This window comes from Canis lupus, chromosome 17 (assembly GCF_003254725.2).
Source record: "Canis lupus dingo isolate Sandy chromosome 17, ASM325472v2, whole genome shotgun sequence".
Taxonomy (NCBI): Eukaryota; Metazoa; Chordata; class Mammalia; order Carnivora; family Canidae; genus Canis; species Canis lupus.
The window spans coordinates 63,021,076-63,165,254 of NC_064259.1; the positions used below are offsets into that span (position 1 = coordinate 63,021,076).

Consider the following 144,179-nt stretch of genomic DNA (forward strand, 5'->3'; position numbering starts at 1 on the left):
CTAGGCCTTCTTTAGTGTCTCTTTCTCAGAATGAGCTGGTGATCCCAAGGCTGATTTTCTCTACTTGGATTCTAGATTCCCAACCTCCCTCCAACAGTTACTCCCAGCTCCAGAGCCTGTTACTATCTTTTGGACCTCACATATACAGAGTTGGGTTACTCCTCTTCCTCAGTTCTTAACACATGACCACCATCAAACTGTGTAAAGGCTCTCTCTTATCTGTTTCTTTCCCCCCTCTACTCCATTCCCCACTCCTATTCCCTTCCCCTGTTTTATAGGCATTGCTCTAATGTGGCTGAAATATGCCCTTGGATATATACATATCTTTATGTGTTGTTCAGGTATGTATTCCTTGTTTTTAATTTTTATGGGTTGTACTGTGATATAGACCTTATATGAGTCAGGTTTGCAGAAGTAACAAACAACTAAAATCTTGGTGGCTTATGACAGCATTTATTTCTTGCTCACATTACATGATAGTGATGGTGGGTTGGAGGTTGAAGTTCTCCACCTCCATATTCTCACTTTAGGATCCAGGTTAAAAGATTAAAAAAAAAAAAAAAAAAAAAAGATCAGAGCTTTTTGATGGACATGCTATTCTCTTGAAAAGAAAATAGCAAAAGAATTGGAAGACATTGTGATGCTTCTTAAAACTTCAGTTTAGCCTTGGCATTTGCCCCCACCAGTCATATCTAATCCAACCATGGGATGAGGAAGTATACCTGTTGGGAACAATGACATTGCAAGTTTCATCCAATAGGTGGGATGTATAGTCCTGTGAAGAACAATAATACAACAAATCTTAGACCTCTTTGGTTTTTATTTTTTCCCATACTATTATGTTAAAAATATCTATTCTTGTTGCTGTGTAGATATGTGTAGTTCAGTGCTTCTAAGCATTGCACTGTATTCCATAATGAATATTTGTCATATTTTACTTATCTGTTCTCTCAATGATAGACCTCAAAGTACCTTGAACCCATGCTATCAAAATGACTGCCTTCCCAAACATCTTCATACCTGACCTTTAAGTGTGCATATTTATCTAGGATTGCTGGGTTTCAGGATGCTTAATTTTCACTATAGCTATGTACTGTAACTTCCACAGCTTATGCTTTCGAAGCGGTGAATGAGAATTCCCATTTTCTCTTGTTCTTGACAATAGGTGATATTTTTCAATTTTTTGATATTATCTTATAAAGTTGCATTTCATTTTAGTGTTGTGGGGTTTTTTTTTTTGTTGTTGTTGTTGTTGTTTTTTAAAGTAGACTCCACATGCAGCATGGAGCCCAACACAGGGCTTGAACTCACGACCCTGAGATCAAGACCTAAGCTGAGACCAAGAGTCAGATGCTCAACCTACAAAGCTACCCAGGTGCCCCTCATTGTAGTTTTAATGTGCGTATATTTTATCAGCAAATTTGTACATAATTAGTCTGTGAACTGCCCATTTTTCTATTAGGCTTTTTGTGTATTTTAATATCTCCATGACAATTTTTATTTATTTATTTATTTATTTATTTATTTATTTATTTATTTATTTATTTTAAAGATTTTATTTATTCATGAGAGAGAGAGAGAGAGAGAGAGGCAGAGACACAGGCAGAGGGAGAAGCAGGCTCCCTGCAGGGAGCCCGACATGGGACTCGATCCCAGGTCTCCATCCGGGGTCTCCAGGATCACACCCTGGGCTGGAGGCAGATGCCAAACCGCTGAGCCACCCGGGCTGCCCCTCCATGACATTTTTAGATGTTGCATTTATCTCCTCTGAGTGTAACTGTCTGTTAATTTTATCTATTGTATTCTTAATTGAACAGAAATCCTTAATTTTGATGTAGGTCATGGTTTTTGTTTTTTGGGTTTTTGTTTTTTGGGTTTTTTGGAGCTTTTATATTTGAGTTTATTCTTCATTTAACTTTTAAAACACTACTATAGTTGAATATTAAAACAAAAACAATAGCAAGTAGTGAGCTATGATTATAGTCATTCATTCATTCACTACTGCATATAAAATGCCAGCAGCAGTGTTATTCACTGGTCCCATTAAGAGATCTGACACTGAACACCACCCCTAGGATGATGTTCATCATTCTCATATCCTTCCCCATTGTAATGGCGCCATCTTTCCTGATTGGGATCAAAGTCCACCAGTTCTACCTGGTCCATTTCATCAGTCTCTTCTACTTCCTTCCTCTCAGGTAGGAGTTTTTCCAGCAAAGAAAGTTTATCAGGAGAGAGAAAGCCATTCTCGGGGAAGTTTACCTTAAATTCGATGATTAGGCGACCCTTCTCATGTGGTCTACGATAAACTGGCATGCCTTCATTTAGCACACACTTGATATCCCCATGCTTGACAATCTGACCTGGATGAGAGGTGATGACAATGGTTCAGTTGTCAAGAGTAGATACTGGCTTTTGAAAGCCACACAGGGCTTCAACCAGCTGTATATCCATATACATGAAAAGATCTTCTCCTTGTTGAGTAAAAACAGCATGGTCCTTCTGATCTAAAACGATGATGATATCTCCTGGTTCTAGTCCTGGTTCTGGGTCTCCCTCACCATTAAGTCTGAACTTAACCCATTTTTACCTCGTGGTTTTATACTTCTTAGGTTTTACTTGAGAAGTCTTCATTATCCAAGGATCACAAAAGTATTTTCTTACATTTTCTTCAGATAGCATTATAGTTTAATGTTATACTTCAGTTTTAATTCCATTTAGATTGGATTTTATACATGGTTCAAGGTCTTTTATTTTTGTCCATATCATGAATCATACTGTGTCTGTCCCTTAGCCAGGTACTCCTGGTCTGTAAGTAAACTCTATGTTTTTAAAAACTTTTTTTCAAAGCTAATCTCTTTGTCCTTCCTTAACCACTAAACTTCATGAAAACACAGTCTTCACTCTCCATTAAGGAGAATTCCATACTTAATTGTTGTAATTTCTGTTTATTTCTCAATGTGCCATAATCTGGTTTTGGTATCCAAAAGTATATTTGGAATTGTTCTCAGCATCATCACAAAACACCTCTCTAATTGCTGGGGTTTATGGCCTATTTTCACAATTTGCCTTGATTGACCTTTCCATAGTTTATTATACTGCTGAAGCCAGCCTCATACTTCTTCAAAAGCTCCTCCTCCTTTGCCTTGAGAGCCTTTGAGACCTTGTTTCCACTTGGTTTCTCTCTCTTTTGCTCTCGCTCTCTCTCCATCTCCCCCCCTTTTACCTGTCTTCTTTTGTACAACATAATTATTTTTTATATCTTCCATGTTATTGCACTTATTGATACATCATTCTTTTTAATTGCTGAGAAGTATTTCATTTTATGGATATACTACAGTTTATGCATTTATTTATTGATAGATATTTGGATAAATTATAATTTTTGGTCACTACACAAAATTCCTATTGTTTTTTTTTTTCTCTGTATAGGCATCTACTTTCATTTCTTTTGTGTTAATATGTTGGGAGTGGGATGACTGCATAGTATGATAGGCAGGTGTATGTTTAACTCCTAAGGAAACTACCAAACTATTTTCCAAAGTAGTTGTACTATTTATGGTCCCACCAGCAGTTCCAGTTGCCCTATAACCTTATCAACACTTACTATGCAGAGTCCCTTTAACTTTAGCCATTCTAATAGGTGTGTAGTGTTATCTCATTGTGGTTTTCATTTGCATCTTCCTAATGACTACTGATGTTGAGCATTTTTTCATTTACTTATTTGCCTCTTGTATATTTTCTTTTTTGAAGTTTCTAGTCAAATATTTTCCACACTTTTTGTTGGGTTGCTTGTTTTCTTACTTTTGGGTTTTGAGAATTCTTTGTATATTTTGGGTATAAGCCCTTTGTTAGACATGTGACTTGAAAATCCATTTTCTAGTCAATGACTTATATTTCCATACTCTCTCTCTCTCTCTTTTTTAAAGATTTATTTATGAGAGACACACAGAGAGAAAGAGGCAGAGATACAGGCAGAGGGAGAAGCAGGCTCCATGCAGGGAGCCCAACGGGGACTCAATCCTTGGTCTCCAGGATCACGCCCTGGGCTGAAGGCGGCGCTAAACCGCTGAGCCACCAGGGCTGCCCTATGTTCCTTTATTAAACTGTAAATCCTACTAGGCCTAAGTCCATGTCTTCTTGTTCAGCACTGTATTCCAAGCCACTTACATTAGTGCTCAATAAACAAATGAATAAATTTTTACAGAAGAAAAGTTCCTCCTTACAGGCTTTTGCTTCCGAAAGTCTTGAGAAAAAAGATAATATAACTTGTATCCATGGATTCTAAATACTGACTAGTAATAATGACAAGAGAAAATTAAAGAAATATCAGAATAGGATCACATTCACGATTAAATAATTGAAAAAAATTTTAACCATGCTATCAACTAAGTCAATTATCACTCACCATCATATTTTGCTAAACCACTGAGCCACCTGGGCTGTCCTCTTTCCATTCTCTTAAGAGTCTTTTAAAGAGCAGAAGCTTTTTCATTTTGATAAAGTTCAATTTATCAGTTTGTTCTGTACGGATAGTGCTTTTGGCATCATATAAGAAATCTTAGCCTAACCAAAGGTCACAAAGACATTGTCTTTTGTTTTCTTCTAGATGTTTTGTAGTTTTAGGTTTGACATTTAGGTGTTCAATATATATCTTGAGCTCATTTTTGTATATGGTGTGAAGTATGGGTCAAAGTTTGGTTTTTGCATACAGATATCCAATTTTCCAGCACCATTTGTTGAAAAGACTATCTTGGCTTCACTGAATTGCTTTTACACATTTGTAAGAAAAAAAAAATCACTTGATTGCATATTTGAGGATCTATTTTTTAGACTGTCTTCTGTTCCACTGATCTGTTTATTTTCATGCCAGTACCACACTGTCTTAATTACTGTGGCTTTATAAGAAGTCTCTAAATCAGGTAGTGACATTTTCCACTTTTGCTCTTATTATTCAAAGTTGTTTTGACTATGTAAACTCTTCATATTAAAAAAAAAGTTAGAATGATCTACTTGTACAAAAAAGGCTATTGAGATTTTGATTGGGATTGCATTGTGAATCTGTCGAGCATTTTGGGGAGAATTAACACTTTAGCAATATTGTCTTCTGATTGATGAACACAGTATATCTCTCCATTTATTAGGTCTTCTTCAGATTCTCTCAGCAATGTTTTGTAGTTCTCAGAGTACAAATCTTGCACATGTTTTGTTGAATTTATCCTTAAATATTTTAACATTTTGATGCTATTTTAAGTGGTATTGCTTATTAATTTCTATTTCCATTGCTAGTATAAAGAATATCTTCTGTTCTGTAACCATGCTAAACTCACTTATTAGTTCTAGTATCATTTTCTTTTTTAAAAAAATATAATCCATTAGGGGTGCCTGGCTGGCTCAGTTGGTAGAACATGTGATTCCTGGTCTTGGGGATGTAAGTTTAGGCCCCATAATGGGTGTACAGATTACTTAAAATTGAAAAAAAAGAATGAATAGAATCTATTAGATTTTATACTTAGAACATTAGGTTTACAAATACAGGATGTTTTACAATTCCCTTTCCAATCTGGATATCTTTTGTTCCTTTTTCTTGTTTTATTGTACTGGCTAGTATCTCCAATTTAATGTTCATAGAACATGGGTATTACTACCTTATTCCTAATTTAGGGGAAAGCATTTACTCTTTCAGTTAAATTTTATGTAAGCTGTAGATTTCTCCCTGACGTCCACTATCAGGTTGAGGAAGTTCCTTCTATTCCTGGTTTATTTTTTTTTTAATTTTTAAAATTTATTTATGATAGTCACAGAGAGAGAGAGAGAGAGAGGCAGAGACACAGGCAGAGGGAGAAGCAGGCTCCATGCACCGGGAGCCCAATGTGGGATTCGATCCCGGGTCTCCAGGATCGTGCCCTGGGCCAAAGGCAGGCGCCAAACCACTGCGCCACCCAGGGATCCCGTATTCCTGGTTTAATGAGTGTTTTTTTTGTTGTTGTTGTTGCTTGTTTGTTTGTTTTACCTGAAATGGACGTTGGATTTTGTCAAATGCTTTTCCTGAATCTTTTTTTTTTTTCACTCAAAAATTCTGAATTTATTATTTTTTTCAAAACAAACACTGGGACATGATTATAAGAACCCAATGGCATTAGACATTGTATTCTATGGATAATTACAATAGCCACATTCCAAAATATTCTTTTCCTTGAGAGTGAACTTCATGAAAGTTACTCTTCCAGAAAACATAGTATGGTAATATAGGCCTCATGAGCCTTTGAAATTTTTAAGTAATCTTCAGTGATGTTGGTGAGAAATTCTTTCATTGTGGAATTAATTCTCCAGTCTCCAGAATTTTATCACCTGGAAATATGGAAATGATCATATAGTTTTCCTTTTGAATTGTTAATATGGTACATTACATTGATGGGTTTTCTGTGTGTTTTTTTTTAAAGGTTTTATTTATTTATTCATGAGAGACACACAGAGAGAGGCAGAGACATAGGCAGAGGGAGAAGCAGGCTCCCTGGGGGGAGCCTGATGGGGGACTCGATCCCAGGACTCTGAGATCACAACCTGAGCCAAAGGCAGACATTCAACCACTGAGCCACTCAGATGCCCCTACGTTGATTGGCTGTCAAATATTAAAGCAATTTTTCATTCCTGAGATAACTCCAGTTGATCATTATGTATTTTTATATATTATTAGATTTGGTTTCTTATAATTTTTTAAAAGATTTTTGCATCTTTGTTCATGAGGGATATTGGTTTATAGCTTTCTTTTCTTGTCATGTTCCTTCTTGGTCTTATAGAATTAGTTGGGTAGTGTTTCAACCTCTTCAATAGTCTGGAAGGGTTTTTGTAGAATTCATTTTCTTTTTCTTTAAATGTTTGTAAGATTCACCAATAAAACCACGTAGGCTTAATAGTTTCCTTGGTGGGAAGTCAATTTCTTTGGTTTGCCATCTGAGTGTTTTCTCTTTTATTTCTGATCATTCTGGCTCTTATCAATTATATTGATCTTAAAGAGCCAGCTTTGGGTTTCTTTTTTTTTTTTAAGATTTTATTTATTTATTCATGGGAGACACACAGAGAGAGGCAGAGACACAGGCAGAGGGAGAAGCAGGCTCCCTGTGGGGAACCTGATACAGGACTCGATCCCAGGACCCTAGGGTCATGACCTGAGCCAACAGCAGATGCTCAACCACTGAGCCATCCAGGTGCTCTACCAGCTTTGGGTTTCATTGATATTTCTCTGTTGTTTTTATTTTCCATTTCACTAATTTCTGCTGTGATTTTTATACTTTCCTTTCTTGTGCTTACTTTTTCTATTTTATTTTATTAAAAAAATTATTTATTTATTTTAGAGAGAGTGTGTGGGAGTGCACAAGTTGGTGGTGGTGGGCAGAGGGATATGGGGAGACAAATCCTCAAACAGACTCCTTGCTGAGCATGGAGCCTGCCAAAGGGCTCAATCCCAGGACCTTGATCATGACCTGAGCCAAAGGTAGACACAACCAAATGAGTCACCCAGGTGACCCCCACAATGAATTTTTAAAGACATTTAAAGAATAAGAAAAATAATCTTTTATATTTACCCACATAGGTACTATTTTTCGTGTTTTTCATTCCTTTGTATAGATACAGATTTTTTTTTTTTTTTTTTTGCCTTACGCACTCTTTATTATTTCTTATACTACAAGTCTGACAGTGTTGAACTCTTTTGGCTTGTGTGTGTCCAAGAAGTCTTTATTTTGCCTTCACTTTTGAAAGGTATTGTCACTAGGGATAGAATTCTAGGTTGACAGTTTTTTCCTCAGTACTCTAAAGCTGTTGGTCCACTGTCTTTAGGCTTAGATTGTTACTATTGAGAAGTCTGCTGTTATTTTTATTCATGTTCATCTACATATAATATGGGTTTTCTTTTCTACAGTTATTTTGAAGTTTTTCTCTTTATCACTAGTTTTAAAAAGTTTGATCATGATGTTCCTTGGTGAGCTTTCCTTTATGTTTCTTGTGCTGAAGGCACATTGACATTTTTCTATCTGTGGGCTCATCATTTTCATCAATTTGGAAAAATTTGTCCATTATTTTTTCAAATATTTTCTTTTTTTTTTTTTTAAATTTTTTATTTATAATAGTCACACAGAGAGAGAGAGAGGCAGAGACATAGGCAGAGGGAGAAGCAGGCTCCATGCACCGGGAGCCCGATGTGGGATTCGATCCCGGGTCTCCAGGATCGCGCCCTGGGCCAAAGGCAGGCGCCAAACCCCTGCGCCACCCAGGGATCCCTCAAATATTTTCTTTGAGGCACTCTAATTAAACTCATATTAGGTCACTTGAATTTGTCTTAAAGTTCATTGGTATTTTATTATTGTTGAGAATCTTTTTATGTTCTATGTTTCACTGTGGATGGTTTTTATTGCTGTTTTTCAAGTTTAACAATCATTTATTTTATAATGTATAATCTATTGTTAATACCATGGTTTTCATCTCTAGAAGTTTTACTTGGACTTTTTCTATGTCTTTCTTATCTTTAACAAACTCATTCTTTCTTTTATTTCCTTCAGCATATGGAATGCAGTTGACATAGCTGTTTTAATATCATTGTCTAGGGATCCCTGGGTGGCGCAGCGGTTTGGCGCCTGCCTTTGGCCCAGGGCGTGATCCTGGAGACCCGGGATCGAATTCCACGTTGGGCTCCCGGTGCATGGAGCCTGCTTCTCCCTCTGCCTGTGTCTCTGCCTCTCTCTCTCTGTGTGACTATCATAAATAAATAAAAAATTAAAAAAATATATCATTGTCTAATAATGCTACCATTGTGTCATTTTTGGCTAATTTTCAGTGGATTGATTTGTCTCCTAATCACGTGCCATATTTTTCTGCTTCTTTGCACACCTAGCAATTTTTTACTGATGTTAGATATTCTGAATTTTAACTTTGAGGTGCACATATTTTTGTTTTCCTATACAAATCCTTAAGCTTTGTTCTGGGATATAGTTTTTTGGAAATAGTTTGATCCTTTTGAGTTTTGCTTTAGTATAGTGCTATTGAATCAAGCACTTGAGTCTTCTCTTTTAAATTTTTTTTTTTTTTTTTTTTTTAGGTGGGAGAAGAGCAGCACTTACTCCAGGGTTAATTTTGGCTCACCATAGAAACAAAAACCTTTTGGGTACTCTATCCAGTGTTCTGTGAATTGTGAGATTTGTCATTCTGGCTGCTGAGAACAGAAAACTACTAGTCCCACAAGAGCTCTAAGTAATATTCCATCTAATCCTTTTGGGTGGTTTTCTCGAATGCATATGTTGATTAGTATTCAGTTGAGGATTCTGGGGAGGGGCACTCTGAAGATCTCTAGAGATTTCTCTTATTGCAGCTCTCTTGTCTCCAATACTCTTCCTTCCCAACTCACAGCTTTATCTCAATTTAGGGAGATTGCCAGGCCATGACTCCATTACCCCTAACTGCTGGGACAATCATAGGACCCACTTGGTTGATTTCCCATTTCAGTCCTTTTTTTTTTTTTTGCCTAAAGTCCAATGTCTTGAAAATTATTAAATATATTTTGCTCAGTGTTTAGTTGTTTTAGGGGGGAGAATAAAACCACTCCCTGTTTTTTCCATCTTGGTCGGAAGTAGAACTCTTTATAATTAAAAAAAAATATCCAAACATGTCTTTTGACTCCCTACTTTTTGATTACATCTTCATATTCATGGTGTATTTATAATTGTGTACATTGCATTATTGAATATTTTCCTGACAGAGAAACTTTGTTTTGACTAGACATTGATGAGAAATTAATTGCCCGTTATGATTTTACATATCCAATAACTAGATAAATTTTTTAGAGACCAGCTTCTGACTCCATTCATTTCAAACCTTGTTGCCCTCCATTTCTCATTTGACTTCTAGTGCTAGGTGCTATAGGATATATCAATAGCAATAGAACTGTTGGCACTTCTCCTTCATGTCATGCAAAGTGAGGCAGCATAATGATGAATGGGAGCATTCCTACACCAGGATGGCTGGCAAAGACTCAAGTATCCATGGAAATGACTGCAAATCACATAGGTATATTCTACTCAGAAGTAGTCCCCTTTAGCTGAATTCCAAAAATGATTGTGGCCACCATTCCAAGGTTACCCGACATGGGGGAAAGTATTATGTAGGAGAAGTCAGAATGAAGAGAGACAGCAGTCATAACTGATGGCAGTTAAGATGTCTTACTCTTGCAAATCTTATAAAAACATACGGCCACGTGAACACATTCCTTGGCCTCTTCAGGGTTGGGAAGGGGCCATGTCAGCCGTGGCTCTTGAAGCTTAAACTCCATCAGCTTCATGGTGTAACTGTTTCTGCTCATGATGCCTCAGTTCAGGATCCCAGTGGTTCGCCCAGTGAGAGTCCAGAGTCTTTCCCTGGGCAGACGATCCCCTTTCCTGTTCTTTCCTTCTCCGGATCCGCTTTTCACCACGCCCGCGGGCAACTCCGTGCGTTACAGAGGTCGTCATGGAATGTCCTTCATCCCCTTCTTCATCTGGGGGCATCTCTGCCTACTTGAAGGCGGGGACATGTGTGGCCATTGCTGACTCCACCGGGAATGAGTTGTGTCGCACGGGCTCCTCCTGTTTTTATCACAGAGTCACGGCTCACTGTTCCCGGAGCTGCACCGGACGACCGGCGTGGCGGGCTCGCGCGTGCGCCCTCGAGTGTGAGGTCCTGCCTTTGCTCACTGGGGCCCCCGCCCCCGCCCCCGTCCTGCGAGGAGGCTGCCCTCGTTCTCATCCCTTTCGCTGGTCCGGCTGCGCCTCCCCATTCCGGAGGCGGCTGAGCGCGGGACCGAGGGACGGAGGGACGGAGGGACGGAGGGACGCAGCCCTGCTCGCGCCCGCAGCCCGCACTCGGTCCCCGTCCCTCCCGGACCGCCGCGGCGACCCAAGCGCCAGGGGGCGCCAGCTCCTCGGCTTTCCGGCCCAGCCCCGCGCGGGGCCCCGCGTCCCTTCCCCACGTGCCGCCCGGGGTCGCCGGCCTCACCCCGCCTGCGCCGGGTCCCCGCGGCCGGTCGGGCACAGCTCCGCGTGGTCGCGCCGGATGCGGATGCGCGCCAAGCCCTCCGAGGGAGGGTCCGGGGCTTCACCGTCGGGTGCGGACCCGGGGCCAGCGGAGGCCCCTCGACTCGCCGAGCAGCGCCCCCGGCCCCCGACGACCGCACGGCCCCTGTTCGGAGCCCCTCTGTCGCCCCCGGGGTCCTGCGTCCGCGCGGCGCGCACACCCCGGCAGCACAGGCCGGCTGCGCTGTCCTCCCCGCGGTTCCCTTACACCCGGTGCCCCCGGCCCGCAGATTCCCCCGCCTCGCCCGCCCGGGGGCACCTGCCGCGTCCGCCCCTGCGCGGCCCGGGAGGTCACACCTGCGCCCCTCGTCGTCCCGGCAGTGTCGGGTCCAGCCTGCGCGCGAGGCTCGGCCCGCTGCGGCCTCCCAGTAGGCTCGGGAGTAGGCGGCCGCGTGCCCGGCTCCGGGCCTGCGGGGCCCGCGGCAGCTGCAAACAGCAGCCCGAGAGGTGCGCTTGAGGGTTTCCCAGGCTGACTCGTCCCGCCTCGCGTTTGCAGCCCCCGGGAGGCGGGAGCGGGGGGCGCGTGCGGGGAGCGGAGCTGTGCGGGGGGAGCGAGGCCCGCACGAGGCGGCGTGGAGGGAGCCGGGGGCCGCGCAGCTCCGAGGGGGGCGGGCGGGCGTGAGCCCCGGAGGGCAGCTTCGCGTGCGGCCCGGGGCGCTCCCCGGGGCGGGGGAAGGAAACCCCTGGGGAGGAGGAGGGGCCTGTTCGCGGCGCCCCGCCCCGCCCCCCGCAGGACACCCGTGGAAGGCTCCGCTTTGGGTCGGGCGGGAGCCCCGGGCCCGGGGGCAGCGGGAGCGGGCGGTGCAGCGGCGGGCGGCGGGCGGCCCGGACCGGCAGCTCTGCCTTCTCCCGCTGCCTCCCCCGGCTGGGAAGCCGCGTCGCGGGCCGGAGGACGGGCTCCCGCGGCTGCGGCGGGGCGGGGGCGGAGGATCGGCTTGGACCACGGGCGGCGCGGGGACCCGGGTCGGAGCCCGGACCTCGGGGAGAGGAGGGGCGGGGGCGGCGGGGGCGGTGCAGGCCGCGGAGCAGGCGCCACCCCCCACCCCCACCCCGCACCCCGCTGACCCGCGGGGGGCGGAGCTGCCGCCCGGGCCCTCCAGGCTCCCGCCAGCCGGGACTCGGGGGCTCGGCGCGTGCGGGCGACTCGCCCTTCCGCTCGCGCTTCCCCAGAGCGTGGAGCCTGCGCGTGGGGATCGCGCCTCGCAGGGACGGACGAGCTAACACGCGGGCGCCCGCGGCCGTCGGCGTCGCTGCTCCCGGGGCCTGCGGCAGAGGCGGGAGCGGGCGGCGGCCCCCGGCGGTGCCCCCGAGTCTCGCGGCCGCGGCGCGCGCGTCTCCCGGGCCCAGGGGCGGCGTTAGAGGAGCCGCGGAAGGTTCCCTGGCGCCAAGCCAAACGGGAGGGGGCCTGCGCTCCTCCTGCACCGGCCGGGACCAGAGGGGCAGGGGAGCCGGAGACGGAGCCCGGGAAGCGAGCGGCTTAGCGAGGGGTGCCTCGGCGGCACAGGAAGGGACGGAGGGAGGTGAAAGGCAGGGAAGGCCGAGCTGGCCTCAGCCCCACAGGGGTTTGGAAGCAGGTAATGACCCTTCAGGGTCCTCTTGATCTGGGACAGGCCAGGTCTTTTTCTAAGATTTCATTCATTCATTCATTCATTCATGAGAGAGAGAGGGAGGAATGCGGTGGGGGGAGGTGAGGGGCAAGAGAGGGAGAAGCAGACTCCCCACTGAGCAGGGAGCCCACTGTGGGGTTGTGTCCTGGGACCCTGAAGCAGACGTGCCCTGCAGGTGCCCCCCTGAGCAGGGGACCCGGCCCACCACACAGGGCCTCCATCCCAGGACCCTGATATCATGACCTGAGTCGAAGGCAGACGCTTACCTGACACATCCCTCCAGGCGCCCCTAAACCCTCCATCTCTGAAGGGACTTGGGTATCCCACGTCAGTCTGCTGTACTCTTGTCAAATTAAGTGGGTGCCTGGGTCCCCAGGGAGCAGGCCAACCTTGTTGCCACGCCTCCCAGTAATTTCTCCAAGGTCACCATTCACGGTGGCACCAGGAGAGAGCCCTGTGCTCGCCCGGCCTAATGGCAGCACAAGAGCAGCTGTGTTCACAGGCCTCTGAGCAGGAAGTCACTCGCAGGTGTCCCAGGATGATTCATGTGACTCCCTTCGAAGCTCGATCTTCCTTTCTCTCTTGCTGGTGGAGATTGTGGGGGTAGGAGGGGACACTTAGGAGGAATGTAGCATTTTTGCCAGAAGGTCCTTTCTCTATTTGCCTTTCCCGAGGTCTTCCCTACAAGTTCCTGGGGAATACGTTGCGGAGGGCTGGGCCCTGCGAGCTCCTTCCACCAGCTCGGAGCCCTGCAGAAAGCGCAGCGCACCGTGTCTGGTCGGTCTCCCTGAAACTGCATGCCCTCCTGGGGACTCACGTGCCCTGCCCGCGTCCTAGGACTAAGGAAGCCAACGACACATAGTGCAAACGCTTTCTACCAGGTCGAGACTGCTTTGGAAAGAGGAGGAGACTTTCGCCCCTTTTCTAGTTAACAGGCTCCTGCCCACAAAGAACTCTCTTGCTACCACAGTGCTCTTGCCAGGGTCACCTTCACTAACCGCACGTGGCATCTAAACCCTAATTCCGTTGGTTACTTGCCTCTGTTGAGATTTTGTGGGTCAATGTTCTGCTCCTCCCAACTAGAATGTGGGCATCTTGAGGGCAGGGAACAGTTACACTGGTTTTCCATAATTGCTACCTTGGTTTCTGGCTCATCTTATTTTTTATTTTATTTTAATTTTTTTTTTTTTTATGATAGTCACAGAGAGAGAGAGAGAGAGGCAGAGACACAGGCAGAGGGAGAAGCAGGCTCCATGCACCAGGAGCCCGACGTGGGATTCGATCCTGGGTCTCCAGGATTGTGCCCTGGGCCAGGCAGGCGCTAAACCGCTGCGCCACCCAGGGATCCCTCTGGCTCATCTTAAACTTAGGAAACATCTGGCTGCTTGAGGGGAATCACAAGATGTTACTTTTTTGGTGGGGGGAAGGGACAGTGGGAGGGGTGAGAAACTCAAGCAGGCTCCACGCCCAGGGCGGGACCCTACATGGGGCTTGATCTCGAGATCCGGAGATCGTGACCCAAAGCCAAAATCAAGATTCGGACAATGGCTGAGCTGCCCCAGCATCCCTGTTTTTGTCCAACTTCTCTGATCCAATGAAGGTCTCCTGGCACTGGTTGGGTCTGAAAATTCACTCCTGGGGGTGGGTTTTTTTAGGATGAGTGGAAGGAGCAGTGTGTGTCCTGCAGGGTTCACACCTCGTCTATCCTAAGAATCAGCCTGGGTATTTACTAAAGCCCCACCTGGGGCTACGGAGTCCGAATCCCCGGGGTGGGGCCTGGGCACGGCTACCTGCTGCCTCAGGAGAAGCCAGGAAACACGGGTAGTGGAAAGCAGGAAGCACTGGGGGCTTCAGTCCAGGTGGCACTTACTAAGGGCCCTGTGTGAACCTCTGGGCCCCAAGGGCCTCAAGTACACAGGGTGCTTGGACCCAAGTAGGTGCTCTTGGCTCGGAGTATCATTGACAGTCTGGCCAACCAGATTCAAGAGTTTAAACTATCTCCTGAGGTCAGAGGCAAAGGACAAGTTCTTGTGAAAGAGCAGGGAAGGCTATGAGGCACCGTTTCTCAAAATGCGAGCCGCCGAGCACCTGAGCAGCCAGCCCCAAGGCCCAATCCTCAGGAGTCTTATTTTAGAAGCTTCCAGGTTACGGCGAAGTTTGAGAACCACTACCTCGGTCTCCTTTCCCCTCCTCTGCTTTTACCAATGAACTGGCCATTGACAGCTGGCAGATGGGTGATCTCCAGAGTTTTCTCAACCTGTTTTACAGCGATTAGGTGTAAGTAACTCCTTTGGAACACTGCTCACTGGCTACTTTGGCCTTCCGATTCTGAGAACAGATACTACTTTGAAGCCAGCGTTTCAAGACATTTGAGGTTCTGTTTAAAGGACCAAGCATCAGAAGAGCACTTTATAAATTAATGACAAGGTGGCCTTGCTACTTCTGGGGAAGACAGGCAGAGCGGGAGGACCCAGGCTCACCCGTCCAATGGATACGCCTCGGCAACACCCACATCAGTAGAAATAACTCAGAAAATGAACCAAAGCCTGGAAGAATGTTCTCCACAGCTAGCTGTACAGAAGAGGCCACATCCAAGAGAGTTGGAGGGCGGAGACGCTGTCTGTGGGAGGGAGGGAGGCTCTGGGCACAGAGGGCAGAGGGGAGGCCCCACGCCAGGCTCAAGGGACCCTGAGAAAACGAGGCACTGCCGAGCGGCTGGTACAGGAACGCAGACACGCCCAGTGTTAGTTGAAACACTCATTCATTGGCTTGAAGGATGGCAACTCACCACATGGGACTCTCCCCGCTGTCACAGGAGCTTCAGGGGCTTCTGCCGCCTGCGGCCTGCCCTGGCTAACGGTGCAGCCCGGGAGCACTGGATGAGGAGACACGGGGCACACTGGTCATTTTGTCAAATGCCAGGGCAGGCCAAGAGCAGGCATCCTTACAGTCGGGAGCACGAATCAGGGATGGCTGCAGGGTTTCTGGATCCTCTGAAGCCCTCGACCACATTATGCCTCTTGGTATGCCCATTTTTCTGCGGACAGAGTCTAGCTTTTCTTAAATTCTCAGGTCTGGAACCCCCAAGGGTTTAAGGATTGCAGGTTGGATTACTGCCAAGGCTTCCTCTAGCTCTAAGGTTCTAAAGAAAACCAATATCCCAGCTCCTTGTGGAGCCTAACATGGATGCGTTACTGACCTCACTTGGTTTTTGGAAGCCACAGGCGACTGCTCCCTCTACACCACCTGCTCCTCCTCTGACAAAACAGACCCGGTTGTGCAACATCCTTCACTTTGTACAAACAAGACTAGATTTTGCCCAGACAGTATGATTTAACTTGTTTTAATGCAGTCTGCTATAAAAATGGATGAAGACTTCTGCATGGTACATTTGGCTTCACAATGAGAATGCCTGGTTAGTGCCTGTGGTCTGTGCTGCACATCCACTAGCATCTGCTGACTAGCAATCTAGCTTCCACAACATGGGTTAAGACCCAAGCTGTGGATTGTGGAACTTTTACTTAGCACACACACGATCTACAGCAAACTTAAAATACTAATCTATAATACCTAGCTGGATTATTGGATTCATTGCAATATTGTGCTTATTTATCTTAGAAGATAGGCAACTAGCAAAAATACACATTTCTTTTGCATTTCCCCACCCCCATATTACACTGTAAAAGAAATACATTATTCAGTGCACTTCCTAAGAAATAAACTTCCTTATAGAATCTCTCTCTATATAGATCTATGCCAAAACAAAGGAAGAGCACAATGCAACTTTTAAGATTACCATTTAAAGCAAGAGAGGTAATAACACTCTGAGACTGGAGCCCCCATCCTGTTTACAAAGTTTAGCTGTTTTATCACTTCACTTGGCTGTGCGAGGGAATGAGGTTTAATGCATGATTGCCTTGGGAAGTTTATAAGATGCCCCATTCATCACTTGGTAGACACCCTGGGGCATTAGTAGTACTTTAATTTTTGATGTATCGGCCTTAATCAAACTGTAAGCCCTGGAGACACCAATTGTGATTTATACATTGATTTCTATCACTGGCCTGTCTCCCATCGATTCATACTGGATTAAGAGGAAATAGATTTAAATTACCGCAGGAGGACAGGGCTGCTGAGTAATGTTGGCCAGGGAGAATGTATGTGAAGATACCAGGACCTTGCCATCCCTGAGGACAAAAAGTCCTAGAACCACCTCATCTCAGCTGGGTTGCAAGGTCTTACTTGGAAGATGGGGAGAGTCATTATATCCTGCGGCCTCTGTCAGCTGTACCAGCCTATATGTTGGAAAGGGTAGAGGTGTTTGTCCTCAGAAACTCACAATAATGGAAATGACAGAAGTTTCTAGAATGAAAGAGGTTGCAGTTTGGCAGCTGGTGAGCTAAACCCAGCTGCAGAAGCGTTTAAACAGCAGTTTAAAATTGTTTTTGGATCTATTTTGATACTTCAAAGTGAGGACGTTTCTATGAAAATTTGGATTTCACAAAAACTTGAGCTGGTAACCCTGGTTGGGCACTACTGCATGGCAACAAGCAGCTGGAGCCGAACAGGGGGGCTTGGGCACTTCAGTTAGCTATAGCTTCCCCCACCCCAGCTCTTATAGCCCCCGATTGACCGGTTTCATTCATTTACACAGCCAGTTGAGTTCTGTGACGCTGGGGTTGGTTTGACTCTGGCCCTTTATGACCCTGAAGATCTGACTTTGTTCGGAATTCCACGCCCTTCCTCTGACAGATGGGGTCCCAGCCACGTCTAGTTGCTCCGTTAGGTAATCCTAATGTGCATTTCTACTCACCTTTATGCTATATTGCAAACTCCAAAGGTATAATCACACTAATATTCATGTGTTTAGGTGTGTGTATGTGAAACACGTAAAGGGGTGTGCATCTATACAGATATATGTATACTTCCATTTAGGGAAAAGTTAATTTGGTTCCACAGATACAGACACCAAGTGCTGGCAGCTCAGACAAGAAGTGTGGCAATTTGGTAAAACCTGTATAATTCTGACTTATAATATTACAAAGATAGTGAATTTTAAGTTATTGCTTTGTGAGTACATAATAAAGATCTCATTCTGTTGCAAAATTTTTATACAGAATGAGTAACCATTTCCTATTCAAGTAACAGCAATCGGAATCAGAAGTTCCTTACACAACAGTAGATGCCTGAAGAGATTTTTTGAACGGAGATGTGATTTCCTTCTATTCAAGAATTGATGTGGGAAATGGGGAGTGACTTCATTTTTCAGAAGTACAAGAAAATCAGCACCCCTACTGCTTCCTGCTCAGGAGGGATTCTTGAGGGCTCTAAGAGCTCAGCTTTGTGGTGAGGTCACACCTACCTTTAGGATTCCCGTCCTACTGACGCAGCCTTGTTTCTGAACACAAAGCTTATATTAAAACAGTAAAAGAGGATTAAAAGCAGTGTTGGTTTTTAACATTCAGGATTCATGGAGGATCTCGCTTTCTGCAGTTACATGATCCATTTTGTATTGTTGCTGCAGGACCATATTTGTATTGCAGGCTTATTTCAGGCACTTTTGAAACATGTTCATCTGGAATAAAAATCTGCATGAACCACTTCTGCATAATTCAAAACGAGCGTTGAGTGATTTCTAGTCCCAAAATTAGACAGCAAATCACTGCCTGTCCTCAATTAGCTTTCTCCATCACGAGACAGTGACTGCTGAGCTTGAGACATCTTTGAGGTGCCCTTCTAGCTTTAGTACAAAGGTGTGAGGCATACAAATCCAAATGACTCACTTTCTACTTAAAAAAAATACAAAGAAAGGCGAAATACACTAAATGGACTATACAGATGGTTTCAGCTCCTATCAAAATAAATAACATGATCTGACTCAACGGTTGGACTCTGAGCTCTTGGACGAAATCTGGTGGAATGTCAGCCATGGAGACTCCCGCTAGGGACTAGCTGCTGGTGGGCAGGAGTATCTCCACGTCCTTGCCATTAGCTACGATGGCAGTAGAAGAGCAGCTGACGGCTAGGTCTTCTGTGGTGGCCACAGAAGAGGCGTGGGAATGAGTTTTGGTCAGTGGAGTGGTAGTGGATGGAGAAGGGGTGAGGCCAGGTTTTTTGGGTGGGATGGGTGGAGGGTTTCCTCTCTCAGCTCTGGGGATGGTGGGGGACTTGATCCCTGGGGACAAAGGGCTCAGCGGGCTGGACACTTTCCCTGGAGTAGGGGAATGGCTGGTGTCACCTCTTGGGGTGGCAGCGTTGGCCAGATTTCGATAGTCTGTGCCAAAGGGAGAGCTGTTGGGGGAGACGGGCTTGATGGACCCCTGCTGGCTAGTGAATCTGGAGAGCACCTGAGTGACTGTGTTGCGGGCCAGCTGCTTGGCAGCAGAGTTGTCTAGGAGGGTGGGAGACAGGTCTCTGGATGGGGGGCTCTGCAGACCACTGGCCTGTTGGTCCTGATCTGCCTGGGACTGAAATTTGTGCCGAGCTGCATGGAACCGCTGGTTGATCCCTACTTGGTAGGAGGACTGGTAGCTGGGGCTGCTGGCTGAGGACCCCAGCAAGCGCTTAGTCAGCACTGGGGAGGAACAAGGAGAGGATGTGAGGGAGGAGGAGGCGGTACTGCTGGGAGACAGTGAGCCCCCACTGGACGGGAGGTGACCGGTTGCTGGGACGGGAGTCTCAATTCCCGCAGGACACCCACCATTCTCCACAGCTTTCTCTTGGGCCAACCCCACAGATCTGTCTCGTGGAGGCACTTGGCTCTCCACACTGCTACCGATCATCGACTCCTTGGCAGTTTGTGTCTCTGGCTCAAAGTGGCCATTGGTTTTTGCATACGAGTAAGGAGGAGTGGTGGGACCAGGCAGCCCGGTGGCTGTCACCTTGGCTGTGTTGCTCCCATGGGTTCTTTCTGCCTGCGAACTTTCCGTTTGGCAAAACACAGACACCAGCACGGGAGGCTCAGTCAGGGTGCCTTTAGACACGGTTACCGGTTTCCTCACTTGCTCCGTGGGGCCACTATGCTGTTGAGAAGCCTCCAGGTCCTTCATTATCTTCTTCAGACTTTCCATCTCTTCCTTCAGGGTTTTGGTCCGGTTCTCTTCTCGGTTCAGTTTTGCTCTAAGTTGTTCTCTTTCGATGTCGAACTCAGACAGCTGCTTCTCCACCTGGGCCTCGGTCTGCAAGCCTCGTTTCCTCTCAGCTGCCAGCTCTTCCTCTAGTTGGCTCACCCGGCTCTTCTCCTTCTCCAGTTTCAGGCTCAGCTCACCCACCTTCTGCCCCTCCTCGGCCGCCTTGCTGGTGGCTTTCTTGCACTCGAGCACCAGCATGGACGACAGCTGCTTGTGGCGGGTGCGCTCCTCTTCCAGCTGGCTGGACAGCTTCTTCTGCTCTTTTTCAAACTTTTTCACTTGGGACTTCTCAAATTCCAACTAGAAAAGAAGGCCACCATACAGCTTGATTAGGATAAGAAAGCAAAGAGATGTGGTGCAAAGCTCCTATCAGGTAGTGCATCCCGGCTAGCGCTTGTCGGGCACATGGATTGCCACCTACGCCACATGCTTAGTTCAAATATGCCTGAAGCATCAGAGCACCTGCCACAGAAATGTACACACTACGGTTCAATCTTTCTCTGATGGTTTAGGAGGCACGTCTAAGTGCTCATATTCTATCCACAGGAATACGGGCCATTGTCTGTGTTTTAGGTCAGAGGGTCGAAGCGACCAATATGGGTAACAGCAAGCCCTATGCACCAGGTTTCATGATAAATGCTGATGGAAACAGAGCTATTCACTTATTTAACTCCAGTAGAGTTAATGTGGTGTTCTGTTAGTTTCAGGTGTATGATATAGTACTCATCCTGGTAAGTGTACCCTGTAAGAAGACAACACTTCTGAAGCTTCAGTAATCCTTCTTTTTGGTCTTTAAAACAAATAGATGCATTTAAATTGTACTTTTTACATAAATGCAGTCTATTTTAATTATCCTCCCCACCCTACTTAAGGCACAGCAACCCTATGCAAGAGGGAAAGGGTTGACAGAACTCTATTAGTCAGTGTTTTTCAAACTCTGAGACCCATTAATGGATGAGGAAACCAATCTCATGAGCTACGATCAAAGTTTTAAAAAAATGAATAGCTATTGTAAGCAGTAAGGGTGATATATGATTTCACGAGATTTTTGTTTCAGGCATGTGTTTGTGTGTGTGTGTGTGTGTGTGTGTGCACAAATGTATATACTGGGTTGTGATGTAAACAGTATTTCTTACTGGGATTCCTAAGTCAAAATGCTCAAGAGTTTGAAGCTGGTGTTCCCACAGTATGTTCTATGGAATGACAGTCCTGCAGTGAATGCTCTATATCAAACAAAGACTGTAAAATTGTAGATTTGCTAAACTCAGAATACCTTGTCATGTTCTTGAGACTCAGGATGTGCTTATCTATACTAAAGGGCCTAATGAATTAGAAACCTATTTCACCAGGCACCCGGGTGGCTCAGGGGTTGAGCATCTGCCTTTGTTTGGCTCAGGGTGTGATCCCAGGGTGCTGGGATCGAGTACCCCAGCAGGCTCCCCGCAAGGAGCCTGCTTCTCCCGCTGTCTCTGTCTCTGTCTCTCTGTCCCTATGTATCTCATGAATAAACAGAATCTTAGGAAAAAAAAAAAAAAAGAAAGAAACCTATTTCATTTTGTTTAATCCAGTCATTCCCAGATTTATTGGACTGCAAAGCCCTTTGTTTTTAGCAACACTAATTTACAGCCTGGAGAACAGTCTTTGAGAAATGCTATTATAGCCAAACAGTGCTTGAGCCCCTTCGCCTTAACTACCTGCTGGGTCAGCCGCTCTCGCTCCTTCTCCAGCATGTAGGTGACATCATCCCCTTCAGCTGTGTCCTGTGCATGTCTCTGCCTTTCCTCCTCAAGGTCCAGGATCACCTTTAAAGAATTAAAGGAAAAAAAATCCAAATATGAAGAAAACCCACATAGAACACGGCACAATTAAATACTAGGCGCCGATCTAAGCACCTAAGATAGTTCTGGAGATCAATGCATCCATCCTGGTTACGGCTACCAAGGATCATGTTGTCTAGCAGGCTGAAAGACAGGTGAGCTACATGCTAGAAAACCGTAAGACCTAGGCTTTATTTCAGGGTGCACAAAATGGCAAGTGAATAGAAGAGAGCAACTAATGAGCTCCAGAGGTTGAGAAGCTTCCCGAGAATTAATGAGTGTAGCCACCGCAGGCAGTTTACTCCGACAAGCGGGTGGGTGCCAGTGATGAAGCAAGACAGGACCGTGGAGAGCAGAAAGCTGAGCTCCTGCCTCAAGCTCAGATCACTGTGCCCTGCATAGTTGGTCATAGCATGTAGTATATAGTTAGCTAAGATGTGGGGAGACTCTCAGGCTCAGCCTGCACACAAAAAGCCTCAACACTTGGGATTTTATGTGGAGATTTTTCACAAGACCTTTTAATTAACCTGCCTCCCCTATTCCACTTATCCTGGCACCAAAGGATTAAGCCCAATTAAGGTGAATACTGTACACATTTAGAGGGATATTTCCCACATACTCCCACCTACAGCTGCTGAGAGGAAAGGGATTTCTCAGCCGCCTCTGCCCCTGCTTCCCACGTCCCTTGGGCCAGACCTCAAGCGCAGAGCACTGTCCTCCTGATGACTGTTTCTCAGCCCTTCTCTTCACTAACAACTTTCGCGAATGGAGGGAGAAAAGTCTCTGGGACATGAAACACGAAATGTTTTCATTTAATGGAAATGAAAATGTCTCGGTGTACTTCATTTCCAGTTTAAAAAAAAAAAAAACCTAACTTGGGGCCCCTGGCTGGCTCAATGAATAGACCATGCGACTCTTGATGTCAGGGTTGAGCTCGAGCCCCATGATGGGTGTAGAGATTACTCAATGAAATCCTAAAAAAAACCATAAAAACCTCAGACCCTAACTTTTCAATTTAATAGAAAAAGTTTTGGCTAGTGGTGGTTGATCATCTCCTTTTCTTTTGGAGAACTCTCTAAAGTTACAGAAATGGAATGAAAAGCTAAAAACCTATAAAGACAGAGAGACCGTAGCAGACAAGAAATGTTAATAACATCCTGAAGAGGGAAAGAGGCAGGAGGTGTGGTAGCCACAGGGCCATGGGGGGGAGAAAGCCACAGGGCCCTGCAGGATCCCTAGGAGATATGGAACCTAAGGGCTCTGGCCCCAAATCTGTATCTTCCAGAAGGTATGTGTCCCCTCTACCCAATTCCTGAACATAAAATGTTCGGCATGCCCTGCCCAGGCATAAGGCGAAACAGAATGTGGCAGGCTCAGGATTTGGGGATGCCAGCTATGACATAGGAGAATGAGGGTGAGGGAAAGGCAGTGTGTCTGTGTTGGGAAGGTGGAAGGGTGGAAGGTAACCGGCATCTATAATAAAAGGAAGCAATGTAAGTGTCAAGAATTGTAAGTATCGAGTATCAAGTATAAATACAAGGATCAAGAATGATAAGGCAGGGAGGGGGAATAGTATACCATTTAGAAATATGGGGCTTAGCTACCAGAATAAATGGTCAAAGGAAAAAAGTGGTTGTTTCTGAATATGGAGGAGAAGGAAAGGGGAGAGATGGACTTGGGAACTATGTTTCATAGTAAGCAGGGTAACCATGTCATCTTCAGTGCTGACCACAACACTGCTGTGAGTCAAGGGGGCATTCCTAATGACGATCCAAGGCCAGCGACATCAACCGGGACGTTCTTAGGCAAACTGGGGCAGTAAGCACCCTAATTATAAGCCTCTAGGTACTATTTGATTTGTAACAAAGTCAATGTTTTACTTTAATAAAACACATACAAATAGATTGGCAGTTGGTTTAAAAATATTTAACACTCAAATAATCTGATTTTTTAAAAAGATTTTTTATTTATTTATGAGAGAGAGAGAGAGAGAGAGAGCAACAGGCAGAAGGAGAAGCAGGCTCCATGCAGGGAGCCTGATGTGGGACTCGATCCCGGGTCTCCAGGATCATGCCCTGGGCACAAGGCGGTGTTAAACCGCTAAGCCACTGGGGTTGCCCTCAAAAAATCTTATATGGAAATATAGTATTACAGAATTTTGATTTTTAATTTCTTCCTCTCCCTAATCACCAAGAGCCACAAATCATCCCAACACTACACCTTTCATGGCCATGACAGCCAGCCATCACTTGAGTGCAGCTCAGCTGCTTCATGTAGGAAGGGGAAAGGCCTGCCTATCAAACAAGCCTGCTGTGAATCCTTCCTTAGAAGGAATCCTTCCTTAGAGGATTACGTAAAAGGCCTCCAAATTTTGGCAACTCAGACCTATGGACACATTTTAAATTGGGCATAAATGTCTTTAGATTACTTCATTCTAGAATAGAAGTTAAACTCTTCAGGTCTTGGAAACTCTTGAGAATTCAATTAAAGACAGAGGAAAAAATTCACATTCTACAAAAATGTGTAAACTTTTGGCATTCTGTATATTTTCTGGGGGGGATCACGGAACATCTGAGGCGCATTGGTAGTTAAGAATCTCTACCCCGGCCTTTCATTTGGACACTGGGAAGAGTAAAAAAAAACATGGGCAAGACACATGCTGAAGCAATCTGTCAGGTGCATTTTAAGCAGATGGCTCTCTAATGCAGGTAATCATAAAAGTAATCAATTTGCAACTGCTGAGCCAATTTTGCAGAATAAAATGCTTCCTACAAAATGCATTGATGTCTCCCTTGCTGGTATGAATCTAAACCAATAGTTTAGAAAACGTAGCTTCTAGCCAAACATCTTTTACAGGCCAAATTTGAGTGGCAAATGACAGGTCAGGGAATAAAATTACAAGCACTAGAATTTCAATGAGGTGAGGTAGAGGAAAGCACAGGTTTGCCTTCCTAACTAGGGGCTGCGAGGCCTGGACCCAAAAACACACATGCATGCACATTTTCTAATAGGGTAGAACAGCTTTAAGGTAAATAATCCTAGAGACAGTTCATGGTTTTTTGAGAAGTAAAATGCAACAAATCTCAAAACTAGAGATATATAAAAATAATCCATTGGCTTGCATGTTTATAACTAGGTAAATTCTCTCTTTCTCTCTCTCTCTTGCAGCATTCCCCAAATACCTATTAATCTCATTATTTATCACTTAAGTAGGCAAATAGGGAACGCTCCGTTCAGCTAAGAGCTTGGTCAAACTCCAGTTTGTTGCCAAAGTCTGGATAATCAAGAGCTGAAAAAACAGAGCAAGTGTTTTGGAGTGTCACATCAAGAAGGAATGCCGTCTTAAGTGATGTGTCTGGCATCCTCCCTACATCGAACATTTTGAGTAACTTGTGTTTTCTTTCTGATCTCTTGGCTCCTAGGTAAGATGAGGGGCTTCTGGCACCCGGGAGACCTCCTGATTGCATCACTGTGGAAACTGGCAGCGGACAAGTCTTCATAGGAGTTTCTGTGGCACAGGTCAACTGGCCAAACCTACTTTTCGGTGCCTGCTCTCAGCCGCGGCCAGCTGGGACAGCATTCGCTCCTGCATGTTCTTGCACTGTTTCATTACCACCTTAAGAATGGAGAGTGGGTTTGTGCACACCGGCTGCTTTTCACCGTCATTCTTCTCCTTCAGTATTTCAAAGTCTCTCTGCAGAGCCATTAGAGGATCACTGATGTTGTATTTTCCATAGCGTTCTTCAATGAAAGTATCTCTGTGTTGGGCCTGGGAAAGAGGAAACAAGAAGCATTTGGCTTTTTAAACCTACTGCGGAGGGGGATTTGCTAGCAGTTACACATCAAGGATGGTGGTGGCAGTATGAGTGGAACCTGCTTGACTACAACTCTGATTGGTCTTTGGGCCAGCTCAGTATAGAAACAGCATCAGAGAGGGGGCACAGTATAATAATATTAACGAGGACAGATACTTATGCAGAGCTAACGATGTGTTAAACATTGTTATAAGCATTTATATTCACATTATCTTACTTAAATTTTATAAGCCGATTAAGGTAGTGCTATCGTCTTCAATTTGCAGATGAGAAAACTATTATAGAGTGGCCAAGTAAACCTGTTCCAGGTTAGTCATTTAACAAGTAGTCAGAATTAGGATTTAAGCCCAGGCAGCCTGGCTCCAGTCTTTGTCCTTAGCCACTATGCTTACCTGCCTCTGCTTACGAATGCATCTCTCTGTATTATGGCATTTGCATTTCTAAAATATGGTAAACATGATAATTTTATGAGTTTAAATATTTAGGGATGTAACAAGGTGGATATGGATAAGTAACGGATGCTAAACGTGTTATATTCTCCGACTGTGATTTGAAATACAGAAATGCATTTAGTTATTGGTGAGTCAAGAGGATGGAGGCACGTACAACCAGAAGTGCAGACCAGATCCCTTCTGCCTGCTGCCAAATCTCACCCCTTCTCCTCCTCTCTGTCTTCCTTTCTGTCCCAATCAGGGTCTGGTGGGCTTTGGGGATGGGAGAGAGGGTGAGCAGGGAATGCAGTTGGTGTTGGAGTCTGCTTTAGGGCTTTGGCCCTGGGTGCCAAGTTGGAGCCAAGGGTCAGAAAGGGAGTGGAAAGCTATTCTTTGGCTTCCCTACTCGGTCTGCTCTTCTTGGGGGGACCTGAAGTTGTAGCTCATGTGAGCATCAGATATTATATGCAGGTGAAGACACTGACAGTCACTTTACTGCACTGACATTAAAAAGGTTCCTGAGACATTTTACAAGGAAAACAAAAATGAAGTGTTAATACAGCATTGAAGAAACTTCCTCAAAAACCAAGTACTGTATAATTTAAAGCTTTCAAATGAAATCTAGTTATGAAAACTACTGTCATTTATCAATTTTTTAAAAAGTATTTCATCTGAAGCTAGGTTTTCTTTTTCTTTTCTACTTTTTTTTGGGGGGGGGGGGCGGAGCTAGGTTTTCTTACCACCATCATCCACAGAGGAGCACATTTGATAAGAAAGGGAAATTCACAATTCAGTGAAAACAAAATGACCCCCCTCAAGACAATAAAGCAAGCATGGGGTTTAACACAGAAGTATCTTTCAGTGCTAAAAATGTGATGATGCTTCCTTCATTAGACTGTCCAAGTTCAAGACCAAGGAATCACTTTGCCTTATGCTATAAATTTGTCTTGGTATCAATTTGCAAGTTTTCAAAGCAGCATTAGAAGCCATGGGTTTTACTTTTGGCTTAACTACAATCATTAAAAAAATTTTTTTTAAGATTTTTTTTTTCATCTAATTTCTACACCCAACATGGGGCTTGAACTCATGACCTGGAGATCAAGAGTCAGTCGCTCCTCGGACTGACCCTGCCAGGGGCCCTTAATTACAACCATTCTGAATGATGACTTTTTTGGGGTATTTGGATAAAATCGATATACTGGAAATATGAAGACCCAACCTGTTTTGTTCCTTCAAGTTACCATCTTAAAATAACCATCTTCCATCTTCCTTACTACAAGTGTGTGCACATGCACGTGTGTGTGTGTGTGTAAGCATGTGAATTAAAGGGGATGTGAATTTGAAAATCTAAGATAGACTTCTATTTTTTTTAGCTCCCAACTAAAAAGAAAATCCTCAGTAAAATTTCAAAATAGTCTATATATTCCATTTTAGGATGGAGAAAGATAGACTAATTCCTGAATTGGCTATTTTAATTCTTTTTTAAAATCATGGCAAGAGTAAAACAGAAAAAAACAGTTATTAGTTGCACTTTAAAAAGGAACAGTGTCAAATAACAGACTCATCAATATTTTCCTTTCGCCAAGAACATCTGTTTCTTTCAGTTGAGGTGTAAAACCTTGAGATTAACAATCCAGGATTCAATGAAAGTCCTTGTTTGTAGCTATTAATGTCCTAAAGGCAAATCCAGGTTCAGAAAAATGCTTAGTGGGCAGCCCAGGTGGCTCAAGGTTTAGCACCGCCTTTAGCCCAGGGCGTGATCCTGGAGACCTGGGATGGAGTCCCAAGTGAGGCTCCCTGCATGGAGCCTGATTCTCCCTCTGCCTGTGTCTCTGCCTCTCTCTCTGTCTCTGTGTCTCTCATGAATAAATAAATAAAATCTTTAAAAAAATTAAAATGCTTAGGCAAATGAGGCAAGAGGAAAAAAGACTCTCTGAAAAACATTTTGAAATGCCGCCTTTCTTATCACCTTGCTTTATTCATGATTCTCATTTCTGTCTGATGAGCGATGGTAAAGGAAGGATTATTGGTCCTGACTTTGGTGGCAGAAAAGGAAACGGAAACCTGAGTATTTCTACAGCCTTCTCCCTTTCAGAGCAACACAGAGGAAGTGTATTGGGGGAGCAGGAGCTAGGAGTATAATTCATGACTGTGACAGATCTGCTGAGATGCTGTCTCTCAGGTTGGAGTATAGTTAACTAATCCTTAAAAACCTGCCTTTTAAAAACCCATGCTGTTATTATCCTGTATAACTGTATAATTATTAAGTATCACTGAGTTACCAGTAATAGATGAAGAGCTTCTTTGGTGAGGTCTCAGACTTCTCTGAGAACAGTTGTTAAGCTGTCTGTTTTCTCCTGAAGTAGTTCACAGTAATTCCATAATCACTTGCATAGTAATTACAAGTTATACAAAATTGGTGGTTTTGCACATAAATGAAAAGAATCTGTGGAATAATCTAAAAAGAGCTCCTTGTCACAAAACAATTCTTTTAAGTACATTCTAATAGGGGGCCCAGATATGGGAAAAGTGAATTCAAAGTCTGTATTTATTATAACCAAACACTGGATTGGAAAATGGGAGATGGAATATGGTATTTTTCAACCAATTTTTTTTAAAGATTTTATTTATTTATTCATGACACACACAGAGAGAGAGAGAGAGAGAGAGAGAGAGAGAGACAGAAACACAGGCAGAGGGAGAAGCAGGCTCCACGCAGGGAGCCCGACATGGGATTCAATCCCAGGTCCCCAGGATCACGCCCTGGGCTGAAGGCGGCACTAAACTGCTGAGCCACTCAGGCTGCCCCTTTTTCAACCAATTTAATGCCTTGGGTGGATTGTAGGGATGACAGGTTTAACAGAACAAATAATAACAACAACCAAAAATAGATGTTAAGAATTGAATGAAAAGAGCTTTAGGGGAGGTGTGTATTGGTTATCCATTCCTGCATAACAAATCACTCTCAGATTTAACAGTGCAAACAGTAAACCTTTTTTTTTTTTTTTTTTTTTTTTAAATCTCCCACAGTTTCTGATGGTCAGGAGTCTGGGAGGGGTTGAGCAGGGTGGTTCTGACTCTGTCTCCTGAGGTAGCAGTGGAGCTGTTGGCTAAAGCTGCAGTCATCTGAAGACACAGCGAAGGCTGGTGCATCCAGTTCCTAGCTTACTGGGATGTTGGCACAGGCTTTGGTTCCTTGCATATGCTGGCTTCCCACAGAGCAAGTGACGGGAAGAGAGAGAAAAAGAGAGAGAGAGAGAGAGAGGGAGAGAGAGAAAGAAAGGGAGGGGAGGGCGAGAGAAGGGGGAGGGCAGAGAGAGAGACTGCCACTAAGATGGGCCTTCCAATGTCTTCTGTAACAATCTCAGAAGTGACATACCATCACTTGTGATGTATTCTCTTGGTCACAAGGGCGTGACTATCAGCTGCGGGGTGGGGGTGGGGTGTCAGTAGAGGCTGTCTTGGCAGCTGGCTACCACAAGGTGGATGACTAGATACGCCACCACTGTTTACATCTTAAGTAAAATTTAGAGACCAAGTCCCTACGGTCAAGGCTGAGTTTTAATACTTTAATGGTATTTCAGTTATTTTATAAAAATTTTTAAATGATATGGATTTGACTTTTTTGGGGAGGAATTCAGTACTACAGCTAAAATCAATCAATTTCTTGCAATTTCATTATTTTCACTTTACCGACAACATATATTTTAATTGAACAGAAATTTCTACATTGTCAGAAAACATCATGTTCTTTAATTTCAGACAACGGGAATATAATTGGCTGGTTAGATTCACTGATAAAGGGTATTGTTACAGCAGACAAAACACAGTAGTCATCTATTACTCATTTTTCCTGTCACAGACTGAATGAAACACCACCACTACTGAAAGCTTAAAGTAAAATTATATAATATCCTCAGAGTCTGCTTTGCTCGCTCTCCAACATTTTCAGCTTTGCTATCACAAACTTCAAAAATATGAAACAAGTCACCTCCTCTCCCTTCCCCAATATTATTTATACTCTTACAAATATCACATATAATATATATAAATAGTATAACAATACATAAAGCAGTACAACATATATGGTATAGTAAAATAGTATACTATTACAGTAATGTGTATGTGTGTATCTATCTATCTGTGCTTTTTTTTTTTTCCAATCTTAAAAGAGGAAATCAACCCCTTTATTCTTTGGATGATAATCACCAATATGAAAAATGGTTCCAAATCTAAAAGTGTAGATTTTAAACCCACTTAACTGGGGGTTTGCATTCAAGTACACGTTTTATTTTCAAGACTCAGACTGGTACCACAAAGGGATTAGGATACATCTCTGCAATTTATTGCCAATTCTGAAGTGCTACTTTAAAAAGTAATCAGGGAAAGATGGCACAAAGATGGCAAGGAAGACAAAGAAGGAAGCCCCTGCCCCTCCCAAAGCCGAAGCCAAAGCAAAGGCTTTGAAAGCTAAGAAAGCGGTGCTGAAAGGCGTGCATAGTCACAAAAAAAAGATCCATACGTCGTCAGTCACCTACATTCCGACGACCCAAGACCCTGCGTCTCCGAAGGCAGCCCAAATATCCTCGAAAGAGCCTCCAGGAGAAACAAGCTTGATCACTATGCCATCATCAAGTTCCCCCTGACTACCGAGTAAGCCATGAAGAAAATAGAAGACACAACACACTTGTGTTCATTGTGGATGTCAAGGCCAATAAACACCAGATCAAACAGGCTGTGAAGAAGCTCTATGACATTGATGTTGCCAAGGTCAACACCTTGATCAGGCCTGATGGAGAGAAGAAAGCATATGTTCGACTGGCTCCTGACAATGATATTTTGGATGTTGCCAACAAAATTAGGATCATGTTAACGGAGTCCAGCCACCTATAAATCTAAATATAAATTTTTTCACCATATTAAAAAAAAAGTAATCAGCAATACAAATTTTGTACCTTAAAAATATCTAAATATCTCTCTATACCAGAGACCAGAAAGACCAGAGAACACAATTCCAGGATGGTTGTACTTAATGCAGCACCAAAAGCATGTTAAAAGCTGTCCTTTTCACACACAAGTTGAATCTACTAATCCTCAAATAATTTATACTCTGGAGTCCCTGATAAACTATAAGTAGCTACCTGAGTAACTAGAAATAAAGCAACCACCATTCTGGATAAAGATGACAACAACATTATAAGAAATGTGCCCTCTGTTCTGAAGTTCCTTTTACTTGCTCAAAGAAAACTGAATTTCAATGTTTGACAATATTAATCAGAGAGGATTTAGCCACATTTGAATTCAACTTTAATTTTTGAAAATAGTACAAACTTTGACATGAAAATTTTCATCATTTAAAAAATACTTCTCACATATTATTGAAAATCCAGTTTTCTTTCCACTTAACCATTAATGCTATTTCCTCAAATTCAGCCTTTTCTATACATTTATTTTCTTTAATAATTTTTGGCTTTGGAGCCTACCAGAACTGGGATTGTATCTGGGCTCTACGACTTTCTATCTATATACTCTCAGCAATTCCCTTAACTTCTCTGTACCTCAGATCTCTCATCTGTAAAATGAGGGTAACAATCTACCTATAGGTTTGTTGTAAAAATTAAATGAGTAATAAATATAACATGGTTCTTATAAGTACCTGGTACGTAGTAAGTACTATAAATAGGAATTAATTTTTCAACAACCGAGTTTAAAGTCTAGGTTTTCCTTCATTTTAGACCCAATGACTAAACCTGCTCCTGGAGATTTAAGATTCTCACCAATCCACAGACAACTCCAAAGTAATACATCACTAAAAACATATCGGGAACCTGTTTAACAGTATTTATTTAGTGATTAATCCTGAACTGCTCTGTAACATTTTCTGTAATATCATTAAGTGGTATTTATCTCCTGCATTATGATTAAACATTTCCCAGTTTTCTGTTTTTTCTCCTTGCCAGACTGTAATGATGCAAAGGAAAAAGCACTTCTCATACACTTTCTTCTTCCTATGTCCTGTATTTCTACTTATGCTCAAAGCATTGAACAGATGTTCAGTTTCTAGCTCTTTCCTGATGTCTCAGCCTCTCCTAACTCACCATTTTTAGTAAGGTCAATATTTTATTTCACTGTTAATAAAATCTATGATTCATTTAGTAAAATCATTTAAGGTAATATTAACCTATACATTTAGCAAACTGACTTTAAAGTAGAATGAGCTTCAAAGATTCCTTTTGGAGTCAGTTTGCAGCCACGGATGTTTATAAAATCAATTATTTACATAAAGATAGATAACCATTTATTTTTATTTGACTAAAGTGCACTAAATTCTTTTGAAGACTAAAAATGGTAAGTTTAGGACAAATAGCTATAAGTGTTATACTTGCAGCTGGTAGGCTGCTTGTTGATAGAATGAGAATATGGGTATAAAGGAAGCTAGATCCTATTTCCTGTAGAGCTGAAGCGCTGCAGCACTGCATGATCAGCAGCCTTAGAGCCGGGCAGGTATTTGTGCAGGTCTTCTGGGGGAGGGGCCTGTGGTGCTGGTGCCTGTGGACTTGTCCTGGTAGAGATGCACCTGCAGGGCCCGGGAGGGTGGGGCTCGGTGTAAGCAGCTCTGGCCTCTATTACGGAGCACTGAGGGGTGGGATGACAATGGCTCCTGTGGCCCCCAGCTGAAAGTTCACGGCCTCCACTACTCAGGAAGCCCTCACAGGAGAGCAATCAATCACCACTCCTGTGTCCCTGGCTCCTGTCCAGTCCCTGCCTTAAACCTGCCTGTGTTCAAGCTCTTTTATCTCAGGCACGTGACTGGATTTCAAAACTTCAAATTTTAGGGATTCCTGTGGCACTGACAGAAGAGATAAAGGTGTGGTGTGTACACACACACACACACACACACACACACACACAGAGAGAATATTACTCAGCCATCAAAAAGAATTAAATCTTGCCATCTGCAGTGACGTGGATGGAGCTAGAGAGTACTATGCTAAGGGAAATAAGTCAGAGAAAGACAAATACCATGTGATGTCACTCAGATGTGGAATTTAATACACAAAACAAATGAACATATGGGAAGGTGGAAAAAAGGAGAGAGGGAAACAAACCATAAGAGACTCTTAACTATAGAGAACAAACAGGGTTGATGGAGGGAAGTGGGAGGGCGTGGGCAAGATGGGAGATGAGCATGAAGGAGGGCACTTGTGATGAGCATTGGATATGGCATGTAAGTTGTGAATCACTGAATTTTACTCCTAAAACCAATAGTTCACGGTCTGTTAACGAAAATTTAAATAAAATAATAAAAAAAACACTATGGGTTAACAGCTTAATGTAGCTGCTTCAGCATTCAAATTCCAAAGTCTTGTGAAGACTTCCAATGAAATTAAAATAAACATATTCAGTTTTGCTGTCTTTGTTCTATTGGGAGGGGTCTACGTATATGGTTGAAACAAATTACACATACATTCTGGGCTAGGGTCTACCTAAATCATTTTTTGAGCTGGGGAAGAAAATGTGCAAAGAGATCCAATAAGTACCGAACAAGTTAATGCTCCTCTGAATATAAATTAAGAATTTTAAAGTATAATTTTAATGGTACATTAGATCCTAATCTCTTTCATTCAGGTGATTGTGTAATGAGAGTTGACATTTATCTCATTCCGTACACAAAAAACAAGGATGGATCACAGACCCAAAGATAAAATACCAGTGGCCAAAAAGCACATGAAAAAGTAATCAGGGATCCCTGGGTGGCGCAGCGGTTTGGCGCCTGCCTTTGGCCCAGGGCGCGATCCTGGAGACCCGGGATCGAATCCCACATCAGGCTCCCGGTGCATGGAGCCTGCTTCTCCCTCTGCCTGTGTCTCTGCCTCTCTCTCTCTCTGTGACTATCATAAATAAATGAAAATTAAAAAAAAAAATTTAAAAAAAAAAAAAAAGAAAAAGTAATCAACTCATTAGTGATCAAAGAGATGTAGAGATGCACTCTCTTCCTTAATGACTTCTTGGCCTCATGTGGAGAAGACCTTCATTTGTCCCAGGAAAGAAAGAAAGAAAAGAAAGAAAAGAAAGAAAAGAAAGAAAAGAAAGAAAGAAAGAAAGAAAGAAAGAAAGAAAGAAAGAGAAAGAAAGAAAGAAAGAAAGAAAGAAAGAAAGAAAGAAAGAAGAAAAGAAAGAAAGAAAACAATAATAAGGCAAGACTAGAAAGCCACTCGAAAGGTTAAAATTAAAGACTGACAATGTCAAATGTTGGAAAGGATTGGAGCAACTAAAACCCTCACTATACTGCTGGTGGGAGTATAAACAGTATAAACTACTTTGGAAATAAATCTGGAAATCAATCATAAAGTTAGAAAAATGCCTTCTTTCAATTAAGTATTTATCCAAAAGAAAAGAAAACATAAATCCACAAAAAGACTTATACACAATTGTCTGAAGCAGCTTTATTCACAACAGCCCCAAACTAAAAATGATTACCTATAATTTATGGTAGAAAATTTATAACAGCAGTTGCCTCTGGATATAGGGGAATAGGTCACCAGGAAGGGCAACACACAAGATGACTTTTTGGTGTGATAGGCATGTTTACATCTTGATGAGGATGTACATCAAATGGATATGTGCACTTGTCAAAACTTATTGATCTGGGCATCAATATTTAAGGTCTGTACATTTCACTATACCTAAATTATACTTCTAAACTTTTTTTTTTAAATTTTTATTTATTTATGGTAGTCACAGAGAGAGAGAGAGGCAGAGACACAGGCAGAGGGAGAAGCAGGCTCCATGCACCGGGAGCCCGACGTGGGATTCGATCCCGGGTCTCCAGGATCGCGCCCTGGGCCAAAGGCAGGCGCCAAACCGCTGCGCCACCCAGGGGTCCCCTAAATTATACTTCTAGTTCAAAAATATAAAAATAGGGATCCCTGGGTGGCGCAGCGGTTTAGCGCCTGCCTTTGGCCCAGGGCGCGATCCTGGAGACCCGGGATCGAATCCCACGTCGGGCTCCCGGTGCATGGAGCCTGCTTCTCCCTCTGCCTGTGTCTCTGCCTCTCTCTCTCTCTCTGTGACTATCATAAATAAATAAAAATTAAAAAATATATATATATATAAAAATACATAATCAGAATTAAGGGAAAATGAAGTTATATGAAGTATATACTTTATATATAGTGTTTCAGAAACATGGGAAGCTCGAACTAGAGTAATCAAAAAAATTTTTAGAAGATTTTATTTATTTATTTGACACAGAGAGAGAGCACAAGCAGGGGGAGCAGCAGAGGGAGAGAGAGAGCACAAGCAGGGGGAGTGGCAGAGGGAGAGGGAGAAGCTCCTGATGCAGGAGCGATCCCAGGACCCCGGGATCATGACATGAGTGGAAGGTAAATGCTTAACTGACTGAGCCACCCGGATGCCCCTCAACAAAGTAATTTTAATAACAATAAAACATTGAAGGAGCTGCTAATACTGTAGTGATTATGACCTGCCAGGCAGTGTGCTCAGTGTTTCACATTTCATCTAATCCTCACAGCATAGTTTAAAGGTAGACATCACTTGTGTCTTCATGTTATAGAAGAAATTGAACATTCACATGGGACTTTCCCAAGGTCACAAAGCCAGTTAAGTAGTGGAAGAACTGTAAATGATGTATAAGTACCAAATACGTTAGCTGAATGAGTACTACATATCAGGTATTGCCCAGAACTTTGTAGGCATTAATTTCAATTTAATAAGTCCCCATCAGTAGCTTAAAAATGAAATAGAGCAGAAAACATTGCAGAACACTAAATATTGTGAGTAATGTTTTGAGACCCTTTTCTTCTGACCTAAGAATATAGGGGTGTGTGTGTGTTGTGTGTCCCCTGAGTCACAATACAGTCTATTTTTCATTATGTGTCCCTGTCAAAAAAGTATGAAAAACACTAGAATAGAATGAAGAACACACTTAGTCTGACTCCTGAATCTATGATTTTAAACAGTTTAAGCTATTGTAAATACATAAATTCTAAAAGAAGTGATAAGTAATCAGTATTATTCTTTTATTTTAAAATAATGAATGTTATAAATGTCTACAAACCACAAGATGTTTGGCCTAACATCAAATATACAAAAATGTCAACACACAAAAAAAGAATCTCCATGTTATCAGGGTTAGAGAACCCAAAGCAGCCCTGGAGAAGTCTGGGAGAATTTCCTGGACGCACAGCTGATTCACAAGGGCACATGCTTTGAATGCTTTTATTGACCACTTACTGTTTGCTGGCTGGGACAACTGCTGAGTGATGTGGGCAATAAAACGGGGATACAGACTTGTCGAAGCAAGATGTAGTCTCCTGCTCTTAAGGAGCTTAAAATTTGCCAGACAAGTTCAAGGCCTAACGGCAGAAATAAACAAACTGCCTCAGTTTGTTTAAATGTTTTCTAAACAGTATCATTCATATTTAGAGGAACACCAAGTACAGTTTATTTGATCAGGACTTTCTAAGACTCAGACCTTACACGCAGAAGGAATAGGAAGGAAAAGGCGGGCCCTGGAAGTGGGCGGGTTCTGGCAGAGAAACGGGACTATCAATAATTTAATGAATCACAGGAAACGCCATGAGGTCGAGGGGGGACCTATCATCCAAAAAATGTCTCTGAAGTGTGGCCTAAGGGACCCAGACCACAGCCGGTAACCTGCATGTGATCCTTTATGTAAACTGTGACCTTGAAGAGCTTCTGTAAGAGAGGTGTGCTCAGCCTCCTTCAGTCACCCCATATCAGCTGGGCAGAAACAACTTCCCAGTGCAAACTGTTTAAAAGAGCTCAGTGACAAGTCTTTTCGCTGTAGTTAGGGGATTCTACAGAGGGAGGTGTATGATTATGGGATGAGTCTTGACTCTAGAACCTTTTTCAAGGTGAGTCTCTTAAATTACACACACAGTCTGATACTACAAGACAGTGTGGCAAGAACCCAGCTGCTCAGAGAGCTCAGGTCATGGGGAGGGTCCTTATTAGCACAGCTGAAGAGGGGGCAATGTTCACATGGAGAAATGTAGTGAGGAAACGAGACTAAGGAGTTTGTGGGGGCTGAGGAGGGTGGCGGGAGCATAGAGCCTGAGCAGGAGAAACGGGACAGGGGACTCATGGGGTTTGACAGCCACACCTTGGGGAAAGCAAGCAGTCAGGCCGGGCAGGCAGGAGCAGGGGCCTACCTCATAGAACAGAGTATCTGTGATGCCATGATAAGCGACAATAAGCCCTTGTCACAAGTCAGAGGCTGGGAAGGTGGCAACCTCTACTGTCACATGGACTCGTGTAGAGGGAATGTGGTTAGACCAGCGGCCAGACAGGAAGACTGGGGACCCAAAGTAGGGATGGATTGTTCTTCTTTATTTTTTATTTATTTATTTATTTTTTGGATTGTTCTTCTTTAGAGAACAGAAGAGGAAGTGGAGTAAAGCAGCCAAGACTGAGATGGGAAAAGTGGGCTCGAAGTGCATCAGGGGCGTTTCATGATAACTTCTTAAATGTTAACTGGCAATATTCACCACCACAGTCAAGTATTGGGTAAATATACAGTGAAACGCACACTCAAGTCAACCCCTGCTCCTACCAAGTCCAAGTAATCCTCACCAAGCCCGTCTTTATCCTCACCATAAAAGTATAGCAAATGGATTAGAATATGTATGGATGGGAAGAACAGAGATTAGCTTTTGTTTGGACATATGAGAGCACTTCCTTTTGTTGTTTTTTAACAGTATGAAAAATATATACATTTATTTTGTTGAAGAAACAAGGGAATTATGGGATCATCAATTTTCTGTCTATTCATCCCACTGGGATAATTCCGGTTTGTTGTACTCTTTTTTTCTTTTTTTACATTTAAAAAAAATTTAAATTCAATTAATTAGCCTATAATGTATTATTAAGTTTCAGAGGTAGAGATCAGTGATTCATCAGTCTTAGAGCACTTCCTTTTTACTCTAAAGGGTGGCAATACCTTTAGGAAACTTTAAATGTCACCAAGGCCAAGGATGGGATACCCGAGAGGTCTTGACCATTTTAATCTCCAAAGGAACAGCACCACTGGCTCCACCCATCCTCTACATCTGTCTCAGCACTCTCTTCCTTAATGACTTCTAGGCCTCATGTGGAGAAGACCTTCATTTGTCCCAGGAAAGAAAGGAAGAAAGGTTTTAAAGGGAAAATAAAATATTTCAAAGGGAAAAGTGATCCGTTTGGAGAGCAACCAGAGAAAGGGGGGATGAGGAAGATGTGGTGGGAGCCCAAAGTAAAACCAAAAACCCACTGGAGAAATGAGAGATCTGAGAGATAAGAGAGAGGCTATGTATAATTTAGAGAGATGCCCATGGAGGCTCTTAGCTCAAGTGTCTGGGCAACAATATTTTTGTAGGTATCTAGATAGATAAAGAAATACAAGCAATACTGTACTGTTTAGAAAAGGATAATATACTATTTTCAACAAGGTTCACAAAGCTCCCACTACTGATCAGTTAGGGAACACAGATGACCACATCTCAGTCCGACAGGCAAGGGCACCGAGGTAAAATGTCATTTGAAAACTAAAGTATGGTCTTTCATTTTTTTTTTTTAGATCAAGACACAGGCATAGTGAACAAGGGTACATATCCCAATTATTTGGTATCCTTTACTGCAAATATGGAAATAAACACAAGTCATGATATCCTGTCTGAAGAACAAATGGTTCCTTCTTAGTTCAGGGTGAAATGTAAATAATATACCGAGTGGGAATTATATTAACAGTAAAAGTTATGAAACTATATTACTACAGTTAAGCCTCTCTTCTCAAAAATATGAATTAATAAGTGACAATCTATTTTGGGCCTTGAATACATTCAAGTTAGATTAAAAGGCCTGAACTTATTCTCTCATATGACAAATATTTCTGCAAGAACTTAGAAGTTCTAGATATCTGGATGCAGTGCTGAATAAGATTAAGTATCCATCCCTCACGGTGCTTACATTTAGTCAAAAGAGAAATATCAGACATAAAGAGAGAGATGAAAATTTCTATCATTTGTGATGCTCATCACATGAATTGATAAATTTCATATTATCACTAATCTAGTACAGACAAAGAAAAAGAAATTACATTAAGAATGATTCAATTCTAGAAAAATTTATTTGGTACAGTAATGTGAAAGGTTTTATGGATCAAGTTTTCAGTCAGTAAGAACAGAAACTTCTGATTTTAATAACACAGTCACATACTCTTTTCTACCAGTGAATTCAGTCTTTTGTCGAACAGACAGCTCACGAATTAGATTAAAATAATTTTTTGAAGTTATGCATATTTTAGCATTCACTAGGTGGGGTTGGCTTTCGGAAGCAGAAAATACTTTTTTGTTGTTAGGGATCAGTTAGGGAACGCAGGGAACAATGGAATATTATGAACTACAGATATGAAACTGAAGCCAGGAAAAATACTTTGAAGGGTTATAGGTCTCCTGCTATGATAATAGCATTTCTTGAACTTTTAGTCACACAGTTCCTCATACGTACACTGTCAGCTCTATTTAATTTGCGTCCATGACCTGTGAAAGTATCTGCTTTAAATTAAGAACCTTTAGTATTCCTTTACCTTTAAATATTGAACCTTTCTGTTCAAAAGCAGAATTTGAAGAAGATTGGGAAATTTACTCTTTGCTCTTTTTGGGAGAAAATTAAGGATGTGGTGGTAACAAGCTTATGCTTTCCCTAGGCATGCTAGGCTTGTCTCTACCCCCTTAACTATTTTAGAATTAATACAGATTTATGTGAGAGTATAAACTATTTAGAAATGAAGACAGTTAGGAAGTAAATGTTGTTCTTAACTCCTTAATGTTCCAGTTCATAATATATTTCTTTTTTTTTTATTTTATTTCTTTTTTAAAAAAAGATTTTATTTGTTTGAGAGAGAGAGAGAGAGAGCGTGTGCAAGAGAAGAGGGGAAGGACAAATGCAGAGGGAGAAGCAGGCTCCCCACTGAGCACAGAGCCTAATGTGAGGCTCTATCCCTGGACCCCAGGATCATGACCTGAGCTGAAGGCAAATGCTTAACTGACTGAGCCACCCACGTGCCCTTCATACTATATTTCTTAAAATATAATTTTTATCTTAATGTCATCATAAATGAATATTTCTAATAAAAGTTTTAATTTCATAGACAAAGCCAAAGTCCTTCTAAACACAACTCAATTTCTCTTTCCTCCTCAAGAGTTCTTAGTATAATGGGTATCCTCTAAGATTTTCTCCAAGCATATCCAGAAATGTGTATATGTGTACTTTTTAATTTATCGTGTGTCAGAGATCTTTCTAATGAGTCAGTAATTGCTTGTTCTTTTTTTTCATTAAAAAAAGCAATTACATAATATGCCATAGTAAGGATATACCAGTTGATGTTGTTATATCTTATTAATGGACATTTAGGCTGTTTATAGTTTTCTAATACTGCATTAAACAATACTTCAATGAGCAATCTTGTGCATGGATGTAACTAGTTTGGTAGAATAGATACATTTATCTGCTTTTCTAAGGAAATAAATTTCTACATAATAAAATTCCCTGTTTCATTCGATATATGCTCCCTGGCCATAAAGATTTGCAGCAAACATACAAGAAGGTTTCCTCCTGTCTTTCCAATTATTACTATAACTGGCTAAACTGAAATTCTAAATGACAGACCACGGGCTTTAATTTTGCAAGCAACCTCTCTGCCTTCCTTTCTCTTCTCTTTAAGGGGAGCAAACAGAAATAAGAACTGATTAATCCCAAATCACAAGGCTCACACATGTAAGGAAGACACAATAAGAGGAAGTCAAAATAACAGGAATAAGCAGTTTCCCTTTTTTATTTGTTTTAGTTTCAGGCTGAATAAATGCAATGAAATCCCCCACTGCTATATAATCTCGGAAGCCTCTCCCCAGCTGCTAGAGTATTGTGTGTTCTCTAAATAGGCAGTGTTCTACAAGCTGAATTCCCCCTTTCTTGCCTCAAAGGCATATGAAAAACAGACCACAGGAAGATGTCGATTAAGTGAGAAATTTGTTTTTTTTTTTTTTTGAATCTTCACTCTTAAACCCCTAAAGGCCATAATTTCTAACATGAACAATGATGTGATAAAACGCAGTATAGCAAGTAGTTGATATCAGATAATCACTCTTAAGAGTCAGCTGTTTTTTCTGGGGCTCAATGTTTTTCTGAATGCAACAAAGACACTCAATCACTTAAGAATGTAGTCCTCATTTTTATAAATACCCAATTTAGAAATAGTCCATATATATGACCAGCTTTTCCTGCTTCTTTTGGCTCTTTTCTGCCAGAGTACCCACCAGTGAACTGGTACATCCCATTCAGCAATTTCATTCTCTTCTCAGGGTAAAACACTTTTTGGGAGCTCCTATCATTCTCAAAGGAACCAAGCCAAGAGGAAACAAAGAAGAGGTTTTGTGAGATGTATTTCTGGCTTCACCAGCTGCAACTTAATACTGTTTCTTCCTTTTTTTTCCCCTATGCCCACTGCTCCATACCTTATTTTTTCACTTACTATATCTCATAGAGTGTTATACATAAAGACCTATCTCTCATTCTCTTTAATAGCTGCATAGTATTCTATTGTGTAATCATACCATAATTTACTCAACCAGAACCCTAACAGACACATAAATTGTTTCCAGTATTTTGCTGCTATGACCAATATTGCAATAAATATCCTTACACATAAATTTTATCGCATAGGTCTAAGTAACATGTGTAGGATAAATTTCTAAAAGTGGATCATGAAACTAGGTTAGTAGGATCATAATCGGCATTTAATGAAAAATAAAGTACAAAAGAAAAAAATAGTATAGTATGGTATAAATATTATAGTAAAACATAAAATTAGTATATATTTTAGTGAAGTTTTTGTTTTACTTAATACACATATATGTGTAATATGTGTATTGGTGTATATGTGTGTCCTGGGTTGTGGCAGAATGATGGAATATATTTCAAAAATGTTTGAAAGATACCTCTTTAGACTCTGGTATGATAAAGAGGAAGTATCTTTATCATAGCCTTCTTTCTTCTTCCCCTAAGCTCTATGATCTTTTTATTGCGTAGCTTGTGAACTTATGTTGGTTTTCCAGGCAGAGACAGTTGAATTATTTAGGGTGGGTTGGAAAAGAAGAATATTAACAATATCAGGTACAATAAACAGGGAAGAATTTCACTGTAGGTCTAATTAGCTCTAATATCTTTTCCTACAGAGTAATATGTAACTAAATTATCTTCTTAGGGCATGACTGTTAACAAACAGAAATTTGAATAAGAAGCCATTGTATAAGATTATTATATTTAAAAGCAAGTGTTTCTGATTTTAAAGTTTTTACATATAATTCAGAAGTTTTGGAGAAAAAAATTAAAATGTGCTTATGATTCTGTTACCCAGTGACAAGCACTATTAATACAAAATTACAAATTTCAAGGGTGCCTGGATGGTTCAATCAGTCAATCATCTGACTCTTGAATTCAGCTCAGGTCATAATCTCAGGGTTGTAAAACCGAGCCTCCCCTTTGGCTCTGTGCTGGGCATGGAGCCTGCTTAAGATTTCTCTCTCTCTGCCACGCCCCCTCCTCACTTGTACACGTGTGTGCACTGTTTCTCTCTCAAAAAATTAATTAATTAAATAAAACTACAAATTTCAATCTATTTGTTTGAATCCTTTTCCTGTGTATATATACACGCATACATGTTATTTTTATAATCAAGATTAAAGGATCTATTTAATGTTATGACCTGCTTTGCAAATTTAACATTACACTGTAGGTACATTACCATGCCATTAAAACTTCTTCATATGCATCATGTTTTATAAAATAGCTATATAAAATAGCAACATAATAGTCCACCATGTGTATGTATTACCTAATTCATATAGCCATTAGCCAAGGACTGCTTTTTATAAAGAATTAATTGGAACTAGAACAAAATAACTATGCTATCATGAGCTGTTTAGGGGGTAATTGGAAGTAACGTATAGAAAATTTTTATGTAAATACATTTTTACATAAAACTATTTAGACTATAGCAGCTCTCCTCAATAAATAGGAGTCCTGAGATTAGTATATTTAATAAAAGAAACCAACATTGAATTTTTAACTCAAAAGCATAATAGAGAAGTAATCCTATGTCTACTTATTCTGTAATAACTCTCTGGAACAGCATTCAAGTATAGGGATGTTGCCTATAAATAAATCCCCTTTAAAATAAAGTTTCTTAAAAATAAAATAAAGTTTCTTCCTGTGGTCCAAATTAACAATGAAAAAAAATGCTTTCTAGGAAATAATAAACAGTATATTTTGAAATCTATTTACTGCCCAGTGATATGACATAATAAATACAATTTAAATCACTTAACATGACAAGATAATCTTTAATCTTCAATTAGATAGATTAGTTCTGTTACTTCTAGGAAAGAGGTAATATTCTATCAGAAGGTGAAAAATATAATAGTTTGTTTTTTTTCTCTTTAGAACAATTATTTATCCAAAATAATAAATAAAATTATTTATCAAAAACAAAAAAGAAGATAGAGGGGCACCTGAGTGGCTCACTCGGTTAAATGTCTCTGCATTCTGCTCAGGTTGTCATCTCAGAGTCCTGGGATCAAGCCCTGCATCCAGTTCCCTGCTCAGCAGGAGTCTGATTCTTTCTCTGCCCCTCCCTGCCACTCATTCTGTCTCTCTCTCTCTCCCAAATAAATAAATAAAATCTTTAAAAAAGTAAGAAGATGTAAACTATTAAAGCTAATAGAGACAAAGGATAAAAATTGCTTTAAAGAGAGTTCATTAAAGCAGCAGAAGTAGTTTCTTTTTTTGAGATGTCTCATTTTTACAATTAAGTTTTACCATTGGAAAAATAATTATTGAACTCTCTTTAGCAGAATTTAAAAAAGTAAATTATAGAATTTTAGTTTCTTAAAAGCAGTAGAGCAAAGCTGAAAAAGCTACTCCACATCACTCTATTTGATCTAAGAGAAGGTCAATAAATGTTGCCAGAGGCAAGGGAAACAAAAGCAAAAATGAACTATTGGGACTTCACGAAGATAAAGTTTCTGTACAGTGAAGGAAACAATCAACAAAACTGAAAGGCAACCTATGGAATGGGAGAAGATATCTGCAAATGATATATCTGATAAAGGGTTAGTATCCAAAATCTACAAAGAACTTATTAAACTCAATACCTAAAAAACAAATAATCTAGTTTAGAAATGGGTAGGAGACAAGAACAGACATTTTTCCAAAGAAGATATCCAGATGGCTAACAGACATATGAAAAGATGCTCAACATCACTCATCATCAAGGAAATACAAACCAAAACCACAATGAAATACCACCTCACACCTGTCAGAATGGCTAAAATTAACAACAGAGGAAACCACAGATGTTGGTGAGGATACAAAGAAAGGGGAACCCTTTTACACTGTTGGGAATGCAATTTGATGCAGCCACTCTGGAAAAGAGTATGGATATTCCTCAAAAAATTAAAATTGAACTACTCTATGATCCAGCAGTTGTACTACTTGGTATTTACTCAAAGAATACAAAAATACAGATTTGAAGGGTATATGCACTCTGATATTTATAGCAGCATTATCAACAATACCGAAACTATGGAAAGAGTCCAAATGTCCATTGACTGATGGATGGATAGAGATGTGACACACACACACACACACACACACACACACACACACAGGAATATTACTCAGCCATCAAAAAAGAATGAAATCGGGACATTTGCAATGACATGGATGGAGGTAGAGTATATTATGCTAAGTTAAAGAAGTCAGTCAGAGAAAGAGAAATAACATGATTTCACTCATATGTGGAATTTAGGAAACAAAACATGAGCATATGGGAAGGGAAGAAAAAAAGAAGGTGGGGAGGCAAATCATAAGAGACTCTTAATGATAGAGAACAAACTGAGGATTGAGGGAGGGAGGTGAGTAGGAAATGGGTTAAATGGATGATGGGTATTTAGGAGGAGACTTGTTATGATGAGCATTGGGTGTTACATGTAATTGATGAATCACTAAACTCTATTCCAGAAACCAACATTTCATTATATATTAACTAACTAGAATTTAAATAAAAATTTGGAAGAAAGAAACAAACTCTAATTCAAAAACATTAACAAAAAAAAAGAAAAAGAAAAAGACAAATGATACCAATAGACTTTCTTAATGCAGGGTTGCTAAAAAATTTCAATTTGTAAAACAACAACTCAGTATCTGTGAAGTGTAATAAAATAGGGTATGCTTGTACTTATATATGGATGATTGAAAGACAATTCTTCATATATTACAAAGAAGATAATTTATAAATTACTCTTTATATAATTTGCAGTCATCAATAAAGATAAGAAAAAAACAAATAAGAGAAGGTCAGTAAGAAAGGGAGGAAGCTCTTTTTCAAACAGTATTTCAGACAAAAAGCTAGGACATAAAAACTAATTATCTTGGGTAGCCCGGGTGGCTCAGCAGTTTAGCGTCGCCTTCAGCCCAGGGCGTGATCCTGGAGACCTGGGAATTGAGTTCCGCATTGGGCTTCCTGCATGGAGCCTGCCTCTCCCTCTGCCTGTGCCTCTGCATCTCTCTCTCTCTCTCTCTCTCTGTCTGTCATGAATAAATAAAATCTTAAAAAAAGATAATTAGTTGTTTTTTTGTTTTTTAAAAAAATATTTTATTTATTTATTCATGAGAGACACACACACACAGAGGCAGAGACACAGGCAGAGGGAGAAGCAGGCTCCATGCAGGGAACCCGATGGGGGACTCGATCCCAGATCTCCAGGATTACACCTCGGGCTGAAGGCAGCGCTAAACCGCTGGGCCACTGGGGCTGCCCACTAATTATCTTCTCAATTTATACAGCAAAACCACAGGACAAAATCCAATAGTCCCTCCTGATAAAAACTCTGAGCAAATTAGAAGTGGAAGGAAACTGCCTCAACTTGATAAAGAACATTTGTTAAAAAATTACAGTCAACATATTTAATGACGAAAAACTGCGTGTTTCTCCCCTAAGATCAGGAACAAGACAAAGATACCGTCATTATTTTTGACAGTGTACTGGAGATTCTTGCAATAAGGCAAGAAAAATTTTAAAAAATTTAAATCAGAAAAAAATGAATAAACTGTCTTTATTTGCAGACATGATTACTTGTAGAAAATCCAATGGAATTTATAAAAAGGCTATTAGAACTATTAAGTTAGTTTAGCAAGGTTGCAGAATAAAGAATCAATATATAAAATCAATTTTATTTTTGTAGAATAATAAACAGAAACTAACATTTAAAAAACAAGCCTGGGTTGCTTAGTGTTTGAGCGCCTGCCTTTGGCCCAGGGTGTGATCTTGGAGTCCCGGGACTGAGTCCCACATCGGGCTTCCTGCATGGAGCCTGCTTCTCCCTCTGCCTGTGTTTCTGCCTCTCTCTCTGTGTCCCTTGTGAATAAATAAATAAAATCTTTAAAAAAAATTTAAAAATGCCATTTATAATATAAAAAATAGTAAATACTTAGTGATACATCTGACAAAAGATAGGAAAGGCCTATATACACTGAAAACTATAAAGTGCTGCTGAGAGACCTAAATAAATGGAGAGAAATATATGTTCGTGGATTAGAAAAGACAATATTTTTAGATTTCAATTCTCCCCAAATTGATCTATAGACTCAATGCAATCTCAATCAAAATCCCAATAGGATTTTTAGAGAAATTGATGAGGTGATTTTAAGAATCATATGGCTATGCCAAGGAGCACGAATAACCAAAGCAACTTTGGAAAAACCACAAGTTGGAAAATTAACACTACCTGATTTTAAGACTTAGTATAAGGTTACATTATAATCAAGAAAATGTGGGGCACCTGGGTGGCTCAGTGGTTGAGCATCTGCCTTTGGTTCAGGTAGTGATCCTGGGGTCCTGGGATCAAGTCCCGCATCAGGCTCCCTGCACAGAGCCTGCTTCTCTCTCTGCCTATGTCTCTGCCTTTCTCTCTGTGTCTCTCATGAATAGTCTTTAAAAAAAGAAAATGTGGTATTGGCACCAAGATAGATCGACGGAACAAAAAAAGAGTCTAGAAATAAACCCATAAATATATGAAAAACTGATGTGACAAAGGTGTCAAGGCCATTCTACAGAGAAAGGTCAGTCTTTTTGACCAATGGTGCTAGAACAATTGGACAGCCATATGAAAAAAAAAAGACTTGGATCCACACGTTGTACTATATAACAAATCAATTAAGTGAAGTTGTATCATAGACCTAAGTGTAAAACTTAAACTATAAAATTATAGAAAAAAAACACAGGAGAAAACCTTTCTGACCTTGGTTTAGGCAAAGAAGCAAAATCCATTAAAGAAACATTGAGAAATTAGACTTCATCAAAATGAAAAACTTTTACTCTTCACAAGATACAGTTAAGGGGTACCTGGGTGGCTCAGTCAGTTAAGTGTCTGACGTTGATTCAGGTGATGATCTCATACTCCTGGGATTGAGCCCCTCATTGTGCTTCCTGCTCGCTAGGGAGTCTGCTTGTCCCTCTGTCGTCTCTCCCCCACCTCCCCTCCCCATGCTTTCTCTCTCAAATAAATGAATGAAATCTTAAAAAGATGCAGTGAAGAGAATGAAATGACAAGCCACCAATTGGGAGAAAATAATTGCAAGATCAAGATCTAATAAAGGACTTGCATGTAGATATATAAAAAAAATCCTCAAAACCCCAAAATGAGAAAACAATTCAATTTTAAAAACAGTCAAAAAATTTGAATCAGAAAACAATACAGATGGTGAAGAAGCACATGAAAAGGTGCTTAACATCATTAGTCAATAAGGAAATGCAAATTAAAACTACAATGAGATATTACACATCTATTAGAAAGGCTAAGATTAAAAAGACTGGCCATACCAAGTGTTGGTAAGGATGTGGAACAACTAGAACACTTATATATAGCTGGTGGGAATGCAAAGTAGTATAACCACTTTGGAAAAGTTTGGCAGTTTCTTAAAGTAATAACAACAAACATACACCCACCAGGTAATAGAGCCATTCCATTCCTAGGTATTTATCCAAAAGAAATGAAAGCGTAGGTCTATGCAAAGCCTTGTATATGTAGTTTTATTTGCAGCAGTTCAAAACTGGAAACGAAACACTAGTCAGTAATAAAAGGAATGAACTATCAATACAATAACAACATGGATGAGTCTCCAGATAATCATACTTGAATGAAATACCAGACCAAGAAAAAAAATGTACCTTCTTTATGATTCCACTTATATAAAATTCTAGGAAATGCAAACTAATCTCTAGTGGATTAGTGGGTTGGGTGAGTGGGGAAGGTTATTAGGTAAAAGGATTACAGAGGGGCAAGAGGAAGATGGGGGAGGGGTGGATATGTTCCTTTTCTTAATTGTAGTAATATTGCATGAAGGTATACATCTAACAAAACATTAATTTATACACATTAAGTATATGCAGCTTATTGTGTGTCAATTATACCTCAATAAAGCTGTTTAAAAAAAAAAAAATATAACAGTATGCCAAATCAAACAATAGAGAAATACACAATGAAATCAATGTGAAAAAAATAAATTCTAAAAAGGCTTCCACTTTGTCCCTGTATTTCCTGTTTGCATTATGGGTGGGAAGGGGGATATAACATAACATCTGTTTCATGCCCCAGAGCACACCCTTAACCCCTGTCAGCTGTCTCAAAATACATGCTTTTGGTGGTGGGGGCAGGGATGGATCAACTCAAAATCATCAATTCCCTAAGAAAAACAAGCTAAAGTATAAGCCTTATTGACAACAAAGATTTAATCTAAAGATTCATCTTTCTTATGAAGATAGCATATTATCAGTATGTCTTGCTTTATGGAATATGCTTTTATTCAAAATGGATGGGCTGTAAAACTTATGTTTTAATAATAATAACTAAGAGTAAATGAGCACTGAGCACCTCAAATAGCATTTGCTATTTCATTTAATCCTCACAATAATTATATCATTTTACTGATAAAGCTTACAAGGTAAATAACTGGTTGAAGATCACACAATTAAATGGCACTGCTCTAATCTTGATTTGAAACCTCCATGCTTTTAACAGCTGCACTTAATTGAATATTCTAATCGATAGTTTTGTAGAGTGCCTAGCAATTTTCGTTATGCCTCTTTTTTGGAAAGCTGGGATTTCACATATGGACTTCACTCAGAGAGAGCAGGAATAAAAAATATTAGCCTTTCCAACTATAAAAAAATTAAAATATGGCCAAAATGCCCACTGATTAATTCCTTTCTCAAACATGTTTTATAATAAAGGTTATGAATATAAATCTAAAAATCTTAATAAAATCTGATATGACATCAGATCTAAGACTTGCAAATATAATATACCCAATGTGGATGACTCAAAAATAAACGATTTGATCTAACTTTTATAAACAATCAAATTTATTTTTTATTTTTTAAAATGGCCACTAAGGGTCCTCCACCTTTCTCTGGAGTAGTCAGACTTCACAGGGAAGCCATCTCCTAGATCTGCTTAGACTTAATGAGCTGAGGCTCTCTTTTGAACTGTGTGACTCCACCCCAGCCTCCCTGGGACAGTTAGTTCATGAGCAACGTAATTTGTTTTCACTGTGGAAGGGATTCCTATAGTGTTCTCATTCATGAAAATAAACTGGTCAAAGAGAAAGACTTTCACAAAGAATGTTTTACTCTGACGTAATCTCTTGTAAAACAGAAAATCACTTTATATAAAAGTTCAATTAGGACCAAATACAGTATAAATGGCCTCTGTAACAATCAGACTTTAAATATAGAAAAGCTGAATATTACACTATTTTATACTGGCTTTCCTGGTTCTATGCCAAACATGTCTTGGCTGCAATAGAAGAATGAGGAGGCTTTTATATTTTGGGGAGAAAAGTAATTATGGTGGGGGTTCTTCTAGAAGGGTGTAGTTGCAATCTGGCACTTTGCAGAAATTTTAGAAAATGAATGAAGTTCTTTTATAATTATAGCTCTATATGTAGGATCTGGGACCTTTATAATAAATATATCCCTATAAAAGCCCAACCCTTGCCAATGTGACCTGCAATTTATCTAGCAGCAAGAGTGAACCCATATGGTTTTATTCAAAGTTGCAAGGTTGAAGAATAGATTTTATGCCCAGGAAAAAAAAAACCTATTTTGAAAGTGAGGGAAAAAAAGATAAGCTTTTTTCACTTTAACATAAGGAAAAAACAATCATAACTATTAAAACCTTTTTAACCCACTAAGCATGAATTAAGAAAGAATACTAAATGGAAGAAATTAGTAAGCTGCCATATTAGAGAAGTCCAACAGGTGTTTGTTGTTAAGCAAGAATTATAGACATACTAACAATAAAATCTTTATATATTACAGAAACCCAAAGACAAATAAAAAAACTACAAATAAAAAGAGATTTCCTTTTAAGAATCTGGTATGGCAGTTGCTTTTCTCAAAGGACTGAAACAGTTTTGACCCTAGCTGCTGCTTATTTTATCTAACAATAGACTGTTTAAAGACATCTCACTTCTGGCAAAGCTATTCATTTCAACCTAAACTGCATCTAGCTTAAGCCTCAGAAGATAGCTTTATCACCTCCAAGTTGTATGCAGACTAAACACAACACTTGTGCCCAATTCTAAATGATATCTTACATCCAAATGCTTCCTTAATTATAGTTCCTGCTTCTCAAGCTGCTCTTTCAACTTGTCAGAAGCTGCCTAAAATAAATAAAATCAGATTCATGCAGAAAAAAAATGTATTTTAGGAAAACACATGCAACAAGCACCTACGCATCTGTTAACATTAAAACCAGAAGGCAGTATGTTGCAGCCACAAAAGAACAAGCTGTAAAATTTAATAATTCACAACATTCACACTGAAATTTTATGGCAGTCTTTTAATGCAACGCATCACAATGGCACAATTGCTTCATCTGTTCCACAAAGATTTATTGCATGTCTATATGCTAGGCCTGATGCTGGGGGCTGAGGATATATAATGATTAGCAAAATAGACACATAAAGCTTTACAGGTTTGTTTGGTTTCTAAGGCTGAAAAGCAAAGAGAAAATGAGATCGGTCTGGTTTTTCCATTAGAGGTGGCCATCCTCCCATCTCCTACCTCAATTGTGAAGGGGTTGAGGCCCACACGTTTTTGTAAAAGTCAACGGTAATATTTATGGGGAACCGCTTCCCGGAGTCCCAGTGCTAGCAGAGGTAGATCCTTAGCTGAGTCTATTTAACACATGTTGCCAAACCACTGTAGTTTTCTAAAATCTGATTGCTATTTATAATAATATTGCTCTTGGAAAATGCTTTCTGGGTTTTAAAAGGAGTCATCGCCATGAACAAAGTACTTGCCGAGGCAGCTGAGAACTCTTCGGGTTCTAAGCTGATGACGCCTATGGACAGGAGAGCCAGGCTCTCAGATGAAAACCAAGAGAAAGAAGTGAGAAAACAGGCAATAGGAGTGAGGATTAGGAACGAGCTCACACTTCCTCCAATACTTTTTTTTCTTTTCTCTTCATTGAGCAGATAAATATAGGATAAGAAATGGGAGGGTGTCCTCCCATTTAATCAGGTTAAATCAGGTTAGGACTACTGGTAACAATGGGATGGGGTTATGAGAAATAGAATAGTTTCCGGGATGAACAGGGAGAGGAAGAAAATTCACCAATGCTGACAAACAGGGAAGGCCTGTGGAAGTGGCAGAAATGAGTCACCAGCCAGAGTGAATATTTATATATAATGTATGTCAGCAGGGGAGTCACTAAAAAACACCACTGAGGGCACATTAGAGTCATCCATTCACAGTATTAGCGACCACTGACTGTTCCTTGGATGTGGGGTACATGGTAAGCACCGAAAGAATATATACGTAAAGGGGAAAAAATGAATCCTACACTGTTGCAGCATCTGCAATGCTTGGCAAACTGTAGTGTGACACAAATACTAGTTATTAATCATTTATTCTTATTACAGAGAAGGAAGCTTTGCTCCAGACAGATTGAATGACATGACCAAAGTCATACAGTTCTAATTAGGTGATGTGGTAGGCAAAGACTCAGGCAATGAGCTTAAACGTATGTGACTAGGCAGGTGCCAAAGCCATAAACATGTGATCCCCAGGGAAGCCATGCCAACCAAGACTGAAGAAGCCAGGAAAGGAAGAAAATAAGACAGATGCTGTCCCCACCCCTCCCTCCAAATCAGAATGTAATTGCCTCATGCACCCTGGAGAATGAAACCACTGGAAATTACTTATCACACATGACAAAGCTACCAGGGAAAACAACAACATAACAATAGTTTTCAGTGATAAACTAATCAAGACATATTTATTAGACAGAAATGTCAGTCTTTTTCAATCATTCTTGAAAAACAAATCAGCATGTCACTACATACAGCATACAGAAATAATAGGTTTAGATTATATTCTTATCACAATTGTAGTTTTAGAGTAATCCAAGAAAAGACTATCCAGATATGACTAAATGAATACTCTATACTCTTACTCTATATCAGGGCAGGAAGAGAAAAGGTTTTTTCTTTTTTTAAAGATTGATTTTATCTATCTATCTATCTATCTATCTATCTATCTATCTATATCTTTTTTTATAATAAATTTATTTTTTATTGGTGTTCAATTTGCCAACATACAGAATAACACCCAGTGCTCATCCCATCAAGTGCCCCCCTCAGTGCCCGTCACCCATTCACCCCCACCCCCCGCCCTCCTCCCCTTCCACCACCCCTAGTTCGTTTCCGAGAGTTAGGAGTCTTTATGTTCTGTCTCCCTTTCTGATATTTCCCACACATTTCTTCTTCCTTCCCTTATATTCCCTTTCACTATCTATCTATCTTTTTGAGACAGAGAGAAAACATGAGCAGGGAGAGGGGCAGAAGGAGAAACAGACACCCCATCCCCACCCCTGAGCTGCTCCACTGAGCAGGGAGCCCGATGTTGGGCTTGATCCCAGGACCCTGGATCATGACCTGAGCTGAAGGCAGACACCCTACCAACTGAGCCACCCACATGCTCCTTTTAGAGCAGTTTGGCTCAAAGAAAAACTAAGTGGAAAGTAGTTTCCATATATCACATACCTACCTCCCCACCCCTGTTGTCTTAACACATACCAAATATGAAAACAAAATAAGAATTCTTCATCTGGGATCTAGGGAATCCAGAGGTGGTCTTCATGGGGTCCCTGATCTCCCTGATACTATCTCCTGAATTTTAGTATATGGATATACATACATTTTTTTTTTTTAAGGAAGCAGGGCTCATTGGATTCTGAAGCAGTTGGCATTAAAAAATGGTTAAGGCCTCTAAGCTAAAGAATGAAGTTCAAGGTCCAGACATGAGGTAAGGGAACTAAAGGTACTATTTTGGGGTCAGAAAGACTTTATCAGTGTCCCTAACAGCATACCACATAGGTAGCTGCCAGAGCAAATATCACTGTTATACCCAGGCCTCTAAATTGAACAGGGCTATAGAAATACCCAAGTTAAAGAATTTACAACCAATGAAACAGACTTTCAAAACATATGATGATCTCTTTTTTTCTTTTAACATACCTTTAAAGCCTCTATCACAAGGTCTCTTGCTTCAAGCTCTCCTTCAAGAATACTAAACAGCATTAGGAGTTCAGGCTTGCTGAGTTTTTCCAGATTCATCCTGAAAGCCTAAAACACAGATAGCAATCAGACAATCTCCAGTAGACGGAGTGAGTTTGATATTACTAAAGAAAAAATAATGTGAGTCAGACAAGAAAAGAGTAACAATTACAGTAAAAAACGCTTTCAGAAGGCCAACGGTTATAATTAAGTAGGAAAAAAGAAGAGCTTTCTGATGTTAATCATAAACTGAGCAGTGAGAGAAAATAAAATTCACCTTAATTATGGATTTCATCACCACTCACAAAGATCAATTTTCCATCATTTTTCCTCCAGGCATATTTATGAACATCCTGGGAGGTCTCAGAAAGAGTTAGTCATGAGTTTTGTTCACTAGAAGCATAGGTAAAATCGTGTTACCATGAATACTATTTTACCAGAAAGTTGTGAGACCATGAAAACACTTCCCAGTTTTAGAGAACCAAATAAAACATTCTGGCATCCCTCGGAAGTTGGCTGAAATGAAATTTGGGCAAAGAGAATGTCCAGTGGCAGTATGGGAGAGATTTTTCTTTTAAACCATCTACTTTTGGGGGCAGCCCAGGTGGCTCAGCGGTTTAGTGCCGCCTTCAGCCCAGGGCCTGATCCTGGAGACCTGGGATCAAGTCCCACATAGGGCTCCCTGCATGGAGCCTGCTTCTCCCTCTGCCTGTGTCTCTGCCTCCCTCTCTCTCTCTCTCTCTCTCTCTCTCTGTGTCTCTCATGAATAAATAAATAAAATCTTTAAAAAATAAAATAAAATAAACCATTTACTTTTGCATAATAAGTATTCTTTGTGAAAGTAGACAGTTTTAAAAAAAGAACATGTATCACGGTATTTATATTTCATACAGTAAAATAAGACTTCAATGCAACCATCATACAAATATGCTTTTAAATAATTTCTTAAAATATACTGTTGTTTAAACTTAATTGGACTACTGCAAATTGAATTTATCTGATTCAGCAAGTTCCCATTTCCATGAAGTCTTAACATCTTTTGAAAAGTGTTTTTTTTTTTTTTAAGATTTTATTTATTCATGAGAGATGCAGAGAGAGGCAGAGACATAGGCAGAGGGAGAAGCAGGCTCCCCATGGGGAGCCTGATACAGGACTCGATCCCAGGACCCCGGGATCACGACCTGAGCTGATGGCAGATGCTCAACCACTGAGTCACCCAGGCATCCCAGCATCTTTTGAAATATATTAAATGGCAAACTGCAGAGCACAAACTCAATCCTTTTCACAAGACTGATTTCTCAAAAACCACATCTAGACAGAAGTTAGACTGCTACACAATTTTCCAAAGGTCTTCTGACCAGTGGGTAGGATACATTTTATCACTCCAAAGCTGAGCAAATACTACCCTCCTTCTCCCACTCTTTCCTTCCAAATTGTCCCTCTCATATACTTTTCTTTAAAGTGAATTATAACATGACCAGTTCCCACACCCTTTAGTACTTCCCCACTCTTACGAGCACATGAAAGTTTAGAAGGCACACAAAAGAGTCATTGATTCCTTCCAGAGCTATTGCCTCTAATTGCAGGAGAGCATGCAGAAAGGCGGACTTTGCTGTGTTGTTAGATTATGTTCCAGAACATGCTGTGCAAATCTTTTGCCACGTGGCAAAATACGTTCCATCTGACTTCAGTTCTGTTAACTTTCGAACTACTGAGTTTTAGCCGCTAGTAAGTGATCCTTACCTCAGGGTTATAGAGACATCTCACAATGGGTATTTTAGAAATAACTAAAAAAACAAAAACAAAACCCCACAAACCTAATAAAGCCACACTTAATTTGAGATGGTATGTTGGAAAGAGCATGTAGCTTTGTATTCAGAGGGATGCCAGGTCTGCATCTTCTCAGTTGCGTGATCTGGGGCAAGTTTTCCGATTCTCAGTTTTCTTATCTGTGAAAGGGGGATGATGATATCTAACCACAGAACTGCTGTAAAGATTGGGTTAATAAATGTGAAACATCTTGCCAAGTTCCTGATACAAGCTGAACAATGCTTTAATTATAAATAACTGCTATCCTCTCTCATTTTCCAAAGAATTCTAAGAAAGGCATTACCAAAATGGGGGACACCCAAGATCAATGACCTCAGAAATACCTTCAAGCTGCTCTTTTGTGGTTGAGAAACACAAATGAAGAGGGGTGATAGCATCCTGGAGTGAACAACAGTGAGGGATTTAAATCATCCATTGAATCACACTGCTTGCTTAGATGAAACCCTTCCCTCTCTCCCTGATGGTTTCATGTTTTAATCTCTCAGAGATTAAAAAGCAGAGGAAGAATCTTATCATTTTCTGCCTTGTCCCCTTCCCTCCCATGATGGCAAGCAGAATAATGGGCACTTGTAAAAGTACCCTGTGAATCCCAACTACACTGAGTAAATCATCTGGACGTAGAAGAACTAAAGTAATAATGATGGTGTTTATACATATTCTTTTTTTCTTCAATATCCTTATTTAGAGACCTAATACTGGGATTTAAGGAAGCAGTGCAAAGTGAGTAAAGCAAAACAGAGTGAGAAGTACTGGGAGTGAGAAGTACAGAATTATAGTGTGAGCTCTGCCACTAAGCAGCTATAGGGCCTTGAGGAAAAAAGTACCCAGTTGCTCTGACACTGAGTCTCCTCACAGGTAAAATCAGACAGACTACATAATCTCCTAAAGTCCTTCTTGTTTCCATTCTAAGCTTTCCAGGGTAAAAATCAAGAATTAATTAAGGAATCCAATGAATTAAGAATAAAATGAATATACAAGAACTAAAACAGACGGTACCTAAATCAAAGTCTTGGGTCTGTGGTGATAATTATACATCCTCACAAAAGAGAAAAATTGAAAACAATCTCCAGAGTCACTTCTTGCCTCAGGCAAGAAAAAATTTCACTCCTTGTCAATGGCATAAAGCAACTATAGTGTCCCACTGTCTACATTTGTAGATCACTTCTGCACACAAATTTTAATATCTGGGACATTCTGCTAATATGTACCCATTCATCCAGCTTAGTGTCTACATGAAGTGAATACAATACACATATGACACAGGAGGGAAAAAAAGGGCTTCAGCTGTGTAACTGAAAAACCAATTGGTCTGTTTTCACATATTCCCATAACCCTTCTTTAGAAATACTAAAATTCAGCAGTTCTTTGCTGTTCCTTATATTTGAATCCAATTTCAATATATATAAGACATTGCAATATGTTTAATATAAATGAAAGACAGTAAAACTGCTGTATGTTTCAGGGTGCTAGTGATATTCCTGAGAGTAGGGGTAGAGGTGGGGATGGGGATGGGGATACTGACCTGATACTGATAATCGGCAGTCACACTTTTGTCCTCGAGTATGAATTCTTAAGGTCTTCTTCAGTTAAAATTTGGGAAAATTGACAAATATATTTAAAATGCCATCAGCATGGTGGAAAAGTGTCCGATGCTGCAAAATAATAAGAAATTTATTGTCTATGTGACCATACTATAAACAATTTGATAAATCCCGTGAATGTCATCAACTGTCATTACAGCTGATAAGGCCTGACAGGTGTGGGTTGACACAGACAAGAAAGAATATAGCCACTTCTTCAAGTGGAATCTGAGTAATATAGGGAAAATACCATTAATCTGACTTCCTTTTGGCAATTACAATTAGGGAAGGTAATGGCTTTCAAAATCTTTTTCATTTTAAGAGATCCACTGCCATTTCAAGGGCGAACTTAAGAATGTCATAGAAGAGAAAAATGGCTTTGTCTCCCTGAATTGACAACACCTATTTGCTTAAATCACCATGACTGATGCACAATACGTTCAGATGGAAAAATCACACAATTACAACCGAACTTTTCAAACTGCTAAATTTAAGGTTCACACTTATCCCCTACCTCTTGCCTCTCAATGAACAAACAAAGCAACCTGTCGCCACCTAGGCTTTGTCTTTAAGGCGAATTACTCATCCCAGCTCCTATATTTTCTTTTCTTTTTTTTCCAAATATTAAGTGCTGGATTATATGCAAATTCTGTGTTTATGGTTTTCTAGTAATATATCAGATCCAGCAATTTTTAAAAAAAATTTTAGGCTTTACATTTTATTTGATGAAATATAATTTTTGAAAAAAAAATATATAATTTTTGTCTCCCACTTTAAGGTACCAACTCTTAAATTTGACTCCAATTTTTGCCCAATATATAAATGATGTGGCCCAAGATATTCAGAAAAAGGCTGTTGCTAACTCCACATTGTCAGAAATATGACTGCCAGATTTTTGGCATGCCATATTGTTGTCTACAGACTCATTCTCTACTTGTTTTCTAAATGAGCTGTTGCTTGTCACTGTCATCATCCATTAAGTAACTTTTAAAGACAAGATCATTTCAACCAGATGCTCAGCTCATTCCTTCCATCTGAATGTCTCCAAGATGCAACTTTCCTTAGAGTTTAGAGGCAGACATGTCTGTTTAAGGAACGCTACAGTCTGTAAATGTGAAATAAAAACCACTCATGGACAAGATGTCTGGATATACTATCATACACTGCGGTACAGCTAACTGTAGCTATACTAAGCTTTTAAGTTTTCTCAATTTAAAAATAAATATAAATACATATAAGAAAAAAGATAAATTATACATATTTTAATACCCTGGAAAAATCAGCTTATTTATGGGATATGGATGAAACTTATTTTTAGGTTATCAACAAATGATTTCAAACATTAGTTTGACCAGCGCACCATTAGGTCTATTCACATGCTACTTCTTATCAAGTCAGGGCCAACAGTAAGGAGCATGTGTCTTCTACACAAACTTTTATGTGCCAACAGTTATAAGGGTTATGGCTATCAAGAAGGGCACCCTCACCCCCCCCACTGAACCTCCTAAATGGCAGTGCTGATTTTGCCATGGAGGTATGTTGCTGTGGCTTGGGTTCTGCTCATTTTATTCTGACTTTTCCCCTTCTCTGGATAATATCCAAACTCCATTCATTTTGGTTCTGGTGGTTCCTTTTCATTCTTGAGGAAGGAAGCTTTTGCCTTGGAATGCTGAATTAATTCTACAAGACAGCAGGCGTTGTTGCCTTTTTTTTTTTTTTTTTTTTTTTTAACCACAGAGAGACTGGTTGGTAGAAAAAGAAACACCCGTTTCTATAGCTATGTAAGCAGCAGGGCAGGGCAGGGTGGAGTCCAAGTAGGATGTTTGTCTATCTAGTATCTGGGTGTGTGTGTCTTTATGTGGAATTGTAGGCTTGATTTCTAAATAGTGGGTAGTATGGGGCATGAAAGAGGGAAAACACATTTTTGGATGAGTTTTAGATATTTCTGGACACAGAAACACTTCAAAAAATCTACAAAGATCTGGTATTTGTTTTGTTTTGTTTTGAAGTCAACTTGGCTAGTATAAAAAACTAATCAGTTGTTTTACCCAGAAAATCATGCTTGCAAAACCAGATAAAAATCACTTCTTTAATATGTACTCAGACATCAAACTTAAAAATTTATATTTGGGCTACAACTGCCTGGGATTCAGGCCATCTGGTAAAATTTTAATATTAGCAATAATATACAAAGCAAATTTGCTCCAATTATATAAGGATTTTCACATACATATCAGCTAAGCCAAAATATAGGAGGTCAACTAATTCTTAAAATTCAGAGTTAACACTGACATACAAAATGGGTGTTTCTGATAGCTTTCCACTAGATAATGTACTTCCTTAAAAACCCAGAATATGTGAAACTTAAAAAATGAAATAAACATGTCACATTTATAAATACTAAATCTAAATATGGACAAAAATGCACTGCTATTTTTTTTTTTTTTGCACTGCTATTTTTAAAAATGCATCCAAAGCAACCTACTAACTAGGGGTGGAAGGCCTTGACACAGTACCTTGACTATCTCAAAAAGATTAAAGTTTCCCCACCCTCTGGCACTTCTAGTTTTTCAGAAGGGTTATTTATGCATTTGGGGGTATGAGAGTGACAACATTCCAAATTATACTTCATATTCCACTTTTGGAACTTTATGGTTAGGTGAGAGAAGAAAAACATGTCAAAATACTATCAGAAAATGATTTTCTGACCAAGAAAGCAGATCTTTTGTACACGTACTAAAGAGGGCTGTTTTTGCTATTATTATTTACAAATGTTCTAAAACCAGGTATAAAAACAAGTATGTTTTATTGAATTCTACAATACTAAACAATATAAGCTTTACTACATATGTTAAATCAATCTTTCAGTTGAAAATAAAAGATATTATTAGACTATTTGGATTCTTATGTGTCTATGTGTTATAATTAAGTGTCTGGACTAGGTGCCTGGGTGGCTCACTCATTTAAGCTCTCTTTATTTCAGCTCAGGTTATGATCTCAGGGTCGTAAGATCAAGCCCTGCTGAGTGTGGAGCCTGCTTAACATTCTCCCTCTCCCTCTGCCCCTCACCCCTGTGAGCACTCTCTCTCTTTGGAAAAAAAAAAGTGTTTCGACTAAATTGGGTACCTGCCCCCATTCATATATTGAAGTCTTGATCCCCAGTACCTCAAAATGTGATGCATTTGGAGACAGGGTCTCTAAAGAGGTAATTAAGTTAAAATGTGGTTATTAGAGTGGGCCCTAATCTAATCTGTCTGATATCCTTGACAGAGGAGAAAATTGGGACACAAATATACCACAGGGAAAGTGTGAAGACACAGAGGGAAGATGGTCAACTAGGAGACAGAAAGAGAGGCCTCAGAAGAAACCAATCCTGCGGACATGCTGATTTCTAGCCTCCAGGATTGTGAGAAAATAAATTTTTGTTGTTTAAGCTACCTGGTCTGTTGGTACCTCATTATGGCAACCCTAGCAAACGAATACACCATGCTAACCATTTATTGATTTTAAAGACTATTACAGCAAAAAAAAAAAAAAAAAAAAAAAAAAAAAAAAAGGACAATTAGAGCAACTAGATCTAAGCCTTCCCTTACCAGGAGAGTGCTCTAACATTTCTCAGAATGCCTTGCTTTGTCTTACTGCTATCAGTTTTGGTTTTTTGAGCCATAGGATAGATAGTATTTTATATAAAACAGAATGGTTTTGAAACAGTTTCAGAGATTATAAATTTCAGGATCCTGAAATGTATTAATAATGCACTTGGAAAGAAATTGCCACAGTGCTAAGGGATCGAGATGCTTATGTACCCAATACTGTCAATACAGACTTTGAAGTAGGCGACAAGAAACCAGTTCTGTAATGAAGCTAATTAAGGGCAACATTTAAAATACTTCCAGTATTCTGTTCAAACATACTCTTTTCACAGCAGATTCTAGGATACCAGATTTTCGGATTTATGTTTAGTAAAGAAATGAATAATGAAAAAAGTAAAATAAATAAATAATGATATCATTGAGCCTATCAATGTTAATTACCAGGACCTCAGAGCTGTATAGCATAGTTTTCTAAGAAGAACTCAAGCAGGACTAGTAATAACAAAAAAGATAAACATTTATTGAGCTAAATAAAAACAAAACAGAAATGATAAACATTAATGTGTTCCAGGCGGTGTTCCAAGTATTTGACATGAATTAACTCAATCCTCACAACATCCTCAGATGACAGATGCTACAGCCACCATCATGTCCCCATCTTACAGACTGGAAAAGTAAGGCACAGGGGCTAACTGGCTCAAAATCTCAGATCTATTATGTGGCAGAAATGAGGATTTGAACCTAAGTAATTCCAGCAGCTTCCTTAATACCCACTGCTACTTGGTAACCAATATTCACATCTGATTTTCTTATTTTATCAGCTTTAGGAACTGTGTGATAGAAAAGCCTCAGCGGGGCAGCCCGGTGGCTCAGTGGTTTAGCGCTGCCTTCAGCCCAGGGCGTGATCCTGGAGACCCAGAATCGAGTCCCACGTCTGGCTCCCTGCATGGAGCCTGCTTCTCCCTCTGCCTTGTCTCTGCCTCTCTCTCTGTGTGTGTCTCTCATGAATAAATAAATACAATCTTAAAAAAAAAAAAAAGAAAGAAAAGAAAAACCTCAGCTAAAACGTGATTCACAAAGCTGGAAGGGACCTCAGAAATAATCTAATTCAGCACTCTTCATTTTACAGATGAAAACTGAGGCCAGGGTTGTTCAGTGAATTCCTGAAGATTGCAGTTAAATAGTAAAACTAGGTCTAACATATATCTTTTGAAGATCCAGTCTAATCCACTTTCTGGGACACCATGATGGATATCAGATTTTTGTTTTGTTTAGCTCTGTTCTAAGACTCATGCATCTCTGGTGTACCTCTTCCTGTGTGTGAAGGTCCGACTCTTTCTCTCACTATTGTATATGTCTGTTTCTCTCATTCTCTCTCTCATTTGTTGCCAAAAAGATTTATATGTGTATTGAGGAAAAGAAGGAAGTGGCATCATGCCATTAACAAACATTGAAACATCACTCCCCAAAATGAGGACATTTAGCACAACGCTATTAAAAACAGGTCTGTCTACCTGGATATCTGTTTACACCCTTTCAAGTGTTCTCATCTGAGACAAGACCAAACCAGAAGAACTACATTAGTTAAGCTACAGGAATCTATGTTAATGAAAATGAATAACAGATTTCATATTAATATTTTTCATTTAAAAATGTCTTTTAACATTAGAAAAATACCATAAGTATGAACCATTAAGTATATTTATCAGACGACTTTATTTAGTTTAAATGAAATTATAACATGATTTCCTTGACATAGGTATCTGTCTGTATCATCTATCTGTCCATCATTCCCTTGAACTTTTGTTTTTCTGAAATAATGCCACCATGCGTTGCAAAATGCCACAACAAAGAAAAAAATAATATATAGGTTGATTTTCTTTCCAGTAAAATGATTCATGGGCCACAATTCTAGGAACAGCCTGAAATACAAAACTCCTTCAAATGTCAACATAGAAGGAAGTCATTGACTCCATCAGGATTCCAAACTGGGAAGAAATAGAAAGTACAGTATGGAGGATGAACCATAAAACAGTCGAAGTATCTGCATTGTAGCTATGCCCATAACCTGACCCTCCCTGAACTGCAAAAAACTCCACAACAAATATAATAACTGATAGTGGTTTTACTTTTTAAATTCTCTCTCTCTCTTTTTTTTTTTTTTAAGAGAGTGTGTGTGCACTGTGCTCCTACACATGCACACAAGTGGTGGGGGTTGTGGGAGGAGGGAGAGAGAGAATCTTAAGCAGGCTCCATGCTCATGTGGAGCCCACTTCGGGGCCCAATGTGGGGCTTGATCTCAGGACAGAGATCAAGGTGATGATCTCTTCATCACCTACTCTAACAGGATACCGAACAATTAAAACGAGTGACAGGTCAGTTCTCATCCCTGGAGCAGACAGATATGTGGTTTCATCAGGAAGAATAATGGAGTTTTCCTTTTCCGATGAGTTGCCAGTTTCTATCATTCAAATGTCTAATTTAGAAATCAAAACAAGTTTACTCCTTCTGACTTAGCAGGTTGATCTGCTCCAGGAAGGAGAAGAGCTGGCCAGTTTCTGGGAAAGTCAGCTTAAGGACACACACAGCATTTGTTCAGGCCAATGGTTATCTCCATACTTGGGAAGAGAAAAGGACATCCTTCTGCCTACATTAGGCTTTCTGTGACTTTAGGGCTTGGGTAAAAAGCATGCCTTTGCTTCCACACAACTTTTACATCTTTTAATCAAGGCACAGTTTTAACTAAATGCCTGAGAAATAGATTTTCTAAAACATAGCATGGTTATTGTTTACATTATGCTAAATGCACAGTGGGTATGTATCTATATTCATAACCCTGGAGCAGTTACCACCTTTTTTTTTTTAAGATTTTATTTATTTATTCATGAGACAGACAGACACACACACACACACACACACACACACACACAGAAGCATAGACACAGGCAGAAGCAGGCTCCATGCGCAGGACTGATCCCAGGTCTCCAGGATCACACTCTGGGCCGAAGGCGGCGCTAAACCGCTGAGCCACCAGGGCTGCCCAATCACCTTCTGTTTACGTATCTGTCCTCTAAGACTTTGCTCTCCTAGACAAATCCTCTGTGTCACTCAACTTGATTAAACTTAGCACCCAGGGATGCCTGGGTGGCTCAGTGGTTGAGCGTCTGCCTTCGGCTCAGGGCATGATTCCGGGGTCCTGGGATGGAGTCCCACATCAGGCTCCCTGCAGGGAGCCTGCTTCTCTCTCTGCCTGTGTCTCTGCCTCTCTCTGTGTGTCCCTCATGAATAAATAAATAAAAATCTAAAAAAAAAAAAAAAAAAACCCAAAACAACAACAACAACAACAAATTTAGCAGCCAGCAGTGTGGCTCAAAGGGGGTATTCTAAAGATGCTGGTTCGAAAGAAATGTACAGTATAAAACCATGAATTATGGCTAACAAGACTGAACTTTATCTTTTAGGAAACGAGAAGCCACTAAACACTTTTAACCAGGTGAATATCACAACAAAAGCACAGCTTTAGGAGAGAGCTGATCTGACTAAAGAGAAATTAGAAGCAGAAAGAGTAGTTAGCAGAAATCTTTAACAGCGTAGGTATGAGGCAAAAATGTGTGAATGAGGATGGTGACAATCAGGATGGAAGAGAAATGACAGATACGGAAGACTGTGCAGAATTCACAGTAACCTGGCACTGGTTCAGTTCCACGAAGCAAGAGGGGAAGTAATCCCAGATCGGCTGAACTTTTAGACTGATGGACTAGAATGATGACGTCATTAACAGAAACAGGGATGTTAGAAAAGGAACTGGTTTTAGGGGGAAAATGGTTACTAATGTGAGACATGCTGAATGAGAAGTCATCAGACTCCCAAGAACGAATGTGTTAAGAGTCAGTCAGTGTGGGGAAGGCTAAAGATTCAGAAGTAGAGAAGTCTTTGGGGGTGGAGCCTTTTAAGAAAATTTCTTCTGTGCCTCCAACTTAATAAGAGACAATTGGAAGGAGACAATACAGGGGACTAGATCTGATGGTTTTCTGTGTCTTCAACGATCAAGTCACTTAAGAACCAGATTGGTTCTGTCTTTACTCCTGTACCACATGCTCCAACAGAAAGGACTAGTTAGCAGCAACTGAGAGATGGGGCACCCCCTTTGCCAGCATACTGCCCTAAAACAAAGCTAGTGCTTCTCTCTTTTTCCTGGAACTTACCTGTCACTTACCCTTCATTCTTTTCTTCTTTGTAACTTACAGTTCTTATCTCTTGTTAAAACAGTTCATTCCTGCTCACTTCTCAGTGCTTTACTCCTTCTTCTGTCCTGCGCTAAGGCAGACCCACAGCACTCTCCAGCCTCACCTGCCCCAGCAGCCTCCCCTGTACCAAGGACCCAAGCAGATGCTCTTAAGGCTGGGGGTCAGAAGTTTTTTTGTCTGTAAACCCCATCATCCTGTGCTCTCCTATTTTCTTTTCTAGTTTCTCTTGACCTCAGTAACAATTAAGGATAACATTCTTTGTGGCTCCAGAAGTCAGAAAGGCTTCATTTAGCAGCAAAGGATACATTTAGATGGGAAACTCTGGCTTTGGACCTGAAATACAGTTTGGAAATACTTGGCAAGGGAGGAACCGTATTACTGCATTCTTTACTTCAATGCCTGCTTGTATGCCTCTTTTCCTCAACCCACACAACACTATCCTCGACGCCCCTCACCTTCACTCTTAACTCCCGTCTATCGCTTCTTCTCATCTGTTCCCATCAATGCTTACTTCGGGGGCTCTTGGGGGAGTTGTCTTCAAAGGACAAAACCCACTTTTGATCAAAATGACCACTGAAAATCCTTAAATCTAACAGAAGGCATAACCCTATACAGTCATCCCAGTGTCCACAAACCATTTACATGACACTGACAATGCAGGTACTTAAGATGTCGGAGTATGGAGTGTAGCAACTAAGTCAAGGAAGACACCAGATGGTTGAATCCTTTGCCTTTCTCTTTCTCGGGCCAAAACATTTAAGAAAGATAATTTGCATGACAAAATTAAGAAACACACACTTTATGAGGCAGACACGTATGTATACTCTCCTAAAAAAAAAAAAATCCCTGTATCAGATGTCTGAGATCATACATATACAGCTTTGTTTCCTTCAACTTAGGAATCTTAGCCATATGTGGAAATATTTAAGACCAACCAAACAATAACTAAAATCATGTACTGATTCTTCACCTTAGCTAAAATGCTAAAGGAGTAAAAGAATATTTAATACCAAATTCTGTAACTCACATGCAAAGTCAAATAGTGACAGCAATAATACCTGCCAGTACTGTGTGCTTCCTACTTGCCAGGGACATTGCTCTGTGATTTATGTATACATTGGTTCATGTATACCTTAAAAAATTATCTCTATGTCACAGCAAAGGAAAATGGGATATGGTGAGATAGAAAACTCTGCCCTTGCCTGGGTCACACAGTAAAAGCGCAGCAGAACTGGGGATTCAAACCCAGGTTTGCCTTTGGAGTTTCTGTCAATTCCCATGCTCTATAGCCTCAAAATAAATAAGCTGTTTTCTCACTGAAATGCTTTGAACTAAAACTTAGAAGATGTGATTTTTAGTTATTACAGCAAACATGCAGGAAGTAGGAAAAAATGGCCTTCAGGAACAGGCTGACAAACCATTCCTAGGGTCAACCACCACAAATTGGGCAAATTTCCTCTAGAAATAAATCTGTTTTGCATATCATGCCACTAACACCAGTTCAATGGCAACACCCCCCCCCTTTTTTTTTTAAAAGATTTTATTTATTTATTCATGATAGACATAGAGAGAGAGGCAGAGATACAGGCAGAGGGAGAAGGCGGCTCCATGCAGGGAGCCTGATGTGGGACCGGATCCTGGGACTCCAGGATTATGTCCTGGGCCAAAGGCAGGTGCTAAACTGCTGAGCCACCCAGGGATCCCCAATGGCAACCCCCTTGAAACACAGTTCTGCTACACTCAGAAAAGCCAAGAATTCCAGTCCTGTTCTGCCAATTAACCGGTAGCACTGCAAACCTGATTCTGTCAAGACGCAAATCCATTATAGACTGAGTGCAATGTGCCCGCCATAATCAGTCTGAATGATTCTATTCAGGGGTCTGATACTATCTGTGTCCCTCTCTATTCATGTATTTAGTGCTAGTTCAGAAAAGCACAAAATCAACTAAAAATCCACTTAAAAAAAATTCCAAGATAGATCAGTAACTTGTCAAAATCAAACACTCAGAAACCATTCTTAAAAACCAGCAATCAGTTCCTAGTGTGCTCTCTTAAATTCACCTCGTGCCACTCAGGGCCAGGTTCTTAGAAAAATAAAACCCTATAATGACTAGCAGTGATTACATTAATAAGTCCGCTTCAAATTTCATTACAGCAAAATTATATATAAAAACATCAGATATTTTCTTATAGGAAACTCAATATTTTGGAGTCATTTAAGATGCTTTCCTAAGACATCAGATAGGGAAAATACAGTTAAATCAAGGCAAAAAAGAAATGGAGTGTTTATACTAAGTTGTGCCATATCTTATTAGTAATTTATCTTTCTAGTCTCCCCTAAGGTGACAGCTTCAAACTAAGTTCAACAAACACTTGTTAAGTCAAACTATGTCCCAGGCATTGGGAAACACACAATGATTCATAAAAAATTACTACTACTTGCTCTCCACGAATTTATAACTTAATGACATAGATTAGGCATATACATAAAAATGTTCTGTGTTCAATGCTTTTCTTCATGTAGTATGACCAAACAGCTGTTGAAAAAGTCAGAGGAAAGATTTCCAAGATCCGAACGTGTATCAGACAGGTCTTACTTATTGTACGAAATAATTAAAGAGCATTATTTGCTTTTTCCTCTCTGCTCATTAAGGCTCTGGCAATCACCACTGCTTTGGTTTCCTTAGTCTCGTACCTCAGTTTATTTTCTGTTTTCTGCTCATATAATAATAAGATATATCTTTTGGGGATTTCCTGTTCTGCTTTTAGTTGTTTTTTTTGTTTGTTTGTTTTGTTTTTTCTGCCTCTATTGCTGGGGGCCCATGTATTACCCTCCTATTGCAGTAAGTTTTGTGCTTGCTGGGGAGACCTACCACACAGTTTTTTCTTTGTGCTTTTTTATTGGAGATCTGGAAACAATCACTGAACAGATTTGTGAGTCCTAAGCGTGGCTCTGAAAACTTGGAAGCTAACTATTCAAAAATAATAAACTTCAGGAAGTCTACCTTCAGAAAAATCTAATCACGAAGGTAAAAGACTGTTCACTGTGATTCCAACTCCTTCCATCTCACTGCTATTAGCTTGGCTATAGATAGCAGTAGAGTAAGATGGGCTTCAGATTGAAAGCAAATGAAATGATGTTAAAAAATATGGCAAAATTTAATACATAGAAATGCTACTGATAGGGGATTACTGGCGACTCAATGTTATTAACATTAGGCCAAAATCACCAATATTTCGCACCTGCTGAAATGAAGGTCAACTTGACAAAGCCTTTATGGGCACAATACAAAGGTACAGAGACACTTCTTGGTCTGAGCACAGGTAAGTGAACAGCCGGAGCTGCCCTTGCTTTTATCTATCCTGATCTCTGACATTTAAAACTTGCTCTTACTTTTCATCCCTTAAATTTTGGTAGGCCATACTGGCCTTGTAAGAACAATCAACGACATCAAGTCTGTTTCAGTTTCCCCTGGAGAGAAAAACCCAACATAAAAAGGGAGCCAGAGAGTAACCAAAGGCCACAGGACCAGATTAATCATAAACCTAGACGGCTGAACCTGAATTTGCTTCAAACGCTCCCTGCCTTTTGTTTCAGCAGAACTCCATCTTCAAGGTTAGCTGCAGTCTCCCTGAGCGACGGACCAGCCCACTCTAGACTGGGAGACCTTCACTCCTAATCTGATGCTCTTTCTTTACTTATCCACACTGTTGTATTTGAAAACCTAGGATTTGCTGACGGTCAGACAGTACACACTGCATTCTACCCACGGAAGGCCAATTCTGCAGAGATCCAACACACCCACCTATCTGTGAAACGTAAACGGATGGTTTTTCAAGTTCCCGGTGCAGAAATAGGATTAGAAATGAAAAATGAAACGCAGAAACAACAACAACAAAAAAAACCCTGAAAGTTGGGAGAGTGAAGGGAAGGTACGAAAGGTGTAGGAGGAGAGGGGAGTGACTATTCCTCCTTCCTCCAGACTCTAAAATACAGTCGCGGAGCAGGTGAGCTCTCGACCTCCGCCACTCCCCCTCCCCCGCCCCGGGGAACCCAGGTTCGGAGGAGCTTGGGGCTGGGGCTGGGGGTGGGGGTGGGGGTGGGGGTGGGGGCGGGGGTGGGGGTGGAGGTGGGGGCGGGGCTGGGGGAGCCTAAGTATCCGAGAATGGGGGATGGGAAGAAGTGAAGCGAGGGCAGGCCGCGGCTTCTGTGGAGCTGGCGGTCTAGGTCGGGTCTTGATTTCTGCCTCGCCCATCTCCTTTTGGGAAAAAACGCTGATTTTATCTTACGGGTGAAACTACCTGTGATCCCACTCAAGCGAGCAGGGACAAGTGTAGGGCGGGATGTGTGGCGGCCCGCGATGGAGAATGGGGGTGGGGGCGGGGCGGGGGCGGGGGCGGGGGGGCGGCAGCCTAGAGAAAGGGAACCTGTGCGCCCTCCCCAAGGCTGAGGCTCGGGCAAGCGGGGTCCGCCGGCGAGGGGCGTCGGGAGGGAAGAGCCTCCCGCGGAGCCGCGGCTGACGGCGGACCAGGAGTCGCTGCGAGGACCGTCTCGGAGGCTGAGGAGCCGCCTCCTCGGGGAATACCGGGAGGCGGAGGAGACGGCCCCGCCCCCTCAGGGGACGGGCTCACGCGGCGGTCGGGACGCGGCTGCGAGGACGCGGGCGGCGCCACCTCGCTTTTCTCTGGAGGACCCGGCCTCCCAGCCCCCGCCAGACCGCGGCCCCGGCTGTCCCTACCTTTCCCCGGCGCCCCGGACTCCGCTCCCCGCCGCCGCCTCACCGTCCGCATCCACAGCCGCCCGGGGCCCCGCCCCTCACCCGCCAGGCGGGCGCGCTGGCAGCCGCCGGAGCCAATCGCCACCTCGCGTCTGCGGCCGCGGGCCCAATCCGCGCCGGCCGGGGGCGGGGCCTCCCGGGGGCCTCCCGGCTCCTCCCGGCTCCTCCCGGCTCCTCCCGGGGCCGCAGGATCCCTTTTGTTTGGGGAGAGCCGGGCCGGGAGCGAGCTCCGTCACTTCCGGGAGGACGCGCCCTCCCCCGGCTCGGCCCGGCCCCGGCCCCGGCCCGCCTCGCGCCCCTCCCGGCTCGGTGTCCGCGACTTCCCGGCGGCGACGCGGCGAGGGCCTCCTGCCCCGCCCTTCCCGGCCCGGAAAGCCTAGGAATGGCGGGCTTCGGGCGCACTCACGTTTCCTTTCATCCGAAATGTTGTGAAGTGAAATGCCCTTTGGTGTCTGCCCAAGAACCGGTGTTCGAGAACCTGGTAACGTGGCTCTGCTGCTGTCTCTTTCGCTTGGTGCGGCGCTAGAAGCGGGGGCGCCAAGGGGTCACCCCGGCGACGCCTCCCCCCACCCCCCGACCCCCCGACCCCCATCCCCCATCCCTCCATCCCCCCCATCCCCCATCCCCCACCCCTGCTCTCTCCCCTTCACGCCTGGGAGAGAAATACCAGCCCTGGAGCCCGTGGCGCGGGGACTCCGGGCAGCACCCGGGAGCGCAAAACCCAGTCCGACCTGCCTTCCGGGGAGAAGTCGAATCATTGCAAGTTAGTCTGTCAAGGTTTTCCACGCTATGCGTGTCCGATGAGGGGATGTTTCTGTGTCCTTGGCCCCATTACACCGCGGGGCAATGGCGCAATGGCGTTTGCGGTGGAGCCGGAGCAAAGGGCAGTGCGGAGGATGCAAGGAAGGTCTGTCCCTTCTCGTGAACGCAGGAATGCAGGGCTTGCTGTCAGCGGCAGGCCCTCCCAGGATCAAACTGTCCAGAGAGGCAAGAGGATGCGTCCCTCGTCGTATCTCCATCTGAGGTCAGGGGTCCTGGATTCCTTTTCCAGAGACTGCACTCCAGTTCACAGATCGATTTAGCTGCTTAAGATAATAATAACCGCATTATTTTAAGTACTTATGGACAATTGAATATAATGTGTAATGATGTATTGCTTTTAATGCATTGCCCCGAATCATAACAATGCTTACTAAGCAAGGTAGTGTTAGGGGCACAGCACTGATCTAGAAAGACGTGTCATCACCGTACCTGGTACTTCCATATGATATCTTATTTAATCTTCACTATTACATGATAAATCTAACCTGTAAGACAGACATCATCCTGCCCATTTTACAGATGAGAAGATAGAAAAGAAATCTAATAAGGTCACAGAGCTAGTAGATGGTAAAGAAAGAACTTCCAACAAGGGTGTATGACTCTAGGGGCACCTGGGTGGCTCAGTCGTTGAGCATCTGCCTCCGGCTTGGGTCATGATTCTGGGGTCTTGGGATGGAGTCCCGTGTTGGGCTCCCTGCAGGGAGCCTGCTTCTCCCTCTGCTTGTGTCTCTGCCTCTTTCTGTGTCTCTCATGAATGAATAAATAAAATCTTTAAAAAAAAAAAAAAAGGATGTATGACTCTAAACCTGTGCCATGTTCTGCCCTGTGCCATATTCTGCTTCCTGCACATTGACTCTCACAAGGAGGACTTGGTCCAGAGATTGGGCCTGGATGAGAATAAAACCAGCATCAGAGCCAGAAAAAGGCCCCATGTTTGCCTGCTGTTGATTGTAGACCTGAGAGAGTCATACCTATTTAAGGACAGCAAGGCTGTACTCAAGTGCTCTGCAGCAGCCCAAGGTGCTTTTGAAGTCATGAAATAGGAAATTCAGAACTGAAAGACATCACTCCCTGTGTTCAGGAGACTGGACAATCTGCAAGGCAGGATGAAGGCTAGGCACATAATAGGTGCTTCATGAATACTGACTTGACTTGAAACAAAATGTCTGAAATGGTTAAAAACCCAGAGTGTGGGATGCTAGAATAGATCCACAGGTTTGAAAAATCCCATTTCCTCCTCCTCCCTTTTGCCCTGCCTCTATATTTGCAATGAGGAAGTGTCTCATTGCCCGACAGAGAGACGGACATGAGAGAACAGGCTATTTTCTGCTGGCTTCTGAGTCACCCTAAGAGTTGTTCTAGTGAATCAGCTCCTCCCTTCTCCCCCTCCTTTCCTTTGTAGCTATTAGCCCACCACCACCCATTCTACTCCCAGGCTGACTGGTAGGGCAGTGCTCTGTGGTTTACTTCCTTTATGGCAACCGGCAGCTCTCCCTGACTCCCTGGCTCCCTCTGCCCATTCTTGAGTGAGTGTGGGAGGACCTAGCAAAGATGACATCATCCCTGTCTGGGAGGAATCAGAGTCCTAAGGGTGCTCAGATTGCTTTCCTTTTAATTCATCACCTCTGGAGGTAGTCAACAGGCAGGGGTGACCATTAGGCTGCAGTGTGAGAGAGTTCCAAAATTTTGTGAGTCTAATACAGAAAATGTGTAAATAAATTTAGAGTCTGGTACAAAGGTATACACAGTAGAAAGTGGGCTCATGATAATGTCTTTTTTTGGGGGTGGGGGGGACACATGCCTTTTATTGGTCTAAGGAGCATAACTAGTTCATAGGCTTGGGCAGAGCTCCCCTATCTGTATGGCTCCCATCTCCCTCTCCTGGGAGTTTGTAACTCACCCCCAGGGAGAAAAGTGTTCTGGACAGGGGTGGCAGACAGAGCCAGGATAAAAAATACAGAACGGGGTCTGAAAGGGTATCATGGTGAAGTAGAAAACACAGGGTTATGAGATCATCCAAATAAAAAGTGCACCCGGGCAGAAGAGAAGTTTCTCCACATGGGCCCCCCACCTGCCCTTGCCAGGAATGGGAGGGGGCAGGAAGCTTCGGTGGCTGGAGATTTCCTACTGTGCCCTTCGTGCCATCAGCACCTCCCGGATGTTGTCCTCAGCTTCCTTCACACTCCGCTCCAGGTAGGATTTTTTCTGTTCTAGTTCTTTAATTTTTTCTTCTGCTATTTTCTGTTTCTCTAACAGCTGACTGTGAATTACCTCCTTGGACTGAAGAATAAACATTCTTCCTACACCTTCATACATGTTAGTCTCATCTACCAAAGTCATAATCTCTGTATCTGTAAGACGTGCGCGCTTTTTCGTTCTGTTTAGCTGTTCAATCTGTATGTCTGCAAGCTTCACCTTCTGTTGAGTGTCAATAACTGTGGCTTGAAGTTCTGTGAAGGCCTTGTTCAACTCCAGATCCACGGGAGCCGCCATCTTGGTTCCAATGATAATGTCTTAAATTTGTGTAACATTTGTATATTTATTACTTTATCAACTCACCAGTAAATACTTACTAAATGCCTACTGTGTTTCAGGCAACAACCTCATAAGAAGTGGTAAAGATTATAGATTGTGTCCATTTTTCTCCAGATAGGTAAATTTCTTAGGCAGGTGTTCCATACACATTTATTTGTTGGTTTGGGGAGATAATGATGGAGTAGAGTAGAAGAGCTAGACTAGAAGTAAAAAAAAAAATTAGAGCTCTGTTGGAGTTCGCCCTCCACAAACCATATGAGTTTCCTAGGGCTGCCGCAAATTACCACAAACTAGATGGCTTAAAACAACAGAAACTTACTCTCTTTCATTCTAGAGCTTAGAAGTCTGAAATCCAGGTGTTGACAGGTTAGTTCCTTGGGGGAGGGAGCTGTGAGGCAGGATTGATTGCTTGCTTCCCTCCTAGCTATCCTTGGCATTCCTTGGCTTGTAGCTGCATCACCCCAGGCTCTGCCTCTGTCTTCATGGCCTCTAACCCAGGTGTCTTGTGTCCTCTTCTCTTCCTATAAAGATATGTAAGGATAACAGTCCTATTGGATTCAGAGCTCACCCTAATCTAGTATGACCTTGTCTTAACTCATGACATCAGCCAAAGCCTTGTTTCCAAACAAGTTCACATGCTGAGATTCCAGGTGGACATGAATTTTGGAAAGGAGGGAACACCATTCAAACCAGTATGCAAACCTATTTCACAAAGTAACATTCACAGGGCATCTGGGTGGCTCAGTGGTTGAGCGTCTGCCTTTGGCTCAGGGCCTGATCCCAGGGTCCTGGAGATCAAGTCCCGCATCAGGCTCTGCTTGGGGAGCCCACTTCTCCCTCCCCCTCTGCCTGTGTCTCTGCCTCTCTCTGTGTGTCTCTCATGAATAAATAAATACAATCTTAAAAGAAACCAAAAACAAAGTAACATTCCCCACTTAACTCCATTTAAGTTCACAGGTAAATGGCATGAAACTAAGGAACTGTTTCTTAAACATCATTTCAGTTCCATGACTACATGATAATTATATACACCAGATATATTTCTCAAGCCTTTATTGTATGCCATGCACTGTGAAATTGGTTTATAATTCATCTCATTTAACCTATAGAAGGACATAGATGTGAATATTCCCATTTTACAGATAAGAAGCTGAGGCAGGGATCCCTGGGTGGCGCAGCGGTTTGGCGCCTGCCTTTGGCCCAGGGCGCGATCCTGGAGACCCGGGATCGAGTCCCACGTCGGGCTCCCGGTGCATGGAGCCTGCTTCTCCCTCTGCCTGTGTCTCTGCCTCTTTCTCTCTCTCTCTGTGACTATCACAAATAAATAAAAAATTAAAAAAAAAAAAAAAAAAAAGAAGCTGAGGCACAAGGAAAGTCCATGGTCCTGGAATTCATAAGGGACAAACATTGGATCTTTACTCAGATCTGACCCCAAAGTGTACCTTCAAAATCACTATGCTCCATCATGTCTCCATCACAATAGATGGGTTAGGAATATGGGGGATGCCGCCAATATTTTAAAATTTGCTTTATGGACCACTTGGAGCTGTGAGCAATCTTCCTGGAGTTATGAGTATAGTTCAGACCTATTTTTATTTTTAAAGATTTTATTTATTTATTTAGTTAGTTAGTTATTTAGTTATTCATTTATTCATTTATTCATGAGAGGCACAGAGACACAGGCAGAGGGAGAAGCAGGCTCCCTGCGGAGAACCCGATGTGGGACTTGATCCCGAAACCCTGGGATCACGACCTGAGCTGAAGGCAGACACTCAACCGCCGAGCCACCCAGGTCCCCCCAGTTTGGACCTCTTTTAAAACAAGGGAAAGCAAGAGAGGACGGGCTTGGTAGGGGCCAAGGAAATTTGGCGGGGAAGAGGAGAGCTAAGGGCACTTACCTGGGACGCCTGGATGGCTCAGCGGTTGAGTGTCTGCCTTTGGCTCAGGACATGATCCTGCAGTCCCAGGATTGAGTCCCACATCAGGCCCCCTGCACGGAGCCTGCTTCTCCCTCTGCCTGTGTCTCTGCCTCTCTCTCTATGTGTCTCTCATGAATAAATAAATAAAATCTTAAAAAAAAAAGGTGGGGGGGGGGCACTTACCTGAACCTTCGTTTCCCCATTTGTAAAATGGAATCATAGCTTCCTGACAACACAACCGAGGGGGTGTGGCTATCCAACAGAGACGATGGCCCCAGAGGAAAGTACCTGGGTCCTCTGTGATGTGAGGTATCGTTATCAAGTGCCTGGGAGATCTCGCCCAAGCTCCTGCTCCTCTCTGGGCCCCAGCTCCCCAGCCCTTCGGCTAACACGGTGGGGGGGGGGGGGGCGGCTGAGCCTCTGGGGCTCGATAAGACCTCTTCCCGCTGTGCCCTGGGCCTTGCTGAGACGCTGGGGGGCTAGATGTAGACGCTGGAGTGACTGGCAAGGGCGGCTGCTGCTCCCCACGTCGCTCGTGCCCTCCCCGGCCCTCGGGGCTCCTGGGGGCCAAGGACCGCTCTGTAGGCCGGTGCCGAGCCAAGGCGGGAGGAGCCGCGCGGTTTCTCCCACCATCGGTCTCCACGAAAGCCTCTGGGACGACCCTCTCGGTTGGGTGGGCCCGGGGCGCCCAGGAGCGCGGGGGGCGCGGGGGGCGCGGGGGGCGCGGGGGGCGCGGGGCACCTGGAGGGCTGGGGGCGGGGCGCGCACTGGTTCCCGGGCCGAGTCCTCCCTCTAGCGCCCAGAGGCCGCTCCTGCAGCCGCCGCTCCTGGGAAGGCGGCTCACCGGAGGGTCCTTTGCGGAGGTGCGCTGAGCCAGCAAGCAGGTGTGGGTGTCCGGGGACCACCCTCAGGGGCAGATGCTAAATATTGGGGCCAGCTTGGCCGTGAGGGAGCAGGAACACTCCGGGCCTGGGTTGGGTAGGGGAAGGTTGAGAAGGAAAGGGGAAGCGACGCAGCATCGAGTGCGCACCTGCTACGGCCCTGTGCCCCGTGCTTCACCTGTATTACGTGTGTAATCCCTGTGATCTCTACGTGTGTAATCCTTGCGATCTCTACCCATATCATGCTTTACACATATAATCCTTGTGATCAGCCTAAGAGGTAATTACTAGGACTTCTAGCTTTCAGATACCGACGCAAGTGCAGAGGTTAAAACAACAAGGATGCTAACAGCATCGGCTAATTGTTTAGCGCCGACTGACTTCACAGCAGGAGCGTTATTTCTTTTAATTCTCACCACAAACCTTTAAAATAGTTATTGTAATCTCCATTTTACTCAGGAGGTCAATGAGATGTAGGTAGTTTAAGAAAGGGATCACTGAAAAGGGAAAACAGAGAAGCTTGACTAAGGTCAAAGAGTGATGTCCTCCTGACTCCCATCCCACGGTTTCTTTTGCACCAACTGCCTCAGGGACCCCGCAGGTGGAGGGAGTGGGATGGAGCCCCCGGGTCTGTGCGACTCACTGTTCTTTTCCATTCGCGGGGCTGCCTGGTGGCCCTTCCCCAGGACCAGGAAACTAAGGCCATGTTGGTTTTCTGGATCTCCAAACAGGAGATAGGACAGCAGTGAAAAAGCCGAAGCCCAAGTCTACAGGTTCCTGGGAGAATGTGTCACAGGGCAGCATCCTGGGAATCGCACTACAATATCCTGCTAGGGGCGATGGGGAGAGCACCCAGAGGACCCTGAGTCCTGTCTCCCTCATCATCTGTGGAGCATCCTAGCCGCACACTCCCCCGAGGTTGGTGGGCCGGGATGACGGATGCAAAGCTCAGAGAGGGGCAAAAGAGATAGCAGATGGGGAGCAGTCTAGCCCAGATACAAAATTCCTGAAAGTAGATGAAATAAGCCATGAAATTCCAAAATCACCCAGCCAAGATCCCAAGGATTGGGGTCATTTTTAACTCGCCCCCTCCTTCCCAAAGCACGGATTAGTCACAGGTCTCTGGAAGACTACTCCTTGCCCGTTTGAATGAGTCTCAAATTTGCCTTTTCATTCTAACCTTTGGAATTATTAAACTATTATTGAGAGATGGATACCAGATGATGAGTTGATGTTATGTTTATATTTCCAAATATAAATTTCATAGAGGCAAACAGATGGGAAAGGATTTCAGTTAGCTACTTTTTTTTTTTTTTTTGTAAATGGACTTATTTCATTAAAAGTTAACTCTTTCCATCTCTTCCAACCTCTCCCCTTTCTGTCTCTCTTCCTGTCCCTCCTCTGTCACCCCTCTGTCCCAGGGTCCTTCTTTCCCCAGAGTCTGGAGCCAGACCCCCTCCTGGGCAGAGCAGCTTTACCAGAATAGCTGACAGGGACCAAAGGTGGGTCCTCTTTCTCTTTCCCCTTTATTCCCTCTTCTTCCCTACACATGGCCTGACATTAAGCAGAAAGTAATTTCTGTGCTACAGCTGGAGACAGAGTCTCAGCTCAGGTGAGCTGCCCTATGGTTGCCATCTGATGAGAGCCAGTTACACCCTTCTCCTGGCCTGTTTTTTCAGCTGAGGCACCACACAGTGGGTTGAATGGGTCCTTGTTGCTCATGAATGGGAGAAATATTTGTAGGGAAATAATGACTCAGTAACAGCCGTACCATCATTTCTAGGCAATTTCATGGTAAGTGGCCCTTTGGAGTAGGCTGGTGCTAGAAGCTACCATGCCCTCGTTTCCTGCTTCATGGCTCCTGCTGGGTCCCTGCAGGGTCTAGTCCGCTCTGAACAAAGTGACCAGAAGGCCCAAGTTGGACAAAATCTGTGCATTTCTCATCCCATTTTCTTTCCGCCACCTTGGCTTATTTTTATGCTCCTTTTCTTTGTAAAATAACCTTTGTCTGCTTATTATCATTACCACAAGGAATAACACACAGTTCAGGACCTCGGTTGCCTATAGTCTTGAGGGGAGGTGGACTTGTGTGACTTGTTGATCCAGGTCTCCTCCAAATAACATCATTCAACCCACTGTCTTATGTCACAGTCAGGATTCCTCCAGATGTAAGGGACAGAGACTCCATCTAAGCTGGCCAAAGCAAAGATACTCATCATCGCACTGAGAGCATCTAGGACTAGGCTGTCTTCAGAGAAGACTTGATCTGGCTTCTCAAAAATGTTCCTAGGACCAGGTTTCTCTTTCTGTAACTTTCAACTCTACTTCTGTGTTGGTTCTGTTTTCAGACATGCTTCCTTCCTCAGTTGGCAGTAAGCACAGTAGCTCCAGCTTCATACCCAGCCATACTCACCTCCCTCTCTCCAGAAATCTGAGAGAAATCCCACTCTGTTCTCTGGGCTCTACTTGGACCTTATGTTTATCCCTGAACCAATCATTGTGGTCAGGGGGAGGAGTTGCTTTGATTGGCTGGATCTGGGTTATATGCTCTATCTGGAGCTGTGGATTAAGTGTGAGGGGAAAAGCTATAACTTCAAATGAAAATTCATTCATTAGCAAAAAAAGAAGGGGGGGATGGGAAGCAAAAAGTGAGCGCTTACTACATGTTTGAGGGATTGTCTCATATTTGCTCTTGGGTCAATTTGAGCTGCAGCCTACTTCTCTAACCTTGCCCCAACTCTTGACCTGGACCTTCTTTGCTGCTGGTCATTGTCAGAAACTCTAGGATGGCTGGTCTTTGTCCTTTGTTGCCCAAAGCTCTATTGAGTAAAGACTTTTTGTGTGTAGCAGCTTTTCACTGAGGATTTGGGGACCGGGGGATGGTATGCACAGTGTTATAAAAAGCTTTCAGAGATTGCAGATTCTCAGATTTGAGGGTGTATCAGAATAACCTGGAAGTCTTGTTAAATCAGAGATTGCCGGACCCCACTTCCAGAGTGTAAACAAAAATATGTTGAGTTCCTGTGTGTTAGGCACTGAGGCTACAGTGGTGGCCTGCTCCAAAATTTCTCTAGCTTTGCAGTGCAGAGCAATTTGATTCCTTGTTGCCCAAACTTTTCTCATCTCAGTTCTATCCAGGGGGCCCTCACTCTTCATTGCCAGAGAAGCCCAGGAAGTCACTTTCCTCAACAAAAGAATCAATTTGTACTCTCTGGTGGAGGTCAACTGATGCAAACTGCAGCCAGCTTCTGTGATAATATTTTATTTATTTGCCTGTGGCATTGGCAAACAGGAATGTTGGGAAGTACGGTGCTGGAGGTATTCATTAGGCATAGCTTCAGAGGCACGAGAAAGGGAGTAGCGTCTACTAGGAAGGGCTGTCCAACTCCAGTCTAAGCATAGTGGAAAGAGAGTGACTTTACCTCCAGACCTATTAGCTGTGGGACCTGAGAGCATCACTCATCTACCGTGAGTTTCCAATCCCTTATCCACAAAATTGAGAGAATAATACTGTGTTTACTATAGGATTGTAGTGAAGATGAAATGAGACCCCAGAAGATTTATTTATACCTTTTTCTCTCTACCACCAATCTGTCCCCAAGTCCTGTCAGTTTTACCTCCTGAATGCCTCAAATCCTTTTATGTCTACTTCTACCATCACCTCCACTGTGGTTCTGTCCATTGTCCTGTCTCTCCATGACAATAGCTGTCTTCTAAGTGATCTTCCAGCATTCATTTCTGGCCCCTCCAGTCCATTCTCTATAGCAGGCTGAGTAGATTTTAAGATATGCCCCAGACAACTGGTGACAAAGATCAAATATCTACTTGAACAAACTTTAGTCAGGCTACCCTGAGCCCTCGCCCTCCCTCCCAGCCTTGCTGGGCCTGCATGACCAGTTTTAACAATAATTCTGTTGCGTCAGTTTAGGATAATATCATGCAAGATATCTAATCCTGTTCTTCATCCCCTTTCTTTGATGTAAAGGTTCCTTGGCCTACCTTTAGCAAGAATCCTGTTAAGTCATATTAGCAAGAATCCCCCTATCCTCAATGTGTCCTTTTAGAAATTTTCCTTCCACTGACTCTGCTTGTTGGCTACAAATCTCCATTTGTCCATTTGAATTTGGAGTTGAACCTGATCTTTCTCCCCTATTGCTCCAGCCGTCACACTCATGGCAATAGTTCTGAATAAAATCTTCCTTGCTGTTTCAACAAGTATCAGGATAATTTTTTCTTTAATGCTGGCTGCTTTTAGACTCTGTTCCTTGGAGTCTTTGCTGATATTCTTCTGTTTTCTTGGGCTGCTCTTTCTCCCCTCTCTCTAAAGCCTGCGCATCCCTCAGATCTCACCTTCCTTGTCACTTTCTCAGGAGACTTTCCTCAACCCAGTAGAATGCATAGGTTCCAGTATATTGCCTTCTTAGCATTGGTTATGATTTGTAATTATGTGTTTGTGTAATTATGTTGATTAACGTGGCTCTACATAACCCTTTTGTATGCTCCTTGAGGGTAGAGAGATCGTGTCTGTTTTGCTCATGATTCTTATCTCTAGCCCTTTTTTTTTTTTTTTTTTTTTTATCTCTAGCCCTTTAACACAGTATCTGGCACATAGTAGGTGTTCCATAAATGTTTGTTATTGAAAGAATGAATGAAAGAATACAAGAAAGTGCACAGTATAAAAAAGGTGCTCTATAAATCATTTTTCCTAGTCTCCAGCCATGGTGATAATTGTGAGCACTGTTTTGGGAGACAGAATCTTCAGTGGCCTATTTCAATCTACTGCAAGCCTTCCTGGGGGGAAACCCTGGGTCATACCCTTGGAGGTGCCAGGGAAGTTGAGAGAGTTTAGGTGGCCCTCCTGAAACCCCCCCTTATGATTTACTCCTCAGTGTCTGGAACAGTGCCTGGACCTGGTGAACTCAGATAAATGATCTTGGAATTGACCCACCTACTGACCTGTTCCGGTAGTTCCCAGAATACTGATAATCCCCTTGGGACAAATGGTCTTTTGGATGGGTGTTCATGGAGCTGGCACTAGTTCTCATTCTGCCCTGGTGGCTGCTGGCCTACCAAAAGATGCCCTGTTGGAGATAAAATTCATGAGGGGCTTTACTAGGTGCCTAGTACTATAAAACAGGGAAATAACAATATAAACTCAGAAAGATTTCCTAACTATTTCTATTACTGCTATCTGTTTTCCTGTAGTATTTCTTGGTAGAACCAGGGGCAGGGGTAGCAGGGAGGGAGAAGATACAGCAAGAAAACAGGGAACTAGGTGTCTGTTCCAGGACCTGAGCCCACTTCTACCTCCTTCCATTTTCTCCCTTCCCTTAGTGTCAAGCTTTTGGAGACTACTTCCTGCCCCCCATCCTTGCCTTCCACCCTCTCCTCATCTCTTTGTGCTTTTATCCCTGCCAGGACTGTGCAACTGCTCTCCTAAGGTTTCCAATGACCGTCTTATTTGTGAATCATGCAGATGTGTCTGGGCCCTAACTTGTGCTCCCTAAATATTTGAACACTGTTCTCCTTTTCTTCCTCTTTCTCTTGGTAGCTATGATGGCACCTTGCTCTTTTGGCTGGTCTCTTGCCTCTCCTCATTCTGTTTTTTTTTTTACTTGTATCTATGTTTCTCCCAGACAAAAACTCTTTGCCTGCTTCATGGTTGTATACAGTCTGTGACATAGTGTCTGCATGCAGTAGGCATGAATATTTGTTAAATGAAAGAACAAGTGATTTCCTAAAGCTTTGTCATAACTAGACTACCAAAGAGATTAAGAATAAGAACACTGAAGACTGCCTCAGTTCAAATCCTGGCTCAGACACTGACTATCTGTGTGACCTTGTCCAAGGTACTTAACCTCTCTATGCCCTGATTTCATTACAGTATTTAAAAACTGTTTCTTGCCTCATAGGATTGCTTTGAAGGTTAAGTAAGTTAATGTTCATATACCTGACATAAAGCAGGTGAGTAAATGCCATATAAACAGAGTAACTTATTCTACTCCTGTTTTTTCTTTTTAAGATTTTATTTATTTATTTATTTATTTATTTATTTATTTATTTATTTATTTATGAGAGACACAGAGAGAGGCAGAGATATAGGTAGAGGGAGAAGCAGGCTCCCCATGGGGAGGCTGATGCAGGACTTGATCTCAGGGCCCCAGGATCACGCCCTGAGTTGAAGGCAGATGCTCAACCACTGAGCCACTCAGGCGTCCCACTTATTCTACTTTATGACCAAACATAGATAATCGGTCCGTCAAGCATCTAAGTCTTGATTTCATCTCGGGTTGTGATCTCAGGATCATGAGATTAAGCCCTGTGTCTCATTCCACACACAGTGTGGAGTCTGCTTGAGATTCTTTCCCTCTACCCTTCCCTTACTCTCTATCTCAAAAAAAAAAAAAAAAAAGATTACATCAAGGCAAGAGATGTAAAAGCCTGTCCTTGGCAAACAGGGACATATGGTCACCATACATGTAAGGACTCATTAAGTAAATAGGTAATCTTTACATCTTTGTTGATTTTGTGATTCCTGTTCATTGTTTTTAGAGCAAGAGAGGAGCAGAGGGAGAGGAAAAGAGAGAATCTTAAGTGAGCTCCATGCCCAGCATGGAGCCCCATGCAGGGCATGACCTCACGATCTTGAGACCATGACCTGAACCAAAATCAAGAGTCAGACACTTATCAACTGAGCCACCCAGGTGCCCCTTTCTTGTTCATTTTTTCTAGTGTTTAACAATAAAGTCTTCCAACCGTAAAAGCCTATGTGCTTATCTTTAGGGACAATAGAGAAAAAGGAAGCATAGGGGAGACTGTGTCATAAGGGATACAGTTGGTAGGACAGCATCAAAGAAACAGAAATGAATTGGGCTGTGGGTGGGTGTAGGAAAAAAGGGAAGTCTTCCCATATCCCCCTGAAGCAGTGGGCTTGACAGATAGAAGGTGCATGTGGTTTTCTTTCTTTCTTTTTTTTTTTTTTTGCATGTGGTTTTCTTATAGGTGGTATGATTTCCAAGGGTCCAGCCTTCCCTGGATCCTTGTCCGTGGGAAGTATGTGTGAGCACAGCCTCTGCGGATCCTCCTTGACATGCAGTTGCTGTCTGCTCATGACATTTGCTGTTTTCTCTCAAATTGTTTCAGAAACATGTGGTTCCATTTGCTTCCCCAACAGAGAGTGTTTTTTCATTACCTTAAAGTAGTTGTTTTTATGAACTGGGATAAATACCTGGTGGGCAGGAGTTTTATCTCATGATCATTCCAATTTGAATTCCATTATTTCTCTTGCTTACCTGGGGAGGGGAAAAGTATACTTTCTAAACACAGTTTTCCTTTTTCTGATTTCCCAGACAGATGTGCCATTGGATAACAGCACCTCTACAGCTGGTTGCATCTGCCTAGAATACCAGTGGCAGGAGGTTCTGGTGGTGACCATGGTGCTCCAGGGGTGGGAGAAGCATCATTCCTTATCTTGAAATACTGAATGAAGCCTGTCAGTCTGGGAAGGTGCCATTCAGAGATGTGTACCATCTCCTTGCTCATGCCCTTTTCTTCTGGGGTGGGAGCAGAGGTGGTAGTGGGGAGAAGGAAAAGATAAGAGAATGAACTAACATTTAGCAGTACTTCCTATGTGCCAGGCAGGTATCCTTTTTCATTTAAGTCTCAGAATAACCTTAGCATATAGATATTTGTCTTTCTAGTTCATAGATAAGAAAGGTAGGATTCAAAGAGTAAAAATAATGCACTAAAGATATATCAGTGGTAGACAGCAATTTGAATCTGCTTCTATATGATTCCAAACCCCATGTCTTTTATATTATGTCTCCGAAGTCCTGAGAGGGGTGAGAATTTGCTCAGTATCACACAGCCAGCCTATGAGCAGGTTATGTCTTTCTAGCCTCCCAAAGCGAGGGAGAAGCAGGGCTAGACAAAACATGTTGGTTATACTCTTAATTAACATAGGAGAGGGAAGGAGATTTGAAGAAGTTTTTGTCATGATTCCATCTTTTGTTCATTCAACAAATATATATATATATAATGCTTACTAAGTGTTAGGCACAGAATAACAACTTATATGAAGAATGTAGTTGAAAAGGCAGGCTTGACATTATGTGCAGGAATTGAGCTCAGTTTTGGATGTGTTGAATTTAAGATAAGGTTTTTCATTAGGCCTTTGTATATATCTGCCTGGGGAAAATGTGGAAGGAATGTAGATATCAGGGGTGCCTGGGTGATTCAGTTGGTTGTGTTCAATTCATGATTTCAGCTCATGTCATGATCTTGGGGTCATGAGATCAAGCCCCGCTGTTGGCTGTGCATTCTGTGTAGAGTCTGTTTGAGATTCCCTCTCTCCGTCTCTGCTTCTTCCTCCACTCTCTTTCTCTAAAAAAAAGAAAAAAAAAAGAAATTTAGATTTGAGATTGATCTTCAAGTAGTTGGTGGTTATACCATTAGCAATGAGTGAAATAATTCAGGTTATATGAAAAAGAAGAACATTAAGAAAAGAATATCAGGTAATCCCTATGTTTCAAAGGGCAAACAAAATGAAGAGTCTATAGTATAGAGAAGGTTAGGAAGGACTGTCCAGGCATATAGACAGAGAAGTGGGAAAGAGTGATGAATTTAGTTAGATTTTTTCCCACTTCTTATTTAAAAATCAACCTATTGTGGTGTAATTTACATACAACTGGCACACCCATTTTGAGTGTCTAGTTTTTAGACAAATGCCACCATCAGATGTTACCACCTCAGCAGCCGGCAGGCAGTTATGGTTAAGTTTTGACAAATATATAAAATACATACAAATATACACAGTCTAGATATAGAACATTTCCATCGTATTAAAGTTCCCTTATGCCCCTCCCCTGTTATACCCATGCACTGCCTGCTCTAGGCCACCACTGACCTTGTTTCTAACCGCATAGATTAGTTTTACTTATTCTAGAATTTCATATCAATGAAATCGCCCAATACATAGTCTTTCGTATTTTGCTTTGTCAATGTCATTGCATGGTTCAGTAGCTTGTTCCTTTTTATTTCTTGGTAAAATTTCACTGAATGAATATACCACAAGTAGTTTATTCACTCATCTGTTGATGGACATATGTGCTATTTCTAGTTTAAGACTATTATGAATGGAGCTTCTGTGAACATTTTGTGTATATGTTTTTTTCATTTTTCTTGGTAAATTTCTAGGAGTGGAATTGGTTGGTCAAATATTAAGTGTATATTTAAGAGAAACTGCCTAACCTCTTTCCAAAGTGGTTATACCATTTTACACTCTCATCAGTAATATATGAGATTTCCAGATACTCTATATTCTCACCATACTTGATATAATTACCATTTTAAAATTTCAGTCATTCTAGTAGGTATGTGGTTGTATCTAATTCTGGTTTTATTTTATTTATTTATTTTTTAAAAAAGATTTTATTTATTCATGAGAGACACACAGAGAGACACAGAGACATAAGCAGAGGGAGAAGCAGGCTCCCTGCAGGGAGCCTGATATGAGACTCCATCCCAGGACCTGGGGATCATGACCTGAGCCAAAGGCAGATGCTCAACCACTGAGCCACGCAGGTGCCCCCTAATTCTAATTTTAATTTGCATATATCTGTTGTATCAATCTGATGATTTTTTAAATAAATTAATTTTTTATTGGTGTTCAATTTACCAACATACAGAATAACACCCAGTGCTCATCCCGTCAAGTGCCCCCTCAGTGCCCGTCACCCATTCACCCCCACCCCCTGCCCTCCTCCCCTTCCACCACTCAATCTGATGATTGAATATATTGTTATATACTTGTTGCCATTCTTTGAGTCTATTTAGTTCCATTTGTGTATATGTCCATCCTTATTGCAATATCATATTGTATTGATTATTGTATTTGTCGTAATCTTGTAATAAATCTTTAAGTTAAGTTACATAAGTTATTTTTTTTTCAAAATGGTTTTGACCATTCAAGGTCCCTTGAAGTTCCACATACATTTTTGTTTTCTTGTCTTTTTTTTTTTTTAAGATTTTATATATTTGAGAGAGAGAGACAGTGTGCTAGCATGAGTGGGGGGAGGAGCAGAGGGAAAGGAGTAGAGGGAGAGGGAGAAGCAGGCTCCTTCCTGAGTGGGGAGGTTGACATCGGGCTCGATTCTAGGACTCCAGGATCATGGCCTGAACTAAAAGCAGATGCTTAACTGACTAAGCCACCCATGCGCACCCCTGTTTTTTTGTTTTTTGTTTTTATTGTAGGCTCCATGCCTAGTGTGGAGCCTAATGTGGGGCTTGAACCTAAGACCCTGAGATCAAGACCTGAGCTGACATCAAGAGTCGTACCTTAACTGACTGAGACGCCCAGGTGTCCCCACATAAATTTTAAGATTTAAGCTTGTCAATGTGTACAAAATAGACTGCTAGGATTTTTGCTATAACTATGCTGGGAAGAGTTACTTTGGGAAGAGTTGACATCTTAATAATATTCTGTATTCCCATCTATTTTTTTTTTTTTAAATTTTTATTTATTTATGATAGTCACAGAGAGAGAAAGAGAGAGAGGCAGAGACATAGGCAGAGGGAGAAGCAGGCTCCATGCACCGGGAGCCCGATGTGGGATTCGATCCCGGGTCTCCAGGATCGCGCCCTGGGCCAAAGGCAGGCGCCAAACCGCTGCGCCACCCAGGGATCCCATCCCATCTATTTTTTTAAGGTGTTTAAACATTTCTTTCACCTTGGGGCACCTGGGTGGCTTAGTTGGTTGAGGGGCTGACTCTTTTTTTTAATAATAAATTTATTTTTTTATTGGTGTTCAATTTGCCAACATACAGAATAATACCCAGTGCTCATCCCGTCAAGTGCCCCCCTCAGTTGGGGCTGACTCTTGATTTCAGCCTGGGTTGTGAACACAAGTGCCAAGTTGAGCTCCACACTGGGCATGGAGCCTACTTAAAAAAAATTCTCTCACTAATGTTTTCTAGTTTTATCACATACGTTTTCCATATTTCGTTAAATTTATTCCTAAGTATTTTATATTTTGATGCACTTTTATTATGTGCCTTTGTTTTTCATGTTTCTTGCTTGGAGTTTCTTCTGTGAACTTAAAATTTTCATAAAATTTGGAAAAATTTTTGTCATTATTTCTTCAAATATTTCTTATGACTTCTCTTCTTTCCTTTAGGATCCACTTGTACATATTATAATAGGTTATTTGAAATTATCTCACAGCTCATTAATGATCTGGTCATTTTTTTTCCCCCAGATGCTCAATCTTTCCTTTACTTTCTTGACTATATAGAATATATATTTTTTAACAAAGATTTATTTATTTTTTAGAGAGAAACAGAGAGCGAGTATGGCAGGAGTAGGGCCAGAGGGAGAGGGAGAGAATCCCAAGCAGATTCCCTGCTGAGTGCAGGGCTTGATCTCATGACCCTGAAATCATGATCTGGACTAAAATCAAGAGTTAGATGCTTAACCAGTTGAGCCACCCAAGTACCCCTGGAATATAGTTTTAATTACTTATCTTTGTTTTTTGATTCTATCATGTCATTTCCAGGTCAGTTTTGATTGATTGTATTTTTTTCTTCATTATAGATTATATTTTACTGCTTATCTGCATGTCTTGTGGTTCTTTTTTTGTCTTGTGATTTTGGCCTGAATTCCAGACATTATTCATTTTACCTTGGATGCTGGATATTTTTATATTCCTATAAATATACTTGAGTATTGTTCTTGGACATAGTTAAGTTACTTGGAAACTGGTCCTTTTGAGGTTTGCTTTCTAAATCATGGCCAGAACTGCTTATTGTTTTAGGCCAATTGCCCCCTACTTGAATATCCTTCTGAATACTCTACCTAATAACCGATAAATTATGAGGTTTTCAAGGTTTGTTGGTAGGCAAACACTGAGGATCTTCCCCTTTACTCCTTTCAGGTATTTTTTTTCCTTCGGCTTTGGATATTTTCCTCACTTCAGTGTGCGATCAGCACTCAAGTTGAAGACTCGAGAGAGAGAGAGAGAGAGAGAGAGCCTCTGCAGCTCTCTAGAGTTCTCTCTCTAGAGTGCAACTCTTTCATCTCTAATGCCCTTCCATGTGAACTCTAGCTGACTTGGCCTCTTTGGACTACCAGCATGATCTTCTAAACCAAGGGGGACTTTTTGGCTCTGGCTGGGTTGCCATAGGGCTCCTCTTGCTTGTTTCCTCTCTCTTAGGGATCACTGCTTGTGCTCCCTGATAGCTAAGGTCTGAAAACTATTATTTCATATATTTTGTCTGTTGTTTTAGTTGTTTCAGGTAGGAGAGTAAATTTTGTCCCTGTTATACACAATCATGTCATCTGTAAATACAGAAAGTTTTCTTTCTTACTTTGCATCCTGTATATGTGTTATCTCTTTCCCCCAACACCCCCTCCCCTTACCTTATTGTTGTGTTAGGAGCTCTATTATAATCTTAAGTAGAGCTGGAAAAAGCAAACTGTCTTGCCTTGATCTTGATCTTGAGAAAGGAAAGAATTCAGTCTTTTATCATTAAGTATAATGGTAGCTCTAAGTTTTTTGTAGGTGTTTTTTTGGGCCCCAAATTTTTCTTCTATTCCTAGTTTACTAAGAGCCTCATAATGAATGGATGTTGAATTTTATGAAATGATTTTTCTGCATCAGTTGAGATGATAACTTTTTCTCCTTTATTCTCTTAATGTGGTAAATTACAGTGATCAATTATCACTAAATCAATCTTGCAGTCCTGAGATAAACTCTACTTGATCATGATGTATTATCCCCTTAAAAGTTTCATATATATATATCCCCATAAAAGTTTCAATATATATATTCCATTTACTAATATATTTTTTAAAGATTTTATTTATTTATTCATGAGAGACACACACAGAGAGAGAGAGAGAGAGGCAGAGACACAGGCAGGGGGAGAAGCAGGCTCCATGCAGGGAGCCCAACGCCGGACTCAATCCTGGATTCTCTCATGAATAAATAAATAAAATCTTAAAAAACGAAAAATACTCTATCTACTGGGGTGCCTGGGTGGCTCAGTGGTTGAGCATTTGCCTTTGGCTCAGGTCGTGATCCTGGAGTCCTGGGATTGAGTCCTGCATCAGGCTCCCACAGGGAGCCTGCTTCTCCCTTTGCTTATATTTCTGCCTCTGTCTGTGTCTCTCATGAATAAATAAATAAAATCTTTTAAAAAATTCAATGTACTTAATAAAGGGCTATTCAGATTTTCTGTTTCTTATGCGACAGCCTTGGTAATTTGTCTTTCAAGGAATTTGTATACTTCAAATCTCCTCCTCCCCAGCTTTATTGAAGTGTAATTGACAAATAAAATGATAAGATATTTAAATAATCTCTTTTTAATATTAATAGAATTTGCAGTGGTTTCTTCTATTATTCTTGATTCTAGCAATTTGTGCTTTTCTCTTTTTTCTTGTTTTTTTTTTTAATTTTTATTTTATTTATTTATGATAGGCACACACAGAGAGAGAGGGGCAGAGACATAGGCAGAGGGAGAAGCAGGCTCCATGCATCGGGAGCCCGATGTGGGATTCGATCCTGGGTCTCCAGGATCACGCCCTGGGCCAAAGGCAGGCGCCAAACCGCTGCGCCACCCAGGGATCCCTTTTTTCTTGTTTTTATCTATGTACAGATTAGTTAGCTTTGGCTGCATTGCCAAGTCCTACAAACTCAATGACTTACACCACTTATTTATTGCATATTTATGGCTTTGTGACCAGGTTCTAACAGCTCAGATCTGGACTGTGGATTGTATTCAGGTCTGCTCCATGTGTTTTTTATTCTGGGGCTTAGGCTGGTAGAGAAGTGGTGACTATGGGCATCCACTTCACATGGCTGAGGGGTGGAGTGCAAAGGGCAGCGAAAAAGTCTTTTTTTTTTTTGGAACTGACCACATTGTTAGTTCAATTTATGTGTCATTGACCAATACAAGTCTTGTAGCCAAGCCCAAAGTAAAGTGGGGAAGAGAAGTATGCTCTGCCCACAGCGACCCATGGCAAGGCAGGAAGAGAAGAAAATTTTGAGCAAATAATATATTCTGCCGAAGGAATGTCACAGAATCCAAGGAAAGAGAGTAATTATCAGGGTAAAGTGCTTAAATGTCAAATAAAAAAGATAAGAATACCAATTATTCTTTGAATTTCATTAATTAGTTTGGTTATAGACATTTTTGTGAATAGTGGTAGAGCCAGGTTAAAAGAGAAACAGAAGTCACAAGAAAATAGAAGAAAGAAAACAATTAGTGAACAATTAGTTTCTACATTTTCTAGAAACTTAGCTTAAAAGGAAATGACGAAAATATTGTCATAACTAGTGAGGAATATAGAACCTGGAGATGTGTGAGGTGTTTAATTGCTAATACTTGCACACGCTTAGAAGCTGAGTGAAAGAGGCTGGTAAAGAAAGGAGAATGGAAGATATCAGTATGTCAGTTATTACTGTATTGCCTCTCTACTCCAAATATACCCTGCACTGCCTGCTCTGTGGTAGTAGAACTAGACCCTGCACAAAATTTCTTTTTTGCCAACCGGCACAATGTTAAACTTTGTTAATAAAGGGTGCTGAAGGGACACTGGGAGAAAAGAGCTTTTCTTCTTGGTTTCCATGTGCTTCTCTTGACAGGCCCCTGCAGCTAAACAACAGCAGTGTATGGTGGCCAGCTGCAAGTGTGGCAACGAGCCACACACGGTGGCCAGCAGCACATGCCCCTCTCTGGGGACAGCTTCTCTCAGCATACCAGACTGTGGCTTCCTTACAGGTGTTTTCCCAGCAAGCACCTGACCGAGGATGCCCTTTGGTACCCCAGATAGCTTTCTGGGCGGTGTGTGGTGGCCTCAGCAAGTTCTGCAGCACAGGCTCTCTATGTAGATGGCTTCTTTGGGTTCCCAGAGGGGGGCTTCTTGCTGAGTTCTATTGGCCCACTATCTCAGTCAGCCCATATGTCATCCCTTTGGAACATAGGTTAGGCCCCTAGGGGCTGGGGCCTTTCCCCGATTTATTTCTTTTCTGGATACTCTGTTTCAGCCACAGAGGTGGAGATTGCTCCCCATATTGGGCAATGTGTCTTTTATAGAGTTCTCTCTTTCCTTTTGGAAGGCAATTCCCTGGCATAATTAATAATTATATTAAAATTTACCTGATCAAATGAGGGTGTGGTTTCTGTCTCCTGAGTAGACTGACTGACACCAATAAAATAAATAAATAAATAATAAAATAAATAAAATAATATAAAATATAAAATAAATAAAATAAAATAAAGTAGATTGACTGACACCAATAAAAGAAGGGAATAGAAATGTCAGAGATGGAGAGGACACAGGTGGAAAGGCTGACTCTGAACAGGGAGTGCAACATCCTTCAAGCCTGGAGACCGTAGGAGGGATTCATGATGGGTAATCTGATTATATTTATGAGAAAAGGGGGGATGAGAAGCTGAGGGAGTTCCTGGCTTCGATTTTCTCAGTGAAGTGGGAGGAAGGCTATCTGATGAGGGGTTGAGGAGAATAAGGCAGGTTTGTAATAGCCCTTGATGAATTGCAAAAGACTAATTTGTGCTGGAGTATACAGTTTTCTCTACCAGGACTCGAAAATCCAGCCTTAAAAGCAGGGCAGGCAACTGTAGAACTGACTCAGGGTCAGAACTTCCCAGAAATTGTGCGTGGAAGGAAAAAGGAGCAAAGGTATTGAGGAGGCTAAAGAGAAATCAACCAAGTTATTGGCCGGAGGTCAAGCTTGGATATAGGAGGATCAAGCCCTGGTGTTGAGGGGGAGGGAAGAGAAACTGTAAGGCCATAACAGGATGAAAGGGCTGGAACTCAATAAGGTCAAGGAGGGAAGAAGTAGGAGGAATAGAAAAGAGTTGGCAAGATTCTGGTCCAAGTGGGATGTTGAAGTTTAATTTGGGAGAGGTGGAGCTGTGCTAGTAATGGTCCAGTTGCAGCCTTGAAAAGTAGAGTACGTTATTTGAAGTGATCAGGACAAAGTTGGGGGAGGCTTGGGTGCCAGATGGTTTGGCCTCAGCAATTTGTTTCAGGATGGTGGTGGGAGTTAATGTAGCGGTGAGTAGGGAGAGACCCCATCTGGTGGGGGCCCGGGTCGATGATAGCAGCAGGTGAGGGCAATGAGGCATGCAGCTTGAGCAGGGCTTTAACTGAGAGTAGAAAAGTGATAGCACGGCCCTGGCAAGGGATGCTGGGAGACTGCTGACTCCAGGTGCACCCTTCTTGGCTGGAAGAAACTGGAACTCGTGGGAGGAAGAGCTGCCTCCCTGCAAGAAGGCTGCAAGGAAAGCAGTGTCCTTGGGGTAAGGCCAAGGTTTAGTTACAGTGAGGAGGAGGATATAGTGAGAGTTCTTGGACGGTGTTGTGAATGTAGCACTTGTTTGTAGTGGAATGAGGGCTACCAAGAGCATAGCGGAAATCTTTCAAAAGGAAAACAGCGGCACGAAGTGGGAGAGGACGAGGGTGTTAAATGGTCCAGGAAAGGGACTCAAAATACAACAACTGAATTGTCATACTTGTATCACAGTACATGGTAGGCACATCAGAAGTGCTCAATTAATATATCTGAGTAATTGAATTAATCAATGAATAAATAAAGTCTCTTTCTTTTTTTTTTTCTTTTTGCATTGTTTACTTTGGTTCTCAGGGACTTGGCTTCTCCACTTGTTTACTGGGAATGCTGCTGCTTTTATTCCCCTAGTTCTGAAGTTTATAGCAGTTCCCTCTCCAAAGCCCCAATCTTTTCCATCTGGCGGAGTGGGTGTCTTATTATTCCATCCCATTTCACCCTAGGAGGGTAGGGAAAGTCAGGGTTGAATCTTCTTCGGGCTGCAACTTGGAAGAAATGAGTTCAGAGAGCAAAGTGTTCATCCACTATTAAAGATTAAAATTTACAGTAAGACAGGGAATGAAATAGCTGTGCTCCCCTCCCCCGCAACCCATTCCAGCCTGTTCCTGCCCCCTCCCCCCAAGCAGCCCCAAAAAGGTGCATGGGGGACCCCTGGAGAGCAGCTGTCCAATGCAGGCTGTGGATGGCCAGGCTCTGCACAAGGCAGCCTCCAGCAGGTGGGGGTGTGGAGTTACAGAAGGCTGGCAGTCTTGCGTGGACCAGGAAGGCAGAGATGCCTTGTGGCTGCAACCTTCTCATTTGGACTCGGGCTGGAGCAGCTCTTCAGAGGAATGAGGGTTTTGGGGTTGCACACACAAGCTTGGGAGATGGCTCTGCTACCCCCTCATTTCCTAGTAATCACTCCATGTTGCCTCGGTAGAGGGGCAGAAAGCAACAGGAGAGAGGTACTCTCTGCCTCTTTTACCTCTTTGTCCTCAAGCTCTGAGTCCTGAGGTCTTGATGGTGGGGATGTAACCTAATGGGGAATGCACAAGGTTTGTGGTTTCTACGTCCCAGTGGCTCCACATTCCAGCTGTGCACATAGGTACTTCCAGACCTCTTTGAGTGGGTGATTAAGGTGTCTGCCCACCTTCTTCTTAAGCTTTTGTCCTGAAATATAGGTGAAAGCCTTGGAAGGCTGAAGGCTGTACAAATACGTATTTATTATTAATGATTAATGGGTAGTTAGGAGCAAAAATATATTCCTTGATCTATTCCAGAGGAGGAAAGAGGAACTCTAGGGAAGGTATGGGCAGAAGACGTTCCTATTTGCAGAAGTGCTGACTTTCTGACTATGTGTTTTAATCTTTGTGAGGTCGTAGAGCCGAGAGGTAAGAATGCCAATTTGCCACAGAACACTGGAGTAGGGTGCAAACACTCGGAAAACAGAGACCACAAAAATAAACTTCCATCTGTTAAGCGTCTACTATATTCCAGACACATTACATGTGTTGTTTGGTTATTTAATTTTAAAAAAAGATTTTATTTACTTATTTGAGAGAGAGAGAGACTGGAAAAGAGAGAAAGAAAGAGGGAAGGAGAGAACATGAGCAGGGGGAGGGGCAGGGGAGACAGAGAGGCAGACTCCTCACTGAGCAGGGAGCCCAGCATAGGGCTGGATTCCCGGACCCTGGGATCCCATGACCTGAGCCGAAGGCAGATGCTCAACCAACTGAGCCACCCAGGTGTCCTATATGTGTTGTTTAATATAATCATCACAACAGTTCGATAGGATAGGTGTAGTTACCTATCTACCTAGAAATGGAACCTTAGAATCTAGGAGGTTAAGTACTAGCAGAGAGTTACCCTGATAAAAAGCAGTGGCAGGACTTGAACCCAGGCCTATTTGGCTCTAAACCCCAGGCCTTTCCTGCTGTAATGTATGGACTTCTCCTTGATTAAACCTCCAAAAACCTTTCTAAGGACCTGTCCTAAGCTAGTTACTTAAGAACCACTCAGGGAACTTGCTGAAATGCATATTCTTTTTTTCTTTTAAGATTTATTTATTTATTTTAGAAAAGAGGGGAGGGGCAGGGGAGAGGGAGAGAGAATCTTAAGCAGACTCTGTGCTGAGCATGGAGCCCAACTTGGGGCTTGATCTCATCACCCTGAGATCACAACCTGAGCCCAAATCAAGAGTTGGCCACATAACTGAATGAACTCTAGGGGGGCAACATTGGTAGCTGAATCCCAAGGCAGCTCTGCATATTTCTTGGACATTTCGCCTGATTCTAGTCCTCATCTATCTACCATGTTGGCTGGGGCAGGGGGGGAACACAAGTGGACTCTAATCCTTTGCCATCAGCCTCTTCTGCTCCTCCTGCCCCTCCCATTCGTACACTGTAATTCCCAATAGTTGCAATCTGATAGTGGTGGCGGACATGGTGGCGGTGGGGATGTTGACTGCATTCGTAGTGTCTGGGTAGGCCAAGCCAAATGCCCCCATTATACCGGAAATGAAGAGATTTCAACTGTACGAACAAAGTGGCAGAGCCATAAATCACTTACTCACTGACTTGCTCACTCATTCTTTTAACCTCTCTTGAACACATTCTCTGTGCCAAGCACCGGGTGAGCCACTGGAGAACTAGAAGTTTTTGAAAAGATCCCTAAATATATAAACACTGCCTTAGAGGAAACTCTCAAACTAATTACTAACATTTATCAAGCACTTTTGATGGGTCAGACACTGATTTAAGTGCTTTTTATGTATTACCATATTTAATCATTTAAATTAACTCTATTAGGCAGGTACTATTTTACTTGTCATTTCAAAGATGAGGAAATTGAGGCACATGGAGGTTAAGTAACCTGTTCAAGGTCACCCAGCTATGAAATGAAGTGAAATCAGAGCCCAGGCAAATCTAGCTCTAGAGTCTACACGACAGTACTTCTTAGACTAGAGGAGAGATAGCTAAACACATAATTATAATGCAATGTGATGAGTACTTGCTAGAACTACTGGGAGCTTTTGACATTATTGAAGGGCAAGGCCCAAAGCCTTTTCAGATTTCCAATCCTGTTAATGCCACTGTAGTATATAACTTCTCCCCCATAAAATGCTGTAAAGTACAACTAAGATTTTTAAGTGATGCTTCCAGATTCTTAATAAAAGATTAAAGTAATTTATAAAGCTATTTTCTGGCTAAGAACCATCCCTTTCTTGGACTGCTTCACTCACTCAACATTTATATCACAAGCTGATAGCTTTTCTTTGGGCAGTACATTCTTCAAAAAAAAAAAAAAAAGTTTTTATAACAAGTAGAGGCCAACCAAGTCAGGTTGCTTTAGGAAGGCTTGGAGGTGCGTGAGGGCTCAGCTCACTCATGGTCTCAGCTACTCTTCTGTGGGTACCTCACAGCAAGCGGAATCAAGTGTATGCTTCAGGAAAATGACAAATCACTGCAAGTTTGTACGTTTGGGATCCTTTGGGAACTGCTGAAACTACCAATCTTACATCCTCGAGTGCTCAGGGGATATTGACTGGAGTCCCAGGAGCTAGCAGAGTTAGTTAGCCTAACTCTGCTTGGAAAAGACAAGGAAAGCCTCAAGGGGTAAATCAGAGTTGAGTGGGGCTTGAGAGATGGATTGACATTCATCAGGCTGGCCAAGGAAGGGTATTCTAGTAAATAAAGGAAGGATTAGTTTCAAGGATCTGGGGGGAAGGGTCAGCTATCTGGGCCTTTGAGGATTTTTCTTGAGGGTAGAATCAAAGTGGGACTTTTCTACTTCGTGGAATATTGTAATAAGAAGTTGTACCTTCTCTCATGAGTGTTTTCTCTCTTTCAAGCTTTATTAAGGTATAATTCGCATACAATAAACCACACATAAAGTTTACAAATTTTATAAGTTTTAAACATATTTGTGAAGCCCTTGCCACAGTCAAGATAGTGAACATATCCATCACTCCTAGAAGTTTCCTTGTGACTCTTTGTACTCCTTCTTTCCCACCCTTTCTTGCCTCTTCTGCTCCCTGCCTTCAGCAACTACTGATCTGCTGTCACTATAGGTCAGTTTGTATTTTCTAGAATTTTCTATAAATGAAATCATACAAAATGTGCTTTTTTTTTTTACATGTAGTTCTTTCACTTCTTTCACTTAGCATAATTACTTTGAGATTCATCTATATTATGTGTACAAGACTTCATTCATTTATGTAATACTCCATTGTATGGGGACATCTAGGGGCTCAGATGGTTAAGCATCTGCCTTTGGCTCAGGTCGTGATCCCAGGTCCTGAGATCAAGGCCTGCATTGGGCTCCTTGCTCAGTGGGGAGTCTGCTTCTCCCTCTCCCTCTGCCCCTCCCCTACTTTGTGCTTTCACTCTCTCAAATAAATAAAATCTTTTAAAAAATACTTCATTATACTGATGTCTCACCATTTATTTTTCCATTCTGCTAATAATGGGTGTGTGGGTTGTTTCCAGTTTTTGACTATTACAAGTTAAGTTGCTATAAGCATTCTTATATGAGTCTTTTATGGACTTATTCTGTCTTTTCTTTTGGGCAAATATCTTGTAATATGGTAGGAATATGTTTACTAAAAAAAACCAAAAAAACCCCCCAAAAAACCCACAAAACCCTGCCAGTTTCCTAAATGGTTGAACCATGAAAGTTACACTTGTTCCACATCCTCGCCAACACTTGTATGGCCATCTTTTGAATTTTATAAATTCTAATAGACATGTAGTGGTACCTCATTGTGGTTTTAAAATTGCATTTCTCTAATGACTAATTATGTTGAGATCTTCTCATGTACTATTTATTTTCCATCTGTTTTCTTTGTTGAAATGTCTGCTCAGATCATTAGCCCACTTAAAAAATTGGTTGCTTGCAATGTTAAGTTTTTAGAGTCTGTTATGTATTCTGGACACAAGTCTTCTATCAGATACATGTTTCACAAAGAGTTTCTCCAAGTGTATGGCTTGTTATTTCATTCTCTTAACAGTGTCTTTCATAGAACAAAAACGCTAATTTTGATGAAGTTCAGTTTATCAACTTGTTTTCCTGTATGGATTGTGATTTTAGTGCCATGTCTAAGAAACATTTGCTTGACCCAAGTTCACAAAAGTCTTCTATGTTTTCTTTTAGAAGTCTTAGGTTTTTTTTTTTTTTTTAATTGAGATATAGCTCGCCTACTCTTTAAAAGTGCACATTTCAGTGTTTTTTAGAATATTCACAGTTATGCAACCATCACCAGTATCTAATTCTGGAACATTTTCATCACCTCCTCAGAAAAACCCTGTACCCAGGAGGCAGCCATTCTCCATTTCTCCCTCCTTCCAGACCCTGGCAACCACTGCTCTACTTTCTGTCTCGACGGATTTGTCTATTCTGGATATTTCACATAAAATTGAATCATAGAATATATGGCCTTCTGTGTATAACTTATTCATTTAGCATAATGTTCTCAAAGTTCATCCAGGTGGAAGCATTTATTAGTACTTCAGTCCATTTTGTGGTTGAGTAATATTCCATTCTATGGGTATACTCTATCTGGGTTATCTATTCATCAATTGATGGACTTTGGATTCTTTACATTTTTTGGCTCTTATGAATAATGCTGGTATGAACATTCGAGAATGAGGTGTTGTATGGATATATGTTTTCAAGTCTCTTGGGTATATAGCCTAGGGGGTGGAATTACTGAGTTATATGGTAACTCTATGTTTAAACTTTCTGAGGAACTGCCAGACTGTTTTCCAAGGCAGCTGTGGTATTTTACATTCATACCAGCAATACATGAAAGTTCTAATTTCTCTACATCCTCTCCAATACTTTGTTATTGTTGTTGTTGTTGTTCTTTTTTCTTTTTTAAGTATAATCATCCTAGTGGGTGCAAAGTAGTATGCCATTTTGGCTTTGATTTTTATTTTCTTAATGACTAATGTTTTTGAACATCTTTTCATGTGTATATTGACTATTTTCTTCAGAGAAATGTCTATTCAGATTCTTTGCCCATTTTTAACTGGCTTATTGGTTTTTTAAAAAGATTTTTTAATTTATTTCACAGACAGAAAGCAAGAGAGTACAAGAGGTGGGGGTACGGCAGAGGGAGGGGGAGAGGCAAGCTCTCTGCTGAGCAGGGTTCCCGACATAGGACTCTACCCCAGGAACCTGGGATCATGACCTGATCCAAAGGCAGACATTCAATTGACTGAGCCACCAAGGCACCTGGGTTACTATTATTTTTATTGAGTTATAAGAGTTCTTTATTTTTCTGGATACTGGTCTCTTATGACATATATGATTAGTAAATAGCCCATTTTGTAGATTGTCTTTTCACTTAGTGGGGAAGGTCGAGGTTTTCACCATTAAGTATGACCTTAGCTGTAGGTTGTGTAGATATTCTTTAACAAGTTCCTCTATTCATAGATTACTAAGAATTTTCATTGTGAATTAGTGTTGGATTTTGTCAAATGCTTTTTCTGTGTCTATAGATACGATCATGTGATTTTTCTTTTTCAGCCTATTGATGTAATAGATTACATTAATTGATTTTTAAATGTTGAACCAAGTTTGTATACTTAGGACAAATCCCACTTGGTCATGTGCGTGATTTTTTAAATACACTGTTGGATTTGATTTGCTAATATTTTTTTGAGGATATACTTCAAAGTTTTTAATTTTGATGAATTACAATTTGTGTATTTTTTCTCTTTTTGTTTGTATTCATTTACTTTTTAAACAAAACACATGAATCATCAAGTATTCTCATTAAGGACAACATATAACAAAACCCTATATCTCAATTTCATGTTATAGCAGTATAACAGGTAGAATTGACATGAGACAATGAGGGCGACTGACTTTGAGCATTGAGCACCTACTACTCCAGGAAAGTAACTCTTCAGGAATTCCTCTAATCCTTGAGTCTTGAGTAGCTTTCCTCCAGAAGGGGTGAAGAGACAGCTGCCAAAAGGAAGTTACTCTCTGGGCAGTAAATGTTGCTTCAAGGGTGAGTGAGAGTGAGGATTAAAGGATCAGGATAAGAAGGAGCTTTGGAGTCAGATTGTTGAGCATCCCAGCTGGGTTTTTGGGACCATATGCTGAATGAAATTAGGAGCACAAAAGGAGATTAATATCTGTGAAAGGAAGAGCAGGAAGCAAGGCTGGCCAGGAGGAGATCTTAACCCACCATACAGACCTGACCAAACCTCTGCTAGTCCCAGACGGTGCTCTGGAGCAAAATTGCTTGTTAGAACAGCTCATGTCAGTGGGAAAGGGCCAGGCCTGTGTCCCACAATCTTGCTCAGCCATTGGCTGGGGTCACTGCCGTGAAGAGCATAACAGCGACTTGAAAGCTGACAGGTCCCTCTGAAGGAATTAATTGCTGGAGGCAACTAGAACCAACACTTTTTGGGGGCAGCAGAGCAAGGAGTCCTATACTGAAGGGGTGACAGTAAGTATCCATGTATGCCATACATACAGATCTGAGGTTCAAATCCCAGCAATGTGTGCCCCCAGGCAAGCACTCTGACTCAATTTCCTCATCACCCTTGCAGGGTTGTGGGAGGTTTAAAGAATATAAGGGTGAACAGAGTGCCTGATGCAGTATGGGCACTTCATAAGTTCTCTCCCTCTCCCCCAGATGGTAACTAGCCAAGGGCACATCCTGTTCCATGGACCTGTTCCCACTCTGCGGTTTATAAACTTTGTTTTTTCTCATTTTCCACTAGGAGATCAAGCCCCTGTGACAGTTTCCTGACTCTCTGGACTCCCTGCCTCTGTGTCCAGGGCCTGACTTATTCCTCTCCTGCCTTTCTCAGGCTGGAAACTCAAAGACCTCCATGGTTGTGGGCTCTGTCATGCGGGGACCCCTGGATGATGTTAGCATGAGGTGGGGGTAATGCTTCCTGGAATGCACCAGAAGCAAGCACTTTGCACCATCTCTTCCAGCTGTCCGCGAGTGCACTTTACTGAGGATTCTGTAAGAGGAAACCATCGTGTTCCTCTTTCTAAGTGCCTCGTTAGAAGCCTGAGGACAGGCTCCCCCTGCCTCACTTAAGGCGTCTACCTGGGAGGTGAGGCTGCGTCTGCATGGGAAAGAGACTTATCCTGGGAGGGCTGCTCCCCTTAATCGGGGTACCCTGACTTTAGGGACACAGGTCTTCCGGGTCCGGTTACTTTCCATGTGTCTGTAACTGGGCCCAGTTTACTGGGGAGTCTCTACTCTTTGGAGGATAAACACAGAGCAGTTTTATGTCTTCCAGTAACTGCCCCCGGCTACGCTGTGCCAGATCTCTCTTTCCTGCTGGGGAGCAGCTCCCTTAACGACGTCTTGGTCAGCTTCCATAACTTTCCAGCCACTTTCCGTTACTACAACAGTCTCGTTCCGGTAATTAAGGCTCAAGCTTTTACATTTTAAAAACTTCCATTGCACACTTGCTTCAGAGCTCTTCACCCCCCTCCTCTCCAGCTAGTGCTGGGCCCGGGCTGCATGGGATTATCGATGGGAAGGGGCCTGGCTTGAAGGCAGTCCACCCACCTCCTCCTGGAGGACTTAGCATCTCAGCTTGAGGCTGGGAGGTGGGATGGGGAGAAGGGGCCTCTGTGTGTGACTTACGAGGGTACAGGAGGTGTCTCATGTCCTTTACCTCTTCCTGGTTCTTCCAAATTCTGTTAGCTGCCAGCGGGGTCCCCTGGCTCCCTCCAAGGCTGAGGACCGCCCTCCCCTGAGCCTGCCACCTCCCAGCCATACCTCCCTTTGTCCTCACCAGTGGTACAGGTTTCCACTGACTCCATCCTCTGGCCTAGGCACCCAATTTGCATTCAGCAGGAACCTGGGCAGAGCTTCAGCTCCTACCTTTGAGCAGACTTCTGTGCATCTTCACGTGGAGCCACAGGGCCTGCTGGAGTAGCTGCGGCCTTCGAGGGTCACACAGACCTGAAACAGGAGAGCTGCCCCCGTTTTCCCCACTCGTGCTGTGCCAAGTCCCTTGGAGCCCTGCTGGGTGGGCCACTTCTGTGAGCCTCCTGCTTTCAGAACCTCCAGGCCTGCGGAGGGTACTAGGCTTTCCGTTCAAGTATAATCCCAGACCTCGGGTACAATGTCAATGTTCTGCTTTTCTCTCCCTCTGTAGTGGGTGTGGGGCAGAAACGGGTGCTCAGTGGCTGTCCCAGGCTTCCAGGATCTTTGACAAGGGCTCTGTGCCTGTGAGGCATTGTGGGGTCAGTGTGCCCTCTTTCCCTTGCATCAGGGCAGGTAGGCACCCTGCCTGCCTTCACCACACTGGGAGGGAGGCCTAGCCTCCGGTTGATTTGAGGCTCCTTAACTGTGCGTGGAGGAGGTTGGCTCCACCTGCTGGTGGCTTGCTGGTCGCTCTCGGGGGTGATCTGGCTCCTCTCTGGATCTTCAAGTCTAGGTGGGAAGACAGGTGAGGATTTGCCCCACTGTGTACCAGAATATCTTGTCTCTTCTCTAAACTTTGTCAAAGTTGTTCTTTCTCCTGGGAGGATTCCTTGGTTAAATCCCACGCCTCTCCTGGGTCCTCCCTCAGCACTTGGCCAGTTCACACACATGTGAGCCACTGGGGTTTAATTCATGTCTTGACCAGTTTTCATGTGTCACAGGGGTAGTCGGTGTTCACTGAGCTCTTGACATGTGCCATCTCCTGTTCCAGGCATGTCCCAGCCTTTATCTTGTTCAGCCATCAGGCCACCATCCAAGGAGTTTAGTGCTGTTATTGTGCCCACTTTACAGATGAGAAGACTCAACAAACACGTTAAATAGCTTCTCTAAGATTTATGGCCAGAAAGTGATGTCAACAGGCAATCGAAACTCCAAGCTCAAGCCTCTAGATACTCCATTCTGCCTGCTGGGTTTGATACCATTCCACCTTCCTTACCCTTCCTCACCCCCAAAGCCCTAAAGTGAGTACTTGCAAACCAGTGTGAAGTAATTCTGGAGTAAGTTGGTTTGGACGAACAGAATCCTCCCAGTGGGGCTGGTTTGAGAGCCGAAGCAGCTGTGGGGAGGCTGTGATTGAGTCGTAAGAAGGCCGAGCTCTGTGTTCCTGCTGAATGGTCAGAAGGTGAAGCATTTCATCACAGTCCTCCTCGAACACTTGTAGATTAATTTGTTCCTGGGGAGGCCTGGGGTCTTGGTCACATATCCAGGAGAGTTCACCTGAGCATTTCTTTCCACCTGGAAAATGAGACTTGCTGTTGTCTGTGGAGCACATTTCCTTCCGTTGTCTCCTGGCTGCTTGTAACCACTCTGAATAGAAAGGTATTATCATCACCCTCATTTTATGGGCAAGAAAACTGGGGCACAGATGTGAGAGGCTTGCCTGAGGTTACACAGCTTCTAAGCACTGAAACTGGGACCCGGAAGTGAATCTCCTGTGTCGGTTCTGTCACACTGCAGGTTGATCCTTGGTGCCCTACACCCAATGCCCTCGAGCTCCTGCCCCCTTGTTGTAGGCCCTGCTCACCATGGGTCTTTCCTTCCCTCCCCATTAGCCATGTCCATGCCCCTTGCTCCTATCTCTTCTAACCTCCTCTCACTGGCCTCACCCTAACCCTCCCTGCCTCTCCCAGGGCCTGGAAGCACCTCTTTAGGTAGGGGGACCCGGTCCTGAAACCTCTGATTGAGACCCCCAGCCCCTAGAGGGGCTGCTCACTGCCTTTATCGGCCCTGGTTGCAGTGGATGTTATTTATTGTCAGAGAAATGTGTCTCCAAATAAAACAGAAAATGAACAAATAACCACAGTGACAGAGCTGTAAAGAAACCCTGCCGGCTTGCTCACTTGAAGAAAAACCTGCACAACTAATTAACCCGGGCAGGCCTCCGTGGTGTTTGGAAACAAGCTTGGAATTAATACTGCCCTTCTCAGCTGCTGGAGCCAGCATCTAAATCTTTACTGGGCAGTAGAAAGAGAGAGACACAGAGAGTTCTAGAGACAGACAGAGACCAAGATGGACGTGGGGACAGAAAATCAGAGCAAGATAAGTACAGTTATTCATCTGCCTCCATACCCATATAGATCATCTTAGCTAGACTTTGGAGGCTAGTAAGACAGACAGACACACTGCATTTCTTCTTAAAGTATGAGGTAAGAGGAGAAAATAGAGCCTTTGTCTAGCTCAGAGCACATCTTGTTTCTAGACCACCGAAGTCAGAAATCAGAAGCTTCTGGGCTGGATGGGGCTTATGAGCGGTCATCTGATTCAGTGGTTTTAGTTATTTTTAGCAGCAAAACCCTTTTTTGAAATGAAGTCACCCACAGAAGTGCCATTTGTAAAGCCGCTAAAAGCAGAGCAGGCCATTGGAGTTTGTGGCCTCTAGCTGCCCCCGCCCCTACTCTCCACAGGGCCCTCAGGACTCTGGAGAGACCTCTGGGAAACTAAAGCTGCCTTAGCCTCTATGTGGCAGAGCTCTGGAATGTCCCTGGTTCTTCGCTGGATTTAGGTTTAGCCTGATTTGAAGTCACCAGAATGGACAGTATGGCAGGGAAGAGCCACCTGGTGAAGGAGGTGGGTGACGCAATGGGACCTCTACTCTCTTGCCCATGAACCTGTTGGGTTCTTGAACTCTGATGTTTCCTTTCCCCCAGGGACCTTTGTTGCCAGGAGCTGGGGAATTGGCTTGTAGAATTAACTTTGTGAGTCATTACCTGACCCCGATTTGGCCTCAGGGAGGCTCTGTATAACTCCACGTGGAGTTCAGGAAGGGGAACCAAGAGTATGAGACGGATGCCTCCTTTCTCAAGAATACAGATGGCAGCCAGAGGGGACTTCCCAAGAGACCATTCAGGGATGCGCTGTAGGGATGACTGGTGATGTATAGGGAAATTGTACTTCATACATATTTTTTTTTTCCCTCATTGAGGAAGGAGAGGCCATGGCCTTAGGCTGGAAACCATCCATTCAGGTGTCTCTGTGGGGGTTTGTTTGGTTTTCTCTATGGGGTTTGCCACTTGTTTCTGGAGGTCTCAGCATTAAGAGGGGAAAACCCCCACGGCCAGGTGGAAGATGCCTTCCTTGGAGTCAGTAGTGGGTGAGGGAGAAGGATGAGACAGTGAGACTGGGCACTGTGTTTGGAGCCTTCCCATCTCCAATTAACCCTGAGTGCCCTTGGCTCAGGCCTAGACAACAAGGGGGCACAGTAAGGAGGAGAAAACACAAATCAAGAAGTAATGCTTTTTTTGAAGGAGAAATTATAAATTGCAATTTAATCACATAATCACTTTGACACTCTCAAGCAAGCTAATTTCTTCCCTTGCCTCATTTCATCCACTCGGTGAGATGAATCTTAATGAATAATGTCCTATGAATATTTAATTTTTGATCAATTTGAATTTTCTCTAGCATACCTGCTAGAGACATAAATCAGCTCCTATTTTACCCAGCAGAGTGAATTTGGATAGCGGTCTGGGTGGATCTCTGTCCATGGCCACAGAAGTGGTTTGCCTGAAGGCTTGGGGTTCTGGTTTACTACCATCTCAATATCATGATTTGATGTTTCTGGATGCCTTCCCTAAGCTGGGTTCTCTATACCACCCTACTAGCAGATGCCTGAAGCCAGTGACTGTCCAAGCACACAAGATGGATCTGCAAATGACTTTCTACAGGCGCTCCCTCTTGTACTATCCTTTTTCTTCAGACACTTAAAAGAAGCCTCCCTCCTGATACTGACTTTATCCTTCCTGGCCCTCGGGGACAAGTGTTATCATTCAAAAGACAGATATCTAGAGAGGCGACATTAGGAGAAGTTTCATTCTCAGCTGTTTGGGAAGGCTTCTTTCACGAGATAATACTTGATAATTGTATGGTGCTTTATAGTTTGCAAAGTGACTTCGTGTGCATCTTTTCTTTTCATGTGTTAACACATCCCTGTGTTTAACCTCTCTTTTCTAACTGTGAGGTGAGGGAATGGGGCTGGGGAGAGATCTTTCTTATCGGGTCAGAAGGATAAGTACAGGATTCACATCCCGGAAAGACTGCTAAGTTAAAAACCAGAAAAATGGGTCCAAACTGAGCTGTCTACACAAAGGAAAGATTGAGTATTTGGGACTGGGATCTGGAAGAAGCAAGAGGAGTATCCTTAACAGGCAAGCTGGAGGTGGGCTCAATAATGAATCAATGACAGTGATGGCACTTTTTGAGGAAATAAGTGCTCAAGGGGATAAGTAACATGTTTGAAATGTATTTTGAATGTATATCCATATCCTGAAAATTTTGTTTTCCTTAAGCTCTCCACCCAAGAAAGCAATGAGTTTCAGTGCTTCAGGAAGGGCAGGAACCACCTAGAACAAAGAGGTCATTGTTTAGCTTTAAATCTCAGTGACCACTTCCTGTCTTTGAGTCCATTAGGACCAAATAGTCTTAAAAGTAAGGTTTCATATACAAGGAATACAAATTTATCTTTTAATTGTCAATATTTGCTTCTATTGCACTATGAGGTTGTGCTCTCTGGTCCCTCTGAGAAGACCCTGAAGAAGGAGAAGATCCCATGCCTATGATGTGGCCCTTTGTGGTAGTTTAAAAATAGGTCCACAAGGGATCCCTGGGTGGTGCAGCGGTTTGGCGCCTGCCTTTGGCCCAGGGCGCGATCCTGGAGACCCGGGATAGAGTCCCACGTCGGGCTCCCGGGGCATGGAGCCTGCTTCTCCCTCTGCCTGTGTCTCTGCCTCTCCCTCTCTCTCTCTGTGACTATCATAAATAAATAAAAATAAAAAAAATATGTCCACAAATGCTTTCATACTCTCCTTAGGAAGTAGAGCCTAATTCCTCTCCATGTGAGTGAGGACTGGTCTTGGGGACTTATTTCTAACAAATGGAATAAAGTGAAAATAACGATGTGTGAGTTTTCGGAGAGTAGGTCATAAAAGACATTATGTCTTTCTCCTTGCTCTTCTCTCAGAGCAAGTACTTGCTCTGAGAGAAGCCAGCTTCCATGTTGTGACCATACTCAAGTAGTCTATGGAGAGGTCTATGTTGTGAGGATCTGAAGCCTTCTGCCAATAGTCATGAAAGTGAGCCATCTTGGAAGTAGATCTCCAATTTACAACGTGAAACTGAAGTGCAGTCAAGCCTTCAGTGACTGCAATTCCTGCTGACATCTTGATTGCCATTTCAAAAAAGACCCTTAAGCAGACCACCCAGCTAAGCCATTTTAGCTTTTTGACCTACAGAAACTGTAAGATAATAAATATTTGTTGCTTTAAGCCCCAGTTTTGAAGTAATTTGTTACAAAGCAATACATAAAAATATATCCTTTATCTGAGTCTGGAAAGGGTAAGAGGAATCTTCATAGGTTTTATTGAATCAGATCTGGGCACCAGAGCTGTTGTGGTTCCTACCATGGCAGGCACACTGGAGCATCTGCTGAAGCCCTGACTTTGGAGAAGGCTGAGATAGCTAGCAGTGTTAGGAGATGAGGTAGTGGTAGCAATGGCTGGGACTATCCATTGAGCATTGACTGGGTAGGGGAGGCAAGTAGGGCCAAGCAAATCTGGAGAGACTCATATACTGGGTCTAATACACTGGATTCCTGTTCCTTAGTTCTACACTTCCCAATAGGATAAAGTCTCCAGAAGCACAATTAAGCATATTATATGGAAATAGAGCTACAAATGTTTTGCTTATCTTGATGATAGTGTGAATAGAATGGAGACAATTGTTTTTGTTAAAATAATAAATTCCCATTGCAAAAATATGAAAACAATAAGGAAAATGCACAAAAGACAAAGCAGGCATCACCTAACAATCCTGATCCAGAGAGAAATCTGTTATATAACTTAATTTTTCACACCCATTCCTTATGTTGACATTTTCCCTTGCCAATAAATATAATTATACTTATCTTTCCATCATATATAATGGACTAGATGTTCCATGAAACTCCTTCAGGGACAGTATGCCCCAAGTGATGGAATATATATATTTCCTCCCCCTTTAAAAATGCATGAATCCATGGCTGAATTGGCACAAAATAAAGGGAATTTCTTAGAGATTAAAAATAACAACAAAAAACCCCCACCCCATAAAATCCTAAAAGCCAAACCCCCAAGACCCCTGAGTCTAAAAGAGTGAAGTATAGAACTAGTTTTTGTCTTGAAGCTTATTTGGGATTTAATAGGTAATATGGGCCATATACATGACAGATGGGAGTTGGAGCCCAGAGCCCAAGCAGACTGGATTCTCACACAAAGCTGGGATCCCAGAAGGGTGAAACTCCCAGTAGGTGAAATAAAAACAAAACAAAACAAAACAACAAAGCAAAAAACCCCCACATTCCACAGAAAAAGATGGTTGGTGAAGAAATTTGCTTGTCATCCTTGATGCTAATGGAAAGAAAGAAAAAAAATGAAGATAAATGTTTTCTTGGAGAAACCTGAATTCATTCAGAGCCCCGTGTTGAAAATTTGAAGTGTCTTGGATTGGTGAGATACCCAGGGCTTGAAAAGAACATATTTTAAAACTTGGCTTCAGAGAATTCCACAGAAAAAGTTACAAGGGGGATGGAATTCACAATCAACATTCAATAGACACATGAGGAAATAAACTATCCTGAATGAGACTCAGTATAAACAACAAATTCCTTGAAGACTATAATGACCTGTATATATTCAATTTAGAGTATGAAGTACATATATTTAATATTTTATGAAATAAGAGTATTGGAAGTATAATGAGGGACCAAAAGGCTATCAGGATAACCTAATCAATGTAAAAGAGAACAAACTACAACTTTTAGAAAATAAAAATATGTAATCATTAAAACGAACAACTCAATGGATGTGATAAATTAGATACAGCTGGAGCAAGAATTAGTGATCTGGAAGTTTCTCTGAAGAATGACCTAGAATATAATAGACAAAGAGATGAAAGAGATAGGAGATATAAAGGACAGAGTGAGGAAATACAACATGCATTTAATTGAAATCCCAAAGGATGGGCCGAGAGAATGGAAGTATTAAAAAAGATAATGACCAAAAAATTTCCAGTACTGATGAGACACACCACTTCTTAGTTTCAACAAGCTCAGTGAGTCCAAAACAGGATAAAGGCCAAGAAGCCCCCATTTTGTAGAAAAATAGGAGAACACTGGTGACAAAGAGAGAATCCTAAAAATAGAGAGAAAGGATAGATTACCTACAAAGTAATGAGCATTTGACCCATGGCTTATTTTTCAACAGCGTCTACAGAAGCCAGAAGACTATGGAATGATAACTTTGAAGGGCTAAGTGGAAATATGCTATAGTTCTACCCCCAATGAAATGATCTCTTAAACCTGAAGGCAAAATAAAGACAATTAAAAAATTGTCTTAAGAACAAAAGTGATACAACTGACTACCAAGACACACTTACTGAAGGAACTTCCACAGATATATATCAGGAAGAAGAAAAATGATCCCTGTAGGTTTGAAGCACAAGAATGAATGGTGGAAACATAAAATGGAAAATGCATAAATAAATATTGATTACATACAATAATAATAGCAATCTAACTTGTTGGGTGAAAAATCAAGTTAGAACTAAAATCATGGACAGAAGAGTGCAAATTGATCATATGTGGATAGAAATTGAAAGTAGGAAAAATGCAACTTTCCCTTTGTTTAAGGGATACATACATGTGTGATAAAATGACGAAAGAAAGGAAAGGAAAGGAATAATTAGCACAAAATTTGGGATAGTGGGTTACTGAAGGTGGATTAGATAGGGCATGTAGGAGGCTCTGAAGATGTTGTGAATATCCTACTGCCTTTTTTCCCTTTTTTTTTTGGAGGCAGTTAAGAATACTATGTACATTTATTTCAACAAACTTTTTTCTTTGAGTATTGTTGACATGTGGTGTTACAGTGGTTTCAGGCATATTACATGACTTTCATTTCTTAAGATAGGTGTTGGATATTTGGCAGTATATTTTTTGTTATCATTCTTTATTTTTTTATTTTTTATTTTATTTTATTTTTTTAAATTTTTATTTATTTATTTATGATAGTCACAGAGAGAGAGAGAGAGAGAGAGAGAGAGGCAGAGACACAGGCACAGGGAGAAGAAGCAGGCCCCATGCACCAGGAGCCCGACGTGGGATTCGACCCCGGGTCTCCAGGATCGCGCCCTGGGCCAAAGGCAGGTGCTAAACCGCTGCACCACCCAGGGATCCCCTTTATTTTTTTTTAAAGATTTTATTTATTTATTTATGAGAGACACGGAGAGAGAAAGGCAGAGACACAGGCTGAGGGAGAAGCAGGCTCCCCGCAAGGACCCCAATGTGAGACTTGATCCTGGATCCCAGGATCATGCCCTGATGCTTAACCGCTGACCACCCAGGCCCCTTATCATAATTCTTTAAATGTAAATATCTATTATACATAAGTTTTGGAATAATTGTAAATTATGTTGTGATGACCATTGTTCTAATATGTCTCTTTTCATGCACCTTAAGGCAAATTCCTGGAAAGGAGGTTTTGAGGAAAAAGGTGAGTACAGCAAGTTTTCTTTGAAACTTCTTGCCAATTACTCCTCCTGACTCCCCTGCAAAAGGGTGCACCAACTTATACTTCTACCAGCCTTTGCATAAAGGGCCCATTTCCCCACACCCTAGGGTCACCACTTTCTGTGCCCTTTTTAAAAAATACACTCTTATCATCTATGTCAGCATGGTGATCTGAGTGTCTCTAATGAGATCGGATTGGGATGAAGAGTTTATGAAGTCGGTGGAAACGTAATCCCATTTTATAGATAATGCAATTGAGAATCAGTGAGGTTGAGCGACTTGTGCAGGCTCATGCTGTGAGCCAGGCTCCAGACTGCATGCTCAGTTCAGTGATCCTTTTACTACCTCTCACTGGCAGTCCAACTCCATGGAGCAGTCTGGTGCTTTGCACAAAAGTATTCCCGAGTTCAATCAAGCTAGGAGAGAAGGCAGGAAGAATGTGTGCTTTGTGGGGTGCTCATGGAGACAGCAGAGTAGGGCTAGGGAGAGGAATTGTCAGCATTCCTTTTTTTTTTTTTTTTTTTTAAGATTTTACTTATTTGAGAGAGAGAGAGTGCGTGCATGTGCACAAGCAGGCAGACAGGCAAAAGGAGAGGGAGGAGCAGGCTCCCCAAGCGGGAAGCCCAACATGGGGCTCCATCCCAGGACCCCAGGATTCTGACCTGAGCCGAAAGCAGATGCTTAACCGACTGAGCCATCCAGGCGCCCCAATTGTCAGCATTTCTAGCTTCAAATTGGAGGCCCACTGCCCTCCTTGATCCTTGCTCCTTAAGCCCCTGATTATAAACTTTGGAGACAGAGGGCTGGAGGCCTATTTAATCAGCCCAGTGTCTGGCACATGGAAAATGCTCACTAAATATTTGCTGGCTCTTGAATAAACTGTGGTTGATATTTTTGTCACAAAATGTGGAGAGAGGCCTGTCCCTTTGGCTCAACCAAGCTTTCTTTCTCGCATGAGGTGAGTCTGAGCCAGGGCAGAAAAAGGGACGAGTTGACCTTCCAAGGTCCCTTCCTGCTGGAAAGACGTGGATTGGCAGCCAGCAGTGCTGCAGTGAGCCGTCCCCACCCCCAGCTCCCTCCAAGGTGCCTTGGCTCCAAGTGATTAGCAGGGAGATTGGCAGGCGGTAGTGGCAACGGGAGTTTAATGTTCTGGAAACCCTGTCTTTTTCTCTTTCTCGGAGGTTTTCCCTGGTGAGACAGGGAAAGGTTTTGCAGCTTAACAGGCAGTTAGGGATGGGGCCTGGGAGTTTTGCCATCGGAGACTGGAATTTATCACCGTGACCCCAAGCCCAGGCAAGGCTGCATTTGTGGGGGAGAAGTGGCAGACTTGGGGTAGGGGACTGCTGTCCTGCTCTGGGGGCATTGTCCTGTTATAGCATTGAGACCCTGCCATGACCCTGAGATCTGACCAGCTCTCCATCCCTGGGGCCCACTCAGCCCAAGGCAGGCCAGGGTACTTTTGGCTCATGGCTTCTGGTTACAGCAAATGGGATCACTTGGTCCTGCTGCTCTAAGCTGGTAGCTAACATCCCCTGGTGGGGCCTAAGTCCTTGTGGCCATTAAAGAGGACTTGGTGTAAATCCAAGAGCCGACAGGCCTGTGTCAACACCCTGCCTCAGTTCTTTCATACAAGCTGGTTGATACTGGGGAAGCATATCTTCCTAGGACCCTCCCTGGTTTTCATCTGAAAATAGGAGCAACAATAACTGTCCTTAATAATAAAATGAAAATGAAATGGGGATGCCTGGGTGGCTCAGTGATTGAGCGCCTGCTTTTGGCTCAGGGCATGGAGTCCTGGGATCGAGTCCCGCATTGGGCTTCCTGCATGGAGCCTGCTTCTCCCTCTGCCTGTGTCTCTGCTTCTCTCTGTGTGTCTCTCATGAATAAATAAAATAAAAAAAATCTTTAAAAAATAATAAAATGAAATGAAGTGGCATATACACGTGGCGAGCACGCTTCCTGCACCCTAGAGAGGCGGGCAAGAGGAGTGGTAAAGATCACAGCTTGGAATCCAATTTTCTGGGGTCAAAGCTGACCGACAACTCCTAGCTGTGGGAACTAGATCAAGTACCTTAGGCTCTCTCTGCCTCAGTTCCTTGCCCTGTAAGAGGGGGATGATGATGACACACCCTTCTAGGATCCCTGTGATAATTAGATGAGTGGACAGACACAAGACATTAAGTTCTCCTGGCATGTAGTAAGCACAATACAAATTGTCTATTTTGACCAAGCCCCCTTCTCCTCCCCCCTCCCCCCTTCCTTCCTGTCCCCATGTTGTTTGCTAGGCTATAAGATCTGATTAGTGTCTTGGTTTTCTGATCTCTAATGAGTGCTTCTTGGAGTCACCCTTCTTGTCTGGGGCCCAAGCAGCTGACCCAGTCTCACCATATCCTTCTATTCAGGATTGGAGGCTGTTCCTGGTTTCCTTTCATTCTTTCCTAGCCAGTGCTGCCAGGCTCCCAGGAGGCCCCAAGGCTAAGTCCATCCAGGAGACAGTGGGGTCTCCCTGAGTTGGCTTTTGTCTCTCACGGCGCAGGGGCAGGCAGGGACCAAGAGCTTTCTGGTCTTCAGTCCATCTTTCCATCCATACACTTGTCCTTGCTAAGTATAGGAATCATTTCCAGGGACCTCATGTTTTTGCAAGGCAGCCCACCTCATTGCTGAAGAGCTCTAATGAATAACAACAAAACACATAATAATAATAGCAACTTTCATCTATTGAGTCTTACTATGAGTCTTACCATATGTCAGGTTGCTATACATACATCATCTCTAATTTTTACAGAAACCCGGAAGATTAGGCTTTATTATCTGCATTTTACAGATGTGGAAAATGAGGCCTAGAGCAGTGATTTGCTATGAGGTGCAGCCTGGAGGTAAACGTGGTTTGCTTACATTCAAAGTCAGCGCTGCGCCACCTGCACGGAACTGCTGTAATGGGCTGGATCTGCCTGTCTCTTTTGTCGCTGGAGGAGGCAATACACAATCTGTCTTTCCTCTTGCACATGTTTGCCTTTAATATATTTGAGAAAGCTGTCATTTCATTTTTAAGTTTCATCTTCAGGCTCAATATCTTCGACTATTTGTTAGATCATATGGCATTGTTTCTGGGCATCTCAACATCTTGGCTTTCCTCTTGTGGACATGCTTGGTTGTCAACGTCTTCATGATGTGTTGTATTCTATGTCCCAGACTCAGAGCTTTAGGTATTATGAGTCTCTTTTTGGCAAGGTACTGCTTTGATTTAAGAGCACAGGCTTTGCAGTCAGGCTGCCCCAGGTTCAAACACTGGCTCTGCCCCATTTCTCAGCTGTGGGATTGTGGCAGATTGTAGTTTCCAAAGGTGGTTGCCACGACATGTGGTGCTTGTTGTGCCATACGCATGTTCATCTGGCAATGCAACAACACTCTTCTCATTGAGTGGTGGTGTCCATGCTCCTTCCCCTTGAAACTGGGCAGAACTCTGTGACTGCCATGACCAGTACAACATGGTAGAAAGGCACTGTGTGGCTTGGGAGGCTAGGTCATTAAAATGCCACACACTTTCATCTGTTCTCTTTGGAACTCAGTCCATTCTCTGAAGAAGCTCCAACTGACCCAAGTGGAAAGACCACATGGAGAGGCCACATGCAAGTATTTTGGCTAATAGCCCAGTTGAAGTCCCAGCCTATATATAGCCAGCATCAACCACTGGACATGTACCTGTTGGGAAGAGACTTTAGGATGACTCTATCCTATCCCTAGCCACCATCTGCCTGCAGCCTCATGAGTGTCCTCAAGCAAGTGTCACCCAGGTGAGCCCTGTCAACCCCCAGAATAAAATTACTGTTGGAAGACACTAAGTTTAGGGGTGACTCATTATGTGGCAACAAGCAGAATGGTGATCTTTAGCTTCATTCAATCTCCCTCGGCTTTAGTTTCTTCTATTTGTGAAATGAGGACCATGAAATCGACCTTAGGGGATTAGCATGAGAATTGAAAGACAATGGATTTAAAATATTTAGCACGTGCTTGCCGCATAATAACTGGGCAACAAATAATTACTTATGATTAATGATGTCATGAGTGAGACAGAAAAAGGGGACCTGACTGAAATCTGAGAACCAGGGAGAGAGAGAAGATTGGGGAACTTGCAATGGGGCAACCTCGAGAGAAGAAGGGAGTCAAGGTTCCGAATGACCAGTGAGTGGTGACAAGATACAGGCAGCATGTGGCGTGGAGGAGACCAGCTCAGTGTGGGAGGCTTTCCTCCTGGGCATGCACAGTATGTGTGAAACAGCAGCATTAAGACTGGAGGTGAGAGGCAAGACCTTGGTGGCACCTGGAGCTGGTTGCTGGGAGGATGTGGGCAGGACGCAGAAACCTTTCCCTGAATGACTGAGCAGAGTTGGGGATTTGCCCCACAGCAAACCTCAACGGGGACAAAGGCTTATGGGAGTATCTCAGACATTTGAGGTCACAGATGGCAAAGTCAATAGGCTGACAAGGTGGGGCGCCAGGGAGGATGCTGGTTAAAGTCATGTGCACAGTGTTTTTGCAGCTTGGGCCCCCTGCATCAGAGGGGCGGACAGGTACAGCCTGCTAGAGCAAGTGTCTGAAAGATTCAGGCAGCCGCAAACTCTTAAATCTTAAAAAGCAAAACTAACCTCCAACCCCTGGAAAGCCCACCACTGCAAAACCCCATACTCTACCCCCACAAAGAGTACATATGCTAGTTGAAAAATTATATAAGAAGCAAAAAGAGCAAAATAAAAATTGCCCACATTCTTACAGCCCAGAGATGACCTCGGTTCGCATATTGGTGTGCACGTCGCCTCCCAGTCGGTGTACCAAAGTAGAACCATACTGTGCATTGGTTGGCAACTTGTTTTTATCACCTGATGATGTGCCCTGGACAGCTTTCCACGTCAAGAAATATGCATCCGCAGTTTTGAGCTTCTCAAATTGGGGACATGTAGCAGTCTGCTGGGGGTTCTAGGAAGCCGCAGGAAAACTGTGGTTCATCACTCTAGGGCATCGCTTTTACTCAGTGATACATCACTTAAATATTATTTTTACATTAAAACAAACCCAGATACAGCATGGAGGAGAGTACAACATTTGCATGGATTTTTAGAAGCTACAAGACTTCAAAGAATTATCCTGCTTGCCTCATTTTTCTGCACCACCGTTTTTATGGCAGATGGCATTAATTTATGAGGATCAGTTGAATGAGCTGAGGAAGGGGAGGGAGAAGTGATGTGACAAATTCAGGGGCAATAGGGCTCCCAAGGCCCTTCCTCGAGGCACTTGCCTGATAGGCAGTGAGATGATCGTAGCCATGTGGGTATCTTCATCTCATGGCTTGGACTCTAGAGCCTGGGTCTGAGTGGATGGCCTAATTTCAATCTATATGACCCCTAACCTCCCCTTCCCGACCTGATGAGAAGTTGAAAGCTGGGGTACATCAGGGTAGGGATAATGTGGCTATATGTGACATGGTCCTCAGAACCAACCCAACAACTTCAGATGGGGTCTGAACTGTGTGCAACTCTGCTATTTCTGTCTCAGCTTTGCTATTAACAAATTAATGCGATCATAGACAATTTCTTTAACCTCTCTCTGCTTCAGTTTTGTTGTCATCCATAAACTAGTGATAAAAGTAGCATCTCATAGGGTTGTTCAGGGCATTAAATGAGTAAAGCACGATACTTGGAATATCACTTGGGACATAGTAAGTGCTCAATATATGCTCATCATTATTATTATGTAATCTATGATTGCATAAGCTTCTCATGGTAAATGTGTCCCACTCTGGTTTCAGAGTGAGCTTGTGCCTAATTAAAACTCTTGGGTCTTTTTCACTGGACTTGTTTTTTTTTTTTTTTTTTTTTTTAAGATTTTATTTATTTATTCATGATAGTCACAGAGAGAGAGAGAGGCAGAGACACAGGCAGAGGGAGAAGCAGGCTCCATGCACCGGGAGCCCGACGTGGGATTCGATCCCGGGTCTCCAGGATCGCGCCCTGGGCCAAAGGCAGGCGCCAAACCGCTGCGCCACCCAGGGATCCCTCACTGGACTTGTTATCAAGCTTGTATTCTCGGCACCATTATTAGTTTTTAATTACACAGCTTATTGATGTTCATTTTCTTGATTCTGGCCTATTGTTGTCTCCCCTGGTAGTTACCTAACAACTAAGTCATCCTTTCCAAAAGCCTGGCTTTTGGGTTCTAATGACATTTATAATTTTATCATCCCCATTTTACAGATGACAAAATTGAGGGAAGATAATTCTTATCGAGTGTGTCCTTTGTGCCAGACATTGGGATAGCTGCTTTGCATAGAGCATCTCAGTTAATCTCCAGAACAATCTACAGATGTGGAATTTATTATTCATTTTAACAGATGCAGAAAATGCAGCTCAGAATGGTTAGGCAGGTTGCCCAACGTTACCCGGTTGGTTCAGGTTTTTCCCCTAGATCATCAGTGTTTTGGGTCCTCTGTAAATTTGAACAATATGCTTCTATTCAAGCTGTTGAAGTTTATAGGACAAAGCTAAGGACAGAGACAAATCACTGGAGAATCTCTTCTAGGTAGATCTATAACTCTCATGTCAATTCCTGAATCAATACTCTTTGTTTAGGATCCTTCAATCACTGAAATTGGAATCAGTTACTGCTATTGGAAACTGAGGTCTAGAGCTTCTTAAGAAGTCATAAGGAAACCTCCTTCCATCACATCTTTAAAGGAAGGGCCCTCATTGTCTTGGCAATTTCCTTGTCCTCTCTCAGCTGGAGTCTGGATGCTTATTATAGAGTCACGTGTCCCAAATCAATCCCAGAACATGTTCCTTTTCAAGCTTAGTGTGAGCAGCTTTCTGGAGCATCCTGGAAACAGTATCTACCTGTATTTACCCTTGCTGTGATTAAAGCTGACAGCTGGAGCACCAGGAGCCAGATTGTAGGCATAGGATGGCTGACGAGAGGGAAGAGGATCAATAGCAGTTACTCAACCCAAAGAAACCAGCTCCTTCTTCCCTACTCTCAGTGTAGACTTTTTTTTAAAATAATAAATTTATTTTTTATTGGTGTTCAATTTGCCAACATACAGAATAACACCCAGTGCTCATCCCATCAAGTGCCCCCTCAGTGCCCATCACCCATTCACCCCCACCCCCCTCCCTCCTCCCCTTCCACCACCCCTAGTTCATTTCCCAGAGTTAGGAGTCTTATGTTCTGTCTCCCTTTCTGATATTTCCTACCCATTTCTTCTCCCTTCCCTTCTATTCCCTCTCACTATTATTTATATTCCCCAAATGAATGAGACCATATAATGTTTGTCCTCTCCGATTGACTTATTTCACTCAGCATAATACCTTCCAGTTCCATCCACGTTGAAGCAAATGGTGGGTATTTGTTGTTTCTAATGGCTGAGTAATATTCCATTGTATACATAAACCACATCTTCTTTATCCATTCATCTTTCGATGGACACCGAGGCTCCTTCCACAGTTTGGCTATTGTGGACATTGCTGCTAGAAACATCGGGGTGCAGGTGTCCTGGCATTTCATTGCATCTGCATCTTTGGGGTAAATCCCCCAGTAGCAATTGCTGGGTCATAGGCAGGTCTATTTTTAGCTCTTTGAACCTCCACGCAGTTTTCCAGAGTGGCTGTACCAGTTCACATTCCCACCAACAGTGCTAAGAGGGTTCCCTTTTCTCCGCATCCTCTCCAACATTTGTGGTTTCCTGCCTTGTTAATTTTCCCCATTCGCACTGGTGTGAGGTGGGATCTCATTGTGGTTTGGATTTGTATTTCCTTGATGGCAAGTGATGCAGAGCATTTTCTCATGTGCATGTTGGCCATGTCTATGTCTTCCTCTGTGAGATTTCTGTTCATGTCTTTTGCCCATTTCATGATTGGATTGTTTGTTTCTTTGCTGTTGAGTTTAATAAGTTCTTTATAGATCTTGGAAACTAGCCCTTTATCTGATAGGTCATTTGCAAATATCTTCTCCCATCCTGTAGGGTGTCTTTCAGTTTTGTTGGCTTTCTTTTGCTGTGCAGAAGCTTCTTATCTTGATGAAGTCCCAATAGTTCATTTTTGCTTTTGTTTCTTTTGCCTTCGTGGATGTATCTTGCAAGAAGTTACTGTGGCCGAGTTCAAAAAGGGTGTTGCCTGTGTTCTCCTCTAGGATTTTGATGGAATCTTGTCTCACATTTAGATCTTTCATCCATTTTGAGTTTATCTTTGTGTCTGGTGAAAGAGAGTGGTCTAGTTTAATTCTTCTGCATGTGGATGTCCAATTTCCCCAGCACCATTTATTGAAGAGACTGTCTTTCTTCCAGTGGATAGTCTTTCCTTCTTTATCGAATATTAGTTGACCATAAAGTTCAGGGTCCACTTCTGGGTTCTCTATTCTGTTCCACTGATCTATGTGTCTTTTTTTGTGCCAGTACCACATTGTCTTGATGACCACAGCTTTGTAGTACAACCTGAAATCTGGCACTGTGATGCCCCCAGATATGGTTTTCTTTTTTAAAATTCCCCTGGCTATTCGGGGTCTTTTCTGATTCCACACAAATCTTAAAATAATTTGTTCTAACTCTCTGAAGAAAGTCCATAGGTATTTTGATAGGGATTGCATTAAACGTGTATATTGCCCTGGGTAACATTGACATTTTCACAATATTAATTCTGCCAATCCATGAGCATGGAATATTTTTCCATCTCTTTGTGTCTTCCTCAATTTCTTTCAGAAGTGTTCTGTAGTTTTTAGGGTATAGATCCTTTACCTCTTTAGTTAGGTTTATTCCCAGGTATCTTATGCTTTTGGGTGCAATTGTAAATGGGATGGACTCCTTAATTTCTCTTTCTTCAGTCTCATTGTTAGTGTATAAAAATGCTACTGACTTCTGGGCATTGATTTTGTATCCTGCCACACTGCCAAATTGCTGTATGAGTTCTAGCAATCTTGGGGTGGAGGGTTTTGGGTTTTCTATGTACAGTATCATGTCATCGGCGAAGAGGGAGAGTTTGGCTTCTTCTTTGCCAATTTGAATGCCTTTTATTTCTTTTTGTTGTCTGATTGCTGAGGCTAGGACTTCCAGTACTATCTTGAATAGCAGTGGTGAGAGGGGACATCCCTGTCTTGTTCCTGATCTTAGGGGAAAGGCTCCCAGTGCTTCCCCATTGAGAATTATATTTGCTGTGGGTTTTTCGTAGATGGATTTTAAGATGTTGAGGAATGTTCCGTCTATCCCTAAACTCTGAAGAGTTTTGATCAGGAATGGATGCTGTATTTTGTCAAATGCTTTCTCTGCATCTATTGAGAGGATCCTATGGTTCTTGGTTTTTCTCTTGCTGATATGATGAATCACATTGATTGTTTTACGAGTGTTGAACCAGCCTTGTGTCCCGGGAATACATCTACTTGGTCATGGTGAATAATTTTCTTAATGTACTGTTGGATCCTATTGGCTAGTATCTTGTTGAGAATTTTGCATCCATGTTCATCAGGGATATTGGTCTATAATTCTCCTTTTTGGTGGGATCTTTGGTTTTGGATTAAGGTGATGCTGGCCTCATAGAAGGAATTTGGAAGTACTCCATCTCTTTCTATCTTTCCAAACAGCTTTAGTAGAATAGGTATGGTTTTTTTTTAAACGTTTGATAGAATTCCCCAGGGAAGCCATCTGGCCCTGGACTTTTGTGTCTTGGGAGGTTTTTGACGACTGCTTCAATTTCCTCCCTGGTTATTGGCCTGTTCAGGTTTTCTATTTCTTCCTGATCCAGTTTTGGTAATTTGTGGCTTTCCAGAAATGTGTCCATTTCTTCTAGATTGCCTAATTTATTGGCGTATAGCTGTTCATAATATGCTTTTAAAATCGTTTGTATTTCCTTGGTGTTGGTAGTGATCTTTCCTTTCTCATTCATGATTTTATTAATTTGAGTCTTCTCTCTCTTCTTTTTAATAAGGCTGGCTAATGGTTTATCTATCTTATTAATTCTTTCAAAGAACCAACTCCTGGTTTTGTTGATCTGTTCCACAGTTCTTTTGGTCTCGATTTCGTTGAGTTCTGCTCGAATCTTTATTAACTCTCTTCTTCTGCTGGGTGTAGGATATATTTGCTGTTTTTTCTCTAGCTCCTTTAGGTGTAAGGTTAGCTTTTGTATTTGAGTTCTTTCCAGTGTTTGGAGGGATGCTTGTATTGTGATGTATTTCCCCCTCAGGACTGCTTTTGCTGCATCCCAAAGATTTTGAACAGTTGTATCTTCATTCTCATTAGTTTACATGAATCTTTTTAATTCTTCCTTAATTTCCTGGTTGACCCTTTCATCTTTTAGCAAGATGGTCCTTAACCTCCATGTGTTTGAGGTCCTTCCAAACTTCTTGTTGTGATTTATTTCTAATTTCAAGGCATTATGGCCTGAGAATATGCAGGGCACAATCCCAATCTTTTGGTATTGGTTAAGACCTGATTTGTGGCCCAGTGTATGGTCTATTCTGGAGAAAGTTCCATGTGCACTTGAGAAGAATGTGTATTCAGTTGAGTTTGGATGTAAAGTTCTGTAGATATCTGTGAAATCCATCTGGTCCAGGGTATCATTTAAGCTCTTGTTTCTTTGGAGATGTTGTGTTTAGAAGACCTATCGAGTGTAGAAAGTGCTAGATTGAAGTCATCAAGTATAAGTGCATTATTATCTAAGTATGTCTTAACTTTGGTTATTAATTGATATATTTGGCAGCTCCCACATTTGGGGCATATGTATTGATGATTGTTAAGTCCTCCTGTTGGATAGATCATTTAAGTATGATATAGTGTCCCTCTTCATCTCTCACGACAGTCTTCGGGGTAAATTTTAGCTTATCTGATATAAGGATGGCTACCCCTGCTTTCTTTTGAGGACCATTTGAATGGTAAATGGTTCTCCAACCTTTTATTTTCAGGCTGTAGCTGTCCTTCTCTCTAAAATGAGTCTGTTGTAGACAGCAAATTGATGAGTCTTGCTTTTTTTTTTTTTTCTGCTTTTTTATCCAGTCTGACACCCTGTGCCTTTTGATGGGGTCATTAAGCCCATTCACGTTCAGAGTTGAAACTATTGAAAGATATGAGTTTAGCGTCATCATGATGTGTATTCAGTCCCTGTTTTTGTGGATTGTTCCATTGGACTTCTTCTTAAAGGGGAATTTTGAGAGTCCCCCTTAAAATTTCTTGAAGAGCTGGTTTGGAGGTCACATATTCTTTCAGTTCCTGCCTGTCTTGGAAGCTCTTTATCTCTCCTTCCATTTTGAATGAGAGCCTTGCTGGATAAAGTATTCTTGGTTGCATGTTCTTCTCATTTAGAACCCTGAATATATCCTGCCAGCCCTTTCTGGCCTGCCAGGTCTCTGTGGAGACTGCTGTTACCCTGATACTCCTCCCCATAAAAGTCAGGGATTTCTTGTCTCTTGCTGTTTTAAGGATCTTCTCTTTATCTTTGGAATTTGCAAGCTTAACTATTAAATGTCGAGGTGTTGAATGGTTTTTATTGATTTTAGGGGGGATCTCTCTATTTCCTGGATCTGAATACTTATTTCCCTTCCCAGATTAGGAAAGTTTTCAGCTATGATTTGTTCAAATACATATTCTGGACCTCTGTCCCTTTCGGCGCCCTCGGGAACCCCAATTAAATGTATGTTTTTCTTCCTCAGACTGTCATTTATTTCCCTTAATCTATCCTTATGGTCTTTTAATTGTATCTTTTTTCCTCAGTTTCCCTCTTTGCCATCAACTTGTCTTCTATGTCACTCACTCGTTCTTCGACCTCGTTAACCCTCGTCGTTAGGACTTCTAGTTTGGATTGCATCTCATTCAATTGATTTTTAATTTCTGCCTGATTGGATCTAAATTCTGCAGTCATGAAGTCTCTTGAGTCCTTTATGCTTTTTTCTAGAGCCACCAGTAGCTGTATAATAGTGCTTCTGAATTGGCTTTCTGACATTGAATTGTAATCCAGATTTTGTAACTCTGTGGGAGAGAGGACTGTTTCTGATTCTTTCTTTTGAGGTGAGGTTTTCCTTCTAGTCATTTTGCTCAGTGCAGAGTGGACAAAAACAAGTTGTATTGGGAAAAGGAGAAAAAGAGAGGAGAGAAAGAAGGAAAGAAAAGAGAAAAAGAAAAAAGAAAAAAGGAAGAAAAAAAAGAGAGAAGAGAAAGAGAAAGAAAAAGAAAAAGAAAAAGAAAGAAAGGAAAAAAGGGGTGGGGGAAGCAAACAGAAATAAAAACAAACAAACAAAACACACACACACACACACACACACACACACACACAAAACACGGGGGAGTATCCTCTGATTCTGTATACTGTAAGTCCCTGGACTTTCCCTGGAACTTTCCAGTGCTGCTTGGTCAATAACTTGTTTTTCCCCTGTCCGTCTAGCTGGTCTTCTGGGGGAGGGGCCTGCTGTGCTGATATTCAGGTGTTAGCAGTGGGAGGAGCTGCTCTGCCCCCTGCCTGGTGCAGGGCTCAGTGGGGGTTGTTTACCCCGTGAGGCCCCAGAAGGAACAACCACGGTGGCGGCGGCAGCTCTGCAGCCCTAGAGTCAGCTCCCACAGTAACTATGGAGCTCTCGGTCTGCAGGGCCTGGATGCTCTGGGGGTGGGGCCGCTGATCTGCTCAGCTCGGGGCAGGAGCGTCCTTGCTGTCCTGGGCCCTCCCGGCCTCTGCCTGTCCCAGGGTGAGGCTGGATCCTGGGCTGTGTCCCAGCACCCTGTGCTCCCGGCCTGCGCTGGTGGATTCGCGCTCCCGCCACTTAGCCCCCTCAGCGGAGCCGCCACCCGAGCCCCTCCGAGCTCCTACGGGTCCCGCCGTGCGGGCTGCAGCCCTTTAGGGAGCTCGGCCGTGAGGTGTAGCGCACTCTCCCCAGGGTGCAGGTCCCTGTTAGTGTCCCCGGGAGCCTGAGGGCATCCCCGCCCTCCTGGGTCCTGCTCTAACTCCCTGCGAGCCCCTTTCCGCCCGGGAAGGTTGGTGCAGCTCCTGCTTCTCCAGGACGGGGCTCTCCTGTCCTGGGGGCACTTGCTCCGGCCTTAGCCTGGCTCCTCGCGGGGCCCCTCCCCCTTGGAGGCCTTTTGTTTCTTTATTTCTCCCCCCCCCCCCACCTTCCTACCTTGATAGAAGCATGAACTCTTCTCACTGTAGCATTCCAGCTGGTCTCTCTCTCTCTTTTTTTTTTAATATTTTATTTATTTTATTTTATTTTATTTATTTTTTATTGGTGTTCAATTTACTAACATATAGAATAACCCCCAGTGCCCGTCACCCATTCACTCCCACCCCCCCCGCCCTCCTCCCCTTCTACCACCCTTAGTTCTTTTCCCAGAGTTAGCAGTCTTTACGTTCTGCCTCCCTTTCTGATATTTCCCACACATTTCTTCTCCCTTCCCTTATATTCCCTTTCACTATTATTTATATTCCCCAAATGAATGAGAACATATAATGTTTGTCCTTCTCCGACTGACTTACTTCACTCACCAGCTGGTCTCTCTTTAAATCTCAGGCTGAATGCATAGATTTTCAGGATGGTTTGAAGGTTATCTAGGTAATTTGGTGGGGACAGGTGATTTGGGGACCCTACTCTTCTGCAATCTTGCCCCTCCCTCCACCCTCAGTGTAAACTTGACAGGAGAATAGTTAAGTCAAAAGAAGAGGAGGGGGATTTGTCCAGTGAAAATTTCTTCCAGGATGGTCTCTGCTCCATTTTGAGTAGAAAGAAGCAGTGGGGTAGGTGGTGGCATGGAGGCTGTGCCCATGGGTTCTGGGGCTCTGCCTGGGGGCCCAGGGGCCGTGGCATGAATTGTGCTTTTTTCTAGGCACTAGTGATGAGTAAATAGCATGGTCTACATCCTGGATGCCCTGATGAACCCTCTGGTCCACATCCATTGGAGAAACCTCGAGAAGAATGAGGGAAGGGGAGTTGGGAGGGTACCCCTAATCCCTGCCCAGAGAATGAGGGGTCCCCAAACTCCCCCATTCCCATCTCGGTGGCTTCACTGAGGCAGACACAGTACAGAGGAACGTTTGGACCTGGAATAACCTTGATCTTTGACCTCTTCCATTTGAACCTCCTGGATGTGGGACAAGTAGGGTAGCAACCCTGTGTTTTCCGTTTCTGTCCTTCGCATAGCTGCTCAAATCCCTCCAGGTCTCCTCTTCCACTGAGAAGAAAATCTAAAGTGCCTGCCATGAACCCTAGGACCCTGCATACTTTGGCCTCTGCCTTGCTCCAGCCTTCCTGCCCACAGCAGCCTCCATGCTGTGCTGTGAACATGCTCCTGCCTCAGGGTCTTCACACTTTCTGTTCCCTCTCTCTTAGGATTACCAGATTTAGCAACTGAGAATGCAGGGTGCCCTGTTAACATTGAATTTCAGATAAACAATGAATCATTTTTAGTTAAGTATGCCCTGCATGAAATTTGTTTATCTGAATTTCAAATGTGGCGGGGCATCTTGTACTTTATTGGGCAATCCTAGGAGCTCTCTGGAATGCTGTGCCATCAGATACTTCCTTCAGGCCTGCTCACGTTCCCAGAGACCTTGCCTTTCTGTTCCATGTAACTGTAGCATCCCCATCAATCCATTCTTGCGTCCCACTTCATCTCCCCCAAAGCTCTGACCATTATCTGGTGTGATGTTGTTTATTTATTCATTTGTCTGTTGACTTTGCATCTCCCAGGCACAGGCAAGCTCCATGAAAGCAGGAATGTATGTCTTCACCCTAGTCTCTTCAGTCTCTTGGCTCAATGGAGCTCCATAATCACTTGCTGAGTGATTCAGTGATGTCTTATCTTGGCTCAGCCTTTGTGGCCCTGTTGACCTTTCTGATCTCATTTTAGGCCACTCTCCTCCCCGTGGGGCACTGGCCACACTGGCCTTCTCTTTGGTCCTCAGACTTGCCAAGCCCATTCCTGCCTCAGGCCTTGGGACCTGCTCCTGGACTCAAGCCTTCTCTGCTGTCTGGATGGCTGTTCCTTCTCTCCTCGAGGACTCAGAGAGGACTTCCCTGACTTCTCCTTGCAAAGTAGCCCTCTGATCCTACACTTTCATTCCCACAACTATGCTTTATTTCCTTTAAAACTCTATTGTTCTAGGAAATTGTGTGTTGAGTGATCGGTTGGTTTCTGTCTTGTGTCTCCAGCACACAAGAAGGTCAGCTCTGTAGAGACGTCAGCTATGTGTGACTCATCTATCCCTGTGTCCCCAGCACCCAGCCTCATGCCTGGCATATAACATGGACCATAAATATATATTGACTGGGTGAGTGAAGAAGTGACTTTGGAGAGGGCAATATACCCTGCCTTGCGGGAGCGTTGGGAACTGCAGTGATGGGTAGGACGAGACCAGGAACCAGCCTGAGAGGGTTTCCTCCAGGAACCTGGAGTGTGCTTCCTGCCACCATGACTGCTTGTGTTTGGCTGGCCCAACTGATCAGGGGTAAGGAAGTCTAAAGGGAGTCTATTTAGCTTTCTGCTTGTTGGTGGTTGCTGGTTCTCTCAGCCTTGGTGGCAATTAGAAGAGACCATATCCTTCCCACTGGAAGGTCTCTTTCAGGCTCAGAGAAGAGAGTGTCTCCTCCGGGTATTTTCCTTTCTTCCTTTGCCACTTGCTGTAGATGGTGACCAGGCCCAAGGGGATGGTGATATCCTGGTGACCTTGGAGGCTGCTGTGGAAGCTGGCAGCCTGGGTCCCTGAATGGTGGAGGAGGACCCTAACATCCTCCCTGGGCTGTCACATGAGAAGGAGGCTGGCTCCTTGTGTTTTCAATCACTGAACTTTGGGGGTTGTTACCAAAGCGTAGCCTAGCTAATTAATACATGGTTGTAGCCACTGTGTCTACTGTATACAAAGTGCTTGATGCATCTATTGTTGTTGAGCTCCCTGGTGAGGGAGATGTTTATTCCTGCAAGTGGAACAGAATTGTATTAATTAACTAAACAGAACCAGCTGTCTTCCCTGATTTGCGTGGATAGTGCTCCTGTCTGCAAGGTCATCAAATTCCCTCTGTCTGGGTTTAGCAGGGACAAACATGTCAAGTGTTGTCCCTTGAGGCACAAGCAAAAAAGAATTGGCGGAAAAAAATTTGCAAGTGTCCCTGTAGTCATGCAAAGGCAGCTTATAATGGTCTCCCACTCCCTCTGCATTGCCCTGAAGACACCTCGGAGGTGGATGCTATGGCTGCACCTATAAAAAAAAGATCCCCATGTCGAAGCCGAGGACTCTTGATGAAAATTCTCAGCATGTTTGTTGCTGGATCTTCCTGGATGAACTGTTTTCTTTTTGATGGGTGCCTCCACTTTCAGACTGGTTTTCCAGCTCTTCTGTGTTGAATGACCCTTGGAATTTCTTTAGCCTGAGGTTTAGATGCACACTCTTAACTCAGTTTTCTTGAAGAGTTTTTGCATAAGGCTTGACAGTTTTCTTCATGTAGAGCTTTCATCTCCCCTTACAATGGACCTTGATCTTGCCTCTACTGCTATTACTACATGCAGGTGTAGACAAATCCTTCTTTCTGTAGTTCAACCCAGAATGATTGTGGGTTTTTTTCTCCGAGAAATTTTGCTTTGACATTAAGGAAACAAGTAAATTTAAGAACATAGACCATAACAAGTTTAGAGACTATTGGTTTCCTGGTGGGCACAACTTACAGTCTCCCAGTTCAGAGATGAATCACCCAACATCTATTTATTGGGCTCCTATGAGGCATTGCACAGGGCACAGGGCATTCAATGAAGAGTGTGCAGATTTTGGCCTCAAAGAACTCTTGGTACATACAAGCACCAAATGTTTTATAATGTAACATGATAAATGCAATATTGGAGAGACATAGCAGGTGGGATTTTTCAACACAATTAAAGAAGCCCCAAATTCCTTCCTCTACTAGTGCCATCTGGGGAGAACTGCCCCCAAATCTCCCTTTCCAGTTTTGGGGCACCACATTTTCTTTGCCATGCATTGCAGGAGAGAAGAGATTGCAGAAGGAGTTATTGTCTCTTGTACCAAAGGCAGCCTTACATGTTAGATTTTAGGGACAGTCCTTCATTTATGTATTATTATCTTTTCAAATAAATATGATTTGGCCAATGCATAACTCCATGTGACTTAATCTGCATACCTTTATAGGGCTTTGCTTATAAACAAATATAATAAATCAGAAAAAAAATCCCTTGAGTAGACTATAGCCTCCTTTCCAATTTGGAAAATATGGCTGCTTCTTTAAGGGAACAACGGGTGGAAAGTAGCCCCTACCCTGGATATCAGCTTGCTTCTGAGGAATCTGTGCCTCGTGCTGTATCTAGCAGTTCCCAAAGTGCTTGGACTTCAGGTCCCCTTGGGAAGAGCACCGGGTGTTCTCATTCATCAATGTTCCTCCTACAGGAGCAGGAAGGAGCCCTAGTCAACTCCAGAAGGCACACTTCCCTTCAGAGAACCTTACTGAAAACACCAGTCTTTGCTTTCTTGATCCAACTCTGGGCCAAAGGAAAGATCAGAGAAAGAGAAACAAAAGGCCCTGGGGATGGAGGAAGGGAGGAGGTGAAGGTGGGGTGACACTGTGGGGTGACACCGCAGAGGATGGCTGCTGCCCTTGTGTTTTCGTGTGGGCAAGTGGGTTCATGAAAGTCACAGAGCAAAAGAAGTGGTGTTCCCCTCTGTGTTGGCTTCTGGCATTATCTGTCTCTGATTCTGCTACTGAGTCTGTCTTCTTCTTTCTTTTTTTAAAGATTTTATTTCTGAGAAAGAGAGAGAGAGAGAGAGAGAGATAATGAGCATGTGCATGAGTCAGGGGAGGAGCAGAGGGAGAGGGAGAGGTAAACTCCTTGCTGAACGGGGAACCTGACTCTGGTCTTGATCCTAGGACCCTGAGATCATGACCTGAGCAGAAGTCTGATGCTTAACCAACTGAGCCACCCAGGCAGCCCCCCCCCCACCCCTTATTCTGGCTCCCAGTAGCTTCTTGGAGGGAACTATAGATGATTTGTGCTGGGGAAGGTAGATGCTCCCCATGGATCTCCTTTATTCCTGAACTAGAGTCCCCTAGGAATAGATTCTAAAAATTTGCTCTCAACCACATGTGAGGATGGGAAGGAAAAAGAATCGGCAGTAAGTTATCCCCCCCTATTCTATTCTGATAGGGACACTGAGAAGGCCTCTCCCCCTGGTACCCCTCCCCCATCTACAGACACAAGCCCCAGTGGAAACACCTGGGTTTAGAGCATAGGCTCTGGACTTGCATTTTAAGCCTGCTGCTTAACAGTGAAGGGCTTCACTTTTCAGATATCTGTTTTCCTCCTCTGTGTAATGAAAATGTGTAAACCATGTCTCTGAATAGCAGAGTGTTGTGTCAAGTGGTGGCTCATGAAGTGAGGTAGGTGACAGAGTGAGTAAAAATCTGGGGATCCTCTCCAGACCAGGCCAGTCTTCCGGGTCTCCCATCTTCCCTGGGGCCCTAGAAGTAAACCAGGTATGGGGAGACCTTCTGCACCCCTTATGGGATTCTCCCTCTCTTCTATGGGAGTCTTGCCTCCAAATCTCCATTCCCTGTTCACATCTATGCAGACACTCCTCTCTGACTTTGGTGCATTGTCCACCTGGTCTGTTAGGATATTCCTGACTTGTGGCCCACTATGGCCACTGCTTATGCTTTGTGACTTGCTCTGAGTGTCTGAGAAAAGCAATCTCCTGCTACTCTGTGTTCCTATAGTGCTTTGTAGGGACCTCTGCTGTTGTCTGATCAAGTCTAGTTCCAGCTGTTTCCTGCATTCCTGTCTTTCTCATTAGACTGTGAGCTCTTACAAGTCAAGGGCCATATTTTCTGACTCAGAGCCAAAAACATAGGTTTGCTTCAGTGTCTTCATTTTCATGGTTGAGTTTTAAAGGGCTCAGAGAGGAGGGCTTGATGCCACTCCCGTGGTACAGAGGAAGGGTGGGTTGGGAGTGAGTGGGAAGGAGATAGCAGTAATGTCTCTCTGGCTTTTCAAATACCTGGAGGTAAGGAGAGGAAGTGGCATGCGAGCCCCCTGGGTCACGCTTAAGGCTCTGTAACTTGCTCAGCAACATGCATCCACAGGAGGGAGGGATTCTCCGTGAGATGAATAATGGACTGGAGCTAGAAGACTTGGATTCAGATTCCACTTCTGTTCATTTACTGATGGTGGCATTGGCCATGTCAGCCATTCTGAGCCTTTGTGTCCTGCTCTGGGGAAAAAAAATCTACTTGCATCATGGTTTCATAGCAAAAATGGTGCGCTGTTTACCAAATCCTTTCCTCCTTAGCTTCTTTCCTCCCTTGGAAGTATATGGGGCCATGTTGACTGAGTTCTGACCCTGGGTGTGGGTGGAACCAATATTTCCACATGCAGGCCAGACTCACAGAAACTTCTTGCATGATCATGCATACTCCTTTTCCCTGTCTGAGCTCCAGAAGTGAAGGGCTTGGAGGTTTGAGGGCCTAGCAATCCACAGGATGAAAGAGGTCTGGGCCCCCAATGTCTATGCAGGAGGGAGTTTCCCCTCCTCTCTGCCATCTGCATGGAACAGTAATGAGAATGAGAAATACTTTCATTATGTTGAAGCCACTGAAATTTTGGGATCATGCATTATGGCGGTTAGTGTACTTTTTGACAAGGTGTAAACTGACCAAAGTTCTGCAGAAACCTAATGTTATCATGGCTTTTATTCTAGAAAGGCTTTTGAAAACATGGCTTGGGACATCCCCCCAGGCTTTATATGGTCCTTGTCTCTTCTGAAGGATAGAGAGGGACCAAGGGAGACTCTTGGAAAATATCGAATGGTCTAACTGCATGTTGGTGTGCATGCCTGGGTGCCCAGACTCTGTCCTGGAAGGGGAGTCCTGATTGACTATCACCCTTGGAGGAGCAGGTCCATCTCAGAATAGACTCTGGGCTGCAGTGGCCAGCACAAGGGCTGTCATGTGAGCCTGGGGCCAGCTGGCTGAGTGTTAGCTGCCTGAGGGCTGAGCACTCCAGAGCTAAAAAAAGGAGGCGAATTGAGTCCATTGTCAACAAGCTCCTGAAGACCTTGTTGACCTCGTGAGCCACCCAGAACCCTGTTCCCTTCCTACGTGACTACTCCCACTGGATTCTTAACCATGGTCTTCTAATCTGGCCCAGGAGAGGCCTGATAGAAGACACAGAACACTCTGTAGACGTTGACTTGTCCTATAATCTAGGCAGGTGTAGTGAGGTGTAATATGGATGGGAGCAGACAGTCTCCAGAGCTATTTCTGCAAGAAAGACATGAATAATCAAGGAGCCACACTCCTGACTTACAGAAAGGAGAAGGAAGGGAAAAGGATGGGACTCGCTTTATTGATTACTAGTCTTGGGACAGATACTTTATCTGCATTACCTCTTTGAATCCTTACAGTAGCTCTGAGATAGGGATCATTTTTCCCTCTGTTACAGATGGAGAAACTGAGGCACAGGGAAGTAGAGTAAGCTTCCCAGGATCGTACAGCTAGTAATTATTAGAGGCAGCATTCAAACACCAGTCTCTCTGACAGAGCTGTGCCCTTGACACTGCTCCCTGCAGCCTTCCCAGCAGGGTTGAGTACAGTCCTGTCTTCCAGGTCGGGCTGAGACAAGGGACCCATGGTTCTGTTCTGGGTTTCCTCATGATGTTGGCCCTTCTCACTAGCACGTCTGCCTCCTGAGATTGGGAGAAACTCCTTTCTGTGAGCTTGTGAGGCTTCTGATCAATGGGTAGAAGCTGCCAGGAAAAGGGAATGGGGAGGGGGACGATGGGTGTTGGGGAGGAAGAAGGGGAGAAAGGGTGAGGGGAGAGGAAGAAAAGGAGGGGAGGAAGAAGCTGAGAAAGGCAACCATGGAAAGGAAGGGAAGGGCAAAGGGAAGGAGGTAGAGATGGCCTCCCTGCAGGTTTTCATCTTGGGTTGGGTGTTCTTATCATGGGGGGAGGGTGGCAGACTGCCCGGGGGTGTCTGGATGTCTTTCAGTGCCTGACAGTCTATGAGGACTTGGTCCTTCTTCAGTACCGATCTGGTTCTCAGGTTGGCCTGCCCCAGGCATTGAGAACAGTTTCAACTATTTTCAGTTGAGCAATTGATCATTGAAAACCTAGCCCCCAGTGAGTCCCCTCTGGGAGCTGCACGAGCCATGTGTTCGACTCCAACCTATTTCTTGGGGTGTGTGCAGGATGTGTCAAGGAGAACACACTAGATGCACCTGACCTGGGAGACTGGTTACGGATGGAAACTACCAAGTGGTTTCTAGCATCTCTGCTGGGCCATTTAGACCGCTGCCCTGAGCGACGCCCTGCATAAAGCTCTATTTGTCTTTTTCCACCTGTCATTCCATTAACACTTGCATCTAACACCCCAGACTCTCATCAGCAGCCAGCACCACTTCTTTGGTCCTGACTGGGAGGTAACAATGCATCAATGCATTCAAAAGCAGGTTGCTTCTCAGTGGCAGGCCTTTGGCTTGGGGGAGCTCTGGGCTGGGTGGGGGAACAGCTGGAGTCCTCCCCAGCTCCCCATGCAGCAGCCTCTCTGCCAGCTTTCCCAGAGTCTATCCATGGGGCTGAGTTCCAGGGAAGGCAGTGAGGGCTCTGACTAGTGGCTGGTGGAGAAGATGCACTTTCTTTCTTTATTAAAAATATTATTTATTTATTTATTTATTTATTTATTTATTTATTTATTCATGAGAGACACAGAGAGAGGCAGAGACAGAAGCAGGCTCCCTGCAGGGAGCCCAATGCAGGACTCGATCCCAGGACCCAGGGATCATGACCTGAGCCCAAGGCAGACGCTCAGCCACTGAGCCCCCTGGGTGTCCTGAAGATGCACTGTCTGTATTTTCCTCAGACTCAGAGTGAAGTAAGAGTGAGCAGTGGCTGAGTCTCAGGTGGTGACCTGAAGATGAGCTTGGGTGCTGACATCAGAGAGGGAAAAAATCCTCAGGCAGAGTCTCATTAAGCCTTCTTACATGAGAATTCCCCTGTTGTGGAAAATTGAGATTCTTCATGGTGTTTTGAAGTTAATCTGTTAGAACCACTTGTTTATTTTACTTTCAAAATACCATCCCCTCCCTTTTTGAACAGAAAGTAATGGCTTTAATTCTGTCCCTAATTTTGAGAGGCTCTGCTGAGTCTTTTTCACCGGTTGAATTATAACAAGACCAGTGAGGTCATAGTCCGTGGATTAATTATAGTGAGGCTGGTGAGAAAATTTTACCTCCTTTGATAAACCCAGCTCAGCGACTTTAAGTGAACAATTTTCTACAGCAAACGTTGCAACACACGTTGTGTCCTTTAGCATACTTTAACAGGCTCCTGATTATAAGCCAACCGTCCTTAGAACTCTTACATGGTTCAATATTATAGGAAAGTTCTTCACCTTTTTTCATAGAGAGACTGAGATGGAGATTCAATTTTGTGATGACAAGATACACAGAAAGTATGAATTTAACCTACATTTTGTATCTGATATGTAAACACCTTCTAATCTTTTTCACATAAGCCCAGGCTCATGCTAACCCTAGTTTTGCATCCACAAAGCACTCGAGTCAATAGCTTCTGGACTTGATGGTTTTTTTTCATTAGGTGCCATTTAATCAAAGCTGAATAAAAGGCTTTGGGCTTATTTGTTTTATATATATATAACAAATATATATAATCTATATATGTAAATATATATTTATATAATATATATTTATATAATATATAAATATATATATATTTGTTGTATGTATTTGGTAAGCAAGCTACTCTGGCATGGAATGGGGTACAATTGGAAAAAAACTGGAAGGAAGACAAGTAGTGAGGCAGCTGTCTTCAGATTTGATCCTCTCCTGTGTACCCCCTGAGACCTTATGAATACAGAGGCCCCCCTTGCAAGGGAGCAAAGCCTGGAGACCATGGAAGTGTAGCATCCTAGAACAAGAAGGGGCAGTATGGTGGTCTTTGCTTGATCCTTGTCTGGTATGTGATTTTGTCTGAACCGTATTCTAGTGGAACTCCCTATGAGTATAGCACCCACCCTGGGGCCTGGTACACAGTAGGTACTAAATAAATATCAAACGATTAGATGGATCAGTAGTAGGCAGTCCCTCTGGGTAGAGGCAGAACCACTATATCCCACACTGCCTGTGTTGTCTGGGCCCTAGAGAATGGATCTCTTCCCTCCTTTTATGTGGATTTTCTACTTGTAACCAGCTATTACACTTGCCAATTGGTGCCCTCCCTGTGTGCTCTGGGCCCAGAACATGGATCCACAGTGGGACAAGTAGGAGCAGGCTGCTCCCAAATCCTCCAGGCTGATTATTCTGAAGGTGGAGCAGTAGCTGGATGACAGGCTGGATAGACTCTAGCTGTGATCTGTTGGCCATTTCTTAGACTGAAGAGCTCAAAGCATTGTCCTCTACCGTTGCTTCCATGTGTCCTCCTGATGGCCCAGGGAAAGGCAAGAAAGTTCGATTTCCTGAGACCAAGAGTTGGCAAACTTTTCCTGTAAAGAACCATATAGCAAACATTTTAAGTTGTGTGGGCCGTGATGTGTGTCACGACCGCTCAATTCTGCCATTGTAGTGCCATTGCAGCATGAAAGCAGATGTGATTGGTAAACAGATGAGTGTGGTTGTGTTCTCATAAAGCTTTATTCAGATTTATCCATGGGCCATATCTCACTCTAGACTGCAAGGTCCACAAAGCAGGGAGTGTATCTGTTTTGTCTTGAGAGGGACTGTACTGTCGTGCTTAAGAGCATCGTCTGGGATCAGACAGTCTGGGTTCAAATTCTGTTCTGCTACCTCCTAGCTGAATGACCATGGGCAAGTTGCTTAATTTCTCTGTACCTCAGTGTCTCATCTGTAAAACGAGGCTAATAAGAGTGTCTACCTCACTCTACCTCACTGGGCTATTGTGAGAATGAAATGAGATGACGTATGCAAAGTGCTTAGAATAGTGCCCCCACACAAGCAGCCATTATCAGTGGGGTCTCCGATGCTTATCCCAGTGTCTGGCACAGTGAAGTTGCTCAATACATATTTAGGTCATGAACCTGAGGCTCAGAAGGGAAAAACATCTTGTGTGATGTCTCAGAGTGACGTGGGAGTGGCACCACGTCATGAAGCCCCATGGCTGACTCCCAGACTTCCATCCTGTTTTCTGGAAGTCTTCAGTGGCGTGACACATTCTTGTCACGAAGACTTCGGATTAGTTACAGTCTCACCATTCTCTCTGGGACATTTTTTTTATAGGCTCATTACCTTCACTCTCCTAACCCTGTAAACCATCTTCCCTGAGTGATGAGGGCTAGGGAGAAAACTTCCACTTCTAGGGTGTTCTGTGTGGTAGATGTGTGTCTCTGCTTTCCCAAGGTCTGACACAGTAGCGGCGACAGGGAGGTAGGATGAGGTCTGGGTGATGGCATGGTAAAGAGAACAGAGAGGTGCGTGGTACAAGAAGGGGAAGCCTCATACTACGCTGAGGGCTTGCTGTCTCACCTGTTTTGCCTCCCGAATTGTCTGGACTGGGGGTTCTGGGTGAGGACTTCCACTTGTGAAATGATGGATTTCGCACCCTAGTTAGCATTCAGGGGCTCACCAGCTTCACACCTTAGTAGCTGGTGATGGTCTCCCCACCCCCTGCCATCTCAGTTGGTTTGCTGTTCAATACCCCCATCCCTCTCCTCAGCCATCACAGCCAGAGGGAGGAAAAGTGAGGTGGAGGCCCCTCCCTTCCCCTAGAGGCTGGCATTTCCTGGGCCTGAGTACACTGGGGAAGCCTCAGGCAGCTGACAGATCAGGGAAGGGTGAGGCAAGGGAAGCTGCCAAGGGAAGAACTCAGTTTTGCAGGGCAGTGGGATCTATTTCTAGAGGTGAAAATGTGTGAACGCTCAGCACCCAAGGGAGGGTCTTGGGTGAGCTCATGGAGGCTGCATGAGAATGTCGCTGGGAGAAACTCTCCCAGGGAGGACTCCCCAGTATGCGGCGCAGGCCCCTGTGCCCACTCTTGGCACCCATGAAGGCACAGGCCCTCCGTCTCTCCACTGTAGACGTGCCTGCTCACTCGCCCCAGGTACGGGCTCAGAGAAACACCCTGTCCTTGCAGTCCCCTGCATCAGGTGTTAACAAGGTTCCCTGCTCTCTCTTCTCTGCAGGGAGCTGACCCACACTCACTCTCAGAGGTCACCAAAAATGGGCCAGGGAGCAAACTGACTCATTATTGTTGGGCCGTAGTTTGTCCATTCTCCTGGCAGCCGAATGTTTCCACATACAGGGAGGCCTACTGGCCAAATGTCTCCCTTGTGATCTTCTTAAAAACTTTGTACCCTTAATGTGTCACTTGCCTCACCCTGGTCCCAGGCCTCCTCCTGTGTAAACCTGCGTAATGAAGGCGCCATGCAGCAAAATGCCAGCTGAGCAGCTGGAAGGCCATGGGGACGTGTGGAGCAGGACTGCCACAAGGGGGGAGGGCGGACAGCTCTTTTGCTTTGGTTTGGGGTTGCATGAGGTCAGTGTGACCAGGGCCAGCTGACCTCCCCAAGATCTGGCCACTATTACTTCTTTGATTCTTCCCTAGATCTCAAAAGAGCAATGCATTGGCAAAGGAAGAGCCTATAGTGGGGAGTGGGGCTTTGAAGATAGGGACTATGAATTTGGGGTTTGCTGGAAAAAGAAAATGACTTTATTTTGCTCCTGGGTGCCCTGACAGCTTGACTGTTAGCTCTTTAGGTCTCTCTGTTCTCCGCTGCCAGCAGAGCCTCTCAGTAGGAGGTCACTAGACGTCATATGGGCTTCAGAAGTCAGTGAACTCCTGGGCACATAGCATGTGCTTCTGGGTGTTTGTGTATTTTCTTGGGGAGAGGCCTGAGCTGTGGTCAGATTTTCAGAGACATTAGTGGTATTAATGGAGTTAAGAAGCACTGATTATTTGTCCATTGAAGCAGAAAATTGTTCTGGGGAAGTTTGCTGGGGGAGTTCCTTATCTAAGGACACAGTGTTGTCATTGAAGATGAGTGGACATAAGGGACAGAAGCCAGGGGACTCGTTCGAGCCATCTGGCTTATATCCCTGGGCCTCAGGAGAACTTTCACTGTGGGGTATCTGAGAGTTCTTGTGACACTCACCTTTCCCTAAATGTATATTAGTTTTATCCTTTGTCTCTTTGTTGCAAAAACAAAACAAAAAAACATCAGTCCACGTCAAGAGAATGAGAAAAGGAGCCACAGACTGGGAGAAAAACACTGGCCAAAGACACATTTGATAAGGACTGTTACTCAAAATATACACAGAACTTGGAAAATTCAATGATCAGAAAATGAACAACCTGATTAAAAAAACAGGTAAAAGACCTGAACAGATAAATTACCAAAGACATACAGAGGCAAACAGGCATACGAAAGATGCTCCTCACCACACGTCATCAGGGAAGTGCAAGTGAAAACAATTGCGAGATAGGACTTCACGCCCATTAGAGTGGCCAAAACTCAGGACACCGACAGCACCAAATGCTGGCGAGGACGAAGAGCAGCGGGAGCTCCCATTCATTGCTGGTGAGAAGGCGAAATGCCACAGACACTTTGGAAGACACTTTGACAGTTTCTTACAGAATTAAACATGCTCTTGCTATTCAGGCCTGCAATCGTGCTCCTTGGTCTTTGCCCAAAAGAACCGAAAACTCGTGTCCACACGGAAACCTGCTCACAGATGTTTATAGCAGCTCTATGAACAGCTGCCGGAAGCTTGGAAGCAACCGAGCTGTCCTCCCTGAGGTGAGTGGGTACATAGGCCGGGGCACATCCAGGCAACGGAATGTCGTTCGGGGCTAAGGAGAAGCGAGCTACCAGGCCATGGGAGGGCATGGAGGAAACTAGAGTGCTTGTTACTAAGTGAAAGAGCCGATCTGAAAAGGCTGCATACTGTGTGATTCCAACTCTATGACATTCTGGAAGAGGCGAAGCTGTAGAGACAGTGAAAAGATCAGTGGTCGCCAGGAATTAGGGGAGCAGCTTTTCAAGGCTGCATATTTTCCTAAGGGATGGGATGCGTGGGGTGGAAGCAGAGGTTCTGTGCTGTCCTCAGGTGGGTTGGGGTCCCCAGGGGGAGATCTGTGACCACAGGTAGCGAGCGGTGGGCCTTTTCTTCTCTGCAGAGGGAGAGTGGAAAGACAGGAAGGGGGACTGGCCCAGGACAGAGCTGTATGAGATTGCAGAGACTAGCAAGGGGCCCCTAGAATAACAGCAGGGTGCCTTGCTACCAATCGAGGGCTTTCCTCACGACAGGTGCTTTGCTACATGCCATATAGATATTGCGTATCTGGGACTTACAGCCTTGTGGTAGTCAGCGCTGATACAAAAGATATTCAAAAACTGGTATGACATGGGCATTGCCCCAATGGAATAGAAGTGGCTGGAACGGCGACAGGAGGCCCCTGTGTGCTAGACACTGAGCCTTTAGTTGCTGGATTGGGAGGAGGTCTGGGCCATCCTGGGAAGGGGCCAAGATCATGGTGGGGAGAACACTTGGACAGTTTTGGGGGAGGCTCGACCAGGGGTTCCTAACTTTAGCCTGCTTTGGAATCACCTGGAAGGCTTGTGAAAACGTAGATTACCAGGGCCCATCTCTGGATTTTCTGATTCAGTAGGCCTGCAGGGGAGCCCGGGACATGTGTTTCTCATAAGTGCCCAGGTGACACGGATGCTGCTCGTCTAGAAACTGCACTTTTAAGAACCACTGCTCTTTACCAAATATTTCAGTTTTTTTTTAGTTTATTTATTTTTATTTTTTAAATTTTTAAAAATTATTTATTTATTTATTATTTATTTATTTATTTTAAAAAGATTTTATTTATTTATGCATGAGAGACACATTGAGAGGCAGAGGGAGAAGAAGGCTCCCTGTGGGGAGCCTGATGTGGGACTCGAGCCCAGATCCCAGGATTATGCCTTCTGCTGAAGGCTGACACTCAACCATTGAGCCCCCCAGGCGCCCCCCAAATATTTCAGTATTTTAATACCTAGCACAGCTATAGCTAACTACCAGGCCTGGGGAGGGGGGGGGCAGGGATGAGAATTAGTCTCACCTCCCTTTACAGATGGGCAGACAAAGGCTTGGAGGTGTGATCCTATGACCTGTGGATGACGTGGCAGCCCTGACTCCAGGGTGCCCCACTCCAAAGAGTGGGCTCCCTCCCCAATTCTGCAGGGTCAGCATCCTCAGGGCAAGCAGCAGGCCGGGCAAGAGGCAGGCTGGAGCTGGAGCCAGAAGCTTGTCGGGCCCACCCTCCAGGGGCCTGGGCATGCCCTCCACCAGCCCCGGGCAGCCTGGTGCTCTCTTCCCCAGGCCCCCAGCTTCCCTGGCAGCAGCTGTGGAGTCAAGGAATTACACTAAGCTGTGATGCCTCCTTGCGAGCCTGTTCCAGGACGGCTGTGACGGCCTCCAGAGAAGGCAACAGGCACGTGGTGTGCAGGCAACAGCCTCCCGAGCCCCTGCTCAGCACAGCAGCTGCTCAGAGGTAGCGTGGGCTGTAGCGGCTCCGGGAGAGCCCATTAGGAGCCACAACACTGTGAAAAGCACAGCAGAAACGCCCCATTAAATCTGATGGGGACTGCTTAACAATGGGACCTGCCCCAGGACTCCTAGCTCTGCTCCAGCTGACCCAGTCTCCAGCCTGGCTCTCCCTCGCCACCCCTGCAGTGCCTTCCCAAAGGAGCTTTGGGCCTGAGCACCTGGGGGACTCCGGCTACAGCTGGCAGGAGTATGGCTGGGAGGCAGTGGTGAGAGTCTGGGGAGTGGGGAGCGGGGGAACCAGGTGTGCTGTTTGATGTGGGTCATGATGTTGATGGTGATGCAGGGTCCTCTGAGCAAGATAGGCCTTGGCTCCAGATCTGGCACTTCAGAGGGTCCCACTCTGGCCCTCTTCTAGTGGTAACCCTTCCCAAAGGGCAAGGAGTCCTGTGTGATTCCTGGGATCTGGGAACCTGGAATTCCTGTCCGAACGGCCCCAAGCTGACTTTCAGGGCCGGTGGCCATGCCAGGATACCCTTTGAAGATGGCCTGTGTCATTGCGGGTGTGGACAGGGCTTGGACATGTGGGCTGGTGGTCCGTGTGTGTATGTGTGTGTGTGTGTGTGTGTGTGTGTGTGTGTGAGAGGCCCCTCAGGGGTGAGACAGGACCCAGTGTGGGCCGAGGTAGAACCAGCCTGGGGCCAGAAGTCACCCCTCCCCATAGCTCCGTGGCCAGAGCAGAACTCCAAGGAGACTGAGAATTTGAGTGGTAACTTTCCAGGCTCACGATGGTGCCATTGTCAAGGATGGAGTATGTTGTCTCTCACAGTTGTCAGCTTGGTTCCTAATGTTTAAGTCTTGCTCTCGGCCCTGGGAATGTGAGGGGGGCCCAAGTCAAGGTGGCGATGGGAGCAGGCTCCGGAGGCCTCCCTGAAGTAGGATGAGCACTGCTTTCAGCCACTAGACATAGCATGAGGGATGTGGCGGATGTGGACAGCACTCTGAGCTCATCATCTCATGAGTGTGATGAAGACAAGGGTGCTGGCAGGCTGCCAGGAGCCCAGGGAAGGGCTGAGTGGATGACCCCCATCCCTGGACCTTCGACTGTGGCCTTGACCTCGCTCTTGACTCACTAGTCTCCTCCCTTATAATCTGGTACTTTTGTGTCCTCCTCATTCTCCCCTGTGTGGCCCCCACACCCACCCCGCGCACTGGTACCATAAGTAGCATGGTGATGTTCAGAGGGAACAGGCCACCATCCTGAGGGTCCCCTGCCATCACGGAGACCTCTGTTGGACTTGGTGGGCTTAAGAGTCGTGCTGCTGGAGGATTTATTTAGGAGATGAGGGAGGCAGGAGAGTCCACATCTGTGATTTCCAAAGGGGCTCGCAGTGGGCAAACAGGGAAGGAGAGCAGGGAGCACAACTAGGCCTTTCTGCTTCTGTCAGAGACCAGATGTTCCTTTAGAGGACTTCTCTGGATGGCGATCTCTCTCTGCATCTCTCCTGTCTATCTCTCTATGGCTCTCTGTCTCTGTCTCACCTCTCTGTCTCTCTATGGAGCCAGATATGGAGTTTTAACATATTTAAATACACATTTAATATATTTAAAAGGTAATACATGGCCTACTGTATTCTAGGCTGCATGCCGTGCTAGCACCTTATTTATTCCTCCTGAGAGCCCCGTGAAGCCCTATCCCCATCTTATCAGTGGGGAAAACCGAGACTTTCCAAATTGAAGCAGCCAGCAGAAGGTCACATACACATAGCTCACAAACTGTGGAGTTGGGCCCTATGTCCATGCACTTGATTTTGAGTTTTCTGTGTCTGTGCTGTTTCCACTGAAGGAGGATTATCCCTAGGTGCTTTCTTATTTTTTATTTTTTTCCATCAGAAACTTGGTGCTTTTTTTTTTTTTATTCTTCTTCTCAATCAGGAAAGAGAAATGCTGCCTCAAGTGTTTGCTTATCTCTCTCCAGCAGCGCTCCCAGGGGTCCTGGGCCTGGCTCCGACAGCGGTGGGAGCCACACACCGCTCTTGCCCCGCCGCCTGCACACGCAGGGGCCCATCTGCTCCAGCGTCTCGGCCCCCCCCCCGCCCCCCCAGGCTGCAGTCTGCCGCCTGGGTGTGCCCGGCAGTCAGGCTGCACAGGCCTCCTTTGACAAAGTGACAGAAGCTGTAAAAACAGCTGTTTGACATCCCCTGCTGCTTTTTCAAACCAAACAACCAACAAAGAGATTGAATGAAATGCAGAAAATACCCTGTTTTCATGTGGATGAAGATATTTTTACTTGGAGAACATTTGTTTTTCCTCTGCCTTGCTCTCTTCCCTATTTATCCACAGGCTCATTTCCCTTCTTCCCTACTCCTTGCCTCTATCCTTTCCTTCTTCCTTCCCTCCCTACCTTCTCCCTTCCTTTTTTCCTTCCATTAAAAAAACAAATCTAACTGCTTCTATTTCTGTGTCTTTTTTTTTTTCCATCTAATTTTTCTTCTCTCCAAGGACAGTCTTTAACTATTTCTCTTTGTTCTTCATTTTTCACATTGCCTGTGACTTGTCTGTTAATCCACCTCTCAGCTTTGGGTACACAGCTTCTCCACATGTACTGTCATATGAATTTCAGTGTTAGTTTTATGCCATCCCAGGTGTCTTTAGTTAATCCAAGGTGAAGGAAGGGGACTCTAGAACAAAATGAACCCACCTCTTTCACCCCCACACCATCTTTTAACTTAGATAAATGAAAGTATGCGTAAAAGCACAGGGGGTCCAGCAGCAAGGGGCAGCCCCCTCCTGCCACTTCCAGGGTCTCCACCTCCAGGAAGCAGGCGAGTGACTCTCATTGTTAGTCTTTACCTTTGGGACCGTGGTCCCCACTATGGGTCCCTCATGTTTCAAATGTACAAGTCCTGTCCAACCAGCTGCTCTTTTGCACAAACTCTCTTTCCTTCCAGTGAGAGGAATTCCAGATTTCAAGGTACCTGCAAGCAGAAATAAGTAAACCACAAGCACTCAGCTGAGGCCTCAAATGTAGCTTGACCACGCTTTAACTGAAGAGACAAACCTTTACACCCTGTGGCCAACCTTGGTCCTTGGAATCACTGGGCCCTTCTTCTGGATTCCAGGTCTTTCCTCATAAGCAGGTTTTCTGCCCTTCTGGAGTCCTTTCAGATTCCCTTGGACATTTTCTCCTATGTCCATGGTGTCTGTTAAATTCCCCCAGGGCCATGTTCCCCAACCCTCGTCCCCCTTGTTCTCTTCAGTTGTTAGCTTCCTGGTGGCCCATTGTAATGTATTCTCTGTGCCTCCTCATCCATTGTTCTAGATTTCTAAGAAATTTCCTTTCTCCTCTCCTTTTTTACTCCTTATTATCCTAACCATGAAGCTCCCATGGTTCATCTCAGAATTGGCATTCTGGAGTTACCTAGGTCACTGTGTGCATAAGATGGCTTTGAGTCTGCAATGGAGCATAGATACCCAGAGTTGTCTAGAAGGATGGTCGTAGACACCTGGTGGGCATGCATCTTAGTCCTGTGGATTCCTTACCCTGTGGGGATGGGCATCACCAGGAGGAGAAGTGGGCGTCAGGGAGCTCTAAACTGGCCAATGGCAGAGGCCTGGTTATCCTGGTTTAGGGCTGGGACTGTATATACCTCCTACTGAACCCAGAAATTTGATTTACCCTACATCTATCACTCTGGGATTTGCTGACTTCCTATTCCGGGAGACGTGCCTGTCGGGAGAAGTCAGGGGCAGAACCTTGACCAAAGTGGGATGGAAGACCTGCAAACTTTCTTTTATCACCTTTCTGATTCCAGCCAAGAATGTGTCATGTTTCCAAAACACACTCAGCAACAATGTGTTAGGTCTATTCTAGTTTCTGCATTGATTCACAGTGAATAAAAATTAAGTTGGTACTAAATTTTATGGACTCTTAAAAAAAAAGTTTCTCCTTTTTGAGCTTTAACTAGACAGTGCCTGTGGGAGCCAAAGGCCACTTTTAATTAGCATCTTACTACTGCAGAGAGAGGAACCCTGATAATTGCCCAGCACCCCACATCGCGACCTTCCCTTACCCTGCAACATGCCTCCAAGTATCCATCTTTTAGGGCTCCCTTCAAGATTCATTTTCATTATAAAGCCATCCCTAGCCTCACTTCTCTGACTTTCCCGTTGTGTGCCCAAATATGGCGTCACCCACCTGCACCCCTATCCCTGGTTGCCTGGTGTTTAGTGATGACCTTTCCATGAATACATTCTTTCTTGCTGGTAGGTTCTCCAGATCAGTAACTTGAGGGTAGGCAAAATGTCTCAAGTGGTTCTCACCAATCATGTGACTTTCCTACTATTTTAATGGGCTCCCAGGTATGAACGAAGGAGACGTGGGAGGTAGAGAGCTAAGAAGTGGTTACTCATATCACTTCCATGGTGTGGAGGGAGACGGTCTCTGGGGTGATGGTTCTCAAGCTTTAGTGATCCTCAGACTCACGGAGTAGCTTGTAGAAAGTGCAGATGCCCAGCTGTATTGCTCCAGGGTCCCTCAACTCCACCCCCGGGGGATTCTGATACAGCCCAAGATTGCAGCCAACTCTCCCAGGCCATGACTTGGAGAACCGAGTCCAGAGACAGGAAATACCACATAAGTTTTTAAAAATTGTTTCTCTTTTCTTTTCTTTTCTAAGAAAAAGAAGTTTCCAAATGAACGTTGAGAAAATAAAAATGAATTACGTTCTGAGAACATAGCCAGAGACACACACGTACCAATAACAGTTGTAACTAACAAAAATACTTGTAAATGTCAGATGCAAAATTGGCTATTTAATTCGAGCTGGTAGGCTTGATTCATTAATAATTAATCCTAGGTTTATCTTCAGCTCTGGCCTGTTTGCATTTGACCTTCCTACGTGTCTTCCAGATCTCTATTGTTTCTATAGCTTTGCTCATTAACTTGGACTTTTACAGTCCTGAGGAAGGCACTCTGACTCCCTGGGTCAGGCTTCCTCACTTTGGGCTTCCGGCACCCTGTCCTGCTTTCCTCCTGCTGTCTGAGTGCCTGTCTTGACATGTAGGACTATCCTCTCACTCTTACTGCTTTATTCAGGGCATAAGAGGCAGAATTAAACATTTTAAATGGTATCATAATTCTTACAGTTATTTAAAAATCCAAAGTATAACGTAAACCAATACTGTATGGCTTATTCCGCCTCCCAATTGACTTAAAATAGCCTTTAAATGTTGGAGATAAGATTAGAAAGCCATCCTCTGAAAGGGGAAAAAAAGAGGATGAGTTCAGAATACACATAACTAACCTGCTCTGAGTTTGTCAATGTATTTCCAGCCAGTTTAGACAAATTTGAAAATCTCAAGAAACAAGGATGTCTCCCACGTCTTCCCAAATTAAAATGTGATGTGAAGAAAAGTCATATAATTAATTGTAACATGTTTAAGATGATGTTGTCAAACAGGAGGTTGGGTACTGTCTTGAGTCCAGATAAAAAGGAAGGAACCCCAAATAAAACTTTTCTCAGCACCTGCACCTGCACCTGCTATCCCATCTCCTTTGTAGGCATGTTCTTAGAATAGAGAAGGGATATATTCAAATAGAGCATATATTCCAGAATAGGACAACATTTCTAATAGAAAATTTCAAATTTCAGTTCTAACCTTGGCTTCTTAGCCTGGCCCGGTGGGACTTAATCGGTTTATATTTTGTCTCAGATTTCCTGTTCCTTACTAGTAACTTCTTTTCTGAGACTGGCCTTTGAAACTAGTCTCAACTTAAAAAGTTGAATTCATAGAAATAGGGAGTAGAGGAGTGGTGGTTGCCAGGGGCTGGGAAGTGGGGAAAACAGGGAGAGGTTGGTCAAAGGGTATCAACTTCCAGTTGGAAGATGAATACATTCTGAGGATCTAAGGTAGAGCGTGGTGACTACAGCTGTATCCTTGAAATTTGCTGTGTGAATAGATCTTTAGCATTCTCACCAGGAAAGAGGGAAAAAAGGAACTATGGGAGGTGGTGGATGTGTTCATTAAC

The 144,179-nt window shown here is 43.1% G+C and overlaps 2 protein-coding genes and 1 pseudogene across 6 annotated transcripts; all 3 read right to left on the reverse strand.

The window, feature by feature from the left end:
• Positions 1 to 433: 433 nt before the first annotated feature.
• Positions 434 to 10,351, reverse strand: LOC112664949 (dnaJ homolog subfamily A member 1-like; annotated as a pseudogene).
• Positions 10,352 to 16,033: 5,682 nt separating this feature from the next.
• On the reverse strand, positions 16,034 to 70,685 carry CTTNBP2NL (CTTNBP2 N-terminal like). 5 transcript variants are annotated; one of them, XM_049095499.1, is made up of 6 exons: positions 70,361 to 70,685; positions 56,954 to 57,083; positions 53,563 to 53,670; positions 25,192 to 25,422; positions 21,531 to 21,638; positions 16,034 to 20,136 (listed from the first exon to the last, which is right to left on the reverse strand). In XM_049095499.1, the coding sequence occupies exons 3-6, from the start codon at positions 53,659 to 53,661 to the stop codon at positions 18,655 to 18,657; spliced, it is 1,920 nt and encodes a 639-aa protein (XP_048951456.1). In that variant the 5' UTR covers positions 53,662 to 53,670; positions 56,954 to 57,083; positions 70,361 to 70,685; the 3' UTR covers positions 16,034 to 18,654. The 5 variants fall into 5 exon arrangements, with proteins under 5 accessions (XP_048951456.1, XP_035556593.2, XP_048951455.1 ...); XM_035700700.2 differs by lacking the exon at positions 70,361 to 70,685 and adding an exon at positions 69,591 to 69,724 and having other exon boundaries at positions 53,563 to 53,662; XM_049095498.1 differs by lacking the exon at positions 70,361 to 70,685 and adding an exon at positions 69,591 to 69,724.
• A 1,416-nt stretch (positions 70,686 to 72,101) lies between these two features.
• Positions 72,102 to 73,265, reverse strand: LOC112663899 (prefoldin subunit 1-like). Its single transcript, XM_035700702.2, has one exon. The coding sequence runs from the start codon at positions 72,942 to 72,944 to the stop codon at positions 72,576 to 72,578; it is 369 nt and encodes a 122-aa protein (XP_035556595.2). The 5' UTR covers positions 72,945 to 73,265; the 3' UTR covers positions 72,102 to 72,575.
• Between the last annotated feature and the right edge of the window lie 70,914 nt (positions 73,266 to 144,179).

What these genes read in the sequence shown, in the direction of transcription:
- CTTNBP2NL (XM_049095499.1), bottom strand. Translation starts at nt 53,661, where the DNA reads ATGAATCTGGAAAAACTCAGCAAGCCTGAACTCCTAATGCTGTTTAGT. An exon ending in TTGTGATAGAGGCTTTAAAG is followed by an intron (nt 25,423 to 53,562) that starts GTATGTTAAAAG and finishes CCTCTTTCCCAG; the next exon opens with GCCCAACACAGAGATACTTT. An exon ending in CTGAGAGCAGGCACCGAAAA is followed by an intron (nt 21,639 to 25,191) that starts GTAGGTTTGGCC and finishes AATTCTTTAAAG; the next exon opens with GTGATCCTGGACCTTGAGGA.
- LOC112663899 (XM_035700702.2), bottom strand. Translation starts at nt 72,944, where the DNA reads ATGGCGGCTCCCGTGGATCTGGAGTTGAACAAGGCCTTCACAGAACTT.